We start from the raw sequence: 144,179 nt of genomic DNA, 5'->3' as shown, positions 1-144,179 counted from the left end.
TTTTGTTTAAAGAGGATCGCATTTCTGGTGCCACTCGGAGCCAAGGGTCGGGGTCCCTGTGAGTTGCCACAGTGAGAGGACCAAAGCAGCAACAATAGCAATAAAAAGAATAACCTAACAGAATTAACAAATAGAAAAACATCAAATAGTTAAAAACTCATAAAAATATTCCAAACACCCATAAAATGTTTCAAAACAGACACATCGTATAATACCCAATAATTAAAATTAGTAAGGATTTTAAAAATTCCCTGCTCTCCATAGCTGGGAACCTTTGATTTTCAGATGCCCCGAGATTGTCATGGATTAGCAGTGTGTGTGTGTGTGGGGGGGGGGGGGGGGGGGGGGGGGAGGGAAGGGATTGTTGCACATACATGTGCTCTCAGGCAGGCACCCATTCATTCTCACACATACACACACACACACCCATAGGTACGTTCCCATTAATTGTCACACACAAACCCCAGACAGGCACCCATTCATTCTCTTACATACACACAGATCCCCAGGCAAGTTCCCATTAATTCTCTCTCTCTCACACACACACACACACACACCCAAACCCCAGGCAGGCACCCGTTTATTCTCACACACACACAGACCCCAGGCAGGCACTCATTCATTCTCTCTCTCTCACATACACAGACCCCCAGGCAAAAATAATTAGTTTCTGTACTGATCAGGATCAGAGGCAAAACTAATAATAAAATCTTTTTCAAGTACATTTGAATCGAGAAGTTTGAGAGGGAGTCTGTTGGACCATTACATGACTAAGGGGTAACATGGACACTCAGGTATGACAAAGCCATAGCAGAAAAACTAAATTAATTCTTTGCTTCAGTCTTTATTGAGAACAATGCTGGGGAGATACCCACAATGGAAATTATTTTTGCTGGTGATAAATCAAAAGAATGAATAAAAAAAAAACATTGTGAAAATGGAAGATGTAATGAAGTAAATTGATGGTATTCACCCCAGAGTTCTGATAGAACTCAAACATAAAATTGCAAACCTGTTACTGAAAATTTTTAACCTATTATTAAAAAGAGCTAAAGTAGCTGAAGAAGATGGCCAGGGTAACAGTGATCCGGGAAACTATAGACCGATGAGTCTGAGACCAGCATTAGGCAAAATGATAAAAGCTATTCTTAAAACAAAATTACCAGCCAAATGGATAAGACATGGTTAAGAGGGAAGAACCAACTTAGATTTAGGAAAGAGAAGTCTTGCTTTACCAACCTACTAGATTTTTTTGAAGGTGTTAACAAACATATGGATAAAGGTGAGCTGATTGATATAGTGCATCTGGATTTTCAGAAAGCGTTTGACAAAATCTCTCATGAGAGACTCCTCCAGAAACTAAAAACTCATGGGATAGGATGCGATGTCCTTTTGTGGATTACAAACTGGTTAAAAGTCAGAAAACAGAGAGTAGGATTAAATGATCTGTTTTCTCAGTGGAAAAAGGTAAACAGTGGAGTGCCTCAGGGATCTGTACTTGGACCAGAGTTTTTCAATATATTTATAAATGATCTGGAAAGGGTTATGACGAGTGAGGTAATCAAATTTGCAAATGATACAAAATTATTCAGAGTAGTTAAATCACATGCGGATTGTGATAAATTGCAGGAGGATCTTGCGAGACTGGAAGATTGGATTTAATGTGGATAAGCTGCAAGGTGTTGTATGTAGGGAAAAATAACCCATGCTGTAATGTTAGGTTTCATTTTAGGAGCTACCATCCAGGAAAAAGTTCTAGGCGTCATAGTGGATAATATATTGAAATCAGCGGTTTAGTGTGCTGCAGCAGCCAAAAAATCAAACAGAATGTTAGGAATTATTAGGAAGGGAATGGTTAATAAAATGGAAAATGTCATAATGCCTCTATATCGCTCCATGGTGAGACCGCACCTTGAATATTGTGTACAATTCTGGTTGCTGCAAAACAATTAATAGAATAATATTCAATTAAAAACTCATATAAAAATCTTCCAAACATCAATAAAATATTTCAAAACAGACATTTTATATCAAATAACACCCAGCAATTAAAATAAAGATTTTTTAAATTCCCTGTTATCCATACCTTGGAACTTTTAATTTCCAGATGCCCTGAAATTGTCATTGATTAGCAGGCAAAGAGTAACTGTGGTAGTTGTGCACACACATGCTTTCTCTCTCACTCCTCCACATACATACACACATGTTCTCTCTCAATCTCCCATGTACATACTCTCTCTCACTCACCCACAAACATGTACACATGCTCTCTCACACACATGCTGTCTCTCACTCTCCCACACTCAAGCACACATGCTCTCTCTTACCCTCCTATGTACATACTCTCTCTCACTTTCCCATACACAAGCACACATGCCTTCTCTCCCACACACATTCTCTACCGCACTTTCCCACACTCAAGCACACATGCTGTCTCTCACTCTCCCATGTACATACACTCTCTCATTCTCCCACACACATGAACACATGCTCTCTCTCACTTCCCCCTTGAAGTAGCAGGCAGCAGCAGTCTCCTTCTTCAACCCCCACGGCCAAGTGAATGACTTCCAGCCATGGGTCTAAACCAGCACTAGCATTGGACTTCTTTCAGAATGGCAGAATCTGCTCTTCCTCCTTCTCCAAAGCAGTACGGCCCCCACTGAAATTAGCAGCATGGCCAGCAGGCTCCACTTACTAAGGCTGCGCCAAGCACGCTGTTGATTTTGATAGGAGTGTGCTGCTTTTTCTCTTGCAGAGGACCCACCGGCCGCACTGCTCTCATTGGCACATGGCAGTGCTATGGAGTCTTTTGGTAGCGGCACCTATGGCCTCACTATGGTTCTACATATTCATAGCCAATATCCTGAAAACCAGAACTGTTTCTGGCCCTCCAGGGCTGGAGTTGCTTACCCTGTAATAGAGTGACCCCCAAGTGTCTGTGTAGCATTTTTAATTTGGATTTGAAAAGGTCAAATCTTTTTCTTTTCATAGAACATGCCCAAAACCTTGACTTAAGTCAATCAAGTGGTTGGTACTAGTGGCTGGCAATTTCTCTCTATTTTTGTTTTGTTCTTTTAGTTATTTATTTATTGTGTGATTTTTGTTGGAAGGACATTTTACCTCACTCTAGAAAGAAGCAAGAAGGTTTGGTTTGGTTTCCGGGTCATCAAGGTGTCTCTCTCTCTGAGGGAATCCGTTGCCTATCTGGCAATTGGTTAGAAAAGGAGCGGGTACCATAACCGGGAGGAGAGAGGAGGAAAGGAGCCACCAAACCGGTGCTTCCTTAAAGCAGACAACTGCGATGGTGATCACAAGGTGTAAGAGAGAGGAGAGAAAAGAGCTGAGGAGTTCAAGATCCCTTAATGGGCCCTGGACAGCTCCGCACTCCATCCAAGGAGAAAGAAGGGACCCTGGGGGAGAGATTAAGCAACCACAGATTCACAGATTTGATGCTTTCAGTTGCATTATGGAGCTAACCAGAGAACTCTGTACCCAAGTGCCATATTATTCATTTGAACTACAAACTTAAGTAAGGTTTTATGTTGGAAACCCATCACGGTGCCCAACTTCTTTACTGGCATTTGGAAGGTTAGAATGTACAAAACGCCTAGGGCCTTGGCGGTGTATCTCCCCCCCCAGTGGAAGACCTGCATATAGAGCAGATACAGAGAAGACTGGGACCCAGCCCCAATACTGAGTGTGTGACCCTCGCCCCCTTTGGGCAGACCTAAGCCAGGGTTACATAAAGGTAAGACAATCTATTTGTGAATGTGGTGGAAACCCACCCCCCCACCCACAAATAAATCTGGTATGAAAGCTGCACTGGTGTCACGGGGATAGCAGCAGGATTTGGTGTGCAAAAGCCTCCGATCTATTCAAGTTGTACACTTCACTGTCTGATTAATCAATTCCTCACACAACCCCGTTCCTCAGGAGAGATCAGAATGAATAACTTGGCAGCATCTGGTAAATCTAAATGAATTGGTTTCATATTTACCTTTTTCTGTGCTACGTTACAAGGACATTTTTTTATTGCTTTTTTTTTTTTTTTTTTTTTTACAAATCTCAGTACTTAAGCAATATTCAACTCACTTGCTGTGACTAATGCTCGTGCAACAATTAAGGGACTAGATCTATGAGATCCAATGGCAATTGTTTGTCAAATTATTTGTAGGGTTGTAAACTATAAAGCCAAGGCTTATACAGCTCACCTCTGGCATATTCTTAGGTTGCCAAGGCAACCTGCTGCGGCACCACCAGCTAAAAAAAAAAACCAACAACTTGCATTGGGGTTACCTTGGCAACTGTGGCATGCCAAAAATCTGTAAGGTCAGCATTGTCAGCACCGACGTCATGCCTGTTGCAGAAGCAACATCATATCTTGTGCAAGAATGACAGAATCTGGAAGAATAATAATAATTCTGAGCAGGTGCAAATACGGATTCTATGCATGAACCTGCTCAGCTGTGACCCGGAAATGAAAGAGTGGGGACACACATGGAGGGCCTTTCACTTTTACACTTACACGTGGCTGTGCAGGGATACAGGGGCCGAACCGGATGAGAAAACGTCCGATGCTGCACATGGCTGCTTGGCCTATGTGCTACTAAAAGGGGTGAGACGTTACGACGTGGGGGACTTCCGTGCCAGACATCTGGTTTTCCTCAGGGGAACGTCCGTTTAAGGGTTGCGGTATATTTTTACACATGGGAAAATTCCGGGGAAGGAGAGTTTACCCAAGGGGTAAGGGGTGTCAGAAGTGGCATGGTGACTGGCACATTGTACCACCCCTTCTGGGCAGGTGCTTAAGAGATTCAGCACGGGTCTGGGGCCTCCCCCAGGGAGATGGAGTGGAGTGAAGATGTGGCTGTCACCTCCTCCTGGGGTATACAGCCAGGGAAGAGAGATTTCGGGTGGGGTGCTCTCCCAAGCCCGCAGAAGACCTGAGTAAATAAATGAATGTGCAAAAGCTAAGTAGAGGAAGCTGTACTGGGAGCCAGCAGGACCAGGAGGAGGATCTGCCTGGCCTGGAGCTCACTGTAGTAGGGCTGAGAAGGCTCCATTACCTAAAGAACAGGAAGGGAGTCTTCCGAGAACCGTTCCCATAACGTTGTGAGTACTGGGAACTGGGACAAGAAGCTAAAGGGAAGAGACTGTTTTGGGGGTCTGGGTTGGCCGATGTTTTGAGAGGGAGCCAAGACGAAGACTCTGGGAAGAAGTGGACCGTGAACTCATTTCTTTACCTGGAAACTCTTTGCTGTTTTTTCTGTTGGGGTGAATTAAGGACTGTGAGCTGATTATCCTTGTTTTACTCTATTTCATTGATTTGTAAGTAAATTACTTTTAGCTCCGGAGCACGTTTGGTGCGGATAGTGAATTTTTTTGTGTCCTCGGTCCAGTTTCGCCCTGCAGGTCAGCCTTACCACAGCTCAAGAGTAACCCTACCCCACCCTGAAAGAGTTATCACACTGCTCCCCAGGGCTGGGAAGGTGACCCTGAGTGGAAGAGAGGTTATGCCTGGACCTCCATAATCAAAAAAAAAATAAAGCTTGACAGATTATGCCGCTATGCATTTGACAGCAATAGAAAATGGACCCATCCCCAAAAGCTTGCCTGAGGCTTCATAAGTGATTAAGATGGACCTGGCGCTACTATTGTCAGTAAAATTAGTAAGCTTGATAAAACTGTAGGCTGACATGCAAAATACACTCGCATGCATAGTGATGCACTTCTCAGTGCTGTGAGACAAGAGCAGGCCTGTCAGAGGAGCTGCAGAAAACAATGCAATGGGAAGAAAAAAATCTGAGCTTGCGCTGGTTTTCTTAACACAGCCTTGCATCAGGGGCTTTCCAGAGCCTTATTCTAAATGAGCCCTAAGGAACATCACCTGTAATTTTTCAAAGGTCCATACAAGAGGCAAAAATGTAGAACACTGCAGTTCTATATAATTACCTTACCCAGCTGTTCTTGAGGCAGATGTCACTGATCAGACCAAAACTTCTTGCTGAGCTGATAAAATAACTTATAAACATTCAGTGGTTCAGCTGTTTTTAGCCAACATTCCAGACTACACGCAGATAATTAAAAGGAAGTGTATGGTACACATGTTGCTCTGGTCTCCAGACTGTACAGTACAGTACATTACCAGTCAGAAAAGCCAGAATATAAATCAAAAGTTCATTTAACTTAATTTAATGTTCTTCACCAAAGCACTTTCAAAGTCACTTTTAGCCAGAGACTTTTATCCAAGCCTTCCTGGCTATTGCTGTGATTTGGAAAGGATGCAAGGCCACAGAAGCAACTGACCCGTTTGCTCTTGCATTTGTTAAACTCGGCAAATAAACAAAGAGAAATTGGTTGGTTGGTTGCTTGGTTCTGAATTCTGGAAGCTTGGGGCTTCTTGGGATTCCTTATGAAAATAAATCCAAGCCCAGCTGACTCTGTTAACCAGATAAGTAACTTTTTATGTTCAAGACCCAACACCCTAACCTTGTGGGCAGAGGTGTCCACTCGGAGGTGACACATGGCATGGACTCATTAGGAAGTGGAATGTTCTGGAAGGAGTCCATTCTCAGCATGATGGGAAAGAAGGCTGGGAGAATCTTGGTCATGGAGGTTGAGTATTGGTGCTCCACATTTGTTAATGATTTTGGTCTGCCTGTATGTGTGTGTGTGTTTGTGCTTTATGCACTATATAACTCTTCTGAAAAAACATGTGAGAAAAACCCTGCAGCCTGCGCACAGAGCTCCACGTGCGCGCAAAGAAATCACTGCTGCTGGTTTAACCATTTCCAAATAAAGCTGGATTTTTACGATTGGCGTTTCCAAGTGGAATTTAGTGCTCTTTTTTTCCATAGCTTCCTTTCCTTAAGGTACCTTTGAATGTTTTTCTTTCACATATGTTGTCTGCTCCTGGTATTCTACCAGTTCTGACAATACAATGAAGGTTGCGTTTTCTTTTTTTGGGTTGTGTGCACAGTACAACTGCTTTGGATTCTCCTGACCTCCGAAGACAAAATCACTTACCGCCTTAATATTTATCAGGCAGGGATAGATCATGGGGATGGGTTGGGGGGTGGGGGGAGAGAGGTGGGTGGGTGATTGGATGTTTCAGGAGTGGATTGCAACTTTGAACCATCTGCGAAAAGATAGGTTGTTTTACCTGTTATTTTTCTTCTCACCTCCTAACTCTCATCACACCTTAATATTCTAGCTCGGGGAGGGGGGGGGGGCAGGCAAACCTTTTGGCTCAAGGGTCACATTAATCGTCCTGCTTGAATGAGGGTGGTATGCGGTCAGAGCTTTCAAGGGATTCAGTGAATCCTCTGTTCTAATCGACACCTTAAAAAAAAATAATTTTTTTTTGAGCCACTGTTTGCTTCTCAGTGGGTGACCTGCGGCTGTTGCGCCAATGAAAGCAGCAGCCCGCAGCAGCATGCAACTCTGATTGCAGCCACTGGGGACCTGGTCAACAGGAAGAAGAGGAGCAGGCGGCAGCCTCATCAGGCGGAGCCAATCACAGCGTTGGCAGGCGAGGGCCCAGGCCCATTGTGATGGACCGCAGCAAGCATGGGGCTAGAAGGCGGGACCAGGCTTTTGCGCGAAGCAAGGTCCCGCCCTCTGCTCTTCTCTGCTGCCGGCTGTCCCATGCGAAAAGCATGGGGACCGCCGGGCTTTCGGAGCTGGCAGTGCTAATGTGGAGCAGGAGAAGGCGGCGGATGAGGCTGCTGCGAGGGAGGCGGGCACCAGAAGAAGCGAGTAGTGCTGCGCAGCAGTAGGGGGATCAGCGTCGGTCCGTTTCCATTAGGATCACTGGTATCTGAAGTCCATCTGGAGGTCTCTGCTGGGGACTTGGGGGAGGGGAGAGGGTGCCCTGGTTCAGAGTGAGACTCTTGGGATGGGATGGGATGGGGGGGGGGAGGGGAAAGAAGATTCAAACTCTGGACCCCCCATCTCCCTCTCCCTTCCAGAAACCCCAGCAGTCTCACCTTCAAGTCCCTCGTCCTCCCTCCCCTGCTCGTTCCCAGCAGTTTCACTTTCAGATTGGGAGTGCGACTGCCGGGGACTGGTGGTGGGTGGGAAGGGAAAGGGGACTGAGGGAGCTGAGGGACCAAGACGGCTGGGTACGTCAGGGAAAGGGGATTGAGAGAGTGTGGCTGCTAGGGTAAGAGGAAAAGGGGAGTTAGGGAACAAGGATCACAAAAAGAAAAAAAAATTCTGTCAGAAAGGTGGGGGAGAGAGGGAGGTGAAAGTGATTAGGCCGTGGGATGGAGGGGGGAGGGAAGAGAAGATGATCATACCATTTTACTGAATCCTCTACTGAGAATGTCACTGCACGCCGCTGGGTCCGGTGAAGAACCAACAATACCTTCCCCCACAGCCAAACTTCCAGCAGAAGAGTGGGAAGCTGCGGGGGCATGGAGACAACAGTTACTGGCCAAGAAGTGGGGGATTTACAGGATGTTCCAGATGCGAGGAACCCATAAGCCTTCCATCCAGACCGCGGCAGCAACATCGCTTCTGGTTCACAGACGCCACCTCCGGATGGAAGTGCCATGCTCTTATGGATGGACATCTTCCACCGTCCTAACATGGCCCATAGTCTATAGCTTGCCCTCCTCTGCTCGTGCTCTGTGGTGCAAACCATTTGCAAGGGTGATTCTCGAAGCCGTTTAACTCGTGTGAATAGGTGGTTGCTCTGGTAGGATAGGCTGACTGAAAGCTTACCTTCCTCAGACGCGGCTGGAAGCATGCGAGGCTTACACAGCGCACACGCACTTTTGCCCGTATTAGAAGAGGCGTTCCTGCGGGCCCACTGAGGGTCAGGGGAGGAAATGGCGACGCTTGCATTGGGTTTCCAATACCTTGTGTGCTACGTTGCCCCTGCTTGGCCTCCCTCATTAGTAGCAGGTGCAGGCACCTCGCGCCTTCTCCTTCTCAAAGGGAAACAACGCAGGCTTTATCCTTTTGAGACCTGATGCAGGGTTTGCCGGCCGCACGAAACGTGGGCTTAGGAAAAATTGCCTCCTATCTACTTCTCAGTCATTTTGACAAGTTGCTGTTTTTGACCAAGAGGATTTTCCCTGGGAAGGTTAGAAGCAGTCATGACACAGTAAAGAAGGGAGGGGAGCTATGGAGGGAACTACTGTTCGGAAAGGCAGGACACAGAAAGCAGTGCCTTATTGTTCTGCATTCAACAAGAAATTAAACCTCTTACCTCTAAGCCTAATCTTAATTAAGGAGCATGTGCTCCTTCTGCTGATTGGATGGTGGCTCTTTAAAAAACATGAAGGAATGCCTACGTTGCGTTTGCTGACCATCAAAGGAATGCTGGACCGAGAGGATTTTGAGGCTGGAATTTTCTCTGAAATGCTCCATTGTCGTATTCGCTGTTGGAAATGTGATTAAAACTGAACCCTTAGCAGAGAATGTGCCATTTCAGTACACATGATATGTTAAAGTTGTAATACCTGGTATCAATGGTAGCTTTTAATTGTGATTGCAGATATTTTTTGAAGCTCCGCCTCTACAGTTCTCCAGCTCTCCCAAGATCAGACATGCTAAAAGAGTGATGAGCTGTACTGTACCTAGAGGATTGCTAGGTGGCTCCACGTGATAAGGCACAGGCTAATCCAGACCATGGACTTCTAGCTCTGATATTCTCATTTCCCTAAGAAAATCATAACTGCCGAGCCATATATGCATTGGTTTAAAGTCCAGCACTGGATCAGAACATTGATTTGGTCTTAGCCAAAAGGCAGAGAGATCCTCATTTCTCCATCGCATTGGCCTCGGTGAAATTTGTCTCTTCTATAATCTACCGCTGGCTGCTCTTGCAAATCTCCCCCTCTGGACTCTTAATCTCCTCCCGCTTACATTCTGAGCTCTCTAGACAGGACTGCTGCCTGCACAACTTGTATTGATCATTCCCTGGCCCCCTACACGACCTGACTACTTGACAAACACCATGTGTGCTGTCAGCCTCCCCCCCTCCCCCCCCCCCCCCCCCCCCCCGTAGAGAAACAATTATAGGAGAATAATCTGCCCCTGGATGTCTGGCGGAGATATTTGCCAGCAATGCTGGGTGGAGTAGCACACATAAGGCGATATACCAAAGCCCCTAGCAGGGAGAATCCAGGCCTTATTCAAAAATGACTTTTCTGCCTGTGGGGAAAAACCCCCCAAAAAACATCCTTCTTGTATAAAGCCTTCAGCAGACTATGCACTAAGCATTTTTCCCATAGACACAAAGGGGGTCATTTTCAAAGTGGGTATTTTGTATTTTATAACAAGGGACTTTGCAGCAGATCTGAAAGGGAAAGAATGTGCTTACTCATCCCTTTGCAATTTCACAATGGGTATAGAGCCTCACCTTTTGCACCTGCGTTATTTTTTTTTCTTTTTGCAGGTAAAGGTTTTTTGGGGAATTTTAACAAGTGTAGATTTGAAAACACAGTCTATGTACATTATTTTCAGAACCTAAGCAAAACATGCCCCCAGGAATGCTTCCTCCCAATCCGGCCAAAAATATAGACAATGTGGAACTCCCCCCACCTCCCCCATGCGTGCTTTTAGCCCGATGAATGGAGAGCAATTTTCAGACTGCCAACTTGCCTGGATAAATCTGTATTTACCTGCAGAGATGGCTTTGAAATTTGCTCTCGGAATGGGAAAAACCCCAGCCGGTTGAGTTTTCAGGATCTCCACAACACGTAGGCACCAGAGAGATCTGCATGCCTTGGCAATTCAGGCTATGCAAATCTATCTCATGCATATTCCTTGTGGATATCGTGAAATCTGACTGGCTGGGGGATCACCACGACAGGTTTGGGGAAGCCCTGCTGTAGTGCAACAGGGCCCTAAGCGATAGAAATAGGAAGGGGAAAGGGAAACTGAAGTCGGAAACATTTCAGGAGGAAAAAAAGTGGAAACAGGAGGGAGTCTCAGGTCAAAGAAAGAGCATGGGGCACTCTGATTATGTGACTCCTACACTAAGCTTTTGCTTGTGTGTTTATAAATGCATGAACATAGCTGGGAACTCTCTGGATTTCACCAGGAGACTCTGGAATTCTAAAGGAATCACTGAGGTCTTTGGAGTACACAGGAAGCAGCCCACAGCTGTGTGGGTCCCGGAAGGGGAAATCACCTGGACCTGCAAGAGCAGGAAGAAGGAGGAGTATCAGCTTTGCAGCTCGAAGAAGTAGCAGGGGCAGAGCCAACTTGCATGGATCCGGGAAAAGAAGTCAGCTCGGCCCACATGTGTGGGAAGAAGGAGGAGTGTTAGCTGTGTCGCTCAAAGAAAGAGCAGGAGTGGTGCTGACCTGCACAGGTCCCGGAAGAGGAATTCAGACAGGTGCACGCAGGCAGAAAGGAGGAGCAGGCAGAGTGTGGACCATGTGCCCAGAAGAAGAATCAGCCCATGAGGCTAGAAGAAAGAGGAGGAGCCCCATCGGCCACAAGGGCCTGAAGAAGGAGACTGCTGCTGCTGGTGAGGCAAGAAGCAATTGTGAAGTGAGAGTAAGAGAGAGATTGTGTATGGGAGAGAAAAGGAAAAGAGACTGTGAACATGCATAAGTGTGATAGGGAGAAGTGAGTGTGTCAGTGTGAGTGGGCGTGTGTATGAGGAAGTGTATATGTGAATGGGCATGGTTGTGAGTGGGCATGTTTGTGTGGAAGAGAGATTAAAGTGTGTATGTGTGAGAATGAGAGGAGTGAGGGTGAGAATGTGTGAGTGAGAATGAGCATGTGAATGAGTGTGTGTGAGAATGTTAGGACTGTGAGCATTTGTGAGAGTATATATGTGAAAATGAGCATGTGAGAGTGTATGTGTGAGAGAATGAGATGATTGTGAGCATGTGTGAGAGAGTGTATGTATGAGAATGAGTATGTATGTGTGAATGAGAATGAGCAGGTGAATGAGAATGTGTGTGGGAGAATGAGAGGAGTGTGAGGGAGCATGTGTGATTGTTTGTATGAGAATAAGAATGTGAATGAGAATGTGTGTTTGGAAGAATGAGAGGAGAGTGAGTGAGAATCTTTGAGAGTATATGTGTGAGAATGAGAATATATGTATGTATGTGAGAATTAGCATGTGAGTGAGTGTGTGTGTGGGAAAATGAGAGGAGTATGAGTGAGCATGTGAGAGGGTATGTGTGAGAACAAGCATGTGTGTGTGTGTGAGACTGTGCATGTGAGTCAGATTGTATGTGGGAGAATGAGCAGGTATGTATACGAGTGAGAATGAGCATGTGAGTGAGTGTGTGGGAGAATGAGAGGAGTCTGAGTGAGCATGTATGAGTGTATGTGCAAGAATGAGTGTGTATGTGTGAAAATGAGCATGTATGTGTGTGAGAATGAGCATGTGAATGAAAGAGTGTATGAGAATGAGAGGAGAGTGAGTGTACAGTATGTGTGAGAATGGGCAAGTATGTGAGTTAAAGAGAGTTTTACAGTGAACAAGTGAGCTTGTTAGAGTGTATAGGAAAGGGGAAAGTTTCTGCATATACTCCAGGCCCCCAACTAATCCACAGCAATCTCAGGGTGACTAGGAATCAAAAGTTCCCAGATATGTGCATGAACTGTTTATTCTTGGGCACTGAAAGGCTTCTTTTATCAAACCTCGAGTCTGGGCACAATGTTCCCCTGCTTGGCTTGCTCTGGTTGCAATTCATTTGGACATTGTTTTCCATTTTCTGCCTTCCGTTTTGGGATAAGGTAAAGGAAGCAGATTAGTGAGGGTTGTTCAACCAGTTTCCTGGCATGAAATGCTGATCCTATCAGAGTGAGTCCTTAAATTGTTCCTAAACTCAAATATATTTTGAAGCATTTTAACTAAACAAAGATCTTAGAGGGCACACAAAAGCAGGCACAGATGCATGCACGTACTAACCATGAGATAAAAGGAGATGGCCATTATTTAAAGGCCAATGTAATAAGGTGCACTGAAACTGCTGCAGGTTTGTGTGCACCTATACGTGCATTTTCCCCACACAAAACCCTATACAGTTATGTAATTAGGGTTTTGTGCACGGGAAAAAAGTGTGTACAAACGTGCTTACAGACCTGCGTTTTTTTCTGCAAGAATGCATGCTAATGGCATGCAAAGGATGTTGCGGTCTCGGTTGCCACCGTGGCGTCCGAGGCCTTACCTGCTCCTCGGGTCCCGGAGAGCTGCCGCGCTCCGCGGTTTCGGGTCCTCAGCCCCTGCTTCCTCCCGCGTTCCGCGGACTCGGGACCTCAGCCGCTGCTTCCTCTTGCCGCTCCGACCCCCCCGCGGCCCAACGGGGCCTTCGGACACCATGCGCCAGCTCCCTCACGGCCGCCGGCGTTCTCTCGCGGCTAGCCCCGCCCCCAGGCGCGCGCGCGCGGCTGATCTCCGTTTTTAAAGGGACCAGCGCGGGAAAACTCGGCTCCTCCCGTTTCTGACGTCAGACGCTGCTGGGCTATTTAAGCCCTGCAGTTCCTAGCCTTCCTTGCCTTGCAACGAGGTTCCCTACTTCTGGTAGCTCTGAGTTGCGTTCCTGGATTGCCTGTTTCCTGCCGGACTCTGCTTTGCCTGACTCCGCTTGCCTGTCTCCTGCCTTGACCTCGGATAGCTTGACCACGCTTGTCTTCAGCCTGCCTTGACTCCGGTCCGTGACTTCGACTCCTGTTGTCTTCAGCCTGCCTTGACCCCGGTTCGTGACTTCGACTCCTGTTATCTTCAGCCTGCCTTGACTCCGGTCCGTGACTTCGACTCCTGTTGTCTTCAGCCTGCCTTGACTCCGGTCCGTGACTTCGACTCCTGTTATCTTCAGCCTGCCTTGACTCCGGTCCGTGACTTCGACTCCTGTTGTCTTCAGCCTGCCTTGACTCCGGTCCGTGACTTCGACTCCCGTTGTCTTCAGCCTGCCTTGACTCCGGTCCGTGACTTCGACTCCTGCTTGTCTTCAGCCTGCCTTGATCCCGGTTCGTGACCCCGACTGCTGCTTGCTCGCCGCCTGCCCAGACTCCAGTCCGGATTCCACTCCTGGGTTTCTTCGTTCTCGCCTATGTCCCAGCGGTCCGGGTCCCTACGGGCTCCTCCTGGGGGGACCTCGGGCTTCCAGGGCGAAGACTCCTAAGTCCTAGCAACCCGGGCTCCCACAGCTCCTCTGGAGGAGTCACGGGTTTCCAGGTGAAGCTCCAATTGCCCAGTGGGAGTTCTGCCTACCGACTGTTCCTTCGGGTCGGTCGGCCTAAGGATCCACATCCGGATTGTCTCCATCGCAACAGTTTGCAAGGCCATGGATCCGGCAGACCTCGCCGGGCTACAGGCCATCCCGGGTTTGGCCCAGCGGCTGGTTCAGCAACAGCAAGTCCTGGACTCCCTGGCTGCTACAGTAGAGCGACTGGCGTCTCGCATGGACACCGAACCGCCCGCACCTGTTCCAGTACCAGCACCCGTTCCTGCACCACTGGTAACCCTCCAGTCCCCTACGCAGCTCCCAGCACCCTCTCGCTATGCCGGGGATGCCAAGGCATGTCGAGGGTTCTTAAACCAATGTTATGTGCGCTTTGCATTACTGCCCAACCAGTTCCCTACTGATGGCACCAAGGTAGCATACATCTTTGCCCTTCTGGACGGACGGGCCCTGAATTGGGCTTCCCCCATGTGGGAGAATAATGATCCTGCCTTGGGGGATCTGAACCGTTTTGTGGAAGAATTCAAAGCGGCCTTTGATGAGCCAGCTCGCCAGGCCTCCGCTACTTCTGAGTTACTCTAGCTCCGGCAAGGATCACGGACTTTGGCGGACTACGCGTTGGATTTTCGCACCCTCGCCCACGAGGTAGGCTGGCAGGATGAGGCTCTCCGGGGCGTGTTCCTGGAGGGTTTAGCCGGTCGTATTAAGGACGAGCTAGCGGCTCGGGATCTGCCGGAGACCCTGAGTTCCCTGATTGACGTAGCGGGTCGTATTGATCGGCGTTTGCAGCAGAGGGCGAAAGAGGGGCGCCCGTTCCGACGCTCGACGTCCGTGACTCCCAGGTTCTCGAATTCAAGTTCGGGGTCACGAGGAACTGCACCTGCACCAGCAACTGCCTCTGACGAGCCCATGCAAGTGGGCCGTTCATCTTTGTCACCCGAAGAAAGACAGCGACGCCGGGACTTGAGGCTGTGCTTGTACTGTGGCGGAAAGGGCCACTACCTTGCACAGTGTAAAGAACGGGCGGAAAACTCCCGCGCCTAGGTGTAAGGGAGGAGTGTCCCCTAGGCTGCCTGAGCCCTGCTCCTCAATGTACTATACCGGTAACCTTGGAATATCCTGGCGGTTCCTTCCTCACGCAAGCCCTAGTTGACTCCGGGGCTGGAGGCAACTTCATTACTAAAGATTTGGTGCAACAGCTGAATCTCCCTACGCGATCCAGGACTCCTGCCTTGCGGATAACCTCCATTCAGGGGACCCCCTTGTCGGGGTGCATCTCCTCCGAGACCGTACCGTTGATTTTGCAGACGGGCGTATTACACACAGAGGAGATTTCGTTGCTTGTGTTGGAGAAAGCTGTTCATCCGGTGGTTCTTGGGTTACCCTGGCTTCAGAAACATTCTCCTGTGATTCGCTGGAGGGATTTTCAGATTACCCAGTGGAGTTCTGAGTGTTTCCAATCCTGCCTCCAAGCGAAAAGATTCCAACGAATTCCGCTGGCTTACACCTCGCCGGTATTACCGGCTCCGTATGCTGACTTTTTGGACGTCTTTTCCAAGGAAAAAGCAGAATTGTTACCGCAACACCGACCGTTTGACTGTGCGATAGAGTTGCTTCCAGGTACTACACCCCCCCGAGGACGAGTCTATCCCTTGTCTCAGCCAGAGACCCGGGCTATGTCCGAATACATCACCGAGAATCTGGCCAAGGGCTTCATACGCCCTTCCAAGTCTCCCGCCGGAGCAGGTTTCTTTTTTGTTGCAAAAAAGGATGGAGCCTTGCGGCCTTGCATTGATTACCGTGGGCTCAATGCTATCACTAAGAAGAACCGGTATCCGCTTCCTCTCATTCCGGAATTGTTGGACAGACTCCAAGGAGCCCAAATCTTCACTAAATTGGACCTCCGCGGCGCATACAATCTGGTCCGAATCCGCCCCGGGGACGAATGGAAGACGGCGTTCAACACCCGGGACGGTCATTATGAATACCTGGTGATGCCGTTTGGACTGTGCAACGCTCCCGCTGTATTCCAGCACTTGATGAATGAGATTCTGCGTGATTTGTTGCACTCCTGCGTGATCGTCTATCTGGATGACGTTCTCATACACTCCCCGGATCTTGCCTCCCATCGGCAACATGTGAGACAAGTACTCCAGATCTTACGAGACCACCATTTGTATGCTAAGTTCGAAAAATGTCTCTTTGAGCAAGAGTCATTACCCTTCCTTGGGTATATAGTGTCCTCTACTGGTTTCCGGATGGACCCCAGCAAGGTTTCCGCCATCAGGAAGTGGCCCCAACCCGAGGGGCTAAAAGCATTGCAACGTTTCTTGGGGTTTGCTAACTTCTATAGACACTTTATTCCCCAGTACTCTCGCTTGGTGGCACCTCTAACCGCGCTAACTCGGAAAGGAGCAAACACCCGCCATTGGCCTGAGGGAGCTTGTGCGGCTTTCGAACAATTAAAGAAGGCGTTCCTCCACGATACTTGTTTATGGCACCCGGATCCAACACGGCCATTCTTTGTCGAAGTCGATGCCTCTAACATCGCTGTGGGAGCGGTCCTCTCGCAAGTCTCTAACTCCGGACATCTCCTACCCTGCTCCTACTTTTCCAAGAAATTCTCGTCTGCCGAGTGCAATTACGGCATTGGGGATAAGGAGTTGTTGGCGGTCAAACTTGCACTGGAGGAGTGGAGACAATGGTTGGAGGGCTCCCTTCATCCGGTTACAATTTATACAGATCATAAGAACCTGGAGTTCCTCAACCAGGCCCAACGCCTTAATCCTCGACAAGCCCGTTGGTCCCTTTTCTTTAACCGTTTCAATTTCATACTGAAGTACCGGCCCGCCTTGAAGAATATACGGGCTGACGCGCTCTCCCGTTATGAAATGCAGGAGGAGAAGGAAGACCTCCCACAACACATTATTGATCCCGCTAAAATCCAGTTAGCCAGCACCACAGTTTCCGCCCTAGGACGAGTGGTGGTTTCCCACAAAGACCGCAGAAGAGTCTTAGCTTGGGGCCACGACTCTCTTTCTGGGGGTCACGCCGGCAGGGAGAGGACGCTCGATCTGCTTAGCCGATATTACTGGTGGCCTCGAATGCGACAAGATGTCCGAGTATATGTCGACTCATGTCCAGTATGTGCCCGACAGAAACCGCCTAGTGGGCGGCCCTGGGGGCTCCTGCAGCCACTGCCTATTCCCGTGGAACCCTGGTCCCACATAGCCACGGACTTTGTAGTGGATCTGCCCCCATCGGACGGTAATACGGTGATTTGGGTAACCGTAGACCGTTTTTCTAAGATGATTCGCCTGGTACCTTTGCCTAAGCTGCCCTCTGCACCTGAACTCGCTCTTCTGTTTACTCTCCACGTCTTCCGGGCTCATGGACTACCACAGAGTATCGTATCGGATCGAGGGCCACAGTTTACGGCTCGTTTTTGGCGTGCCCTTTGCAGGAAATTTGGGGTCCAATTAAATTTGTCCACGGCCTTTCACCCCCAGACTAACGGCCAGACAGAGCGCACGAACCACACTCTTAAAACTTTCCTCCGCAGTTTCATTTCCGAAAAGGGAAACAACTGGGTTTCTCTCCTGCCTTGGGCAGAGTTCGCCTACAACAATCACACCCATACTGCCACAGGACGAACCCCTTTCCAGATCGTCTATGGACGTCACCCAAGACCACCGTTGCCGCTTCCTATTTCTATTCCATCACCTGCTGCCTTAACCACAGCACGTCAAGTGCATCATCTCTGGAAGGGGATTCAACTCAAACTGACCACGGCAGCAAGAAAGTCCCAGCAGTATACCAACCGTCTTCGACGACCAGCACCAGTTTTTCTGCCAGGTACCAAGGTGTGGTTAAGCACTCGGAATCTCCAGCTACCTAACCGCTCTCGTAAGTTGGCTCCTCGATACTGCGGCCCTTTTCAAGTTGCAGAGCGTATTGGTACAGTATCCTACAGACTTCGTCTTCCGTCATCACTTCGCATCCATAACGTGTTCCACGTATCTTTGCTGAAACCGGTGGTACTGTCCCGGTACCACCATCCTTCCACTGATGCACTATCATCTCCTACGTCTACGGAGACTACGTATCAGGTACGAGAAGTCTTGGACGTTCGCTTCCATGCCCGTCGCTGGGAGTACCTGCTGGCATGGGAGGGGTGCGGTTCCGAGGAGGACTCTTGGGAACCAGCTCGGAACATCTTGGACAAATCATTGCTAACTCAATTTCATCTGGACCATCCCGGGAAGCCTGGCCCTCGGCGGAGGGGGCGTAAGAGGGGGGGTACTGTTGCGGTCTCGGTTGCCACCGTGGCGTCCGAGGCCTTACCTGCTCCTCGGGTCCCGGAGAGCTGCTGCGCTCCGCGGTTTCGGGTCCTCAGCCCCTGCTTCCTCCCGCGTTCCGCGGACTCGGGACCTCAGCCGCTGCTTCCTCTTGCCGCTCCGACCCCCCCGCGGCCCTACGGGGCCTTCGGACACCATGCGCCAGCTCCCTCACGGCCGCCGGCGTTCTCTCGCGGCTAGCCCCGCCCCCAGGCACGCGCGCGCGGCTGATCTCTGTTTTTAAAGGGACCAGCGCGGGAAAACTCGGCTCCTCCCGTTTCTGACGTCAGACGCTGCTGGGCTATTTAAGCCCTGCAGTTCCTAGCCTTCCTTGCCTTGCAACGAGGTTCCCTACTTCTGGTAGCTCTGAGTTGCGTTCCTGGATTGCCTGTTTCCTGCCTGACTCCGCTTTGCCTGACTCCGCTTGCCTGTCTCCTGCCTTGACCTCGGATAGCTTGACCACACTTGTCTTCAGCCTGCCTTGACTCCGGTCCGTGACTTCGACTCCCGTTGTCTTCAGCCTGCCTTGACTCCGGTCCGTGACTTCGACTCCTGTTGTCTTCAGCCTGCCTTGACCCCGGTTCGTGACCCGACCACTGCTTGCTCGCCGCCTGCCCAGACTCCAGTCCGGATTCCACTCCTGGGTTTCTTCGTTCTCGCCTAAGTCCCAGCGGTCCGGGTCCCTACGGGCTCCTCCTGGGGGGACCTCGGGCTTCCAGGGCGAAGACTCCTAAGTCCTAGCAACCCGGGCTCCCACAGCTCCTCTGGAGGAGTCACGGGTTTCCAGGTGAAGCTCCAATTGCCCAGTGGGAGTTCTGCCTACCGACTGTTCCTTCGGGTCGGTCGGCCTAAGGATCCACATCCGGATTGTCTCCATCGCAACAAAGGAGGCAATTATCTAATCACGGGTAATGCAGGAAGTCGTGCTATCAGGGAGATCAGGTTAGTGCAGGTTTTTAGTGCTTGAGTTAGGGCAGGAATTAGCTGAAAGGCTGGTGTGGAGAGCAGTTTTTTGATGCTTTTGCAGGTCAGCCAAGTGGCGGATGGAACTGGTAAAGAGAAGGCAGCTTCTCAATGAGGCAGAATCGCCGATCTGCATTTCATGCTCTCGCCGGCGGTCAGCCTGTTCATGAAGGGGTTAGATATTACTCTACCCACCTTCACATCAACTTTTGGACCACTAATTTATTCATTTTTTTTGAAAAAGAAAGGCTTTCACCCTGAGAATCAATCGCAGGCGTTCGCACGCCATTGGGTGTCTGTGTGGGTTTCTGCGCGGAAATCTGAGAGTTTTACTACATAGGACCACTAGCGCGCATTACTGAGCACATTATGGCATGAACGTTTGGTGTGCGTGGATTTTATGCACGTAACTAATTAGCATACGCAGTCATTATTACATTTCGCACTTCCGCTAGTTTTTGCTGTGTGTGCCAAAAAAACCCACACAAAAAATTCAGCGCGGATTTCAGCGGTCACCTCTCCAGGAGCATAGAATAGCTGCAGTCCAGGGAAGAGCTACCAAAGCAGTGCAGTCTGCCCCAAGAGTAGGCAACTCCAGTCCTGGAGTACCACAGACAGGTCTGGTTTTCAGGCTATCCACATGAATATGCATGAGATATATTTGCATACAATGGAGGCACCGGGTCGGAGAGAACCTTTGGTCTTTTAAAGAAACACTTTAGTTGTCTGGATATGATGGGGGGATAAGACGTGCTGGGCCTCATTATTGACACCTCACAATGAATTGGGGCTTCATGACCACAGTGCTACTTGTTTAGAGGAGTTGTACCCAAGAACATTATGAGTGCAAGGTGTTTGTGTCATCTTTCGGGATGCTGTGGTGCCATACGCTGCTGAAGCACTAATCCTATAATTCTTTGTGGACTCTCCCTACACAAACCTTCAGATCATTGTCTTACCTATTGTGTTTTGCAGATTTTCATATAGAACAAGTGAACAGTCCTGTGCAGATATGTTGCTTCTGTTGTTCATCCATTGCATACTTGTTTTTCTGCCCTACCATGTTGCCTACCACCTAGCTATGCCCATATTACATATACCCCTGTATATAACATGTGGGAAATGGATGACTGTTAGGGCTATATAGCTGCCTCTGGCATATAGCTAATATAATGGATAAGTTCCTGGAGTAGAAGTCCATAAACTGCTATTAGTCAAGTTGACTTAGGAAACAGTCACTGCTTATTACTTGCATCAGTAGCATGGGATCTATTTAATGTATGGGTACTTGCCAGGTTCTTGTAGCCTGGATTGGCCTCTGTTGGAAACAGGATGCTGGGCTTGATGGACCCTCGGTCTGACCCAGTATGGCAACTTCTTATAATATAGTAACATAGTCATGTCGGCAGAAAAGGACCAAATGGTCCATCCAATCTGCCCAGCAAGCTTCTTATAGTAATATCTGCTGCGCAGTGCAGGTTACTCCATGTATCTCATAATGTTCTTATAATATGCATATGACCAGCTGGCCTCACAGAGTGGTTTCTGCTCTCAAGGTCCTTGATTACTGTTACCTTACAGAAACAGGCTGTCTTGCCTTTAGACTCTGAAATGTGGCACCACTTTTAATGTGGCCAATCTGGGCACTTTATCTGAAAAGTGATGGTAGCTAAGATTTACAAGTTCCATAAGAAGATAAGAAATTGCCATGCTGGGTCAGACCAAGGGTCCATCAAGCCCAGCATCCTGTTTCCAACAGAGGCCAAAACCAGGCCACAAGAAACACCAAGAAGATCCCATGCTACTGATGCAATTAATAGCAGTGGCTATTCCCTAAGTAAACTTGATTAATAGCCGTTAATGGACTTCTCCTCCAAGAACCCAGCTACACAAACTGCACTAACCACATCCTCTGGCAACAAATTCCAGAGCTTTATTGTGCGCTGAGTGAATGACTTGGTTTGTGGCGTTTCTATCCCCCAAAGAAATGTATAGGGTTTTTTTTTTAATTCAGGCATTGTCTGTTAGCTTTGGTGTTCTAAGGGCACATGTAAGCATTCATACAGGCCAATGCAATAAGAAGCGCATTACAATGGACGCTTGTATTGAGCGACAGTTTCCTAACACGTGCACAGCCATGTCTCCTGGACCCCTGATGCAATATTTAAATGAGCTGCTGCGTTAAAAGAAAGAAGAATTGTGCATCCCTAGCGCTCAAATGCATCGGGCACTCAATACAAGTGTCATTTTATCCCGCTTCAGGTCAATTTCTCCCAATATACATGCACAATAGCAAGGGGGGAAATCAGCCCGGAGGCTGTCTATTGTGCATCCAGAATTTTTTTTTTCCATCGAGCCTTTACATTATATCGTTATTCTTGAAGACAGCAAGCAGTAGATTTAAGCATCGCAACATCATTATTAGGAGGAACCACAGAGGACAGTATTTTTTTAAATTTCTCCTGAGCCCTTGACTTTCAGATTGGCTTAACGCCAACTCCAAGGCTGGAGTTAAATTTGCCACATTAAAAAGTGCGCATTGGGCCCCCAGCAATTTTCTGCATCGGGGGGTAATAGCTAATAGCCTCATCTACATGGAATTTGCATGTGATGAGAGCTATCAGATACGCATTTCTTTGGGTCCGCATTTTGGACACGCTAATCTCCTTACTGCATCGGGTGCTAGTCTAGTGTGTCCAAAACACACTTCCAACCGCATGCAAACCCGTACGCTAGGCTGGGCACACTTACTTTATTGCATCGGCCCCATAATGCCAGTAGACTGCACGTAAGTAATGGCTCCCACCTACTGATGGTTTGTGGGTGTTTATTATATTGTAGGTAGTAGCCATTAAGATGCTGGTACACCATCTACAGTACTGTACTATAATGGTGATGTCTGCATTGATATTTTTGTGATTTTGTAGTTTTATTTCCACCATCCTGACTGTGGCTACCTCCTTATATGGCCTGCCCTGCCTGCACCCTCACATATTTTTGGTAGATAAGCCTTGTTCGTTACTTCCTTGTATGTTTTGGCCTTTGAGATGCGCCTCCCAGTTCCTAGATACAATGCAGCACACGAGGGGAAATTTAGCAGCAGTTAAAGAGTACAGGAGATGATGTTACGTGGTATGAGGTGTAAGCAAGTCCTTTGCTGTTAGCTCTTGTTTGTTCACAGTTCCCGGTGATCTTTTTTTTGCCCGTTCCCAGGAAAGCTGACCACTGCACTACTATCTCTTTCCTGCTGACCATCTTCTTCTTCCGCTGGTTCCTAGCACAATCTTTATGGATTCTGATTGTGGAAATCATATACTATTTAGTATTTATAATGTTTGTGTACTATAATATGAATGCATATAGCTGTGATGTAATGTAATGTTTACTCTGGCAAATAAAGAATTGGACCAATAAAGCAGGAGGGTAGGCTATCTAAGAAAGCCGTTTAGGCAACAATGTAGATTAGACGCCAAAAGTTGTCCAAGGTTGAGCTTTATTTGAAAGGAGACGTATATTTTATATTTGTGCCCGACTCAGGCCGAGTTTCGCCCCACCCGGGGCTGCCTCAGGGGCTGTATATGAATGAACACTATGTAAACCAGAAAATTCACTTAAACTTAGTGCGACAAAAATCAAGTAGTCTTGTGGTCTGTACCAGTGGTTGCTAGTGATGTCTCACATAACAAATGTGAGAACTTCACCACATGTCAATGGGGAACACTTATCAGTTGTTTTGCAGTTGGTATTTCTTCCTACGTGACAAAGAAATATATCGCATCAGCAGTGGTATTCCATTTAAAAATAATGGCACCTCAGAAAGCCATGAATAAACATAATTACCTTTACAATATAGTAAGCCTCCTATACCAAAACAATCCTAACTACAAGCACTCAAACAGTAGCAACCTTATCTATGAAAAGTCAACACTGCAATTATTAGACTAGGCCCTAGAACAGCAATACACTTCTATTGGGAAAATAGAACAAGCCAGGCTATTATAGATCCCTACACAGAAACTATGTCAGCAAAACAGCTCATCTTGGTCACATATGCAGAATACAGACAGACCTGACTAAATACAAAATAAAGAGTCCAGGAACTCTAAATAGAAATGTGCTGAGAAGAACTGAACTGGAACCAATAACACACCAGCTTCTATATGCAGAGTAAAAATGGAAAACAAAAACAAAACCATTCTTCATAAAACATTAAATAATAAAATTGAGAAATATAAAACATAATAATAGTAAAATCATATTCATAAAAAGAATAAATATTTCAAATCAGTTAATGAATAGAATATACAAAATTTCCCAAACACCAATATAATATTTTTAAAAATCCATTACAAAATGTTCTAATTTCCTGAAAAAAACAATAAAATATTTCAAAACAGCAAAAACATCAAATTACACCCAATGATTAAAACTAATAAGGAATAAAAAATCTCCTGCCCTCCATACCTGGGATCCTTTGATTTCCAGTCACCCTGAGATAGGGTCGCACAAACTTTATCTTCTCTCTCTTTCTCTCACACACACATACACACACACACACACATAAAACATTGATTTTCTCACACACTCTGTCTCATATACATGCTTATGCTCTCCCTCAGATAAATAATGTGTGTGCGCGCATGCCTGAGAGAACCTCACAGGTGCACACACACATATACACAGGCTCTCATACAGACACAAACACATAGGCTTCACACAGACACATGCATATAAGTACTCACAGACACACACACAAGCACATAGGCTCTCACACAGCCAAACACATGCATACAGGCTATCACACAGCCACACACACACACAAGCTTTCACACAGACACATATATGCATACAGGCCATACACAGCCATACACATGCAAGCTTTCACACAGACACTCGCATACAGGCTGTCACATACACACACACACACAAAAGCATACAGGCTGTCACACAGCCACACATTCACAAGCTTTCACCAGACACCCACATGTATACAGGCTGTCAAACACACACACACATGCATACAGGCTGTCAAACACACACATACAAGCTTTCACACAGACACATACATGCATACAGGCCATACACAGCCATACACATGCAAGCTTTCACACAGACACTCGCATACAGGCTGTCACATACACACACACACACAAAAGCATACAGGCTGTCACACAGCCACACATTCACAAGCTTTCACCAGACACCCACATGTATACAGGCTGTCAAACACACACACACATGCATACAGGCTGTCAAACACACACACACACAAGCTTTCACACAGACACAGACATGCACACAGGCTGTCAAACACACATACACAAGTTTTCACATAGACACACATATGTATACAGGTTGTCATACAGCCACACATACACAAGCTTTCACATAGATACACAGATGTATACAGGCTATCAAACACACACACACACATGCATTCAGGCTGTCAAACACACACATTCAAGCTTTCACACAGACACACACATGCATACAGGCTGTCAAACACACACACACAAGCTTTCACACAGACAGGCTCACACACAGTCATACACACATATATAAACTCTCACATAGACTCAGACACACACATACACAGCCTCCTGTTCTCTTTGGGCCTGGTGGGATGAGCTCCATCACAGACCCCAGGCTCCTCTTCTCTTCGGGCCTAGTGGGATGAGCTCCATCACGGTACCACAGGATCCTCTTCTCTTCAGGCCATGGTGGGATGAGTTCCACTACGGCCCAGCAGACTCCTCATCGGTCCCCAGGAGGTGGGGGGGGGGAGGGAGGAGTTGGTGCTGAAGCAGGAGGGAACCCTGCAGTGACGCAGTAGTTCAATCTGCCGGTAGGTTAAACTTTGCTGCAGCTGGCAGCCTCTCTTCCTCTTCAGCCACCAGTGTGTTTGGCTCCGCTCTCAGACCTGCAGCCTCTTCTGTTTCCGCCACTGCCCTCACGGGTGTGCTGCCCTGTACAAATGCACGGTATGTACTCCTGGTCACACTGGGCCTGCTGCTAACCTAACCCAGCTACCCCATGGCACGAAGTGCCTACATGTTAGTACTAAATTATTCCAACAATGCTTACAATTAAAGATTCCCTTTGATTTATGAAAGAAAATCCTGTGCACGAGCAGCAGCTGATAATGTAGTGTGTGAGTTTTAACTGGGGCTGATCTAGGAACCCAGAAAGAGGTGGTTTATTCAGTTTTCCAGAAACACACAGGACCTCTGAGTTGAGCTTTGTAACACAAGATCTGATCATTTTTATTTGCTGCAATTAACCAGTATGTTTCTAAGTCTGGGATTTGGGTGACTTGAGCCCTAATTGCTTGTAGGCTGTTTCCTACCTCAGAATTTCAAAGCTGGATACAACTGTTATCAAGAAATGCAAAGGGAGCATCCTCTGTACCAGTACCTCAGGTGGCCAGAAACATTGTGTATGGATACATCTCAGTTGACATCTTAATTGAAAGTACTTTTGATACACTCAAAATGTATCTTTCAGCATTCAGAAACTATTACTACATATAAAACTGTTTTTGAACCTGCAAAAAACTGAGATTGTATGGTCAGATAGGAAAAAGCAATGAATTATATGGTCACATGATATTAAAATTACCAAATATGCCCAGGATTTAGGAGTCGTAATATATTATAACCTAACAATAAAGAAGCACATTAATAATATAATCAAGGCAGGCTATAATAAATTACATCTTTTACGACATTTAAAACCTCTACTGACCCAAGATGAATTTTTTCACGACATTTCAAACTTTGATATGCTCGAATCTGGATTGCTGTAATTCACTTTTGCTAGGATTGCCAGCTTGTGCCTTGAGATCCCTGCAGATGCTCCAGGATGCAACTGCTAGGGTCCTCACAGGAAATAAAAAACACTACCACATCACTCCAATACTAAAATCGTTACACTGGTTACCTATAAAACATCTTATTCATTATAAAGCATTGTGCATAATTCATAAAATTGTGAATGGGAAAGATTCTGATTGGTTAACTGCTACACTGCATTTTCACACCCTGCAGCACAATGTAAGGTCTGCTAATAAAGGTTTACTAAGCATACCATCAATCCAAATGCCCAGCTGAGCGAGGTGAGAGAGAGAGCATTGTCAACTGCAGGACCAAAACTATGGAACAATATGCCAAATGACCTAAGAACACAAAAAGGGTTTAAGATCTTCAAAAAGATTTAAAAACATGGCTTTTTAGTCAAGCATTCGAGAGCGAAACAAATAATTGATAAAAGGAGGAATGGATCCAGTCATAAAATTGAAGATTTTGATTGTATCTGTGCTGTACCAAATTGCTTTATATATTGTACATTTTAATTTGTTCAATTTACAGGTGGTTTTTTTCTTTTGATTACTGCTGTAAACCACTGTGATTGTAACCAGAATGATGGCATACAAGTTAAATAAATAAATCAGATACAGCGGGATCCAATGGACGCAGTGCTGGCATAAAATGATCTTAAGAGATTCTCCTGGAATGCAAGAACCTTTCACTTGAATCAGAATAACATTTTCCCTGGATGCTCTGTCCTCTTTTTAACTCTTTGAATGCAATTGCGCATGGATCCGAAGGAAAAAAAATGTGAATTTTACAAAAATGGTAAAGCGTCAATGGATGTACTTGAAAAAATGTACACATAGGGGTAGATTTTAAAAATTTGCGCGATCGCGTACTTTTGTTTGCGCACCAGGCGCGAACAAAAGTACGCTGGATTTTATAAGATACTCGCGTAGCCGCGCGTATCTTATAAAATCCGGGGTCGGCGCGAGCAAGGGGGTACACATTTGTGCAACCTGCGCGCGCCGAGCCCAGCGCCTGTTCCCTCCGAGGCCGCTCCGATTTTGGAGAAACCTCGGAGGGAACTTTCCTTCGCCCTCCCCCCACCTTCCCCTCACTAACTCACCCCCCCCCCCCGCCTTATCTAAACCCCCCTTACCTTTGTTGGCAGATTTACGCCTGCTAAAAGCAGACGTAAATCTGCGCGTGCCAGTGGGCTGCTGGCGCGCCATCACCCGACCTGGGGGCTGGTCCGGAGGCCTCGACCACGCCCCTAGGCCGGCGCCATGCCCCCGGGCCTGCCCCCAAAACGCAGCGTCACGCCCTTGAAACGCCGCGTCATTTTGGGAAAGCCCCTGACGCCCCCTCCCCGCCCCTTTTACGAAGCCCCGGGACTTACGCGCGTCGGAAAAGGGGCATGGCCTGGGCGTTCCATGGGAGGACATGTAATTCCGTATTTTAAAACCGGAAGCCGCAGAGTGCGGCGGCTTCTTATCGGCTCCTGATGAGGAGCAAGTCTGCAGATCTTGCATTCTAGGGCTTATATGACAGGGTGAGGGGTCCAGGTCAACTGGGGGACCTGCAGGATGAAGAACCAGAGGGGTCTGGAAGACCTTGATATTGACTGAGCAAACTGGTGGAATAATTGGTAAACTTGGGAATGTCCCTCACGCAAGCATGTTTTAAAATCTGCTTACACATGCACGTTAAAGCCAGTAAAGTCATAAGGAAGATACACGAAGTAGGTTTGCTCAAGTAACCTCTTAAAATTAGGAACAGACTTAGGCACAGTAGGCGTATTTTACATCATATCTGCACAACTGCGCACATGTTTTATCATACCACGCCGATACGTGTGGTATCACATTTCTGAATTTAACATATTTACATGGAAATTTCAAGAATAACAAAGCTCCACCTGAACCACCCTAGGGCGAAACAACATGAACTGCCTCCTGTTCTTATGTGTCACCTTTGCCTCATCTGGGAAAATTCTAACTTTCAATTTTTTAAATAACTCTTCTTTATGTTTGCAGAAAAAAAAGGCTCAATATTCTATCATGGTCCAGTTCAAGTATGAAGTTCACAATTTAAGTTGCCAGAGTTGCAAAAATGCCTCCAGAGTTCTCTAAAAAGGGAGTAAGAAACAAACTATCTGATGAGATGTGAGAAAGTTCAATGTTTTCTTCACTTTTGTGCTGTCTTAGAGGGAGACAAGTAGAAAACGCTTGTAATTGATGGTAGAGCCTCCGAGGTAATTTTCAAAACTTCTAAATGTTATTTTTTTATATATCTCCCCAGGACAAGTTCTTGCAGATTTAGGAAAGTCGGTGAAATGAAGATTCTTACACTTTAAGGTATCCTCACAGTTTTCCAACTTATTATGGAGATTAGTCATGAAGACTTGTCATTTTCCTCTCTTCCTCTGGGGCTTCGCTTCTTGTATGTGACCTCAGTCACATTTCACTATGGGGCGGATTTTAAAAGCCCTGCTCGCATAAATCCGCCCGGATTTACGCGAGCAGGGCCTTGCGCGCCGGCGCGCCTATTTTGCATAGGCCGCCGGCACGCACAGAGCCCCGGGATGCACGTAGGTCCCGGGGTTTTTTGAAGGGGGCGTGTTGGGAGCGGGACCGGATGACGCGGCGTTTCGGGGGCGGGGCGCGGCGTTTTGGGGGCGGGAGCGGGGGCGTGGCGTGGCTGGTCCAGGCCTCCAGACCAGCCCCCGGGTCGGAAGACGGCGCGCCAGATTTACGTCTGCTTCTCGCAGGCGTAAATCTAGGGACAAAGGTAAGGGAGGGGTTTAGATAGGGCCGGGGGGGGGGGTGGGTTAGGTAGGGGAAGGGAGGGGAAGGTGAGGGGAGGGCGAAAGAAAGTTCCCTCCGAGGCCGCTCCGATTTTGGAGCGGCCTCGGAGGGAACGGGGCAGGCTGCGCGGCTCGGCGCGCGCAGGCTGCCCAAAATCGGCAGCCTTGCACGCGCCAATCCAGGATTTTAGAGGATACGCACGGCTATGCGCGTATCTTATAAAATCCAGCGTACTTTTGTTTGCGCCTGCAGTGCGATCGCGCTTTTTAAAAAGAATCAACCCCTATTGTTTCCTGTGGGGTAGATTTTTTTAAAAAGCGCGATTGCGTACTTTTGTCTGCACAGCAGGCGCAAACAAAAGTACGCTGGATTTTATAAGATACGCGCATCCTCTAAAATCCTGGATTGGCGCGCGCAAGGCTGCCGATTTTGGGCAGCCTGCGCGCGCCGAGCCACTCAGCCTGCCTCTGTCTTCCGACCCGGGGGCTGGTCCGGAGGCCTGGACCATGCCCCCGGGCCAGTGCCACGTCCCCGGTCCCGCCCCCGAAATGCCACATCCCGCCCCCGAAATGCCGCATCATCCGGTCCCGCCCCCAACATGCCCCCTTCAAAATCCCCGGGACCTACGCGCATCCTGGGGCTCTGCGCGCGCCGGCGGCCTATGCAAAATAGGCGCGCCGGTGCGCAAGGCCCTGCTCGCGTAAATCCGGGCGGATTTATGCGAGCAGGGCTTTTAAAATCCGCCCGTGTGTGTTAACATGAGGAACCTTCCAGCAATAGGTCAGGGAGGTGTAGTTAAAAGAGTGAGTAAATGGAGGGTCCTTCCAACAAAAGGGATGCATTTTATGGGGTGTATATAAGATGCCTCCACTGAGTCATAAGGAGTGTAAGGATGTCTTGGGTTATAGATCTTACAGTAGATTATCAAATTTAACCAATAATCTTACGATATAAATTCAGTAGTTTTAGGGAGCAGATTCAAGACACGTTTATGAGATAGTCAGTTATTTTATTAGTTTTAGAGGTACAGTCTATGCACTGTCATATAAGATAAGCAAAGAATATCTGCTAGTCAAGCTTAACTTGCACTTAAATTACTCAATTGCCATCTAGATCAGTGGTTCTCAACCTTTTTTTTTTTTTTATGAGAACACACCTGAGAGATGACGCTCACATGCATTATACACTGAACACATGACCATCATGGGACTTAATATAGGCACATGTTCTGCATCCACAGGAGTTCCCCGCTTCCTAACAACGAGTGCAGAGCAGAACTAAGACATTTCCCTGTACAACTCACCATACAAAAAGATATTCTGATTCTGGTGTCATCTTAATAACAGCATCACAAACTCCCTCTACTGCCAGGTGCATTGTAAAATAATACAAACAAACCCCACTCTGTACATGTCTATCAAACCTGCCATAATACCTCAGCAGCACTAACTCCAAGAAATGAAACAGCAATAGCCCTACCCATGAAAAGGCAGCAGTTCACCACCAGTACAATAATATCATATGGAGAAAATACAACAAATAAGACTGATTCAAACCTCTAGTAAAGTATCTCAGTCACATACTCACAGAATACAGACAGACCTACCTTCACCAAATATAGATTAAAAGACCACAGATTATAAATGTGGAAACAAAACATGGATTAGAAAACCCAAGACCTCCTGCATGCAGTGCAAATCTGGAGACTAGAAACAGAAATATATTTACTCCTATAGTAAGCCAAGTTCAAAGAGAGAAGAAATGCACAGTGTGGCCCTTGTACCCAGTCACTCCCCTCCATGCCCCCATCACCCCTCACTTCTCCCAACTACTGAATCATCCCTTCACATCCTCATATCCCAGCATTCCTGACCCTACATCTTCTTCCCCGCGCTCCCTTTCTGCCCTTCCCTCTCCCCTTCCCTACCCAGCATTCCTCTGACCACCCCTTTCCTATCCCTTCCTGCTCAACATCCCCCACTCCCGTCCCCTCTCCCCCTTATCATTTTGGTAGCCCTTCCAAGGGAATGGATCCATTTCACTTTATCCTGGATGACAGATAAAACCCCCCAAATCTCACAGACATCCCTGTGGGGTATGACAACAGCAAGGATAAAAATCACTAATTGGCTGGAGTCTTTTCTTCTAGATAAGGGTGGGTAAGCTGGGGCCACACTCCTAAGTATGGGGGATAACTGGCTATTAAAAAGTAGGCATGCACCTAATAATCATAGTAATTATGAAAATTTCCTATGTTTAGTTACTTATTTTGGCTCCCCTTAATGTGGGCTTGATATTGTTATTCTCACAGGTAATGTGATTGTTTGTTTTGATATGTTAAATATGCTTTGTGTGAATCAATAAGTCCTATTTCTTTTCTGTAAAATGATGAAGAAATTACAATAAACTATAAATTAAAAAAAAAAAAAAAAAAAAAAAATCACTAATTGGCTGAATATGCTTTCCGGGTAAATCTGGCAAACAGTTGCATGCAGTTTAATGATCAACTGTGCTGAATAAAACTCAATCTTTGGCTTGCAAATCACAATGGTAATGACTGGCACAATTACTTCTAGAAGCACGGCTTTATACTGCCTTTCCTGAAGTCCATGGCCAAAGGTAAAATCTGCAGAAAGTTTGTTTAAATGATGTCAAACCATCCAAGATCATCTATCTGATGTTAAAGTTCATCTCTTTCTCTCCTGTCTTGTAACTCAGAGTCTCTCTCGGATATCCAGCTCCATAGGGTTCCAACGCAGCTCCGTATTGGATGTTGCCACCTCCTATAGACACAGGATTGGTGGGATGCAAATGATGTCATCTATGCCTGAATGCATAGTAAATTCTCATGCTCATTAGAGTTCATCAGCGAAAAGCAGATGCTAGAACAATGCCCATTTCATAGCTAGCTTCAAGCTGGATACAAATTTTACCAGGACATGTTCTCAGTTGTGGTCCAAGGTTTCTTCTTCTCATTTGGGAAGTGTTGACAGTGTTCTGATATGAAGAGACAAACAGTTTATTCTCCTCTGTGTGAAAAACAATCATATAAAAAGTCTGCCAAAAATATCATACGGCTATAAAACTCCATTTTATCTTGCTCTTTCGTTCGGTCTGTGTGCAGTAATAGGCCTCAAAGTTCATGATACACATCCTGATTTAGGGTCACTGTATTGCGCCTGTCGGTCGCAGGCAGCTGCGACCTCTCATGCTCACCTCTTTCTTCCCTGCACCATCAATCATTGGGAGAATGGCGGCCTCCACCAACCAACGCCGACCTCCCTGGAGTCTCCGGGATGACGTGGGCGCTGCCAACTGCCATCATACTTCTGGAATCACCTAGGCGCGCATGCGCAGGGCCTCCTTTTGAATACGTCATGGCGGGAACCTTGGGGGCATCCCCTCCCTCATGACGTCAACCCGCTTGTGTACTTAAGCTGACCAGCCCATTGCTAAGACGAGTTAGCAAGGAGTTCTCTCATTGTTAAATCCGTTCCACATTGGGATCTTCTGTTCCAGAATCTCCTCGTAGCATTCAAACGCTCTGGGTACCCGCTCCATGGGGGCCCTTCTGCATCTTGGCTAACCGCTCCTCAGAGGGCCTTCCTGCCTGGGACTTCATCTGTCCCGATCCTCAGGTCTCTCTCTTGGGATTTCCTTGTGTGAGTACCCTCTTCAGTTTCTATGATACCTACATTGCTGAAGTCTCCATGGTATACCTGTGCCTCGGGCCACTACCGTTCTTCAGCATTATCGTTACCATCTATCCTGAGCTACAGGGTATTGCTGCAGCTACTCAAGATCTGATTGGTTCCTGTATCTCAAGACCCATCTACCTTGTCACCTACAGTACAGTTATCCTCGGCATACCCCGTGCTGCGGGCCACTATCGGATCTGCACTTCTGAGGTATCTCCACCAGCCTGCAGGAACTTCCTGGTGTACCCCGTGCTGCGGGCCACTACCGGACCTTCTCATCTACAGTAATACCCTGGGTATATCTTTGTTCAAGAACTGTGTTTGTTGCATTTCCCGCTCCTCGGGTTATGCTTTATCTTTTCTCTTTAATAAAGTCTCTCTCACAACTGTGTCCTACGTCGCTGAGAGCACGCCCACTGACGGTGAGGCCCACGGGGCTCCTCCCTGTGGGCGGAGACATCTTTCATCTCGGCCCGGGGTTCACAATTTCCTACAAAACCATAACACACTGGTGTCTACATAGTTCCTCCTTTGTAAGATGGAATGCGCTGCAAAGGGCACATTGCCTCTCACACCTAACTAGCAAAAATATATGTGCAAGCTGAACTTAGGATAGCACAAAATAATAATGAAAAATGCAATGATGTAAATGTATAATAATCAATGCAAAATTAAATCAAGAAAATAAGAATCAATATCTCTTTCTATTGATTAAGCTTCAATGTAATATCACTAGTTAAATGTAATAACTATTGATGGATATACTCAAAATATCATGTAATTAACTAATCATTCATGAATAATAAATGTGAGTGAATATATTTTACTTCATATGATTATGTGAAAATTAAAATAAATGTGTTATGTGAGCTCACAATCTTTAAGTTATTAAAAAATAAGGCTACTTAAGGTACCATGTAATATTACAAATCAATAACTTGGTGTTTCACTAGGTCTTGCAAATGCAGTGAGATGGAAGAAAAATAGTTCCGCCCACAAGAAATCATGGCTGTGAACTTTTGGTTCATGAGAAACAAAATAATGTATTGTGCAAGCAAAAGAACACCAAAGGAAGGAAGGACTCATTTTGAAATATAGTCCGTCTGTAAAATGTCCACATCATGGGCATCACAGTGATAATCTGCAATTGTACGGTGTCCTGGTCCACGGACAGTTCAATAGTGTGAAATTCTTTCAAGTCCAACAAGTAATGCAACTCATTGCTAAAGTTAATGGCATGTCCCCGAAATACATCCAGGATCTGTATCTCGGAGGAGACTGGTTCTGGTTCCAGGTAGTACAGGGATACTCCTCCCACGTCCACTGTGGAATTCTTAGGAACAGTAATAAGACACACATTACTTGGCAGAGGCATTCTGTCAAAAACATCATATTTGCTGTGAGAAACTGTTACCTCATTTCGTGGTGTACTAACTAGGCAAACATTATTTACAACAGCACATTTGGTATTAGAAAAACAGCATTTCTCCTGTACATATTCAGAAGACAAACTACAAAGAGCTTCTGTGGCATCTTTCAAAAACAGTTTACCAGGACACAACCAATGTATGTTCTTTGTGCACTGGCACAGCTCTAAATTAGGTACTAAGTACTGCCGGGGGTTGTCGTATGGGTAAGCCAGAAACGCAGGGGTATTTATAAGGAGGAACAGATTATTGGACCATGTACCCACATTAATCACCTGCTTCAACTGATAAACATTATCAGGTAGTATAAAAGGCAAATTCAAAACATAAGTAATCTCCATTTTTTCTATATCTAATGGAATGGCACTTCCCGTGTGGAAGGCAATTCGAATCTGAATAGGGTCAATGGCATTATGAATAATCTTAGGAAAAGCATCAGTAATGATCCCTGGGGTAACCAGATAAGTAGGGATCTGACCCCGCATAAGGTTATTGATACTATTGTCTCACTCTCTAAGCAAATCGTTGGTGAGAGCTTGGGTGGGTGCAATGAAAATATGGTTTTCACTTTAACAGTACCTGATAGCAGTACCTGATAGTACATGAACTATAGCAGTACCTGACAGCTTCTGCTATCCTACACTCCCCATCAATTTCCACCACATTTCCACTGGCACCTGGACGGAGGTTAGCTGGCCTCCCCCACCCAGAATCCTTTCCAAACATTTGTCAGCAATAGAAAGGGGCTTCTTCTATAGAGACCCGTCACATTTTGGAAGTGACTAACTGGTTATGGAATCTGAAAATTGTGCTGGAAGCAAGAAAGATCATTCTTATTAAAGCAAAGTCTGCATTTCATTTCTAAAAAGACTGTGCAAAGAAACTGCTTGTTAACTAAGAGGAGCGGAACTGGATATACTATTGTAAATATTTATCTGCTTCTAAGCAAAATGGAGAATTTGTTTGGGAACAACAATCCAGTGTGCTGTGTTTTATTTTTAATTTTTGATATCCTCTGATTTTAACCCTGTGTGTGTTCCCGTCAGCAAAAAAAACAGAAACACAAAAGTCTCATGTCGAATAGCAAGCAAAGTGCCACAAACAGATCTGGTTTTCAAACTAGTTACGATGAATATGCATAAGGTAGTTTTGCATGCACATTCATCATCTCCTCTGTAGGCAAATATTACCTTATGCCTGAAAATCAGAGCCGTTTGTGGCACTCCAGAACCAGAGTTGCCTATGCCTGTAATACACACTCCTCTGATCCTTGGGCTGGCAGGGGCACCCTGAACTGCTTGGGCATGCCATCTGGTAAAGAGGGGAACACCAAGCACTACTGGGGAGAAAAAACTAGGTAAAAGCTTAAATTAACTCATCAGTCCCTAAACCTACCTGGCTGATTCAACTGCACCAGAAACAGCTCCCAAAACGGATGGGTTGTGTGGATTGTTCTACTGATAACAGAGAACACCACTTCCAGGTAAACGATTATACTTTGATAGCAAGCAAAGGGATCCACACATATGGGACCTTTGTAGGTGAGAGCTGTCTTCAACCAAAAAAGCAGGAAAGGCAAAACATTAACAAGGCCAAAGGGCAAAATACACAATAAAACCTGTTTTTTTGTTGGAGGGATGCCTCTTTTTTTTTTTACTTTCATTTATATTTTTGCCAAAAACATGGAAATGAAGGCCACGCCGGAAAAACCAATGGAAATGGGCCCTAGGCTCTATTCTGCAAACAGGTCTTCTTGCATGCACAGTTCCTAAAATCTCAACAGGAGGCAGCATCAAGACAGTGGCTTGGCAGGGTGGAGTCCTACGACCTGAGATTCTGAAAATAATCTATTTTAACTTGTAGCCTTTCAATGCTCTCTGTATAGCAACAGAAGTGCACCTGGAGAAGACAAGGCATGGCCGAGTGGTTAGAGCAGCAGGCTGTGAACCAGGGAAACCAGCGTTCAGATCCCACTGCTGCTCTTTGTGACCTTGGGCAAGCCACTTCACCCTCAGCTACAGATTTAGGGGCTCATTTACTAGATTTTTTCCCCCATTCTATGTCTATGGGGAGGGAAAAAAATGCTTAATAAATAAGGCCCTTATATTTATAAACCCTCTGGGGAAGCCAAGGAAATACCTACGGTGCCTGAATGTAGCTCGCCCTGCGCTACCGCCGAAAAGGCATGAGTGGAAAAAAAATATCCAAAGCCGTTTACCCAAGAAAGTCGCTACTTATCCGGGTGAAACGCGGCTTCTGCTCCAGGTTGCTCCGGTCACCTCAGGATGACGTGTTACTTTGTAACCCTGTATTTATGAAGGGTTTTTTCCGCACGAAGCCCAGACCTGGCGAGGCCTGCCTGCGCAGCTTCTCTCGCATGGTCCTTGGCGGCAGCTGATTTGCCAGGGGGAAACAGCACACGCAGCTGCTCACTGACAATTGGCTAAAAGTGCCCGGGTACATTGCAAATAGTGCGGGCTATCCATAACTGCCCCCCCCCCCCCCCCCCCCCCCCACACACACACACACTTTTTTTTTTAATTTTCCCCAGGAATTTATCAAGGTTTATTACAAGAACAAAAATGGGAGGCAATCAAATGAGTGATTTATTTCCAGTGGGCCTCTCCCTCCTCTTCAGCCCCCAGTGGGACAGACTTTGCTAAGAGTCTAGGGGACGCGCCGGCAGGACTTTTCCAACCCCCTGACCCCACGTTTGGTGCTTAGGAATCTGCCTATTTCGCCTAATGGAAGCGGCGGCCTTCTGTGCTTGAGACCCCTCTCCAGCCAACGTGGGCCATTTTGGCCACCGGGGCAACTTCTTCCATTCCACGACCTGTTGGAAAAGCACTAGGATCACAACGCTGAAAATATTGTACAGCATGAAGAAGTGGCAGTCACCTGGGACATACCTATTCCAACCGAGAAAAAGCTCGATGTAAGATAACCGGACAACGCAGTAATGGAAAAAAAGCACAAGAACAGCATCGCTGATAGGAGTCTGAGTACCAAGTGACTATTCTGTGGAACGCATGGAGAGAGAGAGAGAAGATTCTGAAGGACCAAAAGATTCAATCAGAGAGCAAGAAAATGTGGCAGAAAGTTACAGAAATTGCCTGATTACAAAGAACTTCCAAGCTCATCTTGCTATGCTGTCTACATGTATTACATCCTAGCAGTAAATCTGAGAGCTTGAGATCATATCCACCTTACCCTGGCTAATGAGTGACGTTGGTTCCTGTCCTTATGGGTATGAAAATAACCCATTTGGAGAAACTGCCACCATGAGAGAAAGGTGAGTTTTTTAAAGCAGGAACTGACCCTGGCAAGTTGTGTGCTTACTAGGATAGAGGCCCATAAACCACAGAAACCTAACAGCATTCGTTCCTCTTGCCGTCCTGACTTAATGATCTGAAGGGCTGAGATGAACTTGGGGGTCATTCAAAACTTCCTTCTAGAACAACCAAGGTGAGCTCAATCTGGTCTTACATGGTTATAAGGGTGGCCACATCAATCTGGCCTAGTGACTCAGTTAACCACCATGCGGAGGCAGTCAGTTCCCAACTCAGCCGTTCAGCTCCCTGGGTCAGCCTGGGGCTGAGGATGCTGCAGAGGAAGTGTTCAGAGCCCCCTGGAGGGGGAGGGAGTCACAGCTCTTGCAGAATGACAGCATCTAGTGGTCAGATTCAGGGTTCATGATTGCAGGGTTCCGGATGAAGCCCTGGTGCATGGCTCCCGGCCAAGGGCCATTGCTACAGTGCCTGTTGGGAGGGGATATGAAACAATGGAATAAAATTAAGAACATAAGAACATAAGAAATTGCCATGCTGGGTCAGACCAAGGGTCCATCATGCCCAGCATCCTGTTTCCAACAGAGGCCAAAACCAGGCCACAAGAACCTGGCAATTACCCAAACACTAAGAAGATCCCATGCTACTGATGCAATTAATAGCAGTGGCTAATTCCCAGGCAGTTGTGGATGAAGGCTCATGGCAGCAGACAACAGCCTTGGTTTTGACTGAGCTGAAAGTCCAAAGGAGCAGGAAGAAACTGTCAGGTCATCAATAAATATAAAAAAATGTAAATTGGTTTAAATTACATTTTTAAAAATGCACATTCATAGAACATTATTATTGTTCCATAACCAAGTGAAAGGAAAGAACGTCAACACTATGGCGTCCCTAGAAACTCAGCGGTTTTTAATATTGTCATTACATCCCAAGTAGTTTCCTATGGCCTCATCCCACAATTGTGTGAAACACAGCAGGAATGTAACAACTGAGAGGATTCCAGATCCACGTGAGGAACGTGGGACAGGCCTGGGTGCGAGTGGCCCTAGGGGAAGATCATACGGAGGACAGGCATAAAAAAGGTAACAGGAAGGAAGAGGCACAAGGGAGGAGGGGTTTAAAAGTGAAAAGGCTGCATTTTATTCTCCTCGGCCAAGCTGATTGTTCTGCGGTATTGGGCAGTGTGCCATATAGATGCTGCAAAACAAAACAAAAAAAGTCTACACAGGGGAACTGGGCAGTTATTTAAATTATACTTGGCCCGATATTCAAAGCGCATTCAGCGCTTTTTAGCCGGATAAGCTGGACTTAATGCGGCTGCTGAATATGTGCCTACGAGCAGTGTTGCGGAAGTGGACCCTTGGACCGAGGCGAGGTTGACGCTACCTACGGGGAAGAGCCCCGAAGGTCCTCGCCGTCGGCAGGCGGAGCTGACTGGAGCGGAGGCCCAGCAGGAACTTCATCACTACCAGCCCACGTTCCTCTTAGGTTGAGCCCTCGGGTGCCGGGGCCGTCTGGACTTAGGCGGGGGCCTCTGAGCTGAGATGAAGCGAAGGTTGGCCAGCGAGCAGAGAAATGATACAGTTCGAGCAGGGGTCAGGGCTGGCAGCAGACAGCAAGACAAGGAGGAGGCCGAGGTCAGGGCAGGCAGCATTCTGGAAGATGAGTAGCAAACAATGGTCACAAGGCAGGCAGAGATCCATGGTGGTCAGGAAGAGGTCCAAAGTCAAGCCAGGAATCCAATCAGAAGGCAAAGCCAAGGTACAGTTCCAAAGTCAAGCCGAGGAATCAATCCGAAGGAAGAAGGGCAGGAACAAACAGCAGGAATGGCACAGAAGACAAACAAAGGAACGCTGAAGACACAGTAACAAGTAGGCAAGGCACAGGAGCAGAGACAGGATCAGGAACCAGGAACGTATGGCAAACATCAACTCAGAGAGTCGGATCTATTTCTGAGGCATCTGATCCAGGGCAGAGCAAGCCTTAAGTAGGGGAAGGCCTGTGATGTCAGTTCAGGGCACCGCAGGGGATTTCCCACCACAGACGCGTGCCTAGGGACACCCCGCTCAGCTGAGCGGAAGCCCTAGCACAACATGCCAGGCCTTTGCAGCAGCCAGCCACGTCTTCGTCCCGCTGGTGTCGGTGGGCCCTCTGCAGCCCGAGAAGAGAGGTAAGAGCGGCCGGTCACGGGTCAGCCAAATGCAACCATCAGTCCCTTATATGGTTAAAACTTACATGCACAAAAAGTAGACGTGTACTGGGCAGACTAGGGGTGGAGCAAGTTAGCCGTATAATTTATACGGCTACCTACCAATATTCAGAGTTAGTCGCGTAAGTTTTCATCTAAACTTAGCCAGGTAGACTTATCCGGCTAAGTGCGCACATATATGTGCATATTCAGTAGCTTTGCCATTGCCGCTGAATATACATTGTAATTTAGCCGGAATAGTCATATCTGGCTAAGTTACTTAACTGGTCAGTGCTGATATTGGGACCACGATGATGACAAACTCATACTAGCCAATTAGTTTGTCTGGTCGACTGTACATAACTGCAATAACTAGAAGACCTGGCGGAAATGCAGGCACTCATGTAGCCAGATCTGTCTAGTAGGCTACACAGGTGACCAAGGAGGCCGGATGTTTGAACAACAACCATGCTAGTATTGTTGGCTATTTAGATTATTACGATGCTTTGTAGTCAGACATGAGAAAGGTTATTTATTATTTATTTTTAGATTTTTATATACCGGTGTTCCTGTATTAAAATACAGATCACATCGGTTTACATTGAAACATAAAAATTATGCCAAGAGGCGGTACATATAACAAGGTTATAGAACTTGGAAAACATGGAAAACAGATTCGAATAATAACACTGATAAAGTTGTAAAGTCTCTGAGAAATCAAATCATAAAATAAGGCGTAATTGTCTAAGATAAATGTGATCTGCAAAAGGGATTGCGATGGTGAGAAAATCTTGATAGCTGGAGGTAAAAAAAGGTGGGGTGCGAGATGGAATTAAGAAGGGATATTGTATGGCCATCTAGCCAAGATGATGGAGAACCAATGAGCAAGAAAAGACTGTCCTGGACAAGAAGAGATATCTTGCATATGGCGACTATCACATTCAGTAGCTGATATATGGGATACATCCATTGCATTGTGGACAGAATATAGACCAGATGATTTTTTTTCTGCTGTCATGCTATGTAATCAAGAGCATACTGAAAGAAGAATGTGAACATGACAGAGGCCAATGCAGGGGTTTCAGAGACAGTTATTGGGTAACAGAGTGAAAAGTATTAAGACTGTGCAACAGACGGTGGAGGGACAGAAAATCATGTGAGATAGGTGAGGAGGTGGAATTAAAGGAACTCAGAGAAAGGAACAGGAGAGGAGAGGAGATGAGAACCAAGAGAAGACAAGAGGCATGAAAAACATGCTATTAGTTTCATAGAGGCCAAACTGAGCACCATCTTTTGTGCATGGAAGGACTGTGGAGGGGCGGGGGAGGAGGAGCTGGAAGAGAGAATTTTATGTGGAGAAATATTTCCAGGTATTTTCATCTTTGGCAAGCAATGAGATTAATAAAACAATTCATTGTATTGTGCTGAGCATGTTATGTTTTATGTTACAACTAACAGATTCTTGCATTGTTTATAGTGTAACTCTCTTTAGGGATTCAAAGTGATTAGTTCCGCTGCCAACTGTCACTCCAGCTATATGAAATGGCCAGTCCAGGGGAGATGGGATGTGGTCACAGTTATTTGATATTTGTTGTTTTGCTGCAAATTAAGTTTGATCCAGTAATGCTCTGGCACAGAGGGCCTCTAGAGAGAATTAGAATCAGATGTCTGAAGACCCCCCCTTAGCTAAAGTTTTAGCAATTCTTGCTCAACAAAACAAGTTCTATCTTTCTGGATGTAAAGCTCCTGTTCCTTCAATTAAATAACATTTTCTCAGTGAATTTCTTCAGTGCTTCAGTCCTGGCACCTCTTCTCCCGCTGGCAGGGTCCAGCCTCTCCGCCGCTGGTTTTCTTCAGTGCTGTAGCTCCGTAGCCTCTTCTCCTGTTGGTGGGGCCTGGGAAAGCTTGCAGCCTCTCTTCCACCACCGTGGGTAAAAAATAATTTCCTCCAGCAGCTGCTTGGCGTGGTCTAACGAGCTCTGTGGGTCCTGTGTATCTCGTGAGCCGTAGTTTGGGGACCCCTATTCTGAAGCTTAATACTACTACAGTGTTGCCACAAATGTTTATGTAACAGACCCCTGGTTCTGTTACCAATAAGGCCTGAGTGAACCCTTAGATAGCCAAGATCAGTATAGGTTTGAAGGGGGAGGTTACTATTCAAGCACAGCTCCTCCCTTTGGGGGTGCTGGAATGGCTGCCCCCCTTGGAAAGGTTTCTTAAGCAGGTCTCTCCAGAGAGACTGTAGGCAGTTCCTTATGGGTTGCTTGGAGTTAGGAGGCGGTAAGGAGCTTTTTCTTCATTGGATTTTTCAGGCCCAAGCAGAGGAGTCAGGCAGATCCTGCCCGGGGATCCTAATCAGGGTTAGGAGGGTGTTCCTTTCAGTCCACTCACTGGCTGGTTGGGATTTCCCCTCTGGGTTGTTTATTCCAGGTTTTTTGATAAAGTTTCTTGGTAGGAGCCTTGCAAGATCCTGGGTACCACCTGGGTTCAGGGAACGGGGATCCCTGTGGCTGGGGCTGCCCAGGTTAGGGAAGGAGGAGGTGGGGACCTACTGCAAGGAGAAACTCTATATATTGTTGAAAGGGAAAAGGACTTGAGTTTGAGATCCAGGAGGAAGATTGTTGGCTGCTCCTTCCTTCCTGCACTGGAGCAGGGGATCCCTCCCAAGAGAAAGAGAGAGAGAAAGCAGAGAAATAACACCAGATCATCAGGATACCCATCCAGCAGAGTCTTCACCCACTGGGGAGACAAAGAGGATTTTACTGTCTGTGCTGAAGACTTTATGCCATTTTTACCAGCTTGGAAGGGGTTTTCGACGCAGTAAGCGATACCCTGCCCACCTGGGAACTCCACTTATCCACACTCTGGAGGGCGGATGCTTCCTAGGTCTGGTCGGGAGAGTCATGCACAGATAAAGGGAAAGCCTGTAAGGGAGAAGAGCGATATTTGTGGTGCAGAGGATTCTGTTAATGTCGTCACTTCACAACTTAATTGTCCACCAGTAAAGACTTTTATTTGGACACTAACCCTATGTGACTCCAGCGTGGGTTTTTGTTTTTTTTTAGCTCAGTGCTGCACACACATTGGAAAAAGAGGGACACCACTCCCCAGGGTAATGAGAAATATTTATCCAAGTCCCCCTTAGAACTCTGGGCCCTGAAAGGGACAATCTTCCTCAGGAAGTCCCCAGCCAGTTGGGTTTTCAGGATATCCACAATGAATATGCATGAACAGCATTTGCATATAGTATATGCAGCTATCTACCATGCATATTCATTGTGGATATCCTGCAAACGTGATTGGCACCGGGGAGGCGGTGGCCCTTTAAGACAGGTTGGGGAGCTGCATTCCAGTTGATAATACACAAGAGCTTCTTTTACTGTACACAAAGAGGAACTGTTTACCAATGCATCCAAAGTTTGAGTGGATTTAGGATTTAATTGCATGCTTTTCCAAACCCGTGCTCAAGACAAGTTACAGTTCACCTACAGCAGGTATTTTCTTTGTCCCTTGAGGGCTTACAGTCTAAATTGGTACCTGAGGTAATGGACGGTGAAATGAGTTGCCCAAGTCAGAAGGAGTGGCAGTGGGAGAAGTGGTTACCCAACCCTTTCCTGCAGGCACACCTAACCGGTCTAGTTTTCAGGATATCTGTAATGAATATGCATGGAGAGATTTGCATGCACTGAGCCTAATTTTCAAACCTATTTGTGGTGCTGGAGTAGCATGCGTAAGAGGACGAATAGAGATTTAGTATTTTATAAACTGTGCAGTGAAATTCTCCTCTGAAAGCACGCACAGATGATTCAGTACATGCAAAAATTTGCACTGCAATGAAAGCATTTACTTTCTCTACCTATTTTATAAGCATACACATGTATACTTTACATGCAAAAAAACCATGTAAAAACCCTGACGTATATGAAAGCAGATATATTTTAAAGTATACGTGTATACCGTTTTGAAAAAGCTTACTTGCCTGCATGCTAGAAATCACCAGTTCGCCGATACCTTCACCATTTCGCCCAGTCCATCTCCACTTCACTTAATTCCTCGATTACTTCACCCTGAACTACCCCAGTTCACCCAGATCCCCACCCAAAATTTGCAGACAACAGACAAGTTCGATTTCACTTGTACTAGTCAATTAGCAGGTGTAAAATTGTACGAACAAGTTGACTAATGTACATGTAAATATCTTATAAAATAGAAACTTCCGCACGTACTTCTTGACTTAGAATGCTCCTAGATTGTCCCTTTTTTGCACCAGTAAGATGTACATGCAAAACCAAAAATGTGCGGGTATTTTTTATGTTTATAAAGTAGCATTTATGCGAACACAGGCTACTTATGCACATATATGTTATTTTTATGAATGGAACCCCTGTGAAAATGTATTCAGTTGGGTATGCAATCTATCCCATACATATTCCTGAAAATCTGACTGGCCAGGTGTGCCTCCAGGAGAAGGTTGGAAAACATGGCCCTAACCTCTAGCTCCTCCACTGTAGGATTTGAGCTGTATGATTCCAATGTAGTAAGAGTGCACTAAAAAAAATATGTGCTAAAATTAGGAGGTTCATGTTCAAAAGTATGTCTGGTGACAGTTCCAAATTTATCTAAACAAATCTGGCATTTAAATATATCTCCCCTCCCCCCCCCCCACCCAACCAGACAGATTAAATTCCCAGTAAGGGACCAGAGGTCTAAAAAGAAGGGTGCTTAACCCCCTTGGAGGAAATAAGATACATCCAGATGGGTAGTGTTGAAACTCTATGGACTCTGCCCCTGTAACAAGAAATAGCTGCAAATTGCACCTTTAGAAAGTTTAAAGCCACACCTTTATCCAATCCTCTTTGGAGGAAGGTCATGATATTAGAAATATCTGAATGTCCAACCACTTACAAATCTTTTGTTAATATTTTATCATTTAACAAGGGAATTAGTATCAGATTTTATTGTGCTCAGTCGTTTGGCTCTTGCCCGCAAAGGGCTACAACCAACTTCGCTTGCTGATGTACATCATAGTCATGGCGTTATTAGAAAGGACTCACATTGCCTTTCTTTTCACCATTGGCAGGAAGTAAAGCAACACTAATCTGATAGCTCTGTTTTCCAGCCTGTGGATGGACCACAAGGTCTCCTCCAAAGTCCCTGAGCTAACTGATCCTGACAGTGAGCACCCCAACCTGTCAGGCTTGCATCTGTTATTAGAAACACTTTAGAAGGAGGTTCCAAATGCATTCCCTTCTGTAAGTTTAATGGAGTCAACCACCATAAGAGGCTCTACTTTATCAGCCTTGGAAGGAATAATGGACTTCGTAGTCTAGTATGTGAAGGGACCAATAAGAAAACTGCAGAGGGCACTGTTATGGTTTAGCGGTGTTTGGGTGGATTCTTGGGTACTGTGGCAGATTACCACGCCCACGGGGAGGAGCCCCGTGGGGAGCCACAGTACTGGGCTAGACTCAGGACACACAAACACAGAATCTAGCTCTTTTATTATACAGCTTGATGTGTACCACCAGAGGTGGCAAAAGTGAGGTGATCCAGAGGTAGTAGTCCCGGGACCCTCGGCAGAGGGAACCCGTCTCACCATGTTGGTATAGGGGATTCCGGTGTAGATTTTCCAGGCAAGGCAATGCTGTGGATGAGACAGACTGAGAGTTAGATTACTCACTAGATGGTAGCTGTAGGTTGGCGATTCCACCAGGTTGAAGTAGATGGTACAAGCACCGAGGTAGGGAGAGCAGGCCCTCGAGGAGTGAGTACCTGATCCCAGAAATGCACCTGAAATAAAGCAGAGGGCCCCTGAGGAACGGTTACCCAGGTTAGTCAATACCCCGAAGGGCAGAGAGAGAGCTTCCAGCGGCAGCACGGAAGTGGCAGAGTAGCTTAGACCAGACAAATCCAATCCGAATTCAGTCCTTGCTAACTCAATGAGCTAGCAAACAAGTACAGGCTATATACCCGTCACTTGAGAGGAACGCCCCTAAGGTTCGCGCCATTGCTGGAATAAACATGTGGGTAGCATGCGAGCACGCACCCTAGTAGGCCCTTGGGTGGAACATGGTGGGAGGCAATGCCATAGCCGTTTTTGGGACGCCGGAGAGGGCGTCTTGCAGATGCGGCGGTAGCCATTTTCCCAAGGTAAGCGAGAGGAGCCGAGAACAAGGTGAGGCATACGGGGCGAATGGACTGATGGACGCAACAGTAACCCCTTTCAAAGGGCGCCCTCCAGGCTTCCTACCTGGTCTTGCTTTCTGAGGATGCATTCTGTGGAATTGTTGAAGGATCTTTTTCTCCATGATATTAGCCAAAGATTCCCAATAGTTTTCTTCAGGTCCATAACCCTCCCATGACAGGAGGTATTCCCATACTCTGCCTCTCTTTCTTATGTCAAGGATTGCATCTACCTTGTATTCAATGTCTTCTTCTGCATCAATTGGTGTAGGTTCAGGTGTCTTGGGTGAGAACTCACTAAGGACTAGTGGCTTCAATAGTGAGACATGGAACGCGTTATGAATCTTCAATGCTGATGAAAGCTTCAGACTGTATGTGAGATTGCCTAGTCGTCGGAGAATGGGAAAGGGTCCAACGAAGCGTGGAGCAAAATGAGCTGAAGGTAGCTTGAGTCTTAAATGCTTTGTGGATAGCCAGACTTTGTCACCAGGCTGGAAATCTGGAGCCTTGCAGGGATGAGCATCATAGCCTTTCTTTGCTCATTGTCCTGCTTTATGAAGCATCTCTTTGGTCTGAGTCCATAGTTGTTGAATATCTTTGGCAGTAGATTGAGCTGCCAGGGATGACACTGATAGTAGAAGTGGTAGAGGTGGTAATGGTAGTTGTCCGTAGACCACTTGATCCAGTTGATGGCGAATTCAGCCCAGGGCAACAGTTCAGCCCAATCATTCTGGTGAGTGCCCACATAGGCACGAATGAACTGCTTGAGTGTCCTATTCATTCTCTCCGTTTGCCCATTAGACTGTGGATGGTATGCTGAGGTGAAGTCGAGAGAGATATCAAACTTCTTGCACAATGCCTTCCAGAACTTAGCTGTGAATTGGGCTCCTCGATCAGAGACGACGTGCTTAGGCATGCCATGTAGGAAAAAGATGTGCTTGATGAAGAGCTTAGCAAGTTCCATGGCTGTGGGTAAGCCAGGGCGAGCCACAAAGTGAGCCATCTTTGAGAAACGATCTACTGTTACCCAAATCATGTTGTTTCCTCCTGAGAGTGGTAAGTCTACCACAAAGTCTGTAGCAATGTGTGTCCATGGCTCGTCTGGTACTGGCAAGGATTGGAGTAGGCCCCAAGGATAAGCGGGTGGCGGTGTCTGGCATAATTAGTGCATAAAGCAACGTAGGAGAATGTATCTTTCTTCATGGTGGGCCACCAATAATACTTCTCCAGTTTAGCCAGAGTTCTGCGTTGACCAGGGTGTCTAGCCAGTTTGATGTCGTGAGTCCATGCTAACAGCTTTTTTCTTATGTTCTTGGGTACAATGGTTTTACCCGCAGGTACTGGGTGAGTAGCTGCTCAAATAACTCTTTTCGGGTCAATGATATGTTGCGGTTCATCTGGAATGTCCTCAGAGAGGAATGAGCGAGATAGGGCATCTGCTCTGATGCTCTTATCTCCAGGGCGGTATTTCAGCACAAAGTCAAATCTGTTGAAGAATAGGGACCATCTCACTTGCCTATGGTTTAGGTGCTGTGCATGGTGGAGGTACTCCAGATTTTTATGGTCTGTAAAGACTGTGATCTGCTGTTGTGCTTCTTCGAGCGAAGGAAGCCACTCTTCGAATGCCATCTTTATAGCCAGGAGCTCTTTATCTCCTATCCGTAGTTCTTCTCTTCTATTGAGAAGCGACGGGAGAAAAATGAGCATGGGTATAAGGCCTTAGAATCACCGGCCTGACTTAGCACGGCCCCTACACCGACATCTGAGGCATCGACCTCAACGATGAAGGGCTTAGTCGGATCCGGATGTCGAAGGCACGGCTTACTCGAGAAGGCGTCTTTCAGTTTCTAGAATGCTGTTACTGCCTCTGTAGACCAATTGGCAACATTGGCACCTTTCTTCGTCATAGCTGTAAGTGGAACAGTTAGTGAGGAGTAGTTCTTGATGAATGTTCTGTAGTAGTTGGTGAAACCCAGAAATCGTCTGAGAGCCTTTTATTAATGCTCACCAGCTTCTATGGATCCATCTGGAAAACTTGGTTGGAAACATTGTACCCTAAGAAAGGCACTGATTCCTTGTGAAACTCGCACTTAGACAACTTGGCGTATAGATGATTCTCGCGGAGTCTTTGCAGCACTCTTTTGACATCCTCCAGATGAGTGGATATGTCTTGGGAAAATATCAAGATGTCATGTAAGTAAACAACGACACATTTGTAGAGAAGGTCCCACAGAATGTCGTTCATTAAGTTTTGGAAGACAGCCGGGGCATTGCACAGGCCAAAGGGCATCACTAGATATTCAAAGTGACCGTTCCGGTTATTGAAGGCTGTCTTCCAATCATCGCCAGAGCGGATACAAACTATGTTATAGGCTCCCTTGAGATCAAGCTTGGAAAATATATTGGCTCCCTGTAGTCTATCAAATATCTCTGAGATGAGTGGTAAGGGATAGCGGTCTTTGTCAGTGATCTCGTTTAGACCTCTGTAGTCTATACATGGACGCTCCCACAGCGAAGAGGCCCATGCCAATGCTCTTCCATCCAGATAAGACAAGATGTAGGTGTTCTTGGCATAAGATGTAGGAAAATGGCTAGGTTTCAGGGAAATGTGCATGCAACACTGGTTAAGAAAACCTCTACATTTCCAAACTTCCCCTGAGAAGCGTGTTGGAGCAGATAGAAGTACAATTGTCTTGACCGTCACTTCTGGCAGTGTAACTTCTTTACCTGTGGTGGTGGGTAAGTTCATCTGTGCATGCAGCTGGTTGAATGCAGCAGTCAAATTCTCCAGCGCATTCTGCTCTTCGGAGATTCGCTGGGCCAGGCCTGGAATGGCCCGCAATGCGGAGAGCTGAGACGAATCCATGGAGTTAGCACACTGTTATGGTTTAGCGGTGTTTGGGTGGATTCTTGGGTACTGTGGTAGATGACCACGCCCACGGGGAGGAGCCCCGTGGGGAGCCACAGTACTGGGCTAGACTCAGGACGCACAAACACAGAATCTAGCTCTTTTATTATACAGCTTGATGTGTACCACCAGAGGTGGCAGTAATGAGGTGATCCAGAGGTAGCAATCCCGGGACCCTCGGCAGAGGGAACCTGTCTCACCAAAGGGTCTCCATTAAAAATGGGAAATGCAAAGACTGTTATTCACTCCTTTGAGATTAGGAATGTGCATTTGTTTTAAATAAAATAGACAATGGCAATGAAATTATCTATTTCATCTTATTTTGGGAGCACCACAAAACTAAAGAGAAAATGAATGACATTTAATAAAAATTGGTATTTCATGTTAGTGTGCACTAACGGGACTTAGTGCGCCATAACTGGATGTTAGCACGCACTAAGGGCCGGATTTTAAAGGCCTTACGCATGCCGGGCCTATTTTAGAAAGGCCCGGCCATGCATGTATGTCCCGGGGCTTCAAAAAAGGGTCAGGGTCAGAGACTGTTGCAACCGTCCCTTCCCGACGGCTTCATTCCACCTACCTTTCTTTCTTGGCGTCAATCGATGCATCGGCGTCGGCGTATGGTGCAATTTTGGTCCTTCCGGCACCGTCAACACATGCGCCGGTGGACGCGATGGTACATACGCGTTGTCTGCGTCGTGTTGATCGAGGGGGTAGATACGGTCTGCGCCATGGTACTCTGCACCGAAGGCCTTTGAGCACCGGGCTCCATTGACGGCCGCCTCATCGACGCTGACAACTCCCTTACTCGGTCCCGAGTAGAGTCCCTGCCTCTGGACGATTTTCCTGTCTGTGATGGCCTCCAGGCCTGGAGGTAGAGGGCTCAACAGAGGCCGCTCTATACTGCTGGGGAGGCGCCGTTGAGGCTGGTCCTGGCGATGATCGTGCCTCGGAGGGGGGGCGTACGATCCACCCCGGCCTAGTTTTAGGGCCTCGATTTTGTCAGCTCTCTGTCGACGCGCCTGTGGGGACATCTTACCACAGTGGGAGCAGGTGGCTGTCGGGTGGTCTGGGCCCAGACATCGATAGTACCTGTCGTGTCCATCCGTCCGGGTCATCACCTTACCACAGGCGCAAGGCTTAAATCCTGAGGGACGAGGGTTCTTTTTATCTTTCATCGGTTTTTTTTTTGACAAAAACTGAGGAAGTCTAGAGCTCTGCGTGCGATCCCGCGTGCGGATAAAACAGACTGAGGAGAGTTGATCCGAGCACGGGAAATCACGCGCAGCCTCAGATCAAAGCTCTGACATCACTTTGGAAGTTCCGCCTCCCGGGCCTGATTGACAGTTCCCATGACAGCATGGCTAATTCAGCCCTGCTATTCATGGGAAAACTCAAACCTGGCAGAAAAATAAAATATCCTGCAGTACCAAATCAGCATGCCCTGCCATCTGCTGGAGACAGAGAATCCTGCACCACAGTGCAACCAGTGATGATGTCACAGAAAAAGGCAGGTCTGTTTGCTAGTAGGGGGAGTAAACCCACGTCTGGAGTATAAGGGGCAGGGATTTAAGCACGTAGAGCAGTTTGAAAATCAAACCCAAAGAGTCTGGCAGTAGGGAAGAAACGCTGGTGTGGTTTTTTTAAATAAAGGACTTAGCCAGTTAACGCCTGTGTTTTAGCACTAATCAGGTAAGTTTAGCCACGAAACTGGCTAGATTTAGGGCAATATTCTGCTAAAAACCTAGCCTGGTAGGCTCGGCGGAATAGTCGGATAAAAGTAACAACTGGTTATCTTACCCGCTCAGCAGGTTTTTGAATACTTATCTCATAGTGAATTGGAAGTTAAATAGTGCTCATTTAAAAAGTGCTTTAAATATGGGCAAACATGCTTTAAATATGTACTTCTAAATAAAGGAATGTTACACTGTTGTTTAGACTGAAAGAAAACCTGAGGTCCATCAAAGTCCAACCTTGTCCTGATTGCCTAAACGATAATCCCGAGGAAGGCGAATTACAAAGCATGGCGTATCTTTCCCAGCGGAAAAAATTCTCTCCCCATTCCAATATGGTGCTAGAATATTGTGAGACTCCTGACCAGTGCTTCGAAACCATACCCGTTCCTGTAATATGACAACCGCTCATGTCGACCTTCTTCTGGCATTTTCCATAGGCATGTCATTTAGTTCCATTCCAATTCACCCTTTTTGTCTTTGTTTTTCCAAATTCTTCCTCACAGTTTGCCTTCCTAAGCCCTTTCTTGGATCTGGATTTTAGATTTAAGTACTTGTCTTCCCGCATCCAGGCTCAAGGCGAGTTACAAATTCAGGTCCAGTAGGGAGGGTCCCACCTTCCTCATCTCCATTGCTGTGAACAGCCCCCCTCCTCTGCCCTCTGCTCATCCTACTTTAAAAAAAAAGAGTGAAACATTTTATATTGCACAGAATTTCCAAAACATAGGTTATTATCTTTAAAATTCTTAAAGCTGTAGCCCTTTCCTCCCCACCTCCACCGTTGACATACCACAGTTTTCCTTATCTTCCTTATTTCTTGGTCCTTGCCAAATGTGTGCAGAAACCCTCATCTAGAAAGAGGCACCTGCTACGCTCCAGGGGCCCAGAGATACAAACAGGGCCAGCCCCACCATTTCAACCTGTTACGGCTATGGCTGCTGTGCAACCGCCTCACCACCAGGGGTCCCTCTAGTGCTGGCTCTCCTGGCAGGCCCAGTTCATCTCCCCTGTCCACTCTATGTTCTGGGCTTTTCCTTATAACCCTGCCTGACAGTTCCCTCGGTGCTTCGGCATCGAGCTCGCCTGGGCTCCCTGCTCTAGCCTTCCTTCCTTGCTTGCTGTGCGTTTGGTCCCTGGACCTTGCCTTGCGCGGCCTTTGGGCCTCATTCCTTGCCTTGCCTTGCCTTGCGTGGCCTTCGGGCCTTATTCCTTGCCTTGCCTTGCCTTGCGTGGCCTTCGGGCCTTATTCCTTGCCTTGCCTTGCCTTGCGTGGCCTTCGGGCCTTATTCCTTGCCTAGCCTTGCCTTGTGCGGCCTTCGGGCCTTATTCCTTGCCTTGCCTTCGGGCCTTATTCCTTGCCTTGCCTTGCCTTGCGTGGCCTTCGGGCCTTATTCCTTGCCTTGCCTTGCGTGGCCTTCGGGCCTTATTCATTCCTTGCTTTGCCTTGCCTTGCGCGGCCTTCGGGCCTTCTACCTTGCCTTGCTCTGGGTGTACCTTTGGCCCTGCTTACTGAGTGTGGCCTACGGGCCTTCTGTGTGTGTGTGGTCTACGGGCCTTCTGACCTGCCTTGCACTGCTTACTGAGTGTGGCCTACGGGCCTTCTGTGTGTGTGTGGCCTACGGGCCTTCTGACCTGCCTTGCCCTGCTTACTGAGTGTGGCCTACGGGCCTTCTGTGTGTGTGTGGCCTACGGGCCTTCTGACCTGCCTTGCCCTGCTTACGGTGTGTGGCCTACGGGCCTTCTGTGTGTGTGTGTGGCCTACGGGCCTTCTGACCTGCCTTGCCCTGACCCAGCCTGAACCCAGACACTGCTACTTGCCGCCTGCCCTGACCCAGCCTGGACCCAGACACTGCTACTTGCCGCCTGCCCTGACCCAGCCTGGACTCAGACACTGCTACTTGCCGCCTGCCCTGACCCAGCCTGGACCCAGACACTGTTACTTGCCGCCTGCCCTGACCCAGCCTGGACCCAGACACTGTTTCTAGCCTTTCCTGTCTCTCTCCACCTGGAGCCACCCTTCTGGGTGGTGTTCACGACTCCTGACCGGAGCCCATGCGTTACAGTATGCCGAAGCCACCAATTTCCAGGGGAAGAGATAGGTCTTGGTACTACCGGTGAGCCAATTTTTCTTTTACCTCTACTCACATTATGCCTCAGCCTCCAAGTTTTTATGTCTGTGCTTGTTGCCAGACTTTGAACTATCCCAGTTACAAGAACTGTCTTGCATGTCAACTCTCAGACCAAGAGCACTGGGTTTGCAGCAGTTGTCATAAGAGGAACGTCTCGGTCTATCAGGAATGTTTAAATTGTCTAACTCCAAAACCAGGGTGGTGGAAATGCTCCTGTGTTCCGTGTCTGTTACCACCAGGCAAACCCTGCCCCTGTTGTTCTGCTCTAGGACCAGCTGTTCCATTAGAAAAAACAATCAGCTCTCCTAACCGGTATTCTGCTTCTGGCTCAACTAAAACAGACATTTTAGCTGGCAGTTTGTGGAAAGAAAAACCCAGGACTTACCTGACCAAGAAGGCTTCTGTGATACCAGTGCTAGACCCTCGGGAACAGGTTTCTCTAAAACGGAGAGAGCTGATTAACTCTAGCAGGGCTCTGCTTCCCACAGCTGCTGTTGAGACAATAACGAGCACTTTCCCTAGACGTCCTAGAACTGCCTGTGCCTTCTCTAAACTGCTCCTCTAGAAACAAAATAAGGAGCCTCAGAGTTTGGCTCGAGGTATCAAGCCCACAGCAGTGCAATCTGTGTCTTCCATGTGCACTGCCTCTAACCTAGCTGCTCTGCCATCTGAGCCTGCTGCATCACCCCGAGAGGGGTCCGAGCCTGCTGCATCGCCCCGAGGAGGAGCCAAGCCTGCTGCATCACCCCAAGAGGGGGCCAAGCCTGCTGCATCACCCCAAGAGGGGTCCAAGCCTGCTGCATCACCCCGAGAGGGGGCCGAGCCTGCTGCATCGCCCCAAGAGGGGTCCGAGCCTGCTGCATCGCCCCGAGAGGGGTCCGGGCCTGCTGCACTACCCCGAGAAGAGCCTGAGTCTGCCGAACCGGCCCTGCTGCCGTTCCCGGAGGGGTCCGAACCGGCCCTGATGCCACCCCCGGAGGGGCTCGAACCTGCCCTGCTGCCGCCCCCGGAAGGGCTCGAACCGGCCCTGCTGCCGTCCCCAGAGGGGTCCGAACCAGTCTTACTGACAGACTTTCTGACTCAGCCATCTGAGTCTGCCGAACCGGTCCTGCTGCCGTCCCTGGAAGGGTCCGAACCGGTCCTGCTGCCGTCCCCGGAGGGGTCCGAACCGGTCCTACTAACAGACTTTCTGACTCAGCCTTCTGAGCCTGCTGAACCGGCCCTGCTGCCGCCCCCGGAAGGGCTCGAACCGGCCCTGCTGCCGTCCCTGGAGGGGTCCGAATCGGTTCTGCTGCCGTCCCCGGAGGGGTCCGAACCGGGCCTGCCAACAGACTCTGTTACTCAACCATCTGAGCCTGCTGTACCGGTCCAGCTGCCGCCCCCGGAGGGGCCCATACCGGATCTGATGTCGTCCCCGGAGGGGTCCAAACCGGTTCTGCTGTCACCGACTCTGGAGGGGTCCATACCGGTCCTGATGCCGACCCTGGAGGGGTCCGGACCGGCCCTGCTGTCATCTCAGGAGGGGTTAGCACCTGCCCTGTCGCCTCAAGAGGGGTTACGGACTATTTTGCTGCCCCAGGTTGGGGTTGTGTCTGCCTAATCACCCCAGGAGGGGTTATGGACTGCCTTACTGCCTCGGGAAGGAGTTGAACCTGCCGCATCGCCCCCGGAGGGGTCTCACGTTATTATTGAGTACCTCCTGCAAAGATGGGACCCAGGAGGAGGGGGAGGCCTTGAGGAGGGGGTACTGTTATGGCTATGGCTGCTGTGCAACCGCCTCACCACCAGGGGTCCCTCTAGTGCTGGCTCTCCTGGCAGGCCCAGTCCATCTCCCCTGTCCACTCTATGTTCTGGGCTTTTCCTTATAACCCTGCCTGACAGTTCCCTCGGTGCTTCGGCATCGAGCTCGCCTGGGCTCCCTGCTCTAGCCTTCCTTCCTTGCTTGCTGTGCGTTTGGACCCTGGACCTTGCCTTGCCTTGCGCGGCCTTCGGGCCTCATTCCTTGCCTTGCGTGGCCTTCGGGCCTTATTCCTTGCCTTGCCTTGCCTTGCGTGGCCTTCGGGCCTTATTCCTTGCCTTGCCTTGCCTTGCGCGGCCTTCGGGCCTTATTCCTTGCCTTGCCTTGCGTGGCCTTCGGGCCTTATTCCTTGCCTTGCCTTGCCTTGCCTTGCGTGGCCTTCGGGCCTTATTCATTCCTTGCTTTGCCTTGCCTTGCGCGGCCTTCGGGCCTTCTACCTTGCCTTGCTCTGGGTGTACCTTTGGCCCTGCTTACTGAGTGTGGCCTACGGGCCTTCTGTGTGTGTGTGGCCTACGGGCCTTCTGACCTGCCTTGCCCTGCTTACTGTGTGTGGCCTACGGGCCTTCTGTGTGTGTGTGGTCTACGGGCCTTCTGACCTGCCTTGCCCTGCTTACTGAGTGTGGCCTACGGGCCTTCTGTGTGTGTGTGGCCTACGGGCCTTCTGACCTGCCTTGCCCTGCTTACGGTGTGTGGCCTATGGGCCTTCTGTGTGTGTGTGTGTGGCCTATGGGCCTTCTGACCTGCCTTGCCCTGACCCAGCCTGAACCCAGACACTGCTACTTGCCGCCTGCCCTGACCCAGCCTGGACCCAGACACTGCTACTTGCCGCCTGCCCTGACCCAGCCTGGACCCAGACACTGCTACTTGCCGCCTGCCCTGACCCAGCCTGGACCCAGACACTGTTACTTGCCGCCTGCCCTGACCCAGCCTGGACCCAGACACTGTTTCTAGCCTTTCCTGTCTCTCTCCACCTGGAGCCACCCTTCTGGATGGTGTTCACGACTCCTGACCGGAGCCCATGCGTAACACAACCATCCTGCAGGTGGCTGCAGGGCCCCAGGGGAAGGAGCAGTGAAATGGGAAGCCGGCAAACCCAGTGCTGAGGGGGCATTGAATTTAATGCAAGGTCTCAGAGGAGAAAGTTTTGTGAAAGGCCATGATGTTGGTAATTTTTGTTCTTGACAGAAATTAGGTTCAGCGGTTGTTGTTTGCTTTTTTTCTAAGAAAAATTTGACTTTTTTGGGTCAAAGGATTTCTATTTTTTCTGATTATTTCTCTTTTTTTGGTTAAAGGATTTTTATTTTTCTTGATTATTTCTCTATATTAAGTCAAAGGGTTTCTATTTTTCCTGATTATTTATCTTTTTTGGGTCAAAGGATTTCTGTTTTTCCTGCTTATTTCTCTTTTTTGGGTTGAAGGATTTCTATTTTTCCTGATTATTTCTTGTGCCACCCAGGTTTGGCTTTTTTTTTTTCTAGCTTGCACCTTAAACGTTATTGTATAGGCCCCTTTATGTCAGTTTCATGTAATCACCACAGCCCATGTCCTTATATGCTTGAAGTAACAACTCACTTTTGCTTTCTTGCTGTGCTTGTTCCTGTGCATGTAGGAGAATAATCATAGCTCTCGAGTTAGAATTTCTAGCATCTCAAGTACTTAAATGCAGTACTCCAGCGACACGGTGTGGACACTTATATACAACATCTGATTAAGAGTCCTGTGGTCAGAAGTAAATTTCCCATTCTGAACGTACAGCAAAATGCTTTAGTAAATATCCCTGCCCTAATACATGCTTGCCAAATACAAGCAAATGTATACAAATTGCTTTACAGCATGAATTAACCACGTGACAATTATGCAGCATGTATGTACTGTACTTTGGGATGGGTAGAAGCCATACAGTTTAAACTTGTACATTTTATATCTCTTTATCAAAACTATGCAATCCCAAAACAGTGTACATAAACTATAACCAGTGGCTGTGATTCCAAACCTTTCACTGGCTAGAAAATGGTCAAGCAGATGGTATAGTGGTCTAGGCCCAGAGTAAATTATCTTATTGGACAAGGAAAAGAAAAAAAAAAAAAATCAAAACTGGACTCACTTTTAGGGTTTGGGTTTGAAGAGAAGCGAGTACCTAGAGATTGTTGTCTCAGTTTCCAAAAGAACTTTATTCCAAGGAAGACCCACAAAGGAGACATTTTGATTTCTGTTGTCCTATCCCTGTACAGAAAGATAATTTACATTGGGCCTGCTTTACTACATCATCTGCTCGACCGTTTTCAAAAAATCCCAAAGCCAGGGAAAGGTTTGACATGCCTACCACTGGTTATACTTTATGTACCCTATGTTGGAGTTAGAACTCGCAGAACAAACTTCCTCACCATGGGTATGGAGAAAACGTCTGGAAGCCTTCTCTCTACATGGTAGGCAGTAGGCGTGTACGCATGTGCGTGCGTGTGCGTGTTCAGTGGCAGGAGTGTTTGAATAGATAGATGTGCATGAGTGTATGTTTATATATGCAGGTAGGTGGGTGTGCGAAAGTGTGACAGTGTGTACTTAAGTGTGATATGTGTGGATATGGTAGGTGTGCATTAGTGTGAGATCACAGAGTACAAACATTTCCTAGAATCTCTTCCTACATATGTTAATCTTACAAAAAATAAAATGTGTTTATCCTTATCATGAAAATTGCACCATATCAGGAACAGAGCTGGGGGTGGAAAGCTGCACTACAGCCCCGTTGTGAAGGGGGGCCCCATCACTATAGTTGGTTCAATGCTAGGCCCCCACCTAGCATAAAAAAAGGAAAAGCCAGGGGAGAGATGGCTGTGGCCCACGACAGCAGGAGTATGCTGGGGCACTGCCACCATCTCTAACACTAAATACTGGCACTGCTAGCAGAGCAAGCTCAAAACTTGCAATCCACACTTCCTGCCTGCTGCTCATCTCATGATGCACAAGATCAACAGCAGGAAGAATGGCCCAGAAGTTTTCAGTTTGCTCTGTTTGCATTGCTGGCATTTAGTGTCCGAGTGGGCGGCTGTGGCCCAACCTCTTTGTGCTACTGAAAGATGGATGCTGGGAGAAAGGGAGGGGGAGACTGGACAGGAATGGATGCTAGGGAAGGGGAGGGGGAAAACAGGAGCTTTGATGTTGAGGAAGGGGAAAGGGGGAATAGGAGCCAGATCTCGGGGAAAGGCAAGCAGGAATCAGATGCTGGGGATTGGGGGAGGAGGGCATTGGAGGCAGGTGCCAAATGTTGGGGAATGGGGGAAGGCAGGGTTGTCAGGGATGTGATAGGGTTGCCAACTTCCTATTATAGTTTGAGGTGTTTGAGTGGATTCTTGGGTACTGTGGCAGATGACCACATCCACGGGGAGGAGCCTCGCGGGAAGCCACAGTACTGGGCTAGACTCAGGATGTACAAACACAGAGTTATGTCTTTTATTCTACAACTGATGTATACCACCAGAGGTGGCAGTAGTGAGGTGATCCAGAGGTAGCAGTCCAGGGACCCTCGGCAGGGGGAACCCGTCTCACCAAGATGGTATAGGGATATCCAGGTGAAGGTTTCCCAGCACGGCAGAGCTGTAGATGAGACAGACTGAGAATTAGAATTACTTACAAGAAGGTAGCTATAAGGTTGACGATTCCATCAGGCAGAAGTAGATGGTAACAGGCACCGAGGCAGGGAGAGCAGGCCCTCGAGGAGCGAGTACCTGATCCCAGTAAGGCACCTGAAAGAAAGCAAAGGGCCCCCGAGGAGCGGGTACTCAGGTTAGAGAATACCCTGAAGGGCAGAGAGGGCTTCCAACGGCAGCACGGAAGCGGCAGAATAGCTTAGACCGGATGAGTCCAATCCTTGCTAACTCAATGAGCTAGCAAACAAGCATAGGCTAAATACCCGGATGACATGATGTCACTCGAGGGGGATGCCCCCGCGGTTCCCGCCATGAGGCCCTTAGGAGAAACATGGCGAGAGGCTTTGCCATAGCCGTTCCGGGGACGCCGGAGAATGTGGCTTGCAGACACAGCGGTAGCCATCTTCCCAAGGCTAGCGGGGAGAGTAGAGGAAAAGGTGAGGCAAAAGGGTTGAAGCCATCTGAGACTGACGGACTCAACAGTACCCCCCCTTCAAAGAGCCCCCTCCAGACCTCCTACCTGGTCTTGGTTTCTGAGGATGCATTCTGTGGTATTGCTGAAGCATCTCTTTATCCATGATATTTGCCAAAGGTTCCCAAGAGTTTTCTTCAGGTCCATAACCCTCCCATGACAGGAGGTATTCCCATACTCTGCTTCTCTTTCTCACATTAAGGATAGCGTCTACCTTATATTTGATGTCTTCTTCTGCATCTATAGGTGTAGGTTCAGGTGTCTTGTTTGAAAACTCGCTAAGGCACCTGAAAGAAAGCAAAGGACCCCCGAGGAGCGGGTACCCAGGTTAGAGAATACCCCGAAGGGCAGAGAGAGCTTCCAGCGGCAGCACGGAAGTGGCAGAGTAGCTTAGGCCGGATGAGTCCAATCCTTGCTAACTCAATGAGCTAGCAAACAAGCGTAAGCTAAATACCTGGATGGCGTGTTGTCACTCGAGGGGGACGCCCCCGAGGTTCCCGCCATGACGTGGATAAAGACATGGGTGGCATGCGCACCTTAGGAGGCCCTTAGGAGAAACATGGCGTGAGGCTTTGCCATAGCCGTTCCAGGAAATGCGGCTTGCAGACACGGCGGTAGCCATCTTCCCTAGGCTAGCAGGGAGAGCAGAAAAAAAGGTGAGGCACAAGGGTTGAAGCCATCTGAGACCGACGGATGCAACACTTCCAGCAAATATAGAAATATAACTGACAGTTTCATTTGTCACATTTCAGGGAATCCAGCCCCCTATCTCCATTTCTTCCATTCTTCCTTCCCCAGCATTTCAAATCACCAAGAGTGGATGCTCCCTCCTTCTCGCCTGCTCAGAAAACTCTCCGAGAACCTTTTTAGTGATTTGAAATGTTTAGTGTAGCCTTTCTCATCAAAACTTTGGGGAGTAGATGGGGACTTGAAGATGGTGGTGGTGGTGGGGGGAGGCGGAGAAAGAACTCTAGGAGAAGGTAGGAAAACTGAAGAGCATGGACTCAGAATGGGCAGGGATTGAATGGGAGAGCTGAGCATTGGACAGGAGAGTGAGCAGAGACTCAGACTGGGGGATAGCGGGGACTCAGCGATTGGGTAGGGGATATAAGTGAGGTTGTGTTAGTTGAGCTGGAGGTGTGTGAGAGGATGCAGAATGGTGGGGAGAGATGCATGAAGAGAGGAGCTGAGAGGCAGTGGAAAGGGACAGAAGGTGACAGAAGGTAGAAATGGGGGAGCTGGGGAGGAGGTGAAGGAGAAGGAAAGAAGAGGCAAGCAAGGGCGTAAGAGACAGAAGAAAGGGACTGGAAAGTAGGGTGGGGATAAGTGACAAGAAAGGAGCTGAGACTGTTAAGAAGACAAGAGGCAGAAGAAAGCAGATGAGGGCTAGGAGACAGCTGAGTAAAGAGGATGGAAATGGGGGACTAGGGAGTGAGCGAAAGACAGAGGGGCTGGCAAAGGAGTAAGAAAGTTTGAAGAGGCAGTATGGAATTCAATGAGACTGGGATGCATCTGAATACAAGCACATCTTTCAGCTAAGTCGTTTTTAATTGTTGACTCCTAATGAAGGCATGCCAAAACATTAACTAATGTTGGGCTTTTATTTGCATTAAAAAATGGAAAAAGTTATTATGGACATATGTTATAATTTGGATGAATGATTTGAGAAAACCAGATTGTCTTTGCCTTTGTAAATGTTGGTGTCTTGTTAAGACTTAAATATTCTCCGCTTGCTGGCACCCTGTTATATTCAAAGTAATTGATACATTATATTTTGTGGAGAGTTGATGCTATTCAATTTTTATTTGAGTCACTATCTCTTGTAATGCTTGGATAGTAATAGAGGAGCCAACTTTGAGTCCAAGAAAGTCTGGGAGGAAAGGGAGGCTGAAGAGAATCTCGGGAGTTTTCCCTGCAGATCTTTATTGCGTATTTTGACTGGACTTGTGTATTTTCTGGAAGAGGATGCTGTTTTTTATCACTTTACATTTTGCTTGAGTGAACCTGTTCTTTGTAACTCACCTCTTGGACAAACCACTCAGCCCTGACTCAGGCCTCACTACTGCGGTAGGCTTTGCCAAAGGGGGAAGAGGATTTACGTTCAGTATACAAGGTGCTAGACTGGTCTTCTGCACTCCAAAGAAAAACCTTCACACAGTTTTGATGCTCCAAAAATAAAGTCTTTACTATAAAACAGGTTCAAGAAAAGAAAAATAAATTGGGCATATGCCACAGTTTCTCTTAGTAGTATTTACAATGCACAGCTTCAAAAGCACTTTTTCCCTTCTGGAGTTTGGGTTCCCTTTGAACTGGGGATGGGATCTCTCTCCTTGGTCTCTTTGTTGTATCTGCAGTTCCAACGTTTCAGTTCTGCTTCTTCCCCTGTCGATAAAGCACCAGATGGGTTGTTCTCTCCTTTCCAGCAATGGAGTACCAGATTAGTAACGTTGGTATGAACTGGGCTAGCTGGCGGTCTATTCCTTCACTTTTTCCAGATCACAACTCTACCATCACAAATATCATGGGCAGCCAAGTTCACCACCACAGGGAATGCCCTAAATGGCCATCTACACCCCACTGTCGGGGTAGGCACGAAGTGTGGAAATATCACTTGGCTTTGCTTCCTTTCTTCCTAGCTTGCCCCCTTCTGTCTAAAGATGCCACTGGTCAGCAGGCAGAAAGAGCACCTCCTCTCATATTCTCTATCTCCGGCTGGCTAGGAGAGATGGAGAGGAAGACCCGCTGCTGCAGTTGATTGGTTCTTGTGAGCCAATCAGCTGCGGGGGATTGGAGGAACCCGGCGCTCAGCAGGATTTCTTCCCTTTCAGGGTGTACAGGTCTGCAGCAAGGTAAGAGCAAGGCAGGGCATAGGACGAGGGGGTGTGTTTATGTGAACTTGCAGTGAGGTCTATTGTGCTCATTGCTCTGCCACAGCACCATATATTTAACAGACATCGCAGGCATGCTTTCAAAGAGGAAAAGTTACAGACTGTAGCCAAAAAGGAAGCCACATTCAAAGAAACAATCAAGATGTACACCACCAAAACCACAGTCACTCAATGCACAAATCAGAACAACCTCTAAAACAACCACATAAACTAAGCTCCAACTTTACAATAAAGACACATTAAAAATTAGCATTACACTATCTTGCTTCTTGGCTTTAGTACTTCCTCTTTGGTGTAGTTTATAGGACCTCCTTCTTTTTTGCCCTGTTTTCCCCTTCTGTAGAAGAAAAGCAGCACATGATAACGTAACTAGAAGGTTCAAGCCATACAACTAAAAACTAGTCTAGCTCTCTATGAAATCGTACATTCTGAGGATGTAAATCCTTATTCAACAATGAATTACGTTAAGGTGAGTAAAATAAATAATTTAATTTTTTCTTAAACTTTCAACAAATAGCTGCACCTTAATCTAAAGAACCCCTCTGGCTACCCATGCATTTCTACAGTAAAACACAGAGTCTCATAATGAACTGCAGCTCAGGTCACTCATCACTGCGACACATGCAAACAGATTAAAAATCCCTGCTCAATGGCTTGTTTTCTGCATCCATTGGTAAAGTGGTTCGACAAGAAGACAAAAAGTACTTCACTTTAGGGCCATTCTGTCCTTTCGTGTAGCTTCTGCCATAGACTAGCACTGACGAGATCTCAGAGGGACCATAAAAATAGTAATATCATTGTAGTTTTACATCGTGTATGTGATGCAAGTTTAATTATTGATTTGTGATTTTAAACTGTAATGCACCCTGAAGTACTTCTCCAGGTAGCACTGAATACAAGGCATTGATCTGAGCAGTATGAGTATACAAACATCGGGGTAACTTCTTGTTACGAAGGTTACCACCCTCAAACATTAAGCCTTATACTTCACTTTGATGCAGCTCCAACACTGCTCTCTGCATCTGTGGCGGGGGTGGAAGGAAATTGGAATCAAAAAGCTACCAATAAGGGCCCTGAACTCAGCGGTCGGGGTAGCAGAAAGGTATGGGAAAATAAGTGTGAGAGTTTGCTGGGCAGACTGGATGGGCCTGTTGGTCTTCTTCTGCCTTCATTTCTATGTTTCTATGTATATAACTTTTTTAATAAATGAAAGAATTAGAATAGTATTGTTGAAACCTAAAAATGCTGAGCTATTGTAAAATAAATAAATAAATAAATAAATAAATAGAAAGGTCCATTAGTGACTGGATAGCATAGTTAGCTGGTAAACCTATCTGGCTAACTTTGGAGGTATATTTAAGCAGGCTAACTGTGTTAATTTTTATTTAAATAATCTCTGAAATGCTCTTAAAGAGGTATGGTTGTAAGATACTTTGAAGCTTTTACATTTACTTTTATGGAAATTCTGTCAGGCAGGCTGACTTTGTATTGTTTTTCAGGTCTTATATATTTAATTTTATGTACTGCATGTTTGTATGTTGTTAAATGTTTTATATTGGTTTTATGTCAAGATTTGATGTTCCTTGGAGTGAGGAAACTCATACAAAGATGAGATTTGTACAATGTTCTCTCAACCTAGCTTCATGGACTCTCTACCTGGGTAACATTTGCAATTTGCAAAGCCAACCCAGTTGGACAGAAATCTTGCCCCTAACTCTTCCCCCCTTTTCCAAATTAGCATCGCACCATGCGTTAAGGTGTTTTTCGCATGTGAAAATGCCTTAATGCATGCGAAAAACCCATATTGCAGCTTGGAAAATAACCCCCTGAGCCAGATAACTTAGGCCTGGATTATCAAAATGCACTAAATATTACATGCGATAGGAAGAAAGGGGTGTGTTTTATGGTAATAGGTAGTTTATCGCAATTTGTGCTAATACCTATGCGAAGCGCTATCTTAACGCAAATTGCAATAACTTTTTCACACATTGCGATAAGTGCCAGAATTGGTGTATTTCCTGTGAGAGAGAGCGAGAGTCTAGCCATAATGTTCTCACACTTGATAGGTATTTATATCTGTATGGGAGGCCCACCTAGTAACTGGAGGTGAGGTTTAGGGACCACTTTGACATTCAAAATGAGACGTACGAATATTTCAGTGCTCTCTTGTGAAGATTTGATGACCTTCGGAGTGAGGACACTCACCCAAAGATGAGATTTGTGCAATGTTCTCTCAACCTAGCTTGATGGACTCTCTACCTGGGTAACATCAAGCTAGGTTGAGAGAACATTGCACAAATCTCATCTTTGGGTGAGTTTTCTCACTCCGAAGGTCATCAAACATCAAGCTAGGTTGAGAGAACATTGCACAAATCTCATCTTTGGGTGAGTGTCCTCACTCCGAAGGTCATCAAATCTTCACAAGAGAGCACTGTTCTGTTTGTACGTCTCACTCTGCATGTCAAAGCGGCCCCTAACCCCTACACTAATACCTAAACCTCACCTCGAGTAACTAGGTGGGCCTCATATAGAGATATAAATAACTTACTTAGTATGAGGGCCCTATAGCTAGTCTCTCTCTCTCTCTCTCTCTCACTCTCTCCCCCCCCCCCCCCCTTATAGCTAGGCATGTGCAAAAACATCACAACATACAATAAAGCCAGCTTTAAATAAATGAAAAAGGTGTAGTTAAAATTTGCGTTAAAGCCGTGCGATACAGCTTTGCAAAACTGTGAGCCCAGCCCACTTGGCCAAAATTCCCACCCCAATATCCTCCCCTTTTTCTCATTTGCATCGCACCAAACGGCGTTTTCGCATGCGTTAAAGGCTTTTTTTGCATGCGAAAATGCCTTAACGCATGCGAAAACGCCCTATAGCACTTTGATAAATGACCCCCTTAGCCTGCTAACTCAACTCCTCCCACTTATGCCCCCAAACTTACAGGCTAATACAATAAGAGTGTGGGAAAACGGGTGCCCAGTGATGAGCGCCTGCTCTCCCAACGTGTGCCCAGCCATGTGATCCTGTATTTAAATAAGGGCTCACGCTAAAAAGGAGGCGCTAGGGACAATAGCGTGTTCCTAGTGCCTCCTTATTAGTGGAAATCCAGGAGAGGTGGCTGTCAGCGGGTTCAGGAAACCGATGCTCAATTTTGCGAGCACCGGTTTTCCGAACCCGCTGACAGTCATGGGTTAGGAAAATGAATGCCGGTAAAATTGAGCATCCATTTTCCTAACCTGACCGGCCGGCACATTTTTATTTATTTTTAAACATTTTTGGTTCCTCCGACTTAACATCACTAGGATATTAAGTCAGAAGGTGTACAGAAAAGCAGTATTTTCTGCTTTCCTGTACACTTTTTCAGGCTGCTCAGAAATTAATGCCCGCCCAAGGGCAGCTTATTTACATAAGGGAAGGAAATCTTTGTTTATATCACGTGACAGTGCTGCGATATCACAGCTTAGTAAATCTCCTTCTATGTTTGAATATTTACCCTTAAGTGTCACTAGCCCTTTTTCTTCCCAACATTTAAACCCAGTTCCCTCCAATCCTGGAGGAAAATAAGTATTATATCTTATAAGAAAGACATAGCATGGAGATATTCCTATTCAAATTCAATTGATTTCTTTGCCTATTCCATAATTGTAAAATATACTTGATAAATAAATTTCTTACTTCATCCATTTTTTTGTAATTGAAGTTTTTATTGACCAAGATTAGAACCACATGCAGTATATAAATACAAGATACTTCACCCATTTTTATTTTACTCATAATTAGCCAGGATGGGTATTCAATTGGCAACTTTCCCCAAATACTCTGTTCTGTTTGTACTCGCTTCTTTTCTACCTTTCCCTTATGCCAGTGCAGCTAAGGAATAGCGTTTACAAAAAATGGACCTCACCTAGATTTTTTTCCAAATACATAACAGATTTCGGGACTCTTGCTGGTCTTTTCCTCCAAATATACTGAAATGCTTTTTGTTGTAAATGACTAAACGCATTTTCTGGAATTGCAACAAGTAATCCAAGTCTTGGTAAACATTTTAAGCAGGCTATTCTGCCTAACCCAAGACAGTTGATATCCATGTTACATATTTAAGTAATCACGTATCTTTTTTATTAAAGGGGGAGGAATGAATTATATTGATATAAAGATTGAATATTACCTGGTATTTTAACCCCTAACTGCTTTATATAATCTCATGCCTATTTAAATAGAAATATAAATTCTGTTTTTTAAACTCTACTAATTTCATCTTGCTTGAGAGCTCTATTCTATGTTTCTCTGTTTCACTTATACAGTGATTTTTTTTCCAAAGATGATATCTTCAGCTTTGGACATCCAACTTCGATTGTAAGAATTATTCAGTAACAGTGCCCTCTAACTTTGTTGTGAGTCTCCGTGAGGAGTTAGCAATCTGTCAGAGTCTGTGCTAGAAGTTAGCAATCTGATGTGTTCTCCGTGAGGAGTTAGCAATCTGTCAGAAAGTTCTGTTGTTAAAGCTGGTAGTTAGAATAGTTGTGGGTGGATCCTTGGACCAATGGCAGGTGACCACCCCCTCGGGGGAAATCCCGAGAGGGACCACTGGTCAGGCTTAGTGTAGGAGACAGACACACACTAGTTCTTTTATTAGACAATAAAGTAAACCACCAGAGGTGGCAGTAGTGAGCTGGAAGCACCTGGCTGAGCTGTAGTCCCTCAGTTACTGGAACAGCGATCCCAAGGGGGCTGAGCTCTAGAGAAACTAAGAACGTGAATAGGCAAAGCATGCGGCTTTCAGGAACAAATCCTTGATGGTAACACTCCCACAATAGTCTCTTAAGGCAGCCGACGAGTTGCTATACATTAGGCCCTCGAGGAGCGAGTACCTGGTTCCAGGGAACGCTCTGAGAGATAGATAAGACTCACTGATGTTAAGCAACAAAAACTTCTTAGAAGCAATACATTAAACCACCAAAGGTGGCAGTAGTGAGCTGGAAGCGCCCAGCTGGGCTGTAGTCCCTCAGGTATTGGAACAGCGATCCCAGGGTGGCTGAGCTGTAGAGAAACTAAGAAAGTGAGTAGGCAGTATATGCAGAGTTCTGGAACAAGTCCTTGATGGTAACACTCACACAATAGTCTCTTGAGGCAGCCCAGGAAATGGTATGCATTAGGCCCTCGAGGAGCGAGTACCTGGACCCAGGGAAAGCTCTGGAAACTCACTAATGTTGAGTAGATGGAAACTCACTAATGTTGTAAGCAGTGATGGCTTCTTAGCAGAAGTGGTATTCAGGAGCAAGTCCGGGACGTGGGCCCTCGAGGAGCGAGTACCGGTTCCGGACTGCGACCTGCAAAGAAAAAGAGAAAGCGAGGCCCCCGAGGAGCAGGTACCTCTAGTGAAGTCTGAGGAGGCAGAGTAGCTGGGTTTGCGGAGAGCGAATCCCATCCGCGGCGACCAGGAGGAAGCGAACCCCTACTAACTCGTCTTGTTAGCGAAAACTGAGATCTTAAATATCTGGGTCTGGTGATGTCATCTCAGGGGGACGTCCCTGAGGTTCACGCCAACGCTGGTACATCAGTTGGGCTGCGCGTGCGCGGCCCTTAGGCATCTGGTCAACATGGCGGCTTGCAGTGTTGAGCCGGTCCGGGGACACCGGCGGAGGACTGCATGGAGACGCCGCAGCAGCTAGCCTTCCATCAACGTCAAAGGGAGTCACCAATGAGGTAAGGTGGGCGGAGCAGAGACGTCGGACAGCGACGGACACAACAAACGTTGCGTAAAATTATGTATGTTTTTGCATAGTTCATGTGGTGCGAGTCATTGCCTTGTTCTGTTTGTTGGCCAGCTGTTTTGTTTGAGGATTACCTAACGTAATCCACTTTGAAGTGTCTGAAAGACAAAATATAAATTGAATAAATAAATGCAATTACTACAATACAGCAGCAGAACTATCTGGATATTAATGGAGAAATTACTACTTACCTGATAATTTCCTTTACTTTAATGAAGATAGGTGGATCCATGGCCAGCGGGTTATGCACCTCTACCAGCAGATAGAGCCGGAGCAAATTTGACTTCACGGTATAGATATCCCTGCACTGACATCAGCTCAACAGTATTCTCAGCAAAAGCCAACTGTGGACAAACTAACAAAACTTGATTATTATCAAACAACCACTCCAATACTCAGCCAACAGGAAACCACTGAGCTTAGACAAGGAGTGTAATAACACTAGTCTAGGGACTGGATTGACACTTACCAGTAATCCCTGGAACACAAAGCCATACAGGAGGACAATAGCACAACCATCTGGCAGCTGAGGGTGGGAAGGCGGATTGACCTATCTTCATTAAAGACAAGGAAATTATCAGGTAAGTAATAATTTCTCCTTTCTTAGCATTCAGATAGCATTCCAGTGGGATGTAACACAGCCTCTACCGAACAGGGCGGCAGTCTGTCTGTGGTCCGATCAATACCTCATATGTGAAGATTGCATCTTCCTGGGCCTGCTCATCTAGGTGATAATGCCTGGAAAAGATATGTAAGGAGGACCATGTCGCAGCTCGGCAAATCTTGACAGGAACAGCAATCTAATCTCTGCCCATGACACTGCCTGAGCCCTAGTGGAATGAGCCCTAACGTGACTAGGTAATGGCTGTTCAGCATCCACATATGTGGCCATGACTACCTTCTTAATTGTGCAGGATATTGTAACTGGCTCATCCTATTTACTTTCACCATGGAGTATAAACAGTCGTTCTGTCTTCCTGAGAGGTTCAGAAACTTCTAAATACCTCAAGCTATGCTTCTTGATATGGCTAGAGGACAGGAAACGGAGAGTGGGATTGGATGGGCAGTTTTCTCAGTGGAGGGGAGTGGACAGTGGAGTGCCTCAGGGATCTGTATTGGGACCCTTGCTGTTCAGTATGTTTGTGGATGATCTGGAGAGAAATACGACGAGTGAGATAGTCAGGTTTGCAGATGACACAATATTGTTCAGAGTGGTTGAATCACGGGCAGATTGTGGTGAATTGCAGGGAGACCTTGTGAGACTGGAAGGTTGGGCATCCAAATGGCAGATGAAATTTGGTGTGGATGGGTGCAGGGTGATGCATATAGGGAAGGGTAGCCCATGCTATGATTGCACAATGTTGGGTTCCATATTGGGTGCTGCAACCCAGGAGAGAGATCTGGGTGTCATAGTGGATAACACATTGGGGTCGTCGGTGCAGTGTGCTGCGGCAGTCAGGGAGGCAAGCGGAGTGTTGGGAATTATTGGAGGGGGAGTGGTGAGTGGAACGGAGGGTGTCATAATGCCTCTGTGTCGCTCCATGGTGGGACCGCACCTTGAGTGCTGTGTGCAGTTCTGGTCGCCGCATCTCAAGGAAGATGTGGTTGCGATGGAGAGGGTGCAGAGAGGGGCTACCAAAATGATAGGGGGAGTGGAGCGACTCCCCTGTGGGGAGGGACTGGAGAGGTTGGGACTTTTCGGCTTGGAGAGGAGACGACTGAGGGGGGATATGATGGAGGTGTTTGGAATCATGAGAGGTCTAGAACGGGTAGATGTGAGTCGGTTATTTACTCTTTCGGATAGTAGAAAGACTAGGGGGCACTCCATGAGGTTAGCATGGGGCACATTTAAAGCTAGTCGGAGAGAGTTCTTTTTTACTCAACGCACGATTGGACTCTGGAATTTGTTGCCAGAGAATGTGGTTCGTGCAGTTAGTGTAGCTGTGTTTGAGAAGGGATTGGATGAGTTCTTGGAGGAGAGGTCCATTGCCTGCTGTTGGGTTCGCTTGGAGAATGGCCACTGCCATTGGCAGTGGTTGCATGGAATGGACTTGGTTTTTGGGTACTTTCCAGGTTCTTATGGCCACTGTTGGAAACGGGATGCTGGGCTTGATGGACCCTTGCTCTGACCCAGTATGGCATTTTCTTATGTTCTTATGTAAGACCCGTAACAGGCGATATTCCTCCGCATCTCTCTCTCTGTTCAGAGTCGGCAGGGAAATTCATTGATTCAATAAAAATCAGAGACCACTTTTGGCAAAAAAAAAGATGGAACTATATTCAACTGTATTGCCACTGGAGTCACCCGCAGAAACGGTTCCTGGCAAGACAAGGCCTGCAGTTTGGAAACTCTATGCGCAGAATGACTGCCACAAGAAACACCATTTTCAAGATAAGTAACCTCAAGGAAGGCTACACAGTGGTCGAAAAGAAGGACCTACCAGAAAAATCCAAAAAACAGATTAAAACTCCACAAGGGCACCAGCAACCAGAGGCGAGGACGAAGATGCTTCATCCCTTTTTAGAAATGAGCGATCTCTGGATGAGCCAACAAGTGTCCACTATCCACTTGACCTTGGAATAGGCAAGAGCCACCATCTGTGCCTTCAATGAATTAAGGGCAAACCCTTACTCAATACATCTTGCAAAAAAATTCCAAAATAAGCAGGATCTTAACCGAACGAAGATGAACTCTTCGATCTTCACACCAAAACTCAAACATTTGCCAACCCGCACATAGGCTAAGGGAGTGGAAAATTCTCTCGCTCGTAGCAAGATGGAAATCACCGCAGTGGAATATCCATGCTTCAGCAACCTAGCCCTCTCAAGCGCCATAACGAAAGACAAAATCAAGTCAGAACTTCGTGAAGAACAGGCCCCTGCCATAGCAGAACCCTGTGAATCAGTAATTGGATAGGAGAGTCCACCAGGAGCCTTCGGAAATCTACATACCATGGCCTCCTGGGCCAATCTGGTGCCAACAAAAGCAGCATCCTCATGAGACTCTCAATCCTTCTGGGCCACAGGGGAAAGGCATATTGAAGCTTGCCCTCTAGCCATTCCTGCACGAGGGCATCATTCCCCAAGGACCTTTAATCTCTCCTGTGACCGAAAAAGCGAGGAACCTTCACATTGTGAAATGTCGCCAGCAGTTCTAGAAACGGGAGGCCCCAGCGGTCCAGTATAAACTGGAACACCTCATTTGATAATTCCCATTCTCCTGGGTCCAGACTCTGTTTGCTGAGAAAGTCCACTCTTACATTGTCTTTTCCTGCAGTGTGTGAGCCTGAGACCTCCTGAAGATGCACCTCCACCCATTCCATGAGTTGGGCTATTCCCTGTGACACATACTGGCTCTTGGTTCCTCTCTGGTGATTGATGTAAGCCACTGTCATCACATTGTCTGACATTATCTGAACAGCCTGAACCTGGAATCAGTCGACGACTCATAAGCATGCCAACTGGACAGCCTAGGCTTCTAGCCAACTGATGCTCCAGAAAGACTCTTCTGTACTCCAGTGACCTTGCGCTGTCAACTTCTAACTTAGATGGTCTGCTTGCAATCACCACAGCAGTTGAATATTGATCTCCACTGGTAGGCTAAGCTGTAACGAATAATCCTAAAACTGTGGACTCCATCGAGCCAGTGCGCTGAAGAGGGCGCATATGCACCCTTGCCCTGGAACCACTTCTAGGGTGGCCGCCATCAACCCAAGCACCTGTAGATAAGACCACACTGCTGGGCATATTGTTTCTGTAAATAGTTGCACCTGTGCCATTAGCTTCTGAATGTAACCTTCCAGCAGGAACATCCTGCCTTGCTTCATATCAAACCAACACAAAAAATGCCAGACCCATGTCCCGGACTTGCTCCTGGATACCACTTCTGCTAAGAAGTCATCGCTGCTTACAACATCAGTGAGTTTCCATCTATCTCTCAGAGCTTTCCCTGGGTCCAGGTACTCGCTCCTCGAGAGCCTAATGGATACCATCTCCTGGGCTGCCTCAAGAGACTATTGTGTGAGTGTTACCATCAAGGACTTGTTCCAGAACTCTGCATATACTGCCTATTCACTTTCTTAGTTTCTCTACAGCTGAGCCACCCTGGGATCGCTGTTCCAATACCTGAAGGACTACAGCCCAGCCGGGCGCTTCCAGCTCACTACTGCCACCTTTGGTGGTTAAATATATAGGGGTAGATTTTAAAAGAAGCGCGATCAGCCTACTTTTGCTTGTGCATCAGACTCAAGCAAAAGTACGCTGGATTTTAGTAGATACGCGCGGAGCCGCGCGTATCCACTAAAATCCTGGATCGGCGCGCGCAAGGCTATCGATTTTGTATAGCCTGCGCGCGCCGAGCCGCACTGCCTCCCCCCGTTCCCTCCAAGGCCGCTCCGAAATCGGAGCGGCCTCGGAGGGAACTTTCCTTTGCCCTCCCCTCACCTTACCCTCCCTTCCCCTACCTAACCCACCCACCCGGCCCTGTCTACACCCCCCCCCTTACCTTTGTCGGGGGATTTACGCCTCCCGGAGGGAGACGTAAATCCCCGCGCGCCAGCGGGCCTGCTGCGCGCCGGGCCGCGACCTGGGGGCGGGTACGGAGGGCGCGGCCACGCCCCCGGACCGCCCTGGGCTGTAGCCACGCCCCCGTACCCGCCCCCAAAACGCTGCCGACACGCCCCCGAAACGCCGCGACGACCGGGCCCGCCCCCGACACGCCCCCGACACGCCCCCCTCCGAGAACCCCGGGACTTACGCGAGTCCCGGGGCTCTGCGCGCGCCGGGAGGCCTATGTAAAATAGGCTTCCCGGCGCGCAGGGCCCTGCTCGCGTAAATCCGCCCGGTTTTGGGCGGATTTACGCGAGCAGGGCTCTGAAAATCCGCCCCATTGCTTCTAAGAAGTCTTTGTTGCTTAACATCAGTGAGTCTGTATCTATCTCTCAGAGTGTTCCCTGGAACCAGGTACTCGCTCCTCGAGGGCCTAATGCATAGCAACTCCTGGGCTGCCTTAAGAGACTATTGTGGGAGTGTTACCATCAAGGACTTGTTCCTGAACGTCGCATGCTTTGCCTACTCACTTTCTTAGTTTCTCTACAGCTCAGCCACCTTGGGATCGCTGTTCCAGAACCACCTCTGGTGGTTTACTATATTGTCTAATAAAAGAACTAGTGTGTGTCTGTCTCTACACTAAGCCTGACCAGTGGTCCCTCTCGGGATTTCCCCCGAGGGCATGGTCATCTGCCACTGGTCCAAGGATCCACCCACAACTATTCTAAATAATTACAGATGGCTAAATACCAGCTTTAACAATAGAGCTTTCTGACAGATTGCTAACTCCCAGCTTTCACTACAGAATGTTGTTAACAGGTTGACAACAGATTGCTAACTCCTCATGGAGAACACATCAGATTGCTAACTCCTAGCACAGACTCTGACAGTTACTTAGCTGCACATCGATGCTGTTTCTTGAATCTCCTCAACGCGTGTAAAATAACCTGGTAGCACTTCCTCTTCTCCTAGGGGGCAACCTGGATGGTACCTACCGTATATACATTTATATTAAACTACCACTTCCTTCATTTAAACATTTTTCCAAGACATTTTTTTGTCTGATATAATATTTTGAAAATATAAAAATCTTTTTGTTAAATTGAATAATGTGAGTTTATTTTGGTATATTGCTTCATATCAAACCAAACACCAGATACTCCAGTGTCTGGGATGCCTGTAGATTGCTCTTGGCCAAGTTCACCACCAACTTAGTTCCTATGGCAAGGAGGCACCTTGCGTGAGACCCGAAGGCTCTCTTCCAGACTCTTGGCCCGAATCAGCCAATCGTCTAGGTACGGGTGAACCAGAATGTCACCTTTTCTCCACACTGCCACAACCACTACCAAAACCTTGGAAAAGGTTCTGGGTGTGGAGGCCAACACAAAGGCAGCGCTCAAAACTGATAATGTTGCCCCAAAACAGCAAAACACAGAAACAGTTGATGCTCCAGATGGATTGGAATATGAAGGTATGCCTCTGACAAATCCAGAGACGTCAGAAACTTCCCTGACTGTACTGCCATTATCACTGAGCACAAAGCTTCCATGCGAAAATGAGTCATCTGCAAATGACAGTTGACTCCCTTGAGATCTAGGATGGGGCGAAAGGAGTCCTCATTCTTGAGCACAACAAAATAAATGGAATACCAGCCCATATTTTCTTGTGACATGAGCACTGGAACTACAGCCCACAGGCTGAGGAGCCTTGTCAGTGTACACTCCACTGCTTGTCTCTTCTGTGGAGAGTTACAGGGAGACACCATGAAAATGTCTCGAGGGACACTGAGAAACTCCAGAGCGTAGCCATCTCTTATCATCTGCAGAACTCATGCAAGGGCAGTGCCACTGCAGGGTCTGTGAATGTGCGAACTCACAGGTCCCACACTGATTTCCTTCCTTCCTCTACTAATGCTGTTGCTGCTGGTACCTAAAGAGCACAGCTGTTTGAGGTACTTGTGACCCCAGCAGAAGGGCTTTTGACCCCATTTGGGGTCCCCACCCACAGTGTGGAAAGCCCTGACCTAAGGGTTGAAGCCAGCAGATGTTCCTTTGAAGAAAAAGTGTAAGAACTCACCAGTCTGATGTGATCTCAACTCACCTCTGATAAAAAAAAAAAAAAAGAGACAGGTGACCTCCCTATTGCCTGTTCCCGAGGGGGGAGCTGGCACACCTTCATTGAGAAGCTCGGGGGGGGGACCACAATCTGAGCCTGCACCCCTTCTGGGCTGCCTGGGATGAAGGACTGAGACCTACCCAAAGGGTGAATCTTCTGAGAAGCCACTCCTCTGTAGGGTCGAAAGCATCGGAAACCCCTACCATGACCTCTCATGCCAAAGGAGTGCAGCATCTGCTTCTTATCCTCTGGTAACCGAGGAACCTAGGACTCGCCCCACTTATTGGCCATTTTTTTCCAGCTCACGTGAAACAAGAATGATCCTATAAAGGGCAATTTTGTAAGATTAGACTTCAAGATTATATTGGCCGACTAATTACTGAGCTGTAGCTTATGCCTGGCTGCTATTATCGAAGCCACCTCTCTGGCCAAAGTGCAGACCAGGTCGCAGCCCGCATCTGCCAAAAAGGTGGCTGCCGGTTCCATCACTGCCCTGGAATTCATACCAGATTCATCGACTTCCTGAGAGAGAAGTAAGCAAAAACAAACTACTAGGGAGCAAAAGAAGCTATCTGCAAATTCATTGCCATCGCTTCAAGGCCTGCTTAAGGATAGTCATCCGCTTGGTGATGGCACACACAAGCGCATCCACTTCTGGAAGCGCAATTGCTCTCTCGCAGCCGGATCCAGGGGGTACAGCCCTTCCAAGGCTCGTCCCATTTAAAATTAGCTTCCGGGGCTCCCCATTCAAGATCAATCAGTTCTTGATTAGCCTCCATAATAGGGAAGAAACATGAGGCTTTACGCCAAGAAATCGAAATGGAATCAGCTCCCGGCACGCCCAGTTATCTTCAGTGTCTGGGAATTCAGAGCCGGTAATTCATCTCTATGAAAGAAACGCAACATAATTCTATAGGGCTCAGCCCTGGAGGAATTTTCCGCATCCTCCAGGGAGTAAGGATTGGCTTAATCATCCTAAAATGCATGATTACATATTACTCGTGAATGCGCTTTCTCAGTTGCCGGGCCTACTCTCTGGAACTCGCTCTCTATCGGTCTTAGAGAATGTGACTGCGTAAAAAATTTCAGAAAACAAAATTAAACTTTTCTTTTTAAGTTAGCCTATTTTTAAATGTTTATTTTATCTGGTTTTATTAATTTTCTGATTCTTACTCTATCAGCTTTGATGAATTTTATATGTGTTACTTTTATGTTCTGTGAATGCTAATTCTTTTAATCTTGTTACATTTTTGTTTATTGTATTTTTGTTTATATTGTTTTGTATCTGTTTTTATGATTATGTATGTTATTCTGTTCATCGCCTAGGCCTTTTTGTGTTAGGCAATTCACAAATTTTGATAAATGTAAATATCCATGCCATCCGGGTCCCTATTGACATGACCCATAGCAGGTCTAGATGTACTCAGAAGCTTACCTGTGGCAACAGGCATGTGGAAACCACAGCCTAATTAAGATTGGCCAGGGCTTACAACTGCTTCTGAAGCCCTTGAAAAATTCCAGACAAGAAAAGGCAGAGGGGTCCATGCCAAAACCAGGGGTCACCAGTCCTGCACCCACTGAACTACCTTCCCCTGCTGACGAACCAGTTAGGGGAGCCCCAAACATAGGCAAAATCTCTGGCAGCTCTTTCTCCATTCCCACATTATGTTGGCAAGGACTGGGCTTAGCAAAATCAGAGTCAGTTCTCCCTGAGCCTCCAATAGTGCTGACATAAGTTAGAGGGAATGCCAGGCTGAGATGCCCGAATATGGCAAGCAGCAAAAAGGTTAAGGCGCTTAGGCTTCTTTGCTATGGAGTTTTCAGTATGCTCCAAAATATAGGCACTCAAAAATTAGGCAACTAATACACTATTCAGGTAGACACACAAACTGAGCGCCCACCTGAGCACTCACCGTCTATATGCAATTTGAGCACCCACCTATGCGCCCTTAAACGCTCCACTGTGCGTCCACCTAGGCACCACTATGCACTCATCTAAGCTCCCAGCTAGGCGCACAACCAAATGCACAGCCGGTCCCGTAAACTCAAACTGACGTACTAAAGAGGGCAGCCTTTTGCGCAGAGAAAAAAATGTGAATGCCGCTGCAGCCTACCACTCAGCGAAGAATCCAAGCCTGAGAGCAGGGCATAGCCCAGAAAACTGCTCAACCTGCCAAGCTGCCTGAGTCCCCAACCTCATCTGGGGACCTTCCTACCTTCCTACCTTTCTCTCTTTTTTTTTTTTTTTTACCTGAGCTCATCCCGACCCGCTAAGTACAGCTTCAGTCTCCAGCTGTGGGGAGAGAGAGCATAGACCTTCACCACCGTGCTCAGCTTCCTGCACCCGCTTGCCTTCCAGCTGGCTTTTTTTTTGTTTTGTTTTGTTTTTTAATAGCTAAGTCCACGCTGGCCGAAACAAGCTACTGGACCAAGGCACTCAACTGAGGAAGGGATCTGAAGATATCACCTCAGGAAAACTTGACTGAGGGAGGGATCATAAGGTACCGCCACAGGAGAGAAGGGCAATAAACTTCTTCTTTCTCTTTCTACAAAAAACTTTCAACCCAATCTCCAGTAGGGAGATGCACATCCACTGTCTGCTGGAGATGGAGAATACTGGCAGGCTGATGTCACTGCAGGAGTCTATGTACTGTGACGTCAGTTAGCTCCATCTCCATCTGTAGGCAGAGGTGCATAACCCACTGGCTGTGGATCCACCTATCTGAATGCTAAGAAAGTTAATGTCGGTGCATTCACTTGTGATCAAAAAATATAATGGCAAGGCACAAGAGTATTGTTCTCACTTCAACACCACTGCAGAAACAAGAATAGATGCAAATACAACAGGGAATTCCACCATACATTTTGTATGCTTAATTCTGATATTTGTGCTGTGTCAGGAAAGGAACTCCCTTCTAGTGAACAGTGCTCACAACAAAGGTCTGCACTTACGGGTACCCAGTCCTGAACAGTACATGTGTCAGTCAAACGATGACCTCAAAATCCTCAGCCAACTGCATTGTACTCATGATGGGCTGAACTTTACTAAGAGCAAACATAGAAACGTGATGGCCCACCTATCCCATCCATTTTCCACACTTCTCCATCGCTTGGGATACTCTGTGCTTAACTCATGTTGTCCTAAATTCCATTGCTGATTTTTTATTTCCATGGTGATCTATATCGGGTGTTTTGAGCCGAAGCCCCTTCGTCTGCTGTTTCACTGTGAGGATAAAATGGGCATGGGTCATCGGTGAAAACCAAGTTAATACTGCATCTACAAATCCATGCTGCCACCCTGAAACAGCTCCTGTTCTTTAAAGAAATACTGAAGAAAACCCAGCCTGTGTCACATTAAACCAAGAACGCCAAGGGCACTTCAGAGGGCATCAAGATTATATAGACTGGATGAATGCTAATATTTAACTTTTCACATGAGATTAAATTAAATGGGGCAGTTAGTGTAAGTGCAGAACCTTGAAAAGCAAGCAGTTAGCTGGGAATCGTCGGTGGCCAGAAGAGACCATTACAGGAGCAGTATCCAGTGGTGATTTTCCCTTAGGCTGCAGCACCCATTAGGTAAGTTTTGCTTCCCTTAGCACATCACCTTCTTGATAACTAATGTGCAGTGCACTCTATCCTGAAATAACACCAAGGAAAAAAAGGTTCATTAGTGCTACGTTTAAGATACGGTTGGAGATAATTTGATATGTAAACGGGGGGGAGCTGGGTTTGGTTAGATTTGAACCCTGATGGGGGCTCAGACCGTAGAGGAATCTGGGTTCTTCTGCTCCCTGACTTGAGCTGGCGCTGAGGGTGCTGTGGAAGCAGCGCTGGCAGCTTTGGGTTGGGGGAGGGGAGGGAGGGGGAGTCAGTCACTGTGTAATGGTGATATCTAGTGGCCGAATTTGGGCCCCAGAATTACAGGGCTCTGGAAAGCTGAGGACTGGCACTGCCATGATGAGCTGAGTGGGGATAGAAAACAGGGGGGGGGGGGGGGGGGAAATCTCCAAGCAGTTGTGAATGAAGGCTCCCAGCCCTGGTTCTGGCTGAGCTGGAAGCCCAAAGCGCAGGAAGAAACTGCCAGCCCCCTCCCTTCCCCCCAAAAATAAAAGCGAGATGGAGTAATGGGTTCAAAGAGACACAAGTTATCTGGGCTGCAGCTCTTTGCCTCCAATTGGCTCTAATTTTTATTTTCTGCTTCCAGCTCAGTCACAGTTAGGGTTACAGAGCTAAAAGATTTCATTCTCCTGAAACATTTTCTCCATTCGTGCCTCCTTCTCCAATCCTGCCTAGTCCGGCTATCACAGAGACTGTCCTAGCCACAGGGACTACAAACTGCAGCAGCTGATGAAACATGCTGCCCATGTACCTTACACCTGCAAGAAGCTGCTGCTGTGACTATCACTAGGATCCTCCGTCCCCTGCTCACACCCTGGGAACCGCGGACTATAACATTCCCAGACTCTGCTTGCCCAAAGAGGCGTCAGGCTCCAGCCCTGGAAACAGAGGCCTTGCGCACGACAGCGCGCACGACACTGAGCCCCTCGAATTTCCATTTTTGTTTTTACCCAACTAAGGCTGAAATTAGTTGGGAAATGTAGACTCAAATTTAAGTCCCATGGACCTAATCTGAGATGGGACAGAGAGCAGGGCAGGAAGCAGGATACGTTTTTTTGAAATTCTGAGTTTATGAACACAGCTCTGAAAAGAAAATACAATAATGAAAAAACAAACTTATGGTTGTCCAACAGTCAATCAGACTGAACGAAGTCTAAAAGGTCTAAGTCCAACCTTCTTCTGACTGCCAAATGCTTCTCTCTGGGACAGATGTTATTTTTCCCCCCCACAAACACGTTAACCCCCACCTATGGGGGGAGGACACATAAATAACTCCAACTCTCAGCTGGGTGAATTAGAATGGGCATGTGTAACCCACCCACCCAACTACAGGATGCAGAGGAGAGGCAAAATACAATACAGTAAGGAAAACAAAAACTATTACTATTGTAATCAATGTGGGCACATTTATACAAGAGATTTGCTCTATAGGAAACAGAAGCACATGGCTATTATAGTAAAAGAGGAATTTATTAGCATTGGAAAAATAAGAAAATTAACCTTTTGTTGTTTTATAACAGAACACCACTATCCTTGCACTATATCTCAGCTTTCAGTTTAGTTCAAGCAAATTAAAACAATGAGGTTTAAAAATTCCCATTCAAATTCTGGCAGCATTGACATACGTTCTCAGTTTAATCTCACATGATTGCTGAATATGTTAGATCAGACTAACTTCCTTGTAGTCCAGTTGGTTGATGAAGCAGTTGCTGATGCTCAGGACGTCCACAGCGATGCCCCACATGGACTAGATGATCTTCTAAAAAAATTAATTCCCTCTCTATTCTGAATAAACTCATGGAAAATCTTCTGAAATGTCCTCAAAACTAAATTTGCCTACCATTTGTAAAATGCAAGCACTATGGGCTGGATTTACTAATGTCGCAAGGCATAGGGAATCCCACTCAGATGAGTGCATAGGGAAACGGGGGGCACGAAATGGGGGGGCAGTCCTGCGATAGCAGGCGGCTATTGCACCTCCACGGTGCGGTCGCTGCCGGCATTGCGTCAAATAACTACACCATAGAAGGTGTAGTTATTCGGCGCGAAACTGACAGTGATAAAGGTGCTTACCTTTCGCTGTCGGTGCAGTCTTCACGGCGTCAGCCCTGGTGCCGCCCCCGACTCCTCCTCTTCCGGGGCTGACGCCGCCCTGACTCCACCCCCATCTTTGTATCGCACGCGATAAGGGACTTTTCGCGTGCAAAACATCCCTTATCGCGTGCGATCCGCTTGGAAAATGACCCCCTATATTAATACTATTTGCTAACTTGAAATAAAACAAAATTAGGAAATATTTAAAAATCACCTTACTTGCTCTTGCTACCATTTAATAAAACAACTGTCTCAGTACTACTGGATAAGTAATTTTCTCCGGGATAATTAACCTCCTGAAAACTTCCAGCTACCAGAAACTGCTTTTCCTTTGTTATAAACCATAAACTGGAGGCTGCAATTAAGGTCTCACCACATGACTACATTCCTGTATCTCTCCCTCTCTCTGTCTAAGTTTCTGTCTTTTTCTCTTCAAAGGGGCAGAAGTAATTGGTAATCAGTTTCATCAGCCTTAGATCCTTTGCCTCTTATTGGCTCCAGGCAAATATCGTTCATCCAAGTTCTGTTGTAAAAGTGTACAATTGATCATTTTAAATTAAAATTGTGTCTCATAAGCTAAGAAAAGTTAATTTATATTAAGATTGATATTCAAAACTAAACATTTAAATGGATAACTTGGAGTTAGATGGATAACATAATTAAGATGGATAACTTGTGAGTTATCCATCTAAATGGCTTTGAATATTGACCTCATCAATTTCAAATATCCTCCCTTTTCCAGTAATGTCCACTTGGTGTCGCTATTGCCCAGTGGATGACTGCCAATAGGATCACATATTTCTTAACTTGCAGTTATAAAGACACACGGTCTCCCTCACTTATTAACACCTCAAAGAGCAATACAACTCTCCAGTGCCCATCATAGCAAGGTTGCTTACACTTTTCTTCAAAGGAACATCTGCTGGCTTCAATCTTTAGGTCAAGGCTTCCCACACTGTGGGTGGGGACCCCAAATGGGGTCAAAAAACGTTCAGCTGGGGTCACAAGTACCTCAAACAGCTGTGCTCTTAAGGTACCAGCAGCAGCAGCATTAGTAGAGGAAGGAAGTCAGTGTGGGGCCTGTGAGTTCGCACATTCACAGACCCTGCAGTGGCACTGCCCTTGCATGAGTTTCTGTGGTAAGAGGAAGCCCTGCATAAGAGATTGCACTAGCTCACAGCCTTGTGCTGACTTTTATTAATGCTGTTGCTGCTTGTAGATCACTATCAGCTGTGAGAACAGTGGGCTAAGTGTGCATAAGCCAGTGGAGATTACCCCTCTCCTCTCCCCTCACCCACCACTGAACTCTACTAAAGAGAAAAATGTGGGCCCTGTCAGCAGCCTGTCCTTTCTTCTTACCAGTTGCCATCCACTTTTAGCCTGGGACCCAAAAGAAATTGTTGCCTCTTACCCTAGCCAGGGGGATGGGATGTTTGAAAGGAGGGATCAGATGCAGGAGGGGTTGGAGGGGGGGGGGACCTGATGGAGGGGGATGACCGTGGAGGGTGAGAGAGGAACAATAATAAGACAGACTGGGGGGATGTAAGAAAGTTGCTGGGGTGTGAGAGGGGATCAGCTGGAGGTGCGTGAGAGAAGAGTTGGAAAGGAGGTGGTGAGAGAGGCTATGGGAATGAGAAGAAAGAAATGACAAAAGATCATTTGTTATAATAAGAGCTTGGGGGGTGAAAGAGGATCAGTTGGAGGGATGCAAAAAGGGCTAGAGGGGGTGAGAGGGTATGAGCTGGGGAGGTGAGGATAAGGAAGAATCAGCTGGAGGATGGAGGTTAACAGAGGGGCCTCTGGAGGGAAGGAGGATGAGAAAAAGGTTTGACTGGAGAGGCTGGAGACTGAAAGAGGGAACGGGTTGGAAGGTGGGGAGGGTGAGAATGGAGTGACTGCACGCCTGCTAATTTGATTTGCTCTTCCTCTGGGGTCATGGGAATTTTCATGTGCTAAATTGGGCTCATATTGGCTAAAGGTCTGGGAAGCCCCTTCTTAGGCATTTCCTCTGTCACTAACAAACAAAAGAATTGCAAAGAATTGTTTCCATGTCACCATTTGTCCTTGTAACTTAGGGACTGCTGGTAGAAGGGGAAACATTTACTTTCATAAATGCTTCTACAAGCTACCGACTTACACACAGAGAGGTAGATTTTAAAAGGGTTACGTGCATAACTTATGCGCGTAACCCTTTCAAAATCTCCCTACGTGCGTCGAGCCTATTTTGCATAGGTTCGGCGGTGCGCGCAAGCCCTGGGACGCGCGTAAGTCCCGGGGCTTTGCTAGGGGGGAGTGTCAGGGGGCGGCGCGACATTCGGGGCATTCCGGGGGGCATGTCTGGGATGTGGTGCCAGCCCGGGGGCGTTTCGGGAGTGTGGGCGAGGCCTCCGAAATCGCTCCCGAGGCGGGGAATCGCACGGCAGCCGATCAGCGCATGTAAGTTACGCCTGTCTGGAGCAGGCGTAACTTTCACGATAAAGGTGGGGGGGGTGTAGATAGGGCTGGGGGGGGGGGGTTAGGTAGAGGAAGGGAGGGGAAGCCGAAGGAAAGTTCCCTTCGGAGCGGCCTCGGAGGGAACGGGTGGCACGCGCAGGGTTCGGCACGCACAAGGTGCACCCCCTTGTGCGCGCCGACCCCGGATTTTATAGGCTACGCGCGTATCTTATAAAATCCGGCGTACATTTATAAAATCTACCCCAGAATGAGTGAACTCTTTAATACAACTGGCACTCTATGTAGTAAATATGAGGAAGGCTGAAAAAAAATGACTCTGCATCTTCCATCCCATCCTTAAACATAGAGATGAGCTAACTCCCTGGACTCTTTTCTTTATATTCTGCTTTTCACAATTTTTTTTTTCAGCACTTCAAAGCAGGTTACATTCAGATACTGTAGGTATTTCCCTATCCTCAGAGGGCTTACAATCTAATAGGCCGATACAATACAGTGCGCTCCAATGGAGCGCACTGTTAGCCTGCTATTGGACACGCGTTTTCCCTTACCCCTTATTCAGTAAGGGGAGGAAAACACGCGTCCAACCCGCGGCACCTAATAGCGCAAATGCATGTTGATGGCCCTATTAGGTATGCGAGCGGGATACAGAAAGTAAAATGTGCAGCCAAGCCGCAGATTTTACTTTCAGAAATTAGCACCGACCCCAAGGTCGGCGCTAATTTCTTCCGGCACCGGGAAAGTGCACAGAAAAGCAGTAAAAACTGCTTTTCTGTGCACCCTCCGACTTAATATCATGGCGTAACTTTCATGGCGATATTAAGTCGGAGGTCCCGAAGAGTAAAAAAAAAAAAAATAATTGGAATTCGGCTCGTGGCTGTTGGGCCGAAAACCGGACGCTCAATTTTGCCGGCGTCCGGTTTCCGAGCCCGTGGCTGTCAGCGGGCTTGAGAACCGATGCCGACAAAATTGAGCGTCGGCTATCAAACCCACTGACAGCCACCACTCCTGTTTCTACTGCACCACCTAATTTGAATACTGCATCAGCTGGTGCACAGGTGTTTGTCTGCTCTCCCGCGGACTTTACTGAATCAGCTTGTAAGTTTGCACCTGAGGGTAAAGTGACTTGCCCAAGATCACAAGGAGAAGCAGTGGGATTTGAACCCTGGTCTCCTGGTTCTTAGCCCACTGCTCTAACCACTAGGTTACTCCTCCTTTTCTGAAGCCTCATCTTACCTTTGGTCTTTTTTCACCTAAATGCCTGTTCAGTTTTCTTTTGAAGTCAGTTACAGTTATAGCCATGCTCATCTACACTGGTCAAATGTCCCATACTTTTAGCACCCTTTAAATAAAGAATCCCTTCTTTTAAAGTTGCTAAAAGCTCTTGCTCCTTAGTTTGAAATGATACGCTCGTTTTCTTTGCTAATCTTGAGCTAAGAAGATCACTTGCAGGATCCACTGATTTACCTGTACATTGCAATTAAAGACATCCCCCCTTTAATCATCTTTCTAAGGAAAGCACATGCATCTTGGACATTTTTTAGAATATTTAAGCCATCATGCCCCTTTATGAGTTTAGTGGCCCTCATCTGTGTTTTTTTAACATTTGGATATGAAAGATTGGGATAAGCAGAAAGACTCTTTATGTAGAAATGAAAGGGAAATCTGAGATCAGCTGGGGTCTATGGTACTGCACCAGGAAGTAAGTTAGGCAGATTGGATTGGTCTTTTGGTTCTGATCTGCCTTCATATTCAATACTGAGTACTTAAAACTGAGTCACCCTATTTCAAATGCAGTCTGACAAGGATCTTAAACCTTGGAAGGATCACACATTGGCCCCTTGCTTTCACAATCTTAAAATGCATGTATGGTAGATATGCTGAAGGTGGATCCAAAACTGTACAGATGGTTGGGCCCCAGAACAGGAGTTCCTTGTTTGGGACTGGCCAGGTGAGGGCCCGTCACAGAAGTAATGCCGTTAGACCCCTAGGGGAGAGATAAAACACATGGCACTACCAAGGTAACGGACTCTTGAGCAAAACTGACATATTTCAGCCTCGGGGAGAAACAATTGGGACCTCTGACACCAGGGCGGGCATCTTAGGGAGGAAGGAGTAAACAGGAATAAAAGTTAAAAAATGGCTTCTTTGTAAACAAGTAATGTAATATAGTGTCTTATGCTACAATATTTACTAAATAATTGAGGGACAGAAGTACAAACAATGAAAATTAAAAAGAAAATAAAAAAATAAAACTTGAAATGAAATTCTTGGAAAGTTATGGATACAATTGAAGATGGCTCTGTGGTGACCTATGGAGCTACATTTTCTACTCCTTAGGCTAGCTGGGGCTTGGGATGCCCTGAAGGTAGCACTGCACAACACCTACTGGCCAGGCTCAGGGTGTGCACATACCTAGCTCCAGAGGAAACTGTATCCTGCAGCCCCCGGCTAAAGATTATTAGTCATAGCTGAGCTAAATAGGAGGCAGATCAACAATAGGGGGAAAGAGGGTACCCCAGACAGTTGTGAGTAGAAGCCGGTTCTAATTGAGCTGGAAGCCCAACGGAACAAAACATTCAATAATGGCAGATCTTTTTTGCAGATCCCCTCAAGTCCAGTAAAGCCTAGGACTCTCTTCCGCGTGCTGGGAGAAACCCCAAGATCCCTGAAGAAAACCCATTTCTCTTTTTTGCCCTCACCTGACAGCTTCATGCAGCTATGTCCAGGTTACAGAATTTCACCAAGGCGCTGGAAGAAACCTTTAAGAACACCTTCATCGACTACATGAACGCATGGCGCAACAACGTGACGAGAGCAGACGAGGAGCTGCAGGCGACGCTCAACGCAGAGAACTTCGATTATGTCATCCTGTACCTAATGGTGATGATTGGAATATTTTCTTTCATCATCGTGGCTATCCTGGTGAGCACGGTGAAATCCAAGAGGCAGGAACACTCGGATGACCCTTACCATAAATATATTGTCAATGACTGGGCTGAGCAAGAGAAGAACCAGATTTTGAACATGGAGGATTTGAAGTCCACGGTCCATCACAATACCGCAGCACAAGATTACAGAGGGTCTACTTCGTTTTAAGCTCTCCTGCAGCTCAGCAAAGCACAAGCCTTACAGAAATATAAACTACTGTAATAGATTTATTACACTTTTGTTTGCTTTATTAAAATTTCTTTATTATAAACTCTTGCAGCAGACCTGGGCCTGACTTCTTCTCAATTATTTGCCAACTAGTCTGTCAATTATTGCTGTTTCTAAATATGACCGATTAACAAGTGTGACAGAGATGGCAGGACAAGAACAAGTGTGATTTCTGCTTTAGGAATACAGCCTGAAAAATTCACAGGAAAATATCTTAAAAAAGAAAATCCACTGCAATTGTTGGGCTTACAAATTATCCACACCAACTGCAGGAGCTTTCCTCTATGTGCACAAGTTTTCTAAACCCGCAGCTGCCAAAAATAAAGTGCACAAATTACCCTCGAGCTCACTGGGGAAATAGTAAAATGTGCTTCCAGCATTTTCCAACATTCACACATCCAACTTACAGGTCGATACAGTAAGGCCGCGGTAGAAACAGTGCGGCAGTGTCAGGCGCACCCTTCCTCCCCGCACGCACAGTTCTCTTCACTAAGTCCCCGATACTCTCTTCTAATTGCATGCAAATGCATGCCGCGGCTGTGAAGCGATAGGGAAGGGTTATGCCCGCGTAACCCATTTTACTGTATAGGCGCTTAATACAGCACCTGTACAGTAACCTGGGTGCGCTTGTACCTGTCATTTCAAATGACATTTGGAATGACAGGCACCGGGAGGAGGGAAGCGGCGAAGCGACTTACTTTTTGCTGTGTCTCTCCTCCTCCCGGAGCAGGGCGCGAAAGCAGCCTTGCTCCGGGAGGAGGTGGGACACAGCGGCGAAGCAAAAAAAAAAAACCAAAGGCGCGTGTTCGATCGGGCGGGTGGGCGCGTGTTCGATCGGGCGGGTAGGCGGCAGCAGAGAAGAAAAAAAAACCAAAAGCAATTTTTTTTTTTTCAAAAAGCGACAATTTTGGTGTTTTCCAAAAGCGACTTACTTTTGGGATCTGTCAAGATCCCAAAAGTAAGTCGCAAAAGTAACTTACTTTTCTGAAGCCATCAGGAACAAGATCGTAGCTCCTCCCGATGAAGACGAAGATGGCCGCCTGCACGGGAAAGCGTGCAATTGGCCGCTGAAGACGTGACGTCACGACGTTTGGCGTCACGGGATGTGACGTCACGTCTTCAGCGGCCAATTGCACGCTTTCCCCCGTGCAGGCGGCCATCTTCGTCTTCGTCGGGGGGAGCTACAATCCTGCTGATGGCTTCAGATCCCGGGGGGCGGGTGGGCGCGTGTCCGGCTCCCGCCGCTGCCTGGATGGGTGGGCGCGTGTCCGGCTGGATGAATGCCCGTGCGATTTTGGCGCTCATGGCATGAGCGCCAAAATCGCATGGGCATCCATTCCGGCGGGGGCCGTGCATTCATCCAGGCAGAGGGAACAGTGGGCCGTTTTCGCCACCGGTTCCCTCTGCCTGGATGAATGCCCGTGCGATTTTGGCGCACGGGCATCCATTTTGGCGCACGGGCATCCATTCCGGCGGGGGCCGTGCATTCATCCAGGCAGAGGGAACCGTGGGCCGTTTTCGCCACCGGTTCCCTCTGCCTGGATGAATGGCCGTGCGATTTTGGCGCTCATGGCATGAGCGCCAAAATCGCACGGGCATCAATTCCGCTGCTGCCCCCGGATCCCGCTTTTTTTGCTTCTTTGCTGCCCCCCCCCGCTGCCGCTGCTGCCCCCGGATCCCGCTGCCCCCCCGCTGCCGCTGCTGCCCCCGGATCCCGCTGCCGCTTACCCGCGAAATCGGGAGGAAGGGAGAAGGGACTGCCGTAGCAGGCCCGAGCCTTGCTACTTTTTCGGTTTTTTTTTGCTTCGGGAGGAGGGGACCGGACGGGGCTGCAGGAGACCGGACTGGGGCTACACCGGACGGCTGGACCGGGGACCAGGGCGGGTAAGCAATGCTTTTTACATTACACTACACTAACTCCTACTAGGGGGAGGCAGTAAACTAACAGGTTAAGGCCGCGGCAGAACAGCGGGTTACTGAGGAGATAATATCAGCGCCCGTTACAGTATCGGAGGGGAATAGCTAATTCCTTCATTATACAGCTTTTTCGTTCATTTACATGCTGGGTGCGGAAAGGGTTATGTGTTTATTTTAGGAAGCGCTAAGGACGCGTGAAACAGGAGACTGTATCGCTGGATAGCCTTACTCGTCTGTATTGTGCGCTCCCAGCACGTTACAGACGGGGAATCTTTAACTGAACGTTACTGTATCGACCTGTTAGAAAGCGGGCTCAGCCTGTGTGGTGGCTTCAGTAATGCTGCACATTTTATTTATTTTTATTGTGTATGCAGCTCACGTCGGTTCAATTCTGGGGTCCAACTTCTACTTCCTGGGCTGGGGATGCAGTAGAGGTAGAGCTCACAGCCCCCAGGAGAGGCAGGCTCAGCCATCATGCAACCGAAACGTCTGCTGGCAGCAGTGGGGGGCATGCATACTGGTTCCAAAAGCCCCCAGGCTATGGGGCTTCCACTGCAATAGCTGAGCTCGCTTTGGGGAGGGGAGTTATAAAAATAAGGGCAAACCCCAAGTAGATGCAAATGAAGGCTCACAATGCAGGCCAGCTTTGACTAAGTTGGAAGCTCAAAAAGAGCAAAAGTAAACTGTCAGGCTAAGCAAAAAATAAAATCTGCTGAAAACTGAGCAAAAAGCAGAAACTGATTACATGGATATTCAACAAGAAAATGAATATAAAATAATAACACCAATAAAAATTACAGTTTATAGTTTATTATTCTTTGTATACCGACATATCGGGGTTCCATCATATCGATTTACAATAAACATAAGAAGCAAGTATAACACATACAGTCATTAAAAATTATAATACAAATCCATAGTAAAATAACATTAAATAAATACTAAAATTATAATGCTAAAACTATAAGTACTTCAATAATTAATAAAATAACTACTTATATTATTCTATGCTAAAATCAATATATATATAGCAGTATGTCCTAAAACAATCATAAAATTCTATTAAGATAATAACTCTAAAAAAAGAGCTCGCTCTCTATATGAATACAGAAGTGTGCATATGCATGTATGTATGTTCTTGTATAACACAAGAATGGCCAGTCCTATCTACTTTAAACTTTTAGTGAATACCAAACAAGGAAAATTATCAGCAGCTTATAATCAGCTTTTATTATTCTCAGAATGCCTTTCCAAAGCTCACCACGAAGTAAAAGTGCAATGACACCATACTCTTATCGTCAAGCATTAACTGCGACAAAAGGAGTTGAATTAGCACAAGCTTGAAACTTGTGAACTGTAACACCAATTGCCAAGGCTTCAGCCATAGCCACTGTCCATGCGTGCACCTTTCATGTACATTGTGAAGGTTCAGCCACCTGCACGGGCCTCCAGCACATCAGATCACAGGCTGGGCTTCCATAGGCGGTTCCCTTTGTCCGAAGGCAGGCAGAGTTTCATTTCCCTTGGCTCTGGTTCAAAAAATGCTGTATGGTTATTAGTTCTCCCTCCTGGGCTGAGGCAGCCCTGCAGTTCTTTCTGGCAGGTTGGAATTTCTTTCACAAAACAACTATAGCAGGGCAGCAGCAAAACAAACCAACAGCAGTTCTAAACTGCTCTGAAACAGGGCAGCAGTGTCCTTACTACACAGCTGACGCCCCAACAGCTCAGTTTCAAACAGTTTACTTTACCCTCTTGTGTTCCCCCCTGTTTCCATCAGATTCTTGCCTGGCCCAGGCAAGGGATCAAAGTTTGTATCTTCAGGGCTGACCTGACTATAGCACAGACAACAGGTACTTCTTCCTTGTGGTCCAAGCACACCTTAGATACCTCGCCGATCTCCAGTGTGAATCGGAGCCTCCGCCTCTCTGCACTCAGAGGCCTCATTGGATGTTCCCGTCAAGCTCGCTGGTGCAAGAGTATTTGTACCCCACAATTTACATCTTGGCGGCAGCTCCACCAAGCACTTCCTCCTACCACTGGAGGAGGCTCCAGTGTACTCATAAATCAATTAGCTTTAAAAAAGTATATCTAAAACAGAAGTAAATCTTAAATTCACTCACCTCATGCTCAGACAGGGAAAAAAACGAGACATTCTGCCTGCAATTCTTATGGAGTGTGCTAAGTAAATGTAAATATCAATGCGTAAACAAGGTATACAGGGATAAGCCAGTACAGAGGAAAAAAAGCTTAACACTGTCGGAAAGGTACTTGCTTTCTTTCCTGTACCCATCTTTTCTTCTCCCTACAGTTTTTCACCCCCTGCAGATCTCTCCCTTCCAGGAAGAGTCTGCATGTATGATCTCTTATAACTTAAAACAGCCAGTCCTATCTAAATTCTCTAAAATTACCGAATGCCACACAAGGACAATTCTAGGGAGATCAAAACCAACTTTTATTACTGACCAGCTTAGTTTCCAGGCTCAGTGGTAAAAGCTAATTGATAGCATACCTGGGAGTATTCCAGACAAAAATGGGACCCAGCGCTGAGGGGTGGGTGCGTCCTTCCTTTCTCCTCCCACCCTACCCCTTTCAGGGAAAGTTGTCAGAGGCCCTCTCACTCATCTGCTTCTCCCTGCAGTCCTCTCACTCAGGGCTGACCTTAAGAGGCTTAAGGGCCTGGGGCGATTCAACTGCAGCGGGGGGGGGGGCGCCCTGGAATACTGACCCCCCCAAGACGACAGGAAGTTATAGTGCTGGGGGGGTCTCCCATAGTGGCATGGGGCTCAGGGTGGCTTGCACCTTGCCCCAAAGCACAGCCCTGCATTCACTCTCTTCCCTTCCTGATAGGGGCCTCTCTTCTGCTAGTGTACATTTCAGTATAGAAATGTAAAAACATGTACACATATATTTTGGGCACAAGTGGCACTATACTGCTGAAGCATGTCTCCATAGCCACAATTCCAGACCACGCATTGCCAGCATTCATTTGTTTTGCGCCTAAAGCCATCAGCTTATGACATTTTCTCAAAGGCAACAACAGTGCCTCCCAAGCCTAAATAGAAGGGAGTAAAGTATTTGCTGAATGGAGTTTGTACATTGATTGTGCACGTTTGGAAAAATAACATCACCAAGTGCATTCGGTGGTACGCACTTTGTTTTTCTTAAAGCAGAGCGTGGCAGGTCACCTTTTGAACACACAGCCCAAAACCGGGTTTGTTCCGGAAACAAGGACAAAGTCTGATCCCAGCCCAAGTGAGGCACCTTGTCACCTAGCAGCAGTGAAGTCTTGTAACCTTCAGTGACCTTCAGCATTTTCACCTTTTTCCTATCAGCGCTCCTTGGTCAGTGATTTTTAAGAATGTGTCCGATGTAACAAATGACAGAATGCATTAGGGATGGGGGAGGGTTATTAACTCTTATCTACAGTTAGTAAGGCAAACATTAAACAGTAGCTGGCATGATATATGATATCATAACCTTGAAACCAAAATGCATTTTTTCATTTGAAAGAATAAAGTAACTTTTTACATACATTTTTCTCATGGAATGCAGTCCATTAAAACTGCGGCACTGGATTTCTCAATCTGCCTGTTGCTTGCTGCTATTGTTTCCAATTTTGGTCTTCTTTTTTTTTTAACCTAGTAAATTGTATTGATTCCATTTGTAGATTCTTTTTTTTAGTTTGTACTAAAGCTTTTTACCGTTTTATGAAAAACAAACTCTAAATGGCAAAGACACAATCCAAGCGATTGCTTATTAGAAAATATAGTTTTATTTCCCATATTAATGTATACTAAAGCTAGTTACGCAGAACAGTTAACAATCAGATTGGGGGAAGGGAAATGACAAGTGGGAATAAAAGATTAGCATTCAGTTTTTCAGCTGCAATGTTAGAACTGAAGAGATATAGCAGGATTTCCAATACCTGTCCCGTGACCTCTCAAGCCAGCTACATTTTCAAGATATCTACAATAAATATACATGAGAAAAGTCTCCAGTGTATACAAATTTCTTTCTTGCATATTCATTGCTGATATCCTGAAAACTCAACAGGATGTGAGGTCACCAAGGCAGGTTTGGGAGGCCCAACAATATAGTGAACACATCTGGAATTCAGAGGAGCTTATCCTATTTGTAAAGAGCCTTACTTTATAGAAATTATTATTTTAAGTACTAGAAGCTGTCACAAAGCCTTTACATAATTAAGGTTAACATTGATTTGATAGCATCATTCAACCAATCCTCTTATATGGGAGTGAGGTCTGGGGTCAAAACTATACAGCACGCGACAGGATCCCAATAGAAATCCTACACCTCCGGTTCTGCCCACAGACCCTCTGTATCCACAAAAACATCTCTAATAATGAGTGCAGAGCAGAATTAGGTCACTTCCCCTTACCACTAAAAATTCAGGTTCTGGTATCTCAAAAACAACACAAAGTTTGGCCTTGGAGGGAATTTCTTAACCTGGATTAGGAAGCTCTACTCCAACCCCAGTGCCTACATAAAAGTAAACGGAGGCTACTCCGAAGCCTTCCCAATAGGAAGAGGCAGCAGACAGGGATGTCCCCTAGCCCCCCTGTTATTTGTTTTGTACTAGGAGCCACTTGCGATCAAAATTCATGCTATTGGGGAAATTCAGGGCCTTCAGGCTGGCGACTGAGTACAAACTGTCCGTGTTTGCGGACGATGTCCTGTTTACGATAGCGCACCCAGTTGAGTCCCTGCCCTTTCTAATGAAGGAGTTGATTAGTTTTGGAAAGGTATCAGGGTATCAGTTGAATACAGAGAAATCTGAATTCCCGAATATTACGCTCCCTCCTGATCAGGTTGCTTTTATTAAGCGAAGATTTCCATTTAAAATTATAACTTCGGAAGTAAAATATTTGGGGGTGAAAATTGAAGCAAGATTAGATGACCTCTTTACTTCAAATTATGACAGGATTTGAGATAAGATCCAGCAGAACCTCCAAACATGGGACAGAGTCTCTTTTCCTGGATGGGGAGAATCTCGATGGTTAAAATGAATATCCTTCCCAGACCGAGTTATTTATTCTAGACCTTACCTATCCTAATCCCAGAAGAAAGGATTATTTGGCAGCTTAAATTATTCCATTTTATATGGAAGAGAAGGTCCCCTAGAGTGAGCAGACAGGTTATGTATTTACCTAAAGTCAGAGGGGGGATGGGAGTCCCTTGTATTTTAAGGTACAACGTTGGGGCACAACTCAAGGCGGTGATTGACTGGCACTTAAGTAGAAATGAGAAATGACGGTTTTCCCTAGAAAGGGCTCTGCTGAACGGGATGGCTCCATCTAGGTTAGTGTGGCTCCCTGCTCCCTGTCGTAAACTCCTGAAATCTTTACCACCTACTGTCACTCACATTGAAATTATGGAATAATTGGAAGGAGAAACTGGTAGGGAACAGGAGGTTTTTCTATAAGACGCCTATATTTTTTAATTCAAGTTTTGTTCCAGGTTGCTCCAGAACATTATCTGACAGGTGGGAAGGAAAAAGATGCCCGAGGTTAGAACAGGTGTGGGATGGCGCACATGTGAAGCCTTTTTCAGAGGTCGAGTGTGCTTTCCACTTAGTTTCCTCAGATTTTTACTTTTATCTGCAGTTGGGTCAGTTTTTATCCCAAAAAGAAGTGAGACTAGATCTGAATAAAGGTAAATCGCTATTTGAGGGATTCTGTGAGAAGGCACAATTTGTAACCAAGGGGATTATCAAAAATGTATAACCTATTAAACAAAGATCCAGCCAAACCCCCCTCCCCCCATTCATGTGGTTAACTGGGAGAAGGATTTGCAGAGGAATTTCGGAGAAAGGTCTTGGGACACCTGCTCCCTTAGTATAGCGAGAAGTTTCATTTCCGCTGCTATTGTGGAGCAAGGTTTTAAAATGCTCTACAGATGGTATTTTCCCCTGATGAGACTTTCAAAATTCTATCCGAGTCTTAGTAAATTGTGTTGGCGGGGATGTGGTATACCGGGGTCCTTTTTCCACATGTGGTGGGAGTGTCCAAAGGCAGTTTCCTATTGTTGCTGACTTAATTGTAGAAATATCGGGAGAAAAAATCCCTAAGGATCCTGCATTTTTTCTTCTGAATATTCCGCTTCCCGAAATGGACCATAATGTGACTTCTTTAGTGCAGCAAATAATTATAGCTGCTAGAGGAGACTTGGCATTTTCTTGGAAAGATACTCAACTCCCCTCTGTACAAAAAGCGATCCAGAGACTGCATAAAGTTTATTACTTGAATCATCTCACAGCAATTAGGCCTAAATGGTTAGCCAAATTTGAAAGATTGTGGCATCCTTAAATGGCAGAAAAAAAGCACCACGTGAAGGTATATGTTGTCACTAGGTGAAAGGTGGAATCTCTTTTTACCACACACGTTCTGGTATGTTCTTGAGCGTAGGGGTGGGAGGGGGCTGGGGAAGACATGCGAGATGTATGGAATGATGACCATCTCATTTTTATTTTCACCTTCATTTTCATCCACATCTTCGGATTTTATTGATGTTTGACATAAAAAGTCTTTCAGAACAGTACGCGGCTTTGTTAGAAGCTTTATTGAGGGATTGTCATCTGTACTTTACCATTCACGAAGTGTTAAAAAAGATACTTAGAAAATGTTTTGAAACTTGTTTGGAATTTATTATAGTGGAAAGGTTGCTAAGATACATCAATATTGATTATGTAATTTGTGATTGAGTTGCCTTTGATCAGTAACACATGCTTGTTATATTGCTTTGTTTAATAAGCCAATAAAATACAAATTTAAAAAAAAACAAAAAACACAAACTCCATCCATTCCAGCCTGGTAGTGGATGTTGCTGTTGCTGTTACTGACATGGCACCAGAATTTGAATATTCTTTTTTGCATGGTGAGAGGGAAGGGCAAGTGTCCTAATTCTGCTCTGCACCCATTATTAGAAGCATTTTTGTGGATACAGAGTGTCTGTGGGCAGAACTGGAGGTGCTGGATTTCTGTTGGGGTTCTGTCCCATGCTGTATAGTTTTGGGTTAATGACAGACTTTAGACCTCACTCCCATATAAGAGGATTGGTTGAAAAGTGTTAAAAAATGGAAAGAGAAGACCTTACAGGCACATAGGGGCCGATGCAATAAAGTCGCATAGAAAGCGGGCGCTGAACAGTCAGCGCCCGCTCTCTTAGGGCGCCATGCAATATTTAAATTAGGGGGTCGCGTTAGCAAGGAGGCGCTAGGGTCGCTTGCACAACCCTAGCGCCTCCTTGCTAACGCGAACCCAATTGGTTTTCGTGATTCGGCGGACAGCCATCACGAAAACTGACGCAGATAGACCCGGCGTCGGTTTTCCTTACCGGCGGACGACAGTCATGAAACTTGACGCCAGGGGGGGGGAGGAGGGGGAAGAGAGGGGGAAGAGAGGGTACTTGCCTGCTACACTTGAGAGACTCCCCATGGGATAGAAGGGGAAGGCACATTAGATACGCTGTTGTGGTGAACACAGCCCCGTCTGCTCTTTTAGCTTTTAAGTGTTCTGTGCTGAATGCCTCATGTGCCTGACAATTTGGTTGTCTATATTATTTTTCAGCTGTTCATGTGCAGGAAGTTAGGTCCGTAAGTTTCAAACAGACGGACAAAACATCAGGCAGGAGGAACCGGTGGCTGCTGCAGCAGTGTGGCTGGCTCAGGTCCCCATGCCCCAGCAGATGAAGAGAGTCAGGGGGAGCTCATGAAGAAATCAGTGGGGCCAGTGGGGGTTCTGCAGGCCCTGCCAGCTGAAAATAATGAAGCGCTTGCTGCCAAAGCAGTGTGGCTGGTGGGAATCCCTAGGCCCCATCAGCCAAAGAAAAGCAGGAGCCAGCAGCAGGGTTCCCCGGGCCATGCCAGCCAAAGGAAAAGATATTCGGCCCTAATCCACTGTCAGCAGGGGAGCAGAAACAAGTCTGGAAGAACATTCTTTGGCCTCAGTCCCGTGGAATAGGAGAGAGAGAGAGGGCTATGAGGAGGCGAATAAGGGAGAAGACTATACACCTGAATGTGGGGAAACAGGAGAGGACTGCACCCGATAGGAAGTGGAGAGAGGAGACTGAGGGAGGACTGCATCTGGGTAGGAAGCTACACAGAGGAAAGGACAGGAGGAAGGGGAAAGTAGAGATCGAGAGGACTGCCCCTGGGTGGCAAAGTCTGGGAAGAAACAAACGAGAACTGCACCAGCCCTTGTACTGGGGGTGCACCGACAAAAAGCCCTTATGAAGCTTCAGGGAGAACAGAGGTTTAGTGGCAGAAGGGCACGGGAACAGCAATGAAAATGGGAGTACACCCTTCTACCCTTGCAAAACAGTGAGCATGTCCTCTGCACACTTCCTGCCTAGGTGGAAAATGTAAGGAAATGCTGGACAGGGTAAGTGACGTTAATGAAAGGAAGGGCAGGGAGAGAGAGCTATAGAATTCTCAACCTCACCCCTCCTTTTATGTCCCTTGACTGAGTGTGCACGGATGTTAAAGGAATCCCCCAAAAAGAGAAAGTGATAATTGCACAGCAATATCAAAAAGCATGTTTTATGACTCCATGAGCCCGATGTGTCCACTGTCAATGTCTTGTACGTGGATTGGAGGAATGGGGGTAGGTGTCTGTGTGTGTGTGTGTGTGTGGGGAGGGGGGGGGCGGGGGGCACTCAGTGGGGAAGGCCTGCGGAGGGTGTGGGAGTGGGGTATGTGTATGTGGTGGTGGAGCTGGAAGGTATTGTTGGATTGGCGTGGGGGTGTGCATGCAGTTTGCCCCCCCTTGCACTCTCCGTGTTTTCCCCCTCCCCTCTCCTTCCCGCCTGTGTGAGAATGATGTGGATATGTAAGCAGTATGGGGAGGCAAGTGAGTGTGTTGGGAGTGGCAAACCCATCCCCATTTTCCACCCACTCTCCCTCCCTCCCTCTCTTCCCCTGCACGTGTGCATTCTCTCCCTCCCCTCCACTTCACTCCCCATTCCCCCCTCCTCCCCCCCATGTCTGTGTTGTGGGGAGGTGAGTGAAGGGATAGATTCTTACCCTCTTGCAATTTTCACAGACTCCCCCCTCTCTTGTATGCATGAGGATGAGAGGGGGTGGGGGTGTGTGTATATACACGTGTTATTGGGTTGCTGTGATTGGTGTGTGTCTGTATATTTTGTCAGGAAATGACTGAGGGTGAATATCTGTGTATGTGGGGACTGACTGGCTGGGGAGTGAGGGAGACTGATTGAGTTTAGTGGGGGGGGGGGGTGTAGGGGAATGCCTGGGGAAGCGAGAAGGAACTGTGCACTTCCCTCCTCCTGTGCGAGGGGAGCAGAAGGGTGTATGTATTGTGAGGTTAGAGTAGGCGCTGTGTATTGAGGCACTGTGTATGTAGGGGGAAAGTGGAGGTGTGAGGCTGTGAGTGGGTGGGGAAGGAGTTGGCATATGTGCACATATTGAAGAGTAGAGGGGGTGAAGATATGGGTATATGGTGGTGGTGATGCTGGTGAGGTGTGTCATGAGGGGATTTACATGTTCCGACCCCTCCCTCACTCTCCCACGACCCCTCACCTCCTTCACTTTTCCACTACCCTTCTACTACATCTCCCCTCTCACTCTCCTGCTGCCCTTTGCCTCCAGCCCCTCTTCCTCTGCTCGCTTCCCCTCACATTACACCCCCAGCCCCTCTCTCACCCCCTCCTCACTATCCCATTACCACCCCTTCATTTTCCTCCACATACTCTGGCCCTCCCCTCTCTTCTCTCTCCTAGTCCCCGCCCATCTCAGGCTCTGAGGTGATCTTCTCATGGTTGGTGGGGCCTGGAGACCCCCAGTAGCCCTGCTGCTGCTTTTCTCTCTCTCTCTTGTGCTGGTGGAGAATCCCCACCATCCTTTCCCCTGTTCCATCATCTCTGCACTTTGTAGCCCTTGTCATTATCTTTCTGCCAGTGTGTGTGACACAGGACACCCAAAAAATGGATGCCCAAAAATAGGATGCCTATTATCTATCGAGAGAGAGAGAGAGACTCCATTGAACGCTCAAACTACAAATGCACAAATTCTGGACATCCAACTATGCAGTGCAGATGGCTGCTCAACTTGGATGTGCAGGTGCAAACTGACATCAGGCACTGCTTTCACAGGGAGGGCTGGTGCTAACATTTTTGCTGCCCTGTGCAAACAATTACTGTGCTGCCCCTCCTTATTTTTTTTTAAACAGAATACCCCACCTCAATTAAACATGCAGAACACAGACTCACTCACACCAAATTCAGAATAGAGACTATAAACTATAAACAGAAACTGAACCGGAACCCGCAACAAGCCAGATTCTGTATGCAATGCAGTAATGGAGAAACAGAAACATCACCAGTCCTCATAAATCATTCATCAAACAATTAAATCAAGGAATATAAATCAATCATATTGGTAAAACCATACTTGGAAATATTAATTTTATAATGATCTAAGGAACAGAATAACATCCAGTAATTAAGAGCTCATAGAAAATTTTAAAATGTTCCCAAAGAACAACAAATTATTTCAAAATGACAGACATCCAATAAGTAAAACTAATAAGGATGGAAAATTCACCGCTCTTCATACTCGAAAACTTTCTATTTCCAGTCATCCTGAGTAAGGCATGGATTAGTGAGGTAGCACAAATGTTCTTCACACACACACATACACACACACCCCTGGCAGGTTTCCACACACACCGGTTCCTTTTCACATACACACAACCCTCCAGTCATGCTTCCATTCACATACACCACATCCCCACACCCCAGTAAGGCTCTCATTCATACACCCCACACCTCAGTAAGGCCCTCATTCATTCATTCATTCATTCTTTCACACAAATCACTAGGAGCCATTCTGCTGCTGCTCCTCCTCGTGTGCCGGCCCATGCGCTCGAGCCTAGCACTTCCTCTGTGCTGATTTTGTGCATCACGAGATCAGCATGGAAAGCTTGCTAGCTGCACTTGTTTTGGACAGTAAACACTGGCACTGAGAAGGAGTAGAAGAATGGGCTCCTTCTTTCTTCGGTTGTCGGTGGGATGGGGTCCACTGGCGGCCTCAATGGTCAATTCCTCTTCTGGGCTGCCGGTGAGATAGAGTCCATCGGCAGCCTTGCGGGCCTCTCCCAGTTCCGGACGCTATCCCACCAGGTGTGCCACCCTGTGCAACTGCACAGTTTGCACAGCCAGTGGCGCCGGGCCCATTCATGGGCAACATGTGCAAAAGAAAGCCTGCAAACGCCACCGTGACCTACCTCGCAGCGTCCCCACAAGCCTGCGAGTGGGGTTTAGCACAAAGAGCCGCTCAACCCACCAAAACTATGAGTCCCCCAAGTCCCCCATGGAGACAGGACTGCACATTGGATTGGTGCGCTGAGGCTCGGAGACCAGCAACAGAAGAGGGGGGGAAATCCCTAAAGCACTCCTTTTTTTTTCTTAAATAAACTCTTTACCTGAGTTCAGCTCTTCCTGGCCAAGAACAGAATCTGTCTCCGGCTGCTGGGGGAGACTAATGCCTTCACCACCGCATTCGGCTTTCAGCACCTGCTAGCCTCTCAGTTGAATCTCTTCTGGCAGCTAAGTCCACGCTGGAAAACTGGCTACTGGACCAAGGCACTCGACTAAGGGAGGGATCACCAGCTATCACCTCAGGAGAAGCAGTTTTTAAAATAAGCAATCCCCAGTATGGAAATGCACATCCACCATCTGCTGGAGATGGAGAATACTGGTGGGCGGAGGTCAGAGAACGAGTATATATACTATGACATCAGCTTTGCTCAGTCTTCCATCTGCTGGTAGAGATGCATAACTCATTGCTTCTGGATTAAGCTGTCTGAATACTGAGAAAATGTCACTTTTATGCAAGAATGAGAATTTGCAGGTGATGTATCCAAGATAAAAATATGGAAAACTCCAAGTGCTGTATTGCTTTGTGAATGAAAGAAACAACATGAAAAGATTAATTTTAAAAGTCTGACTTGCACATCAATCAGGGGACATGCGAATATGTTAGGTTGGTGCGTGCTGAGTGGATTTTAAAAGCCACCCAGATACACGCATAAATGCCGCTGAACACACAAACAAAAAGTTTTTAAAAAGGAGGACGTGGGCTGGGTGGAGTAGGGGCATTCTAGCATTTTAACCTGAAATTTGCATGTAAATGGTGCATGCTGGGGTTCCCCTGCCACGTAATTTCTCATATGGATGACGTGTAAATGATAAAACAAAAAAGTATTGGAAGATCTGTGGGATTTTAAAGGTTGGGGCTAACAGAGGGGAAGAAAGGCTATTAAACTAGAGGAGTTTGGAAGATCTATTCCTTAACTGGGCATGAACTGGTTCTAGTGGCAATGGCGTATGTCCCTTTTAAAATCACCCCACTTAGGTGGTAAAAGTGGGATTTGCACGAACCAGGCGTGCACATGCTTAATACTGAGCACATGTGCACATATACATGCATATGTTATAAAACGCCTTTCCTTGGAGGCGGGCTGAACGTGCATACACGCTAGTTTAAAAGTTACCGTCAAAATATTTAGCCTTCTTTGAAGGGGACAGATGGGAAGAGTATGTTTGTATTGGCAGTAGATGCCCTGCCAAAATGCTGCAGCACCTGGGGAGATTTCTATGTTTATTTCATGATTTTTGCCTGCATTTCAAAAATTCATTTCAGTCCTCCAATTATATGCTACCAGGCATAAGGGGACGCAAAAGGATAGATGACTTGCAGATATAAATCATCACACACACTGATTCTCTTCTTCTGCCCCCGTCTCCTCAGGGCAGACTGAGCAGAGAGAAAACAATCACAGCAGAATGTTTATCTTTTTTTTTTCTGAGAACTTGCATAAAACACACCAAAAAATTTAAAAATTGCAGTCACCTGATCTACCGAATAGTTTCACAGGAAGCCAGAATTTCTCTAGTGAGCCGGAAAGCAGGAGGGAGTAAGAACAGCATCATTTCCGGATCCGCCCTCCACTAAGAGGAAGCCGGAAGGAAAGCTGCTAGCCTCCAGTGCCTTTCATTATCAGTTTCTCTTTTAAAGTGCCTCTGGGCTCAGCACAACAACTTACTTTGTTTTTTTTTGGGGGGGGGGGGGGGATGATGAATGCGCCGCTGCAGCTAGAAGCGCGCTCAAGGCCCCTTCCCTTTGCGCATCCCTGAGCTCTGAAGCCATTGAGCAACCACCTTCCGCCCTAACTAAAACCTGACCGCGGAGTTAATATTCTCCCGCCTACCGCTCCCCTTCGTAACCATCCGGAATCAGACACTTTTTCGCAACTTTCTTGTTCTTCATTTTCGAATGAGTCCTGCACTTGTCAATCAACTTCAGAGCCTCCAACCAGGGCAGAGCGGGCGCGCTCACCCAACTCCGCTTTTCATTGGTTGACTTTACTGTCCCACGTGTTGGAGAGGGCAAGTAGGGCTCAACTGATTGGTTGCCTTGCCTTCCCTTGCAGCGGCGCTGAGCCACTAGCGTGGTGTAAAATTAAAGAAACATGCCGGAATTTAATTGGAAGGTGAGTGTAATCGCGTGTTTTGTGTTTTCTTTTAAAGGGTGCACGTGGCCTCTGTCTGTCTGTGTAGAGGGGGATGTGTGGGTTGAGTCCGGATGGTCGGGGACACTGTCCAGGACAGTGGTTCCCCTGTGAGTGTGTGGCGAGAATATTTTATTATTTATGATCTTTGTCTTTTTAGCCCTTGCATTCTGCAGTTTTCAGCATTGCATTTTTGATCTCTGAGTGGGAGCTTTCTCTTCCGGCATTTTTGGCTGTTGTATTCTGCGCGCATGCTTATGCTGGTGGTTCTGAGGGATGACCCCCCCCCCCCACACACACACACACACACACAAATTCAATTCTGGTTACATCCCTTTTAGTTTTCTGTGCCCCCTTCTCTTGAGTCCACTTTGGTTGTATCCTTTCTTTTCCGTACCACTGCCTCTTTGTTGTAGCCTGCCCCCTTTGTGCCATCTCCTCTTTCACGCTCTTTTTCCCTTAGCTAATCATTTCCTTCTGTCGCGGTTGCCTTTGCTTCTCTTTCCGTCTGAAAATCTCAGAACCACCAGCGATAAGCATGAGCGCAGAATACAACAGCCAAAAATACCGGAAGAGAGGGTTCCCATTCAGAGATCAAAAATGCAATGCTGAAAACTGCAAAATGCAAGGGCTAAAAAAGACAAAGATCATAAATAACATACTCTCGCCACACACAGGTAAACCACTGTTCTGGACGGTGTCACCAATCATCCTGACTCAACCCATTCCCTGCTCAATACTGCTTCCAATCTGATCAAGACAAACTTACAGGGCAAGAGACTTGGGAAGTTACACATTTACAGGGGTAGCAAAGTACAAAAGAAAACCCTGAAGATATAATTTCCTGCCAAAAAGCTAGAAAGCCTTTCCTCCTAACTTGAGTTGCTTGAGCAAGATCAGGGAAAATCCTCATAGGTTGACCATAAAACAAAGAAGGAAACGTCCTAAAATAATTACAGGTCACATTAAGTTGAAATAAATGAGACCAACAAGGTACTCCTATCTAGAACCTCTGGTGTGGAATTTTCAAGAAACTTGGTCAAATTATCTTGAATCTCAATTTCACAGCAACCCCAGGAGATTTTTTTTTTTTGGAAGAAAATAACATGAGTTTACTCATGTCATTTGTTCAGTTGCAAAGCCTAAAACTTCATGAAGGAATCTCCTCAGCCTCAGAAAAGGAATTTCCCTAAACTTGGGGGAAATTCAAAAAGCTCAAATTAAGATGTCACATTATCTTCTAAAAATTCAATTCGCCTAGAGAGAGCAGTTCGATCTTTCACAGAAGCAACTTTACACTCCTGCATAGTTTTAATTGTATCTTAGGAACATAAGAAATTGCCATGCTGGATCAGACCAAGGGTCCATCAAGCCCAGCATCCTGTTTCCAACAGAGGCCAAACCAGGCCACAAGAACCTGGCAATTACCCAAACACTAAGAAGATCCCATGCTACTGATGCAATTAATAGCAGTGGCTAATCCCTAAGTAAACTTGATTAATAGCCGTTAATGGACTTCTCCAAGAACTTATCCAAACCTTTTTTGAACCCAGCTACACTAATTGCACTAACCACATGCTCTGGCAACAAATTCCAGAGCTTTATTGTGCGTTGAGTGAAAAAGAATTTTCTCCGATTAGTCTTAAATGTGCTACTTGCTAACTTCATGGAATACCCCCTAATCCTTCTGTTAATTGAAAGTGTAAATAACCAAGTCACATCTACTCGTTCAAGACCTCTCATGATCTTAAAGACCTCTATTATATCCCCCCTCAGCCGTCTCTTCTCCAAGCTGAACAGCCCTAACCTCTTCAGCCTTTCCTCATAGGGGAGCTGTTCCATCCCCTTTATCATTTTGGTTGCCCTTCTCTGTACCTTCTCCATCGCAACTATATCTTTTTTGAGATGTGGCGAACAGAACTGTACACAGTATTCAATGTGCGTTCTCACCATGGAGCGATATAGAGGCATTTTGACTTTTTCCGTTCTATTAACCATTCCCTTCCTAATAATTCCTAACATTCTGTTTGCTTTTTTGACTGCTGCAGCACACTAAGCTGACGATTTTAAAAGTATTATCCACTATGATGCCTAGATCTTTTTCCTGGGTGTAGCTCCTAATATGGAACCTAACATCGTGTAACTACAGCAAGGGTTATTTTTCCCTATATGCAACACCTTGCACTTGTCCACATTAAATTTCATCTGCCATTTGGATGCCCAATCTTCCAGTCTTGCAAGATCCTCCTGTAATGTATCACAGTCTGCTTGTGATTTAACTACTCTGAATAATTTTGTATCATCCGCAAATTTGATAACCTCACTCGTCGTATTCCTTTCCAGATCATTTATATATACTGTATATTGAAAAGCATTGGTCCAAGTACAGATCCCAGAGGCACGCCACTGTTTACCCTTTTCCACTGAGAAAATTGACCATTTTACCCTACTCTCTGTTTCCTGTCTTTTAACCAGTTTGTAATCCATGAAAGGACATCGCCTCCTATCCCATGACTTTTTAGTTTTCATAGAAGCCTCTCATGAGGGACTTTGTCAAACACCTTCTGAATATCCAAATACACATCTACCGGTTCACCTTTATTCACATGTTTATTAACCCCTTCAAAAAAATGAAGCATATTTGTTAGGCAAGACTTCCCTTGGGTAAATCCATGTTGACTATGTTCCATTAAATCATGTCTTTCTATATGCTTCCACTTCAGAAATAGTAGAATTAATTTGCTGCCGTAAATCCAAGGCTTTTTGATGGCAATTTATGTTTAAATATCTTTATTGAGTTTCACAAAATACAAACATTGCCAGTATTCAAAACTTGATGGCAATTTAAGGAGAAGAGATCCGTCTTTGAATTCAGCAACTTTAAAGAGTTCCCGAATCCAGTCACCAAGTTCCACAGAACCTCAAGAGTCACTGCCTCAGGGCAAGGTGGAATAACAAAGGACTCTCCTCTTTAAGCGACCACAGCCTCCCGGAGTAAACTAGGCAGGGTAGATCCCATCATCGGTCTCAAATTCAGCGGACCTGCCATGTACATGGCTCTGCTGGCCCAATCAATCGATTCACCACTGCTCTTGAGCAAGGAAGGCAGAACCTGTCCAGGTGGTGAAACTCAAGAAGGCAGCCCAGCCACCACAAATGCAACCAACGCATCATCTCGGTGCACCAGAGGGGTGAAGGTCTGGGCTGAGGGACGCCTCTTCCGCCAGCGATCGCGGTCCTCCCCTTGTCGTGATGCAAGGCAGGGTCCTCTGTTCCTAAAACCACTGCTGGTGAAGTCATGTAGTGGGTGATGACTTGTTGTCCAGATGGAGGAAGGGGGTCTGGAGGGAAGACTCAAACCTTCCCCTTGCACTTAGCAGGCATTCCAAGCAGGAAAAAAGGTGAGCAGAGAAGCAATCAGGACAACAATGCTGCACGATATCTCTACGCTGCCATCTTGCCTCCCTCCATCCCATGTTATTTTAATCTGCAGTGTAGTATGGATGTTTTCAGCAGATACATTTTCTACCATTAAGTGGATAACCTTGCTAGATGAAAAATAATTGAGCTTATGTTGGGAGGTGCAGTAGTAGATAATCAGGGTGATGGCTGGCATGGCAGTCTGCTGCTCCTTTGTAAACAAAGCATGAAATAGTTATGCAGTTGGTGGGTACAGTTGTCTGCTGCTTTATTTAGCAATATTTACAGTGTGATGCAGTCTAGTACATAAAGGTTTCTTAGACCACGGGTGGGCAAACCCGGCCTGATAACAGGCTTTTTCCAGCTCTCCTCTTACTCAATTTGCCCTTTTATTACCGGTCCACTGGTGCCTTGCAACTATGTCATTAACAATGGCCTGACATCATAGGCTTTTGTTGATGTGGGTGTCGGCGGCTGGCAGTGATGTCCCCCTCAGAGGCGTAGCAACATAGGGAAAGCAGCGTGGCTGGTAGGACAGGAAGAGGTGGAGCATCCTAGCCCTTCCAGAATTGGCTGCGTGGCTGGCGGGGTCTTGGCTTAGAGGAGAAGGAGCATCGCAGTTTGGCTGGCGGGGTCTTAGGTTAGGAGGAGCAGTATAGCATGGTTCTTGCTCATCAAGGCCACATTTGGGTCGGCCGCCGGAGCTGAAGACAAGATTGCTGCTGGAGGGGGAGAAAAGTGAGTGAGAGAAGGAGAGTGTGTGTGTGTGTGGGTGAGAGAGAGCATGTATGTGTGAGACCATGTGTGTATGTGTTTGGGTGGGTGAGAGAGCACATGTATGTGTGAGACCATGTGTATATGTGGGGGTTGGTGAGACAGAGCACTGTGTGTGTGTTTGGATGGGTGAGAGAGCATATGTATGTATGGGTGAGAAAGAGAGCATGTGTGTGTGTGTGCAGCATTCCCCCTTCCTCTCTGCCTTCTAATCCATGACAATCTCAGGGCATCTGGGAATCAAAAGTTTCCAGGTATGGAGAGTAGGCATCCAAATGGCAGATGAAATTTAATGTGGACAAGTGCAAGGTGTTGCATATAGGGAAAAATAACCCTAGCTGTAGTTACACGATGTTAGGTTCTATATTAGGAGCTACCACCCAAGAAAGAGATCTAGGCGTCATAGTAGATAATACATTGAAATCGTCAGCTCAGTGTGCTGCAGCAGTCAAAAAAGCAAATAAAATGTTAGGAATTATTAGGAAGGGAATGGTTAATAAAACGGAAAATGTCATAATGCCTCTATATCGCTCCATGGTGAGACCACACCTTGAATACTGTGTACAATTCTGGTCGCCGTATCTCAAAAAAGATATAGTTGCAATGGAGAAGGTACAGAGAAGGGCAACCAAAATGATAAAGGGGATGGAACAGCTCCCCTATGAGGAAAGGCTGAAGAGGTTAGGGCTGTTCAGCTTGGAGAAGAGACGGCTGAGGGGGGATATCATAGAGGTCTTTAAGATCATGAGAGGTCTTGAACGAGTAGATGTGACTCGGTTATTTACACTTTCGAATAATAGAAGGACTAGGGGGCATTCCATGAAGTTAGCAAGTAGCACATTTAAGACTAATCGGAGAAAATTCTTTTTCACTCAACGCACAATAAATCTCTGGAATTTGTTGCCAGAGGATGTGGTTAGTGCAGTTAGTGTAGCTGGGTTCAAAAAAGGTTTGGATAAGTTCTTGGAAGAGAAGTCCATTAACTGCTATTAATCAAGTTTACTTAGGGAATAGTCACTGCTATTAATTGCATCAGTAGCATGGGATCTTCTAGGTGTTTGGGTAATTGCCAGGTTCTTGTGGCCTGGTTTGGCCTCTGTTGGAAACAGGATGCTGGGCTTGATGGACCCTTGGTCTGACCCAGCATGGCAATTTCTTATGTTCTTATGTTCTTATGTTCTTAATTATTGGATATTTGATGTGTCTATTTTGAAATATTGTATAAGTGTTTGGAACATTTTTATATGAGTTCTAAAACTATTAATTTTATGCATCTCTATTCTGCCAATCCAGAAATCTTAGTGGAGTACAATATTTAGTTGTTCTATTTATTAGCTGTCTTGCATTGTTCTTTTTATTGGTATGGTTGCTTCTTTGGTCCTCTCACTCTGCAGAATACTTGCGAATATAAATACCCTTCTCCCCTGCTCACAGGATACTAAGAGGGATAAAAAAAAAAGGTTTGTGCACCCCTGTCCTAGACAATCTAATAATTATTGTGTCTAATATACAGAAATATGTATGCCATCACAATTTCACATGACAATAGTACTCCAGGTTCGGCTCATCCATGGTCCTTAAGATCAGTCTGCTGATGCTATCAACCTGTGGGTGGGGAATGTAAATTCTGAGATACACTTAACCTCTACAAAGGACTTCAACCTCTTTATGTGTGTTACAACACCCGCTGCTTACAGTGGCCAGGCGTTTGGTTTTGTCATTTCTGAGCTCCCAACCGGGAGTTTGGTTCTCCCATCCTTCTGCCCAGGCAAAAAAAAATAAAAATAAAATGTTACCGTCCACCCCCTTTTGCTTTCCTCTGATGTCATTACCACCAGCTGCTGGCTGGTCCTGCCCCCTTTCTGCCCCTCATGCCTCAAAACAGTCCCTGTTGATTCAGTAGATGCTCTGGGGAATACAAACAGGGTGGCTTGAGTTCTCTGCTGGAAGGGGAAAGAATCAAGCACAGCCAGCAAAAACACAAATTGCATCTTCATTATCACCCTAATAATATGACAAGCTGGCAGCCCTGGTGATCCTATGTGTGAGAGGCCACGGGCTAATGCCAGCACTGTTTCTGCTTTGTAGAATTTCCTCCTGCTAGGATGGAAAGAGAAGGCCTGTGTCCCTTGCCAGTTTGCTTTCAGTTGCTTTTTCCTCCTGCCCCAGCTGCCATGGATCCTGAGAGGGTAGCTTTCTCTTGATGTCTGTCCCTGGGAAGGGGTGGGTGTCTCGAGTGCTGCATGTGCTGAGATACAGCAGTGACTTGTGCTTGGGCTGGGCTCTCTGAGATCATGCAGTGATCGTATGCGGATGGGCAGTCCCTTAACGAGGGAGCTGACTGACTGTGAAGGAGCCAAGACAACATGAGAGATTCGTGTTGCCAGGGTGGGAGTTCTGTGATTTGTAATCCATTTCTGAACAGTTTGTAGGTTGCATTACACTTTTCACGTACTCATTTTCTGCAAAGGATAAGTGGATTCTTAAGATGAAGATAGGTTATGGGTAGTGGATGTCATCAAACACTAGGCTAGTCATTATATAATGCACTCCTGTTGTCTGCTAATAACTTGTGCGGATAGAGAGCACACATTTCTCTCTCTGTATTAATTCCCTTGGTGCTCAGATCTTCTCTCATAGCTTTCAATACCATCTTTATGCTGATGATTCCCAGATCTACCACTCTATGCCAGAAATATTATCAGGAATCCAGTTCCAAATCTCAGCCTTCTTGTTGATATTGCTGCCTGGATGTCCCACTGCCATCTTAAACTCAACATGGCCAACACAGAACTCCTGATCTCCCCCCTCACCCCTTTTTCTATTTCTTTGGAAAACACTCATCTCCCCAGCCTATAACCCGAATGTCAAGTTCAACTCCTCCCTCTCTTTCTCTACACATATCCAAAATACTGCTAAAACGTGTCTGTTTTTTCTGCTGGAAAGTCATCAAAATCCATCCCTTCCTTTCCAAGCAAATTGCCAGAATCCTTCTCCACGCTTGTCACTGGCTTTCATAGACTATTGCATCCTGCTCTTTTCAGGTCTCCCAGTGAACCGAAGGATATAAATTCAGCTAGGCGACCTTTCTTTTGCCATGGTCTCTACCTATCTAATTCCTCTTCTCAAGTCACTAGTTTGGCTCCCTCTCCGTTCCTGCAGACAATTCAGGCTCCTCTTGCCTTCAAGAACCTTCACTCTGCAGCTCCTCATAATCTCTCCTGTCTTATCGCTCCCCGTGAACTCCGCTCATCAGGCAAATTATGCCTATCTGCGCCCTTCACCTCTACTATCAACTCCCGAATCTTGCTTTCTACCTGTCTGCACCCTAAGCTTGGAATAGACTTCCTCAGTTGTTGTGTGGGGCTCCCCCTTGCTTTATTCAAATCCATTCTAAAAAAACACCTCTTTGAGACTGCTTTTAAATCTTAACCCCTGCTTTGTGCCCCTTACAGCCTTATTGATTTTAATTGTTTTCTTAATAAATGAAATTCCCAAAGTCTCTTTTGCCTTGTATGCTTCTCTTGATTAGACCGTAAGCTGTACAATGCTGCATACAGCTGGTAGGGCTATAGTAGTGATAAGTAGTAGTAGTGGCAGTCACATGACAGCACATACACCATGCAGCACGTCCAGCTTGCCCATCTGCACCTCCTGTTCAGTTTTACAGTCCTGCCTCCTGTGCATTTATTCCTTTCCTCTAGCTTACGCTTGTTTAGATCTTTGAGGGTAACTTTGAAAGCTGTTAGTGCAGTAGTGACCCATTTTAAAATCGCCTGCCCGCTATGGGACAGATTTTAAAACCTATGTACGCCCGATTTTATAACATGCGTGCGGAGCCGCGCGCATGTTATAAAATCAGGGGTCGGCGTGCGCAAGGGGGTGCACACTAGTGCAACTTGCGCGGGCCAAGCCCTCGGGGAGACCAGCTGGCTTTCCCCGTTCCCCCCCCCCCCATACCTTTTTTTGTAGAAGTTACACCTGCGCCAGCCAACTACCGGCGTGCGATCCCCCGGCCATGCCCCCGCCCATTTTTCAAGCCCCGGGACCTACAAGCGTCCCGGGGCTTTACGCGCACCGCCGGGCCTTTTGAAAATAGGTTCGGCGCGCGTAACCCCTCCCTACGTGCGTAAATCTTTTAAAATGTGCCCTCATGTGAATAGGTTCCTGCTTGGGCTGGGATGGCTTTAGGAACGGCTTTGCACTTTACGTAGATATTTTGCATTTTCAAACGCAGGCATGTACATTTTTTCCAGAAGAAATTCTACGCACAAGTTAGCCAGTGTAAATGTGTCGGGGTAATTTTGGTGGCATCATTTTCAGAGGGAAAACATGCAGGTTCTTTCCCTTTTGAAAATTGGAGTAAGTTATACAAGTATTTATGCAGGCTGATACAAAACTGCCCCCTTTCTGTGCTTTGTGATGAAGATCATAGCCACGCTCTGGATACACATCAGCCAGTTTGTATCCTTCTGAAGGCGCCGTCTCCTCCAGAAACTGTACACTGCCCTCCAAATGCGGTCTCACCAGGGACTTATGCAGCGGCAGTAGCATGATCATCTCCTTCTTCCTGTTCCCTATTCTTCTCCCTATGCACCCAAGCATCTTTCTAGGTTATGCTCTTGGCCACATCAAGATAATCGGATATGATTATCCCCAGATCATGCTCTTGATTTGAGCACCGCCTATGCTGTACTGTTCGTGTGAGGTTTTTTTTTTTGCTTCTCCAGCATGAATTTCTGTGCTTTTTTTTGTATTGTAGATTAAGTATTCAAAGGGAGAGGTCACGGTTTAAAAATGCAGGAAATGATTAAAGAAGATTTTTATGAGTGGAGGTTCCCAAGCTGTATCGTAGAGAAGTTTAAGAGGGCTTGTTTTACTGCGCTGAAATATGGGGGTATTTGGTGGTGATACTTCCTCCTGAGGAAGCCAGTATCGTGGCGAAACAAGGGACCTTTGTCGAAGAAGCAAGTTTGTTCTGCAAATTGGTTTAAATTGCTTCACGTGCATAAGAGGTTGGACTTGTGACAAAAAGTGTGGTTACTTTTCTATGATTTCAAGAACCGCTAGCAATGGATTGATTTCTCCCATCATATGGCATAAGAAAAAGATCTCCCAGTGGGATACGGACTTACTGATACTCACGTACATATGATATTAAGACTATGCTACAGCATTTTTTATATTGCTAAATAAAGTTTATTTGTGTTGGGGAAACCACGTGGATATTTACAAGAAAAAGTGTTTTTAGGATTTGAATATTTCATGTACAGTGTTCATACGTGTTCATATCCGTTGTGTCTGCCTGTGGCACCCTGAAAAGTGGAAGGTGCATTGTGCAAAGACAGCATGCTCTGTCTGCAAAGCCCTGTCTTGTGCGTGTCGTGCACACATACATGCGCACACACATACATGGAAGCAGGCTCACAAACACACACATAGACAGTCACCCACAGACTAATACAGGTGGAGGCAGGCTCCCCTGCCCTCACACACTCTCTTTCCCAAGCACACATAGGCCCTGGCCCCCACACCCACAGGCTGTTATAGATCAAACTACCCGAGCAACACTGGGCACTTTTCACTAGTGATGAGATGAAGCACATTGATTAAACACACATTTTCTTCCAGGTCATGCTGCTAAGATACTGGCAGGTGCTGTGGAAGGCCACTGTCTTTGTGCAGAGAGGGTCCGTCATTGTGTGATGCACAGGAGAAAGGTTATGAAACAAAGCCTGAAACTCTGCAGAACATAGAGTAAATAAATAGCTTTTTGAAAGTAGTAGTTAGTACAACAGGACTCAAAAGGCATTTGTTCCTGATGGAGCAGCACTGCAATTAAACAGGACAGTACTGATAGCTTATACCTTCTGTGAGTGTATAGAATAGACTAGTGCTAGGGGATAGTGCTACACAAATATAGCCTGCTTGTGGTGATTGCTCCGTGTGGAAGAAGAGTTTGTAGCAGGTGTGAAGAGAAAAAGTGAGTGTAGGGGCCGCTGCTGGTTTTGCATTTGGACTTCTCACCATGGCTTTCAACTTTGATTTCAGGCTTGGGAGAATTTACCGCTCCTGCTGTACATCCTGGTAGCAAAGTCATTAATTCTTTGCCTGGCATTCGCTGGAGTCAAAATATACCAAACCAAGAGGATGGAGGCCAAACTGAAACAGAGAGGAGAGGCGGCCAAGCAGACGAGAGGGACAGAGAAGAAGGAAAACTGAGACGGACTTGTGAGATGGCAATAAAATGCTGCTTTCTCCGCCGCTGTCTTCCTTTCCCTGGTTTCTTGCCCGTTTGCCCTTCAGGTGGATGACCAGAGTCTGGGTGGAGTTTATAGGCAGCTACAGTTTGTGTCTGGGCTCTCTGGCAGGCCTATATGGAAATGTCGTTCTGATTTCTTTAAGGAAGAGCCAGGATTGCTTCTCCATACGCATCATGGAATAAAACTAGGACCTCCTCAGCCTGTATCTTAATACAATTCTGTAGTTGCCCTCTCGTTGTTTTTTTTCCTTTTTGGCTTGGTCATTCCTCCTTTCTCTTCCAGCGCTGGGATTTTCCCTCTTTTATTTTAATAGACCCACCCTCTCACTGTTCTTAATCTGCTGCTTGTGGCGACAGTCCTGAGGCCGCAGGCCGCGAACCACTCACTGGGGCCCAAATCAGAACCTCCTGTCATGGGCTCTAAATCTGACCACCAGGTGTTGCCCTTAACAATGCCCACCAAGCCCTCTCTCCTGCCCTCCCCAGGCTCTGTGAACCCTGCTTCTGTAGTACATGCGGCTGCCCCAGCAGGTGGAGGATCCGCGCTGGAAGTCAAGCTGGAGCCCCTCTGCATAGCAGCACAGCCACCTCCACCTCTCTCTCCTCTCTGTCTCGTTCTAAGATTCACTGCCAAACCAGCCTGGTTTTAGGATTTCCACACTGAATATTGGGGGGAGGGAAACTTGTTTTGTTGTTTTACATTTTTTTTTTAATATGGGTTTTGGTTCATTTCATGTTTGTTTCTTTTGCTGAAAACAAAAAGCCCAAACCAAAACAAATAAAATTGCCCCCATCCCCTTTCACCAAAAATTAAAATTAAGCTCCACCCTGTCACCTTTCCCCTTGGTGGGGTCTGCCAGGTGGCAAGAGGCAGAACTGATCCCTAGTCACTCCTGCCCCATCAGGTCCCAGTTGGAAAATAGCACCGGTCAGCTCTGAGGTTAATTTTAATTTTTGGTCTGCATTTTGGGTTTTTTTTTGTGATTTTCTAAAATGAAAGTCAGTGGGGGGGAAAAAGGGGGGGGGATATTTTGTCATATTTTAAACTCATAAATATGCATGAAATATTTGCAGGCATTGCCTCTGTGGTATGCAAATCCATCTCATTCATATTCCTTAAGGAAACGCTGAAAGCCAGACTGGTTCACAGCAGTTGAAGACAGGATTTAGGGACCCCCTGAGTTACAAAGAAAAATCTTGGTGGATTGCAGGGTTGGCCATTTTTCACTTGTGTGCAAAGCAAGTCATTTTAAAATTGTGAAAATCAGATTCTGGGCGGACAGTATCTGATCGGTCTCAGGTACTCCTGGGGGATTTCTGCGTAAACAAATTGAAAATTCTGCAACAAAAAATTGAAAATTCTGCACACAAATTTTCTAAATTCTGCACATTTATTTGTCAGAATAACAATATTCTTTGCAAATGATTCTGCATTTCAGTGCAATCCAGTATTTTCATTTAAATAATAGTACAGAAAATAAAGAGCCTTCACATTTTTCTCACTTAGTGATTTCCTTCTGGCAGAAAGTACCAAAGAGAATGTTTATCTTCTTCATTTGAGAATCAGTCTTCTTTGTGACTCTGAATGATTTTCAAAGTTTCAGTATAAATGGGAACACCAGACAATTTCAGGTAATCTATTTAACGGGGGCAGTGTTGGGAGTTTAAATCTTTCAGCAATCAAGCATTTGACCTGCTGTCTGCACCTGCCTAAGGAGGATTTTCACCTCTGCCTTAGGAGGCAGAGAAGAGGATTTTGGACAACTTCGTTGGACTTTATAACACCTGGCGTGTAAAACTTTTGTATACTATCAGAGAGAAAAAGATAGATAGGGAGATCCAAGCCCCATGAGGAGCCTACCTTCTACCATCGGGAGGGTTGGATCTTGCCAGTGCTTTGCCAATTAAGGGACACTCACTCAGCATTTAGAACTGAGGAAGGATGACCCTTTTGTTTGAAAAAGTTTGGGAGAAGGATGTTGACTTCAGGATTCCAACTGTTGGTCTGAATTTTGGGATAAATCCATAAGGGTATCTGTATCTGCTACTACTCAATGCAGTAGTTTCATTTAAATTATAGAATAAAAAACAAAGTGCCTTCATGTTTTTCTCGCTTATTGGTTTCCTTCTGACAGAAAGTATCAGATTATAAAGTGAAAAACCTCTCTCTGTATCTGCAGCGTTGGAGTCAGTTTATACAACTGAAGGCCAATCTGGCGATATTTGGAATTCTCTCATTGACTGAAAACCAAAACAGTTGGAGGTCTATCATAGCGTGATTCTGAATAGCTTCAGGCACAATCTTTTCCCTGTACAATTTTAATTCACATTCAGGTACCTCAGAGAAACCCGGTATTGCCTGAAAATGCTCATATTGGTCTGGTAGGAAATAAACTCTATAGGGTAGATCTTAAAAAAAATATGTGCGTGTGCACACATGGATGTATGATTTGTTCTTGTAATTAACATTTATACTGAAGTTTTTATAATCGTGCAATACATGAAACAGCAAACAATGATTAGAGTCAGATAAACAAGGATGCATTTTATAACATGTGCGGTGCTTGCAGGGGGTGGGGGTGTCAAATTTGGCAACTTTCACATGGCGACGCATCGGGGCCTTCCCTAGTTCCCTCCCAGTCCACTCCAATTAAGGAGCGGACTGGGAGGGAACCTCCCCACCCTCTAAAACCCTTTTTTTTTTTTTTTTTTTACCTTTTATTTCGCAAGTTACTTCAGGGCCCGACATGAAGTAAGTTGCGCGTGCCGGCAGCCAACCGGTGCACGAGGCTCCAGGACAGTAAGGAATGGCACTGTCCCGGCCCACCCCTCTCCCAGGACCGCCCCTTCACAGAGGCCGGGCTCTTGTACGTGTAGCAGGGGTTATGCGTGACCCCCATTTTTTACACATGGGGGGTTTTAAATCTGGCCATATGAGGATCAAATAACCTACAGGCCTTCAGATAATTAAGACCTGGTTGGCCAAATGACAAATATTTGTCAAGCTTTTCAGAAGCTTCATAAGAATGCCTCTTTGAAGAGATCTGGACAGGCAAGTCTTTTGACAGGACATACGTTTTCGGCCTCCTTCAATTCAAAGAACTCAGAAGTGCTTTCTGAAGGGAGTTCTAGATGTGAGTTGAAATATATCTGCAGTTCTAGAAGATCAAATGCTTTTAACAGTGCAAGGTTTCCTATTCTCAAAGGCCAGATTTAAACTGAGAATTTGTTCACATTTTTTTTCTAGAAAATTGATCTGTACTCTTAAGAGTGGGAACGTAGTTGGGTCATTCAGCAATTTCCTGAATAGTGTGCATAGAAACTGGGGCGTTACTGTTACACTCTTCATTGAAGAACACTGTAAAACTGAATTTTAACGTGACACTGAACAGCATGGAACTAGCTGTTCCGAGAGGACTTGGAGGCATGGATGCTTGGGCAGCTGGAGATTTCTCTTGTAGTTTTTTGTTCAAGAAACGGAGGTTCTTAGCTTTCCTACTACCAGAGTTATAGAACATGTTTTTTAAGCACCTTACAAATGTATCAACTAACTGAAAAGGCTTTCTGAATGATTCACCAACTAAGTTTACAATATATGTCAAACAAGTGACATGCACAGAATTTGGAAACAGTGTAGAAAATGCAGAATTAAATGCTTTTTTCATAATACTGGCATCATCAGTATCTATTACCAAAATGCTGTTATAATCAATCTGATAATCATTTACCGCTTTGACTACTGTTTGGGCAACAGCTGAGTGATTATCAACATCTAAAAACACTATCTGTCAAAAAAGGATTTTACATACCCACTGCAATCAGGTTCCAATGGTGCAAACAATACATTCAGAACTGATCTTGCATCATCATCACATGTTTCATCAAAAATAATTGTAACTTTTTTAGCTTTAAGCATCAGTTATAAATGTTCTTTTTCTTCATGGTAGACTTCTGGTAAGTATGTCTCAGTCAGTTGGGTGCTTCCAGGAACTGCACCACCATTCCGAGCCCTGCGGTTGAGAAATTCTCGTACCCATAGTTGTTCACTTTTGGGCAGTGGGATATTGGCACCTGCGAGCGTCTTTACCCATGCTTTACAAGTCTGAAAGAGGAAGATTAGATAAGGGCACTCAAGAATGTTCTAAGGTAACTCACATTAAATAATAAAAATCCCATGAAAGTGAAAAAGTGAAGAGACTTACATCCACACGTTCTTTCTCTGCCTGCGTTTTCTTTTTCAGTGTATTTGTGATGGTCTTCTGCCGTTTGATTCCTCCATCCTGTTGAAGCACATCTTCCTTCAGTTTGTGTTTTGTGGATGCAAAGTGATCCAGAATTACAAATCTGCAGTCATGATTGAGAACATTGCAGAATGTGCAGAATCATTTGTTCCCATCTGCGTGCAGTTTTTCAGGGAATTCTCAAACACGAAATCCTGGTGTAGACGTTCTTGATGCACGTGAAAGCCAATCACGATGCTGTGCAAAAGAGTGAATGTCTCTTTGTTTCTTGGTGACTTCTAGGCTTGGCTGGCTACATTGAGAAGTGCTCGGTTCTGACATATTTCCCAAATGGTTCATAAATGACCTGTTATGATGAAGATAGTATTAGTTCACTGTTCATAAGGCAGTGTTTTTCTTGACACCCAATGATGAAAAATACTTATTTTCTCCATTCAACTCCCATCTTCTGCAATTCCGCAAGAAGACAGCCGAGCAAGGACAGTTTTGGCCTGATCTAAGGCTTTTCTCCTATTCTGTGTCCATGGGAAAAATGCTTAATAAAAGAGGCCCTAAGATTATACCTGAGCCAAAGGAGGGTGATGTGCCTTGTCCAAGGTCACAAGAAATTTCAGTGGGAAACATATTATGAACCATGGCTTTCCTGGTTCTCAGTCCATTGCTCTACACATTAGGCTGCTGCTCCAGGTTCGTAGTAGAGGGCAGTGGCAGTTTTGGGTAGGCCACATATGGCACCAACAGAGTCTTGCCCCGTTGAGTTCTGTCAGGAACTACAACAGTGCCAGCACTGTGTTGGCAAACAAACTGGCTTCTCTTGTATCTAGTAGGGGGAAGTACTTCAGTACTTTTATCACTTCAGCTGACTAGATGGTATGAGGCAGGAAGGAAAGGCACTGAAGTCCAGCAAAGTGCCAATTCGCTCAGACAGTCTCAGATGTAGAAGTCTCAGCCAGATGTTCAAGGTTGGCAGGGGCCTGCAGTGCGGGAATAGCCAGCCTGGTGGGTGGAGTTGGAGAACTGGATCGCAGAGGTACTCACAGGAGTGTAGTATGGACATCTTTCTGGCAAAGGAGATGGTGGGACCGAAGGTCCATGGTGCAGGATAAACTGGACTGATAGGCCCTCGAGGAGCGAGTACCAAATTAATGCAGAAAATCCTGAAATGAAATAGAGAAAAGACCCCTGAGGAGCGGTTGTCTAGTTAGTAGAGATCCCGAGGGGTTGTAGGAAGCAAGAGGCCTCCGAGGAGTGGGTGCCTAGAGCTTCGTCAGAGCGAGACTCCCCGTAGGGTAGAGAGGCATCTAAGCAGGCAGCTTAGAGCAGTCAGTAGCTAAACCGAAGTCCTTGCTAACTTAACATAGGTAGTGTAGTGGAGGCTTAAATACCCGGAGGTATTGACATCATGCGGTGGGGACGCCCCCGAGGTTCCTGCCATGACGTGTATTTAGGCGTAGGCAACGTGCACGCGCCCTAGGAGACCACGGAAAGGATCACGGCAGCCTGGGACATCCATGCTGCATTGGAGATGCCGAGGGTTTTGGCACTCAGCACCGGAGGCAGCCATCTTGCCCACAGAGGAGGAAAAGGGTAGAAAAGAGGTAAGGCAGAGCGGTTGCAGCCATCTGTGACTGACGGACGCAACACACTTACATGGGTGTTTAAGAAAAAAGGATGCTCCAATTTGGAGTACCCTCGGTTTCATAATTAAAAATTGTATCCTCCTCCATTGTGTCTGTTTTGAAAAATCAGGATACATTCTAACATTTAAAGCTAGAAATTTCTCTACACGGTGTTTGTAAAACAACCTAAGCACCCAATCTCTGTCTGAATCAAAAACAAATGTAACTATCATGGTAGCCCCTAGTGCAAGCTCACTGTCTGATGCCTCCAACAATAATGACACATTTAAATTTGGAGTTAGTACATCCATTACTTGTGCACCATCTTGTGTTATAGATGGACCCAAGAAACACGAAGGTAGGCGATCTAAAAAAGCTGTTAGGAAGACAAAAAGGATAGATGCCTGGGTCTTTTTCAAATCTTTATTGGAGTAGAGACATGTTTAAAATATAATGCTCGACTCAGGCCGAGTTTCACAGCTGCTGCCTCAGGGGCTATGAATAAATCATACAGAACATAAAATTAACAAAATTGAAAATTGAAATAAATAATAGATAAGAACATGTGAATTTATAAATGAAGTTATAAAATAGTGACATCTGTAGTTAATAAAATGATAGATAAAAGTATGTTTAGTGTATTTGTTAAAAAAAAGAATTGGTGTATATGTTAATTTTAAAAGAATTTTTCTTTATTGTATGTCTAAACACCAAATTAATCGTATCAAATAAAAACTTTTTTTTTCATAAATATCAAAAATCTATTTGGTTTATAATCACAAACAAACTTTTTAAACAAAGTCAGTGGTTTGTATCATTATTCATCTTTACCTTAAACACTCATTGGACTCAAATCTGTTGAGCTTGGTTTGACCTCATAACCCACTATTATTTGTAGATAATCCATTGTTCAAGAATACAAGTTGATTCCGGCAGTCTTGTTCAAACCATGCCTCTTGAAATGATTAAAAACTGAGTTTAGTGCCATTAAGTTTTCAAAATAAGTTTTTCTTGTAAGTGACTGAATGAGGCACAGTAAAAGAAAAAAAAAAACAACTTTAAAATCGGGCAGAAAATTCTCACAAGCTACTTCTCTCACTATTGGATCCTAAGTAAATGGAGGTCTCAGAGAGCTTGAGGATCGAGAATGAGACAAAGTCAAAGGAGTAAGAGGAAAACATATTCCAGAGTCCAACAAATTCAAACAAAGCTGTGCATCGGAAGTAGGCCGATCTTATAGGCCTCTACTGCGTTGCTCCGATGACATCAACAGGCAATTCCGGAATTAGGCACCCAACAAAGCCAGGACAGTGTCCTCACCTCCAGGTAACCTCGTCGTTTCTTTTTCATGCCTCCTCTCTCTTTCCACCTCCCTCATTATTTTAAAGATCTCTATCATATCCCCCCCCCCCCCTCAGCCGTCTCTTCTCCAAGCTGAACAGCCCTAACCTCTTCAGCTTTCCTCATAGGGGAGCTGTTCCATCCCCATTAGCATTTTGGTCGGCCTTCTCTGTACTTCTCCATCGCAACTATATCTTTTTTGAGATGCGGCGACCAGAATTGTACACAGCATTCAAGGTGTGGTCTCACCATGGAGCGATACAGAGACATGAAGACATTTTCTGTTTTGTTAACCATTCCCTTCTTAATAATTCCTAACATTTTGTTTGCTTTTTTGATTGCTGCAGCACACTGAGCCGACAATTTCAAAGTATTATCCACTATGATGCCTAGATCTTTTTTCTGGTTGGTAGTTCCTACTATGGAACCTATACTTCGGTATAAAAAAAGCCTTTAAATAAATAAACAAACAAACAAGCATGTAACTATAGCAAGGGTTATTTTTCCCTATATGCAACACCTTGCGCTTGTCCACATTAAAATTTAATCTGCCATTTGGATGCCCAATCTTCCAGTCTTGCAAGGTCCTCCTGTAATGTATCACAATCCGCTTGTGATTTAACTACTCTGAATAATTTTGTATCATTTGCAAATTTGATAACCTCATTCATCGTATTCCTTTCCAGATCATTTATAAATATATTGAAAAGCACCGGTCCAAGTACAGATCCCTGAGGCACTCCACTGTTTACCCTTTTCCACAGAGAAAAATAACCATTTAATCCTACTCTCTGTTTCCTGTCTTTTAACCAGTTTATAATCCATGACGTTTTAGAAGCCTCTCATGAGGTACTTTGTCGAATGCCTTCTGAAAATCCAAATACACTACATCAACCGGTTCACCTTTATCCACATTTATTAACCCCTTCAAAACGATGAAGTAGATTTGTGAGGCAAGACTTCCCTTGGGTAAATCCATGTTGACTGTGTTCCATGTTAATGGAATTTAATGTGACATGTTCCATTAAATCAAGTCTTTCTATATGCTCTACGATTTTGATCTTGAGAATAGTTTCCACTATTTTTCCTGGCACTGAAGTCAGGCTCACTGGTCTATAGTTACCCGGATCACCCCTGGAGCCCTTTTTAAATATTGGGGTTACATTTGCTATCCTCCAGTCTTCCAAGTACAATGGATGATTTTAATGATAGATTACAAATTTTAACTAATAGATCTGAAATTTTATTTTTGAGTTCCCTCAGAACTCTAGGATGCATACCATCCGGTCCAGGTGATTTGCTACTCTTTAGTTTGTCAATCTGGCCTACTACATCTTCCAGGTTCACAGTGATTTGGTTCAGTTCATCTGACTCATCTCCCTTGAAAACCTTCTCCGGAAGTGGTATCGCCCCAACATCCTCATTAGCAAACACTGAAGCAAAGAATTCATTTAGTCTTTCTGCAATGGCCTTATCTTCCCTAAGAGCCCCTTTAACTCCCTCAGTCATCTAACAGTCCAACCGACTTCTTCACAGGCTTCTTGCTTCGGATATATTTTAAAAATATTTTAGTATGAGGTTTTGCCTCTACGGCCAGCTTCATTTCAAATTCTCTCTTTGCCTGTCTTAGCGATGTTTTACACTTAACTTGACAATGCTTATGCTTTTTCCTATTTTCTTCAGATGGATCCTTCTTTCAATTTTTGAAAGACTTTTTTTGGCTAAAATAGCCTCTTTCACCTCACCTTTTAACCATGCCCGTAAGCATTTTGCCTTCCTTCCACCTTTCTTTATTCATGGAATACATCTGGACTGCACATCTAGGATTGTATTTTTAAACCATGTCCATGCCTGTTGAGCACTTTTAACCTTTGCAGCTGCATGCTATGAATATATAATAATATTTCTATGATCTTGGACTATAAGATTTAAGAGCCCTTGCTAAGGTTATTTATTTACTTATTTTTTACATAAAGGGATTGGAAGAGACAAATTCCAGGAAAAATCTTATTTAATCAAATTTGAGTCATTTCGTTGCTGCATGAGCGCTAAGTGACAAACAAAACACAAACATTAACAAAGGGACAAAATATTTTAATGTAATGTATTTTTTTTTAAACAAGATAAAACCCTACATTGAATTAAGTCTCCAGATGGAGCAGCCAAAAACTGATTGCAGACTTTCGATCAGCTACTAAATCTGATGAATTGCAGACTCATCAAGGTAAAGCCACTGAAAAATTAAAAAATAAGGAGAGTCTTGCAGCATTATCTGAAGGAAATAGTCACGGATGCCTCCTGTTCTTTGGAAGTGAATTCCATAATGAAGGACCTACATTGGAAAAAGCTCTTTTTTGTGTGCTGTCATTTCACGCTGGACAGTTCAGAGGAGGTTAAAAGATCATCATTAGCTGAGCACAGGGAAGGTCATACAGGTCCAGCTTAGCTATATACACCCTACCCAACTCTATGTCCCAGTAAATGAATTTTAAAAGAAAGTCAGAGGGAGTCAGTGTAGCCACTCCAGACATGGACTATCTTTAAGCCCATAAAAAGCCATGGCTCCATATTCCGTGCAAACTGCTGCCAAACCTATTTTCCCCTCTAATCCCAGACGCGTATAGCAGTAATCAGGCAGCCCCAGAATCAAAACAGTAAGCAAATATGGGCGTAAACTGCAAACTAGCCATCATTGCAAAAAAAAAAAAAAGTTTTAACAATTTTAATGTACAAATGCAGCATAGGTTCAGAGTCCAAATTTATCCCCAAAAGCTTAACTTCAGATTTAATCTTTAACTGATGCCTATCATCCAACCTTAGGGTGAGCAGATTTTTATTTTACCCAAAACAAATCCCTGTCCTGGGGATTCAAAACAAATTTATTTACTGCCACCCAGAGCTGGGGTGCCAGTAAGCATGCTGCTAATTGAGAGATCGCTGTTCTCCTACCTAGATGGATTTGAATGTCATTAGCATCTGTTGTATACCTGAACTCCAGGTCATTAATCAAAAACCCCAAAGATTGAATATATATATATATATATTGAACAGTATTGGAGAAAGAACGCTGCACATCAAATGCCAGGACTCAGGCCTCATTTTCTAACTGAACCCTAGGTGTTGTATGATGCATGTTTTGTGAACCTTCATATTTTGTATTTGCCAAAGAACAATCTCTCTCAAAGATGAATATTAAAAAAAAATGCTGTTCACAGTCACAGTTCCAATATTGAACCTGCATAACAGTCCATCTGCTTTTTTTTTTTCGGTACAGGTAGTTCACCACGACAGCCAGTCTGCATGGCAGAAGATCAGGCATGGCAACAGGAAAGAAACCTGATTGGGGATGGGAGATTTATATGCACCAACTAGAGGCCATGCATCTTATAAAGACACTCTTTCTACAGTCCTAAAAAAAAAAAAGTATTTGTATAATAAAAGGGCACTTTTTTTTTTTTTTTTTTTTTTTTTTTAACATGGCCTTGGAGGGGGTTTTTTTTTTTATCTGGCACATACATTTGAGAAATGTATGATTTCACCTCTGAAGGAGACAAGAGTCATGTCCATATTGCAGCCCTTCTGGGCCCTCATGTCCCTGTAGCTTGAAGCCCATCTTCCTTCAACACCATGTACAGTCTTTAGAGGGAAGCTACTACTGAAGGCATGGTTTGTTCTTTGGGAACAGTAATCCAGCAATCATGTGGGTTCACTTTGATTCCCATGGCTGCATGTTACATTTAAAGAAGGCCTGGCATCTAGTCAGCTTACCTGCATTATGGAAGGCAATAGCCAAACAAGCATGCAATCAAACTTTTTACTTTTCTTTCCTCCCTAAAGTTTCATGCTTACAATTTTACTAGCTGTTCTATGTTCCTCTAGTTCAGTGGTTCTCAACCTTTTTCCCCATCGTGACACACCTGATTGACAACGCTCACATGTGTGAGACACTGCTCCTTACAATCCACAGCGGAAATAAAAAAATGAAAAGGACCAGTATTATTTTTATTGTTAAGAATGACACAAGGGAAAGATAAGAGTACTCTTTCTGAACAGAAATTACGTGATTGTAACCTCCCATACCAGAAGAGCACCAGCTTCCAGCACTCAAACAGTAACCACCTTACCTAAGAAAAGGCAACACTGAAAATATTACACCAGGCCTTAAGAAACCAATACACCTCCTATTGGGAAAACGGACTAAGTCAGGCTGCTATAGAGCCCTCACAGAAACTACACGCCAGCAGAATACCTCACCTCAGTCATATGTGCTGACCTCACCTAACAAAGAATAGAGAGACCAAAACGCATAACTAGAAATATGCAGACCAACAATGAACTGGAAACCGCAATAAGCCAGTCTTTGTGTACAGTGCAACAAAGGAAAAAGAGAAACATCACCAGTCCTCATAAAACAAATCAAGAAATATAAAATCAATAGCAGTAAAACCATAATAATAAAAAGAACGGATTTCAGAAACAGCTGATGAATGGAATATCCAATTAAAAACTCAAAAAGGTTTCCAGACACCAATAAAATATTTCTAAAACAGCAGACACAAAGATCAAATAACTAAAAATGTCTAAAAAATGTTCTGCTCTCCATATGTTTGATATTCAGGTGCCCTGAGATTGTTTTGAATTAGCAGGAGCAGAAGTGTGTGTGTGTGTGTGTGTATGTGTGTGTGTGTGGGGGGGGGGGGGGTGTTTGCAACATTCTCCTCAGTCACACAGGCTCTCACACACAAGCTTTCAATCACACACATCTACACATGCTTTCTCTCACTTATATACCCTCTTAATCACACAGACACATACACGCTTTCAATCACGTGGTCTCACTCACACACACATAGGCTTTCATTCAGACATATTTGCTGTCTCACAGGCTTCAATCACAAATACACATGCTCTCTGACACCCCACAGGTTCTCAATCACATACCCACCACCATAGAACAAATGGCGGCAGCAGCAGCCTCCTCCTCAAAATCTGGCAGCCTAGAGAAAGGAGTCCCATCGGCTATGGGGGAATACATTCATCTTTTCGCTCCGGGCTGATGCTGCATGCACTTGTAACTTACTATGGTCTCTTCTTCCCACGTGCGTGGCCGCTACACACCTCTTCCTCTTTTGGGCCGCAGGGTGGGAAGGAGAGACCATGCTGCTAGTGCCATGGACTCCAGCTATCTTGCCATGTTCTGATAACCCGGGCAGCAGCAGAGTTTGCATCTCATCGGGGCAGGGGGAGCAGCAATCAGGACCGGTGGTGACAACCGGTTGAGAACTGCTGCTCTAGTACACACTTGGGCTGTTTATAATGTACTTATATTTTATATATCTGCATGGAATTTTATTAGCATGTTGATCTTAACATCCCAATTTAATTCTGGAGGAGACTATGCTTTAGGAAAACTACAAACCCCCAATATCTTCCAAACTTAAAAATCAGAATGAATGGAAATTTATGATTTGCTTGTTAAGTGAATTACCCACAAACATTTGGAAATTCTACATCTGAACTAGGCAGTGCATGGACAAGTAAATCGTCCATTTAGTTTACCAGCGATGTCTGTGATGACATCCATTGAAGGGCTGACTTTTTTTTTTTGTAAATCAATTTTATTCAAAAGCACAGAGAATGAGAAATACAGCCAGTCCTCACTCAAGGCCACAATATTCATCCATAACACAAAACAAACAAATATAACAGACAGCATACCAGTACCAAAAAATACAGCTTCAATAGAAATTCTCTGAGACTGTTTTTTTTATGAACTTCCTCTCTAGGTGGATAGTACAAATATGGCGCTTTTGTGATTTGTTTCAGTTCATAGGAAGAGACTAGTGCAAGACGACTTAAAACAAAAAAAAAATATTCAGCTAATGGGGAGTACAAGCGAGGCGTCTATAGGAATGTCACTGAAAGAAGTCTGGTGCTTGTATCAAGTGACGTTAACAAAAGCAAAGAATTTGGAAACCAAACTAATTGCTGTTCAATTATACAGTTCTATTCTTGCCTTAAAATATTCAAAATATTCAAAGATGTGGTTGCATGTAAGTTTTGAAACCATTGCTCCCTGCTTCAGAGATACGTTTGCAAAAGGTGACAAAATAGCTTGAAAGTAAGGGGGAAATCCAAAGATTGCGCTTTAAGAACAGCCAACCCTGCCTCTTGCACCTGTGGCTTTGTTTGATCCTACTATAGGAGGAAGAGTTAGAAAGTAATTGCTTCATTTCAGCAGAAAGCTGAATCTGTCAGACAACAGGAGACCTCCACAGGCCTGGTGCTATCTACCATTGGGAGCAGAATATACAAGGAGCAAATACAATTAGGGAACAGATAGAACTAGTGTCTCCTCCTTTCCTTTTTGTTGCAGTGGACAGGACAGACCCTACGTTCAAGCTATAAATGTAGAATGTCCGAGCAATGATGCCGCATATAGAGCCAGGCTGAGCACTCCGCTGTGTAAGGTATCAGTCTGCACAGACCCGAGATTTCCAATTTCATAACCCAGCATGGCCAACTTTACTACCTTCTCAAGTGAAGAAAGGTCAGGATTTATAACAGAGTAATAAGTAACAGAGGCGCAGGTCTCGAAAGCACCTTAGACACATCAGATAGGTAAAGCAATTATTCTATTTAAATATAGGTCCTTTATTGAGAGAAATACAGTCTTGAGAATAGAAACAGTTTGCAAACAATTCGTTATCATGTAGACTCCATCACCGTTTAACATGCACTGCATAGATCAGGACAAGTTGACACACACTGTGAACGTGTTAGCAGCAGGGGTCACAAATATGTTCTGAAGATGTGTTTAGTGTGCCACACTACATATGGTACAGCACAGTTGTACACTTTAAAAACAACAAACACACACAACTAGATTCCCATCTTCCTGCCATCCCCCAAACTAATCATGCTTTCTCCCTCCCCTGACAAAACCATTAAAAAAACAATAAAAATATTTCAGCTGTGACTGTGCAACTTTGGTGGTAATTGCCTCTGTTGACAGAAACACCATGCCCTTTGCAGAACACAGATGTCTTGTTTTAAGAGCCAGAAGAGGGTTTTGGTGAAACTGCCGTCTGGGCTGCAGAGGTAATCTCCCAGGCCCCCTTTGCTTGGCTTTTCTTGGTCCAGGGGGAGAGAAAGAGAGTAGAACTCTTCCCTTCATGCAGAGGTACAAAAGTAGAGGAGCTGCTGAATGTCTGACAGGATGGCAAGTGGCTGACATCTAGGATGGTGCTGCTCTCTACTCTCTGCACCGCTTTTGCTATGCCGTGGACCAAGGCAATGTTCTGCTCCTTTCTCTTGCTCTGGAAGGCGGTGTGGTCGCTTTCATCTGCTTGATTTTCTAGCATGGTGTTAATGGTTAACAGGGTCTTCAAGATAATGAATACACCGATCAAGCCAAAGATATACAGCCCGTCGCCCAGAGAGATCTGTGCTGGGGTCTTGGGGCTCGTCTGATTTGTAAGCCTTGCAGAAGCTTTCTGGTGGAAGCAGCTCGGAGCAGGGCTCAACACAGTTGTGTTTAAGGCCTCCATTAGCATCAGCTTCCTGGCAGAGGATGCAGAGGCTGGAAGCAAAGATGGAAAATCAGTGATACAGGAGGAAAGCAGCACGGGAGGTTTTAGTTTCACAATAATGAAATAAGGTCACCTGGTCATATATTTCACAATACTATAACTATAATTAGTTTAATGATTTTAGGGCAGATTTTAAAACACCTGCGCGCATAAATCCCAGGGTTTATGAGCGTGGCCGGACCAGTTTGAAAATTCACCCGGCGCACGTAAGGGAACTGGGGAAGCCCGAATTGTGTTGCTGTGAGGAGTTTATAAAAGTCCCCCCCACCTTGTGCGCGTGGCCATATGATTTTATAACATGCGCGCACATTATAAAATTGGTGCGTCCATGTGCACACGCCAGGAAGCGCGTACATGTATTAAAATCTACCCCTTAGTTTGTAGGACCAACACTGAGACAGCTCTTGAACAACAAGACTGCTCCTTAGCTTAAATCTACTTTATTATTTTTTAGAAAAATTTAAAATAAAAAAAAAATTAGACAATTTCATACCCATCTCAAATTAAGTGAATGATTAGCTTGTATATCCCTCCAAGTTCACAAGTCATTTGTGTTTGCATGAGCCTATATGAATTGAAAAGTACTTATTTGGCACAGTGTATAATGAACCAAACCCCAACATGAATTAGTTTCGATGGTCATTTGCTTGAGGGGCTTAATCTTTTACTTGTCACAGCTTACAAAGAGTAGATCTTATGTTTCTTTTTTTTTTTTTTATACACGAAGATAATCTTCAAAGCCGTTAGCCCGGATAAAGTGGTGGACCTGAAAATCACCTTCTGTGGCTACAAAAATAATGGGTGGACTTTCAGCACATTAAAAAGAGCCGCTCCCTGGCTCATGTTTAAGTCAGCAGGGGATGGGATTCACACACAGAATATAATTTACAAATCTTCAAGTAGAGAGTACAGTATACAAATCAACTCTTTTTTTTTTTAACCTTTCATCACTCCAAATGACAAAATCTTCAGATGTCAACTTTGCTGTTCGTACCTCTGACTGTGTATGTAAAACTACCCCCACTTACAGTGGTATAAATGTGGTATAAAGTGGGCAGGAGATGCTGCATTAAATTCCTGAGGAGCCCAAAAAAGTTACAGAAAAAGCAGAAAATACTGCTTTTCTTTTCCGTTTTTTTTTTCCAGTTCCTCTGACTTAATATTGGAACAATATTAAGTCAGAGGAACCAAAATAGGAGAATTAAAAAAAAAAATTTTGCTGGTGGTCAGGTTAGAAAAAGGGACGCACAAGAACTGAGCGTCCATTTTCCTAACCGGCTGACAGCCACCTCTCCTGGGTGTCCACTGCTGAGGAGGCGCTAGGGGCGCACAGTTTCCCCTAGCAGCTCCTTTTTACCACACAATCCAATTTAAATATTAAAAATCGGGCACCTGGGATAGATGGACCGGCGCATGTTAAGGGCATGGATGCTCAGTTAGGAACGCCCGTTTAATGTGCGCCGATATTGCGTTGGCCTGGGTGTGTTAGTGTGGTCCTACCTCTCCGGTAGATATAGTATACTTGGATTTTCAGAAGGCGTTTGACAAAGTTCCTCATGAGAGGCTTCTAGGAAAAGTAAAAAGTCATGGGATAGGTGGCGATGTCCTTTCGTGGATTGCAAACTGGCTAAAAGACAGGAAACAGAGAGTAGGATTAAATGGACAATTTTCTCAGTGGAAGGGAGTGGACAGTGGAGTGCCTCAGGGATCTGTATTGGGACCCTTACTGTTCAATATATTTATAAATGATCTGGAAAGAAATACGACGAGTGAGATAATCAAATTTGCAGATGACACAAAATTGTGTAGAGTAGTTAAATCACAAGCAGATTGTGATAAATTGCAGGAAGACCTTGTGAGACTGGAAAATTGGGCATCCAAATGGCAGATGAAATTTAATGTGGATAAGTGCAAGGTGATGCATATAGGGAAAAATAACCCATGCTATAATTACACAATGTTGGGTTCCATATTAGGTGCTACAACCCAAGAAAGAGATCTAGGTGTCATAGTGGATAACACATTGAAATCGTCGGTTCAGTGTGCTGCGGCAGTCAAAAAAGCAAACAGAATGTTGGGAATTATTAGAAAAGGAATGATGAATAAAACGGAAAATGTCATAATGCCTCTGTATCGCTCCATGGTGAGACCGCACCTTGAATACTGTGTACAATTCTGGTCGCCGCATCTCAAAAAAGATATAATTGCGATGGAGAAGGTACAGAGAAGGGCTACCAAAATGATAAGGGGAATGGAACAACTCCCCTATGAGGAAAGACTAAAGAGGTTAGGACTTTTCAGCTTGGAGAAGAGACGACTGAGGGGGGATATGATAGAGGTGTTTAAAATCATGAGAGGTCTAGAACGGGTAGATGTGAATCGGTTATTTACTCTTTCGGATAGTAGGAGGACTAGGGGACACTCCATGAAGTTAGCATGGGGCACATTTAAAACTAATCGGAGAAAGTTCTTTTTTACTCAACGCACAATTAAACTCTGGAATTTGTTGCCAGAGAATGTGGTTCGTGCAGTTAGTATAGCTGTGTTTAAAAAAGGATTGGATAAGTTCTTGGAGGAGAAGTCCATTACCTGCTATTAAGTTCACTTAGAGAATAGCCACTGCCATTAGCAATGGTTAAATGGAATAGACTTAGTTTTTGGGTACTTGCCAGGTTCTTATGGCCTGGATTGGCCACTGTTGGAAACAGGATGCTGGGCTTGATGGACCCTTGGTCTGACCCAGTATGGCATTTTCTTATGTTCTAACAAGACTCCTGACATAGGGGAAGTTGCCCATCAGCTTTAGCACAGGACCGAGGGAGAAGGCCTCTCTCCTCACGGAGGACACTTGCTGGGTCTGTCTCTCCACAGAAACAGGGCCCGAAGAAGCAATATCCTTTTGAGCAAGATGCGCCTGAGAGAGGTTCCAGAGGCCAGGAAGGTTGTTCTGGGTCTCCAGAGAGAGTTCAGAAAACAAGTGCTTTATGGAAAGACTAGCCGTTAGGAGAAAGACTGCGAGGGCCACATTCAGCTGCTATCCAGCCAGATAAGCATAGCCGGCTAACATGGCTGGGATATTCAGCAGCACGGCCACACCACAGACTATACCCAGCTAATCTTAGCATGAGCCAGAGAAGTTTATCCAGCTAACTTTAGACTTGCTCCATAGAAAGGTCTAACTAATCTGCACAGGCATGGCTAGGTACCTAAAATATCTGGGCCACAGGCCCATAAGCCATCTCCTGCCCTCCCCCTGAGATTTTGGGTTTATTGGTTTTATGCTTGTGCGCCACTTAGATTTTTAGATAAGTGATATATACATTTTCTAAATAAATAATAAACTCATGATCATGATCAGCAGCTTCCTCCCTCCCCAGAATCCTTATAAACATTTAATTACACATCACACTTTTAAATATTACATTTCAAATGCTCTCTGTCCTAACTTCCCATGCATCTGTCAGCAGGGAGTCATCCTACATGATCCATGACAGGGAAACCACGTGTTCTGTCCCAGCAGGGGGGAGCTCATGGCTCTCTCTCCCCACCTTCCTCTTACCTCCATCCATGCAGAAACAGGACAACCCTGCTCTCAAATATAAACAAACACTTTGCACCATTCTCAGTGTTAGCCAAAAGGTGAGAAAGAACTGGGCACAGCTCATGGCCCAGAGGCAGCATTTGGGTCCCACAGACCGAGAGGGCTACTCTGCTTTATTCACAGATTTATAGAAAAAAAATACAAGAGGCTGGGGGAAGTCATATAGAAATCAGTGGCAATTTTTATGATTTTAGCTTCACTCTTCGTCAGCCTCTCAGCTGTTTGTTTAAAAGGTGCTCTCTCCCTGCCCCCACAATCCTTAGGCAAATCACATCCCTCTACAAACCTCTTTCCCCTTGATATTTAACTCCAGCAACATTTTCAGTCAGAATGCCCCATCCTTTCTGAGCCAAGCATGAGCTGAGCAGTTATAAGATGCACTCACTTCAGAAATCTTTTGTATTGTTCTTGCAAAGTTTTATGAATGTAGACAAAAAGACACACAAATAGGCTGAAGCCTTGACAAGTTTAAAACTTACCCTAATTTTCAGCCCCATCTATTGTGTTTAACTTGTGGGGGAAAAAAAACCAGAGTAGATGAGTTAGATTCCCCACCCAAGACCTGAATCTAGAGCTAGGCAATCCTACCAAGGCCACAAATCCTGTGCCATTTCAGAGCCTGTGTAACTACCCCTTAGGGCAACTTGCCCCGAACTAAGCAAGATCAGCATTGCACTGTTCCTGCATCACAGCAGGGTGATTTCAAACACATTACCTTTCATACTCAGCTGCATTATCTCTGTCCTGCTCCAGTATTGCTCAGCTTTCCACACTCCACGTTTACTGTTTAACAACTGGAATGCTATTAAAACAGTAACCATTGAAGGCTCCTGCTGGCCCACTCTCCCTTTCTTACGGGCACAGCAGCCATATGAGGCTCAGCCTTGGCCGTTCCAGGAAACTAATAGGCCTAGGCCTGTCAGGTGTCCCCAGGTGATTTGGGTTAGGCCAGGCTGCAGGTGAACGCTGCCTTCCAAGTCATGCTGGCCAGGGTGAAAAGAAAAGCGTTTGAACGCATTCAAGAAAAATGTCAAATTGCTTTCAAATATAACATAACCCTACCCTACTCAGACTTCCATAACACCCAGGTTAAGGAAAGAAAAGTGCCCAGGTTTTATTCTTTGGCTCAGTATCAATCAGAAAGCTGCTCAAGCAGTGAGGAGTTTTCTGGTTGTTCCTGTTACCTGACCTTTGCAGCCTGCTGCTGTTTTCTTCCTTAACCAAAAGTCCTTTTCTTGTTGGCTGTGTCCTTGTAAGCTAGAATTGTGAATCCAGCACCAGTGTACACGTTGCACTTCGTAAAGGAAGCAGAAACTGTGAAGCAAATGGTTTGCAGGAAAAGGAGGAAGAGTCCTAAGGGGGGAAACACCTGAAGGTGCACAATCAGAGCTGCTCAGACCTGAGCCCAGGAAAGGAGAAGATGGGCTCCACGTGCCCAAGACTGCCATGAAATGGGGGGGCATATTCCTATCCAGATGTTGTTCTGAAGCCACTAGGCTCTAAACTCGGGGTACACCTAGCCAGCCTAATCAGGTCTTCAGGATATCCACAATGAATAGGCATGAGATGGATTTGCAAGCACTGCTTTTATTGTACGCAAATCTATCTCAAGCATATTCATTGTGGATATCCTGAAAACCTGACTGGCTAGGTGTGTCCGGAGCACTGGGTTGAGCAGCACTGTTCTAAACCTCTGTGTCAGCTAGGGCCAATGCATTTCAAACCCAACTCAAGGATAGGGACGCCACCTCACACAGCTCAACCTAAAGAGCCTGATCCTAGTTTTACCCCAGGTTGACATAGGTGAGGTGGTAAACCTAACTCAAGGATCATTATTATGATTTAATTTTGGGATTCTAACACTTATCGGAGTGCTGTCTGCAAAGCAATTAAGGACCAAATCAGTGAGTATGATGGAAAATCAGGTCTGGACTTCCATATTCTGGTGACATGGAAATTATGTTGACAAACTCAGGGCTGCTACCCATGCTATAGTCTGTTTCAGGGGTAGGCAACACCAGTCCTGGAGTGCCACAAATAGGTCTGGTTTTCAGGATAACTATAATAAATATGCAGGATAACTATAATAAATATGCATGAGAGGTATGTTTGCATACAATGAGGTAGTGCATGCAGATATACATTATACATATTCATTGTGGCTATCCTGAAAACCAGACCTGTTTGTGGTACTCCAGAAGTGGAGTTGCCTAACCCTGATCAGTTTGATTCTAGGAGATATTTTAAAGAACTGACACACCAAATATTTTTTGTAGGAAAAATAAGGTTGCTTTTGGTTTTTTTTTAATAAATGAATCCCAGGTGACTATTACCAATGTGTCAGTTCCAGAGCTATCCCATCCCTGGGGAGCAATGAAACAGCAATGCTGGTACATCTTAATCCAGAGATGGCCAACTCCGGTCCTCAAGAGCCACAAACAGGTCTGTTTTCAGGATATCCACAATCAATATGAATAAGATTTGAAGACATTGAAGGCAGTGCAAGCAAATCTATCTCATGCACATTCATGAGTTGACCACCCGTGATCTAATCTTTCTGAAGTGCCTGCTGAAATCTGTACAGGGCTCTGGTCCAAATAGCTGGTTAAAGATGATTATATCTAGATCATGCCCTGTTGTTCATGATCACCATGGGCTGCAGGCATGATGTTGGTGGTATCCATCATTTTTAAGCATATTTGCCTGAACTATTTAAAAGCTCTGACATCATAACATGTCTCAAATTTTAGCGGGCACTTTGGAAAGACTGAGGACCAGATTGAAGATTCTGGCATTCTGGAGTGGGAAGGGGATCCATGCTCAGGGAGTGGAGCGTGATGGGAGGGCACCTCCCTAAAGCAAGCAGGAGCAGGCTTCTCTTCAGTCCAGGTATCTAACACCTGTAAAATTTGATGCCCTAGGCAGTTGCCTATGTCTGAATCCAGCCCTGGGAGAATTATGTGCACACATCTGTTGTTCACTGTCTGTAACCTGGAGGACAATATCTTTTGAAACTAAAACACTAGTAATGATCATGTAGGATTAATACAATGCCACTTCTTACTGCAAAACATATTTGGTGTGCATGCTCGCACTTTACGGACATTTTTCACCAAATTCCTGGATGCGTGGTTGAAGTCAGAACTCCAAGCCACAAGCACTCACGCAGCTTCAGATGAAGTAGCTGTACATTTATTTACATTATTGCAACACAGAATGGGCAGTCCTGGACTTTTTTCACTAGCTGCATTTGCAAACATGAACAAGCAAAGGTTGGAGGGGTTTCTGGAGGACAACAAGAGCAGTGGATTGGACATGATGATCCTCTTAGATTTTTAGATGCTCATCTAGGGAGATTCTTGAGGGGTCATGAAAGCAGTTCTACTGGGAGACAAAAGGGACAGAATTTCTTTTGGTCTTTAGAACCGATGATCTTTGCAAGCCACGGTACCTTTTATTGGACCACCAGAAGATTCGTGCAAAGATGATGCAGCAGGTGAACCTTCAAGACCACAGAGGTCCTCCTTCAGATGACAGGAGCTGATAAATAGGCAGATGAAGAAAACTGAGGATGATACTGGTGGCTCTTCAGCATGAACTGCCATGTTTCCGCGGTTTGAAATATGGAATGCATAGACTCAATAAACTAGATTGACAAAAAAATGGTTGACACAGAGATGGTACACTTTTTAAAAAATTCCACTTATGAAGGAACAATTTTCAATCTGTCAAAGAGGAGGATTCTTTAAGAGAACTTATCCAGATAGTGGTTTTCCCATCTCCATAGCCTGTTGGTCAATGCCTTCCATTTGCTTGGCGTGATCCTTTCAATCCCCTGGGCAATCATGTCACTGCAGTATATGCACTGGTAAGAATATGTCTTTTCGTGGGACAGTAATGAAAACCTCTTCCTGTGGTTCACAATAAACCATTTCACAGAAGACCAGGCAGTATCCATAGGGTGGAGGTAACTGTAGTAGAAAGGCAATGAAAGAATTTCATGACCATGGACCTTGGCAATTTGGAGATAGCAGGTACTACTGTCTAGGTCGAGGACTGGTAGGAATTCGGCTTTTCTGATGTCACCATAATTGGGATTATGACCTGCTTTTAGCAGACTTGTCTGCTTTTTCTCTTTCACCACAATCACACAGTTTCCATAGGAAATTCTCAAGGAAGCGCACAGTTCCTGAAAGATTTCCTCTTGGTCGTTCATTGGAAGTTCGTCTCTTAAGATCAGTCTGTACTTCCAGGGCACCCATCCTTTACTACTCCCCGCATGAATAACAGTCCACATGGGCTGCTTCAGGTAGCTTCTGTGGGGGAAATTTTCTCCTGTCATGAGTCCTTCAGAAATGTTGGTTTCCCCTAAGAAGATAGTCTGAAGGCCATCAAACTGGAAGGTTCTTAGTTTCCTTAGGTACTGGAGACACTGCTTCTGCACAGCACTGTCATGCTGACTTTTGTAAATAACATCCTTTAAAAGCGGATTTAGAAAGCGATGCATGCTGGTTTGTTATAGCAGTATATTCACAAGGAGTGGATGGCCAATGGTCAACAAGAGTGGTGATCTCATAATGCCCCTTTTCATAGCAACCCCTAGGCATCACCACAGCTATACACCAGCATATAAATGACTCTGGGTACTGTGAAAATCTGAGTACACCAAGGCACAAGAAAATGAAGAGAATTTTCCAAGGCCGCCCAAAGACCAAGTGTCAGAAATAATAAAACTGAAGACTTTTTTTTGTTTGCCAATTGATTAAAATTAGTGGCAAATATCATTGGGGCATTGGCATCCTAATAACCACTTATGCTAACACTGATATTTTCAAACTTGAATTAAGTTCTGTCTATCTTTCTTGTTCGTTGTTTCAAATTTGTTTTGATATTTGATTTTTTCCCCCCACATTTTTATGGGAGAAATAAGATTAGGCCGGATTTAAGGCCCACATTAAATTACACCCAGGGGAATTATGCAATTTTGGGCATAATGAGTACCCGCATAATCATGTAATTCCCGCCATTTGTACCCTTTGCCTGTGCTGCTCTTCCGGGTTTGTGGGACCCGAGTACGTCTTTTATGTGCCAACACCAAGGGGGAGGGGGGCCATCATGTGCAGTGAGCTGCCCTTGTTGGGCCTTTTCGCTGACTACTGCGAAAAAACAAAACACGGAGCCCTCCACCACTGCCACCTGCAGGCCTCCACCGCAGGAGGTCCTCAAGCGCTCCTGTCCATTTGACCTTCCCGCTGCCTGCTGCTGAAAAAAAAAATGCGGGCTCCTTTGCCGCTGGGAGGGGAGACTTCATAGGGGAGGGAGGAATGAGGACCATGGAAGAGGAGGGTGTCTAGAAGGAGGCAGGGGAGGGTTCTTTGAATGATGGGGGAGAGAAGGGAACTCAGAGGAGGGGGGGCCTGACAGAAGAGAAGAGGGTGTATTAAATGAGGGGGGGGGAGGGGAGACTAGATGGGGAGGAGAGTGATCAGAGCAGGGGGATCTGATGGAAGAGGGAGGGGGGGGGGGAACGTCATGGGAGAGGAGGCTGCCTTTTTCTCACTGACACATTTAGTTCTTAAGGGTTTTGAAATTGTGTGTATATTCCCAGCCAGAGTTTTCTTGGGAGGATGAGGGTTTTGCTGGATTAATTATATCGGGTTTTAAGAATAACTGTGTTTGGATTTTACTGGTTAGTTCTACTTTATATATGCAGGGTGTTTTTTTTTAATTATCTGTTATACTTGTTCATTTACTTTTTCATTTGATTATATTTAGCAGCCACCTATCTGTATTCTGTTCTGCTGTCTGCTCGCCTGCCCCAGTTGCCACTATGTTGGATGCAGAATTCCCACAGCAGCTGCAGGCGTGGGACTGTTTGTTTTTTTTGCATGCATTATAGAAACACAAGCCGTTAAGTCCGTTAAAACGGGCTACATCCCTCTGTCTCTCACCTCCCCCTCATTCTCTCTCCCCTCACTCTTCACCACCCCCTACCTCCTTCCCTCTCACCCACTCCTCCCTCTCCTCTCACTCAGTCCCTCCCTCCCACTCAGTCTCACTCACTCCCTCCCCCCTCTCTCCCTCCCTCTCCCTCACTCACACTCAGTCCCACTCACTCTCCCTCAGTCCCACTCCCTCCCCCTCCCCTCAGTCCCACTCCCTCCCCCTCTCCCCAGTCCCACTCCCTCTCTCCCTCAGTCCCACTCCCCCCCTCTCTCCCCCCTCTCTCTCTCCCCCTCTCTCTCTCTCTCTCTCCCCCCCTCTCTCTCCCCCCCCTCTCTCTCTCTCCCCCCTCTCTCTCCCCCCCTCTCTCTCCACTCTCTCTCCCCCCCTCACTCAGTCCCACTCCCTCCCTCCCTCTCACTCAGTCCCACTCCCTCCCTCTCACTCAGTCCCACTCCCTCTCTCTCCTCCCCTCTCACTCAGTCCCTCCCTCTCTCTGTCAGTCCCTCCCTCTCTCTCTCCTCCCTCGCTGCCGCTGCCACCCGCCGCTGCCACCTGCCGCCGCTGCCACCCGCCGCTGCCACCGCCGCTGCCACCCGCCGCCGCCGCTACCACCGGACGCCGCCGCCGCCGCTGCTGCCACTCAATGCCGCCGCCGCTGCCTCCCGATGCCGCCGCTGCCACTGGACGCCGCTGCCACTCGACGCCGCCATTTTTTTTCTTTTTTTCTGGCTCAGACCAACGTGCTCGCCCGCACATGCGCGGTAGAGCTGGTCTCTACTGCGCATTTGCGGCACGTCGGTCATCCTTCGTTTATTAGGTAGGATAGAAACATGATGGCAGAAAAAGACCACATGGCCCATCCATTCTACTCATCTGTCCAATTAATTTAGCATTATTATTTTCATCACTTCCTTAGAAATCCCCTTAATTACCCCATGCTTTCTTGAATTCAGATATCGGTTTTGTCTCCAGCACCTCCACTGGGGAACTGTACCACACATTTACCACCCTCTATGAAAACAAATATTTCCTAAAATTACTCCTGAGACCACCCCCTTTCACCCTCATCTCATGGCCCCTTGTTCTAGAGCCTCCTTTCCATTGAAAAATGGCTCACCTCCTGTGCATGGAAATCTTTGAGATATTTGAATTTCTCTATCATATTTTCCCCATCTCGCCTTTCCTCTAGTGTGAACATGTTTAGATCTTTAAAACTATCCCCATATGACTGTGAAAGGTAAACAAAGTGGCTTGAGGTGTCTCTGCCTCCAAAAATATATAGTCTCATATTTGTTCTTATGCAAAGTTATTTGCATATACTTGTAAGAAGAATGTTCTAACAGTATTATACTCTTCTGTTTAATCTACTGGGTAAAAAATAAAAGTATTTGCTTTTGCAGAATTTTGACCTTTTTCAGTGCATAATTTTACATTTGCTGGCGCATACTTCCCTGGGGTGTAACATTAGCTGCGTTCTGGAGCGAGCCATGGCTTGTAGCTCCTGTTCAAGGACTGTTGCTGTGATGCCTCATAGCTGAGCTGAGGTGTGTGTGTGTGTGTGTGGGGGGGGGGGGGGGGGGAGGGGGGTAATGTAAAAATGGGAATGGAGGGGGGAAAGAACTGAGATTAGACCTCAGGCATTGGTGGGGGGGGGAAGACCATGGTGGAAATAACGTCACTTGCTCACGGTCACACCATGGCGGAGGACATTTGACCTTGCAGTCCAAGAATGACCTAACTCCTATTTCAGTACTTAAACCATGCGGTTTTAATTTGATTCTTGAGGAACCCAGATGGGTCTATTTTTCAGGTTATCCACACTGAATGTTCATGAGATATACTTGCATTTATTTGATCTAAGAACCAGGTTAATTTGCGTATTTCAGTTTCGCCCTGTTTGGGGTTTTCAAGGACTGGATTCGAGAATGGCTAGAGCCTCACCTCACCCCTCCCCCGACCCCCCCCCCCCCAATTATTAAAGGGGCTTCTGCCTCTTTCCCATAATTCCTGCTGATGACAAGGAAGACGGGGCACCACCCACCCCACCTTCTTTCTGGAAGGAACAATTCCTGAGTAATAAACCAACTCATGTAGACATTAAAAATCAGGAGAGATTTGCTCATTGGCTGCCAGTCCAGGGTGGCATTCGAAGCAGAAGGAGAGGGGTAATAAAGATTGCCAGAGTATAGCACTTGATTTATCCTGTTTACAGACTCATTGATTTTAACCATTTTCTTAATAAATTCAATTCCCAAAATCTCTTTTGTCCTTTATGTTTATTTATTTGGGGTTTTTTATATACCGAAGTATAGCGTTTTGCCTTCACTCCGGTTTACAGGATAACAACGTAATACATACAAATATCTTATAAGTATGTTTGTCTTAGATTGTCTTAGATTTGTCTTAGATTGTAAGCTCCCTCCGAGGCCGCTCCGAAATCGGAGCGGCCTCGGAGGGAACTTTCTTTCTGGCGCCTCCCACCTTCCCTTTCCTTCCCTAACTAACCCGCCCCCCCGGCCCTAACTAATTCCCCCCCCCCTACCTTTATTTCAAAAGTTACGCCTGCCCGAGGTGGCATAATTTGTGCGCGCGGGCTGGCTGCCGGCGTGCCATGTTCCGGTCCGGGGGCTGGTCTGGAGGCCGTGGCCACACCCCCAGAACGCCCCCGATGACGCGCTGGCCACTACACGCCCCTGACATGCCCCCCCAGGAAAGCCCCGTGACTTACATGTGTACGCCTTTGAAAATCTGCCCCACAGTGTTTTCGGTGGAAAACACCCCAAGTGCTGAAATAAATAGTGGGGATAGGCAAATCCATCTATTTACTCTTAGCATGCTATGTAGTTATTTTTTCCTTCTGGTCTACTGAGAGTGGCTGCAGAGATTAAAGAAAGACAGGGGAACACAGGGAGAATGTGAATCGGTTGCCCAAATTAGCCAGGTACAATAAGTGAGGGAGCTCCTTGTCCCAAAAAACTAACCATCTCTCTTTTGTGATTGAAATTTTTAGACATGAATAGAAAAAAACATGCACATGCATATCAGGTATCCGTCTGAGAGAATTACAACCTTAAGGCCTCATTCACTAAGCATTTTCCCCATAGACACAGAATGAGAGAAAAACCTTAGTAAATCAGGCCCTTGGTTTGTTTGTTTTTTTCCTCCCTCGTCAGAAATTTTGCATTTGATGTCTAAGTAGCCATTTTCATATTGATCATATAAAGGGTTACACCAGGGCATGTCTTGTAAGCAGACAGGATTTCACTTGCTATTCTTCAAAAGTATACAATGCACCCGCATGCTGATATGCCCTTTGAAATGTACAATGTCACCATTCCCATTCTTGGAGTCATCTTTTGAAAAATTGTTTTTATGCCAAGACAGCTAACTAAACTTGCAATGTCATTGTACAAAGCTAGGATGGTAAGAGATGCATGGATGAGAAGATTTACAGTATTTTCTGGTTATTCCAAGGTGCTGTCTCTCCTCCCTCCCATCAAGTATCAGACAATAACCAACAAGGACTGAACTTCACAATCTGGGCAAACAAAAAGCATGGGGGTAGCTTGCTTATTGTGGTGGTTACTACCCTAAACCAATTAAGCTTGATACATCACTTTGAATGCATATACAGTGTTGCTCTCTGCTTCAACAGCAGAGGGAAATGTGGAAAACAGAATTTACATTCAGACAACATCCAACAAGGCATTGATCTGTGCAGTCTGGATAAACAAGCATCGAGGTAGCTTGCTTGATGCAGCAGTTACTACCCTTAACCATTAAGCCTTATGATTTACCTTTGATGCAACTCCAACATTACTCTGCATCAATGGCAGGGGGTGGCAGGAAATTCAAATCAAACAGTTACCAATAAGGGCCCTGAACTTGGTGGTTGGTGAAACAGATAAGTATGGGAAAATAAGTGTGGGAGTTTGCTGGGCAGACTAGATGGGCCGTTTGGTCTTTCTCTGCCGTCATTTCTATGTTTCTATGTAAGTATCAGGTGACTTTCTCAGGTCACTTGGAAGGAGACCATCACCTATGTGTGGCAGGAAGTGATTCTTTAGCTAGGACCTGCCCTCAAGGTGATGCCATATCCTCTTGCACCAAGGATGGATCTCCAGGGCCATATGTTCTGGAAGGAAAGGTTAGGACTATTGTGGTAGTTGGCGATTCAATCATTAGTAACATAAATAGCTGGGTGGCTGGTAGGCGTGAGGATTGCTTGGTAATTCACCTGCCTGATGTGAAGATGGTAGATTTCATGTGTCACCTAGAGAAGATTTCAGAGAGTGCTGGGGAGGAACCAGCTGTCATGGTTCATGTAGGTACCAATGGCATAGGAAGCTGCTGGAGGCTAAATTTAGTCAGGAAGTTGAAATCCAGACCCTCCAGGGTTGTATTCTCAGAAATGCTCCCCGTACCACAGGCAGCACCCCAGAGACAGCCTGAGCTCCAGAGTCTCAATGCATGGATGAGACGATGGTGCAGAGACGAGGGCTTTAAATTTATTAGGGAAATTGGTAAACATTCTGGGAAAGAGGAAGCCTATTCCGATGGAATGGACTGCACCTTAACCAGTGTGAAATCCAGCTGCTAACATTTAAAAAGAAGATAGAGTATCTTTAAACTAGATCATGAAGGAAAACTGATAGTCACTCAGAAATGCAGGGTTTGGTGGGAGATATCTTCCAAGAATACTTGCAAAACAGGGAAGTTAGAATATCCCAGTAGAGTGGTTGTGTTTAAGGCTGAAGCAGCCCAGATTGATTGAGGTCAACAGCACACAGATGTGACCGAATCTACACTGCCTGTATCTTCTGCTAATAGGCAGATTGTGAACACAAATAGAAATAAAAATGCTAATAGAAAACATGCTTTAAAAAAATAGTAACATAGAAATGGCAGCAGAAAAAGACCAAATGATCCATCCAGTCTGTCCAGAAAGTTTCTTATGGTAGTAACTGCCGTTCCGTGCAGGTTATCGCCAAGCCTTATGATAAGGGTAGAATTATTTGCAATCAAAATCAAGCAACTATGAAACCCATAACAAAATTACTGCTAACAACATTTTTACGGGGTAAGCAGTCTTCTTGATAATTCGGACAATGCTGCTTGAACATGATTTGCTTTTGGACTTGGCTGTAGAAGCAGTCCTGCACTTTCCCTAATGTCGACATATCAGTACCCCGGACCATAAACTTTGGGGTCCAGTCTTGGCTGTCATTTTGAAATCAATTCCCCTTTTCTTGCCCCCAGCATTAAAGCAGAAAGTGATGATGCAATTACTCCAAAGCATCAAGGCTACTGGTTAAGGGTAGTAATCCCCATGCCTTCTGTTAAGGGTACTAACTGCGGCTCGGTGCAGCTTACCCCATGCACCCTTTTCTTCATTTACAACCTCTACCTTTTAGGGATCCATAGTGTTTATCCCATGCCCTTTTGAATTAATTTATTGTTTTTGTCCTCACAACCTCTTCCAGAAGGGCAATCCAGCATCCACCTCCTTCTCTGTGAAGTTATATTTCCTGATCTTGGTTCTGAGTCATCCCCCAGAGTTTCATTTCATGACTCCTAGTTCTACAGTTTCCTTTCCAATGGAAAAAGTTTGGAATTTGAGCATTATTAAAACGTTTTAGGTATCTGAAGATCTGTATCATATCCCCCCTGTACCTCCTCTCTTCCAGTGTGAACATATTCAGATCCTTCTGCCTCTCCTCATAAGTCTTCCAATACAGACTCCATACCATTTTGGTCGCCCTTCTCTGTACCGCCTCCATCCTGTCTCTATTCTTTTTTTTAGATACGGGCTCTAGAACTGAACACAATACTCCAGGTGAGGCCTCACCAAGGACCTGTACAAGGACATTATCACCTCCTTTTTATTACTGGTTACTCCTCTCTCTATGCAGCCCAGCATTCTTCTGGCTTTAGCTATGCATTGCTATGCCACCTTCAAACAGCCAAACACTATCATTCCATGGTCCTTCTCCCAGTCCATGCACATTAGGTTTTCACCCTATCACATACAATTCTTTTGGATTACCAGTCTCCAGATGCATGACTCTGCACTTCTTGGCATTGAATCCCAGCTGCTATATCTTCAACCACTCTTCAAGCTTTCTTAAATCATTTTTCATTCTCTACTCCTTCAGGCATGTCCACTCTGTTGCAAATCTTAGTATTCTCTGCAAATAGACAAACTTTACCTTCTATCTCTTCTGCAATGTTGTTCACAAAGATATTGAACAGAGCTGGTCCTAAAACCAATCCTTGAGGTACTCAATTTAACACCGTTCTCTCTTCAGAGTAGGCTCTATTCACCATTACACGCTGTCTCCTGTCAGTCAACCAGTTTGCAATTCACTCCACCATCTTGGCGCCCACTCCCAAGGCCTGTCCTTTGAGCAGACAGGAGCTCACCATCCCAGCCAGCCTCAGAGTAAGTACTGCAGGAAATGGTATGCTCTTCCCCTAACTCCTAACTCCATGTCCTAGACCGGTGGAGATCCCATGGGGTCTCTACATATCTGTAGAGACCCCATGGGATCTCCTCTAGGTGGACCCAGTTCCTAGCGCTTGGGTTAGATTAGAGAGCTGCAAAGGAGCATACAATTCTATACAGCACCTCCCTCAGAGGACAGCTGGAATGGAGAGCTCCTGAGGCACAAGAGGGGGTTATCCTAGGATAGTGTGTGGCAGTGTAGAGATTCATTTGAGAGAGTAAGTTGTGTTGTGGTGCGCTTTCCAAGGTTAGGTCCTCTGCCTAGCAAAGGAAGGGAGAGGCGCTGCCCAGCCAGTTCCCTTGTGTGGGCTGGCAGGTTGAGGGAGTCTGAGAAGGATCTTTGCCAAGTTTTTCTAAATTTTTCAGTCTTTTTGACCTGTGCCTTCCGGGTGATCAGGAGGGAGCAGTGTACCTCTTCACCCAGTCCAAGAGAAGGTTTCAGTGACCATTCAAGGAGAAGAGAGAGAGGTTTTTTTTCCAAGTTTGAGTTTTGTCCATCTAGAGGGAGGGAAGTTCTGTTTTCTTCCACCCTTCCTTGCCCAGAGCTAGAGAAGTTTTAAGAACTGTTTCCAGTTGAGGTCTTTCCTCCAGGAAGGCTTACAGTTTCAAAGAAGCATTCAGGGGAAGAGGGAAAGGACTTTTTGGAGACCCCCAGTGGAGTTTCCACCTTGGGACACAGGACACTGACAGGTTGGAGTTTGGGAGCACTCGACTCGTGGACCTCAGGTACTATGGGGAAAGAGGGATATTCATCACAGTTAGGATATGCCGGCTAACTTGTGTTGCGATCCCCCCTGCTGCTGCGCTACAGGAGGTCTCTTACCTTCCTCCAGAGGCCGCCTTGAAGCCAGGGCCTCGCCTGTGTTCCATCCGGGACTTGCTCCAGGGCCTGAGAGGCCTAGCTGTGCCTGTGGCTTGCATGCCTCTGCGTTTGGACTTCCTGTTTGGCGACGCCCTTCTCCTAGGGGCTGGCCCGCAGCTCTCCACCTGACTTATAGGACCAGCGGTGGGCGGTCCTGGCAAGCTCCTCCCAGGGAGTTGCCTTCTGCCTCCAGTATTTAAGGACTGCCTGTTCACTTGCAAAGGGCCTTCGATCAGGCCTTACAGTTGGCTGTAACCGTGCTGATCCAGGTCTTCCATGGTTCCTAGTCCAGTGTCTTTGCCTGATGTCTGCTCCTGTTTCTGCCAGCCGAGGGGGCTTCGGATGTGAGTATCCCAGCATCGGAGTTCCTGTTCGCCTGGGTCTTCCCCGCACCCTCCTTCTCAGCGTGGTCCGCGACCAGCCTTCCTGGGCTGTGTAGGGCGCGTCTGGGACAGGGTGGTCCGCGACTCAGTCCCACGGGTGGGCTGAGTAGGGCGCCCTGATGGACAGTGCAATGTTTCCGTCCAGCCTTGTCTACAGTGTCTGCTTCAGCCCTTGTCCGGACGTCTTCCTGTCTCTGCCTTGACCTGGTTCCTGAGCCTTCTGCCTGTTGGGCCCTGGAGTGGCCAACAGGAGGGATTCGTCCCACGGGCTCTTGAGCTTCTGCCAGCCGAGGGGGCTTCGGATGTGAGTATCCCAGCATCGGAGTTCCTGCTCACCTGGACCTTTCCTGTGTCTCGCTTCAGCCCTTGTCCTGATGTCTCCGTCTTGCTTCAGCCTGCTTCTGCCCCATCTGATGTCTTCTGTTTAAGGACTCTGTCTGCCCTCGCCTCTGTCCGGCCTGCTGCCCATTGCCGTTCCCTGCGGCAGGTCCGAAAGGGCCGGGAACAGTCGGAGGACCGTTCATTAGTCAACCTCCCCGTGTTGGCTACCATGGGCATGCAGGTCCGGCTGAGGGTCGGACTCCCTGCTTCTGTTCCTGCCTGCCTGGCTCACCATGCCTGCTCGGCTCACCTCCCACGGTGTGGCTTGGGGCTCCCCCTTGAGTCCTGCCGTGGCCCAAGGGCTCACCACCCGCCCGAGACGACCGCGCCCGCGCGCGCTCGTAACAACTTGGGACAATTATCATTCCACTCCATGGAGGATAAGCAAGTCCTAAGCCCCTGTGCTGAAGGACACCTCCACAGCAGTAGAGATATTTTAAATCTATACTCTCATATGCCTGAAGAACCTGGAAGTGAATGGACACTGCTTTAATTATGCATCTTAATTCTTTTACAATCAATCACAGTAAACTTTATTTTGAACACCCACCCAGGGAGTCCAGTTTGTTTTGTCAGTGTACCTACCCTGA

General features: G+C 46.0%; 4 protein-coding genes and 1 long non-coding RNA gene across 5 annotated transcripts; 2 read left to right on the top strand and 3 right to left on the bottom strand.

Annotated features, from left to right (window-relative positions):
• Window positions 1–60,798: 60,798 nt before the first annotated feature.
• LOC115092559 lies at window positions 60,799–100,079 on the bottom strand. The gene is made up of 4 exons (XR_003857019.1): window positions 100,005–100,079; window positions 76,951–77,096; window positions 61,693–61,773; window positions 60,799–60,930 (listed from the first exon to the last, which is right to left on the bottom strand). It is a non-coding gene; the product is annotated as an uncharacterized LOC115092559 (long non-coding RNA).
• KCNE2 (potassium voltage-gated channel subfamily E regulatory subunit 2) lies at window positions 77,366–85,187 on the top strand. The gene is made up of 2 exons (XM_029603528.1): window positions 77,366–77,452; window positions 84,645–85,187. The coding sequence occupies exon 2, from the start codon at window positions 84,761–84,763 to the stop codon at window positions 85,136–85,138; it is 378 nt and encodes a 125-aa protein (XP_029459388.1). The 5' UTR covers window positions 77,366–77,452; window positions 84,645–84,760; the 3' UTR covers window positions 85,139–85,187.
• A 332-nt stretch (window positions 100,080–100,411) lies between the features above and the next one.
• On the top strand, window positions 100,412–113,220 carry SMIM11A (small integral membrane protein 11A). The gene is made up of 2 exons (XM_029603529.1): window positions 100,412–100,644; window positions 110,908–113,220. The coding sequence occupies exons 1-2, from the start codon at window positions 100,624–100,626 to the stop codon at window positions 111,076–111,078; spliced, it is 192 nt and encodes a 63-aa protein (XP_029459389.1). The 5' UTR covers window positions 100,412–100,623; the 3' UTR covers window positions 111,079–113,220.
• Window positions 113,221–124,953: 11,733 nt separating this feature from the next.
• On the bottom strand, window positions 124,954–130,405 carry LOC115092556. Its single transcript, XM_029603527.1, has 2 exons — window positions 130,228–130,405; window positions 124,954–125,901 (listed from the first exon to the last, which is right to left on the bottom strand). Exons 1-2 carry the CDS (start codon window positions 130,331–130,333, stop codon window positions 125,372–125,374), a joined length of 636 nt encoding a protein of 211 aa, XP_029459387.1. The 5' UTR covers window positions 130,334–130,405; the 3' UTR covers window positions 124,954–125,371.
• Window positions 130,406–132,824: 2,419 nt separating this feature from the next.
• On the bottom strand, window positions 132,825–134,019 carry FAM243A (family with sequence similarity 243 member A). Its single transcript, XM_029601749.1, has one exon. The coding sequence runs from the start codon at window positions 134,017–134,019 to the stop codon at window positions 133,258–133,260; it is 762 nt and encodes a 253-aa protein (XP_029457609.1). The 3' UTR covers window positions 132,825–133,257.
• Window positions 134,020–144,179: the final 10,160 nt, after the last annotated feature.

The sequence above is a fragment of the Rhinatrema bivittatum genome, chromosome 5 (genome assembly GCF_901001135.1).
Source record: "Rhinatrema bivittatum chromosome 5, aRhiBiv1.1, whole genome shotgun sequence".
Taxonomy (NCBI): domain Eukaryota; kingdom Metazoa; phylum Chordata; class Amphibia; order Gymnophiona; family Rhinatrematidae; genus Rhinatrema; species Rhinatrema bivittatum.
Note: the sequence above shows the minus strand (reverse complement) of the source record. Positions and strands in the feature narration are given on the sequence as shown.

Excerpts from the sequence above, each read along its gene's own strand:
- KCNE2 (XM_029603528.1), top strand. The coding sequence starts at position 84,761 with ATGTCCAGGTTACAGAATTTCACCAAGGCGCTGGAAGAAACCTTTAAG.
- SMIM11A (XM_029603529.1), top strand. The coding sequence starts at position 100,624 with ATGCCGGAATTTAATTGGAAG. Across the intron at positions 100,645-110,907 it reads TGCCGGAATTTAATTGGAAG|GCTTGGGAGAATTTACCGCT; the intron begins GTGAGTGTAATC and ends CTTTGATTTCAG.
- LOC115092556 (XM_029603527.1), bottom strand. The coding sequence starts at position 130,333 with ATGGTTACTGTTTTAATAGCATTCCAGTTGTTAAACAGTAAACGTGGA. Across the intron at positions 125,902-130,227 it reads AATGCAGCTGAGTATGAAAG|CCTCTGCATCCTCTGCCAGG; the intron begins GTAATGTGTTTG and ends CTTTGCTTCCAG.
- FAM243A (XM_029601749.1), bottom strand. The coding sequence starts at position 134,019 with ATGCATCGCTTTCTAAATCCGCTTTTAAAGGATGTTATTTACAAAAGT.